This window comes from Pituophis catenifer, unplaced genomic scaffold (assembly GCF_029215685.1).
Source record: "Pituophis catenifer annectens isolate HBS135680 unplaced genomic scaffold, rPitCat1.0.hap2 SCAF_2, whole genome shotgun sequence".
In the NCBI taxonomy this organism is placed as follows: Eukaryota; Metazoa; Chordata; class Lepidosauria; order Squamata; family Colubridae; genus Pituophis; species Pituophis catenifer.
The window spans coordinates 252699369-252843547 of NW_027256882.1; the positions used below are offsets into that span (position 1 = coordinate 252699369).

At 36.9% G+C, this 144179-nt stretch overlaps 2 protein-coding genes and 1 pseudogene across 6 annotated transcripts; 2 read left to right on the forward strand and 1 right to left on the reverse strand.

The window, feature by feature from the left end:
• Nucleotides 1-6252: 6252 nt before the first annotated feature.
• Nucleotides 6253-36532, forward strand: ERAP1 (endoplasmic reticulum aminopeptidase 1). Its single transcript, XM_070938767.1, has 20 exons — nt 6253-6326; nt 8466-9006; nt 11386-11524; nt 12042-12176; nt 12715-12835; nt 13515-13669; nt 14898-15011; nt 16126-16257; nt 17352-17483; nt 17592-17660; nt 19021-19178; nt 20164-20243; nt 20918-21101; nt 23958-24114; nt 28395-28579; nt 28761-28922; nt 31053-31193; nt 31300-31381; nt 33216-33399; nt 36437-36532. The coding sequence occupies exons 2-19, from the start codon at nt 8528-8530 to the stop codon at nt 33363-33365; spliced, it is 2775 nt and encodes a 924-aa protein (XP_070794868.1). The 5' UTR covers nt 6253-6326; nt 8466-8527; the 3' UTR covers nt 33366-33399; nt 36437-36532.
• On the reverse strand, nt 33951-114862 carry CAST (calpastatin). 5 transcript variants are annotated; one of them, XM_070938768.1, is made up of 33 exons: nt 114599-114862; nt 100720-100779; nt 92185-92256; nt 73768-73821; nt 66330-66395; nt 65174-65224; nt 62850-62906; nt 62645-62761; nt 60401-60493; nt 60262-60324; nt 59008-59106; nt 57008-57088; nt 56867-56920; nt 55987-56085; nt 55656-55748; nt 54339-54440; nt 53632-53715; nt 52195-52242; nt 50632-50736; nt 49840-49941; nt 49370-49471; nt 48045-48146; nt 47329-47412; nt 45679-45726; nt 45354-45437; nt 43868-43972; nt 43245-43346; nt 41522-41614; nt 40719-40772; nt 39868-39960; nt 37364-37435; nt 36404-36464; nt 33951-35295 (listed from the first exon to the last, which is right to left on the reverse strand). In XM_070938768.1, the coding sequence occupies exons 1-32, from the start codon at nt 114647-114649 to the stop codon at nt 36414-36416; spliced, it is 2541 nt and encodes an 846-aa protein (XP_070794869.1). In that variant the 5' UTR covers nt 114650-114862; the 3' UTR covers nt 33951-35295; nt 36404-36413. The 5 variants fall into 5 exon arrangements, with proteins under 5 accessions (XP_070794869.1, XP_070794871.1, XP_070794872.1 ...); XM_070938769.1 differs by lacking the exon at nt 33951-35295 and adding an exon at nt 35940-36186; XM_070938770.1 differs by lacking the exon at nt 66330-66395.
• LOC139313539 (U2 spliceosomal RNA) lies at nt 108930-109056 on the forward strand (annotated as a pseudogene).
• Nucleotides 114863-144179: the final 29317 nt, after the last annotated feature.

The following is a 144179-nucleotide window of genomic DNA, read 5'->3' on the forward strand; positions in this document are numbered from 1 at the left end:
CAGACTTGTTTTATTGAAGCTGAAACAAATCTGTAGGAATATATCAGAAATTTTATTTATATTTTTAAAATGTTTAATGAAGATAAAAATAAGAAGATGTAACAAGAGATGGTACATACGTAGGACAGAAATTACAGTAACATTTATAGGAATGGTACTGCTTCACCACAAACATCAAAATTGCACTATCTTTGTTCAGCAACTATTATAATTTAATTATCTATTATGATCTGCCAGTTGCAGCCCTTTCTGGACCGGGACGCCTTGCGCACGGTCACTCATGCCCTTGTCACCTCCCGGCTGGACTATTGTAATGCTCTCTACATGGGGCTCCCCTTGAAGAGCAGTCGGAGGCTCCAACTGGTCCAGAATGCGGCCGCGCGGGTGGTTATGGGCGCAACTCGTTGTGCCCGCGTGACACCCCTCCTGCGCGAGCTGCACTGGCTCCCAGTGGTCTTCCGGGTGCGATTCAAGGTGTTGGTTACCACCTTCAAAGTGCTCCATGGCATAGGACCTGGGTACCTTCGAGACCGTCTTCTGCCACCAATAGCCTCCCACCGACCAGTCCGTTCCCAGAGAGGGTCTCCTCAGGGTGCCATCAGCCAAGTTATATCGGCTGGCGACACCCAGGGGGAGGGCCTTCTCTGTGGGAGCCCCAACCTGTGGAATGAACTGCCCCCGGAAATACGTAAGATCTCCGACCTCCGGGTGTTTCGCTGCGCGCTGAAGACCCTGTTGTTCCGCCAGGCAGGGCTATCAACATAATAATTTTAAATTGGGGTATTTTAAATTTTTGGGGTTTTAAATCGGCCAAATCTATTTAATTATTTTAATTTTTAATCATTGTTGTGTCCTGTGTTTTTAAATTGGCTGTACACCGCCCTGAGTCCTTCGGGAGAAGGGCGGTATAGAAATAAAATTATTATTATTATTATTATTATTATTATTATTATTATTATTATTATTATTATTATTATTATTATTGTATAGATTTTATCATTTCCTTCTTTTCCTTAAGGATGCTCAAATATGTTTTTATTAAGGTTGGGGTCAAGTCAGTGGTAACTTGTATGTACAGCCAGAAAATTTCACATCAGAGGCAGCTCCGAATCCCAGTATTTTTGCTGGAAAAAAGATACTTAATGCATTGTGTTGAACCAATCAGCTCTCTGCAGGAAAGAGAATCTTTGGAAGTCTAAGAACCGAATCAGCTATTGCATTTTTCTGGAAATTTCCAGTTTTCAATACTTATCAGTCAGTTTTTCTGAAAGGAGAATATTGGAGGTGAATTTTTTTTCTGATTTAAATAATCATTAAGCTTTGTAAGATATTTTCAATAGAGTCATGATACAAACATCCCAGAGACAGTATTTCATTCAGAATAACTGACATGGACATAACATATAGAAGTAAAATTGGCACTTACCGGTAATATTGTATACCACAAAGAAGCTATCCTAGTGTAGAATGTTATTTTGCATTTAACATTTATGTTCGTTTTATGACTAATTTCTTAAGACATTAATTTTTCTGTCGTAATCTTGGTCTACAATTACTTCCATGAATGTTGAACATTATATATTTAAAAGATACTGACATGAGCAGCCTGGCCTAACTCTCCTCTTTTAAATTTTTTAATTCGTGATTTTATAAATTGGGTGTTTTAATCTGTGTTTCGGCCAAAATATTTAATAATTTTAAGGGATTTTTAATATTTGTATTATCTGTATTTTATCTTGGCTGTTCACCGCCCTGAGTCCTTTGGGAGTAGGGTGGTATAGAAATTTGATTAATAAATAAATAAATAAATAAAATAAAAGCTACTAGACCAGTGATGGCTAACCTTTTTGCCATCGCGTGCCAGGAGAGGGGGGCGAGGGAGGGTCACACGCGCAAGTGCCCACGCGCATGTGTGCGCAACCCCCTCCCCCCTCCACTGCTGGCACATGATGGCCTGGTAGGCCCATTTTTCTTTCTTACCTGGTTCCAGATCCTCTCTGTGTATCTGGGAACGACGAAAACAACCTTTCCCACTCCCTTGGAGGCCCTACAGAGGCTGAAAAGGCCCATTTCCCAACTCCCGGTGGGACAGGAAGTGACATTTTTTGCTGTCCCCAGCCTCCAGAACCTCTCTAGGAGTCTCTAGGAGCCTCTCTAGGAGTCTCTGGAGGCTGGGGACAGGAAAAAACATCACTTCCTGTCCCACCAGGAGTGGGGAAATGGGCCCTTTGAGCCTCCGTAGGGCCTCCAAGGGAGTGGGAAAGGCTGTTTTCGCCATTCCCAGATACACAGAGAGGATCTGGAGCCAGGTAAGAAAGAAAAATGGGCCTTCCCCACACCCCCAGGCCCTCCAGAGGCAGGAAACAGCCTGTTTCCCTACTTCTGGTGGGCCCAGAAGGCCCAAAAATCAGCTGGCTGGCGCACGCATGTGCTCCAGAGCTGAGCTGGCGTGCCCACTAATTTGGGTCTGCGTGCCACCTGTGGCACGCGTGCCATAGGTTCGCCATCATGGTACTAGACAATCATTTCCTTCCTCATGTCATTTAACTCACTGTTGATTGCAGATGTTTCAAAAAAAATTAGGATGTGCTTATATCTTAAACCACATAAAAAATATTGACAAACCTGTAACTTTTCAGACTTTTCTCTCTTTAGTTAGTTTTCATGCATCATTTCACCATGTAAATATACTAGGCATCAGTCACCTTTTCAAATGGTAAGCGCTATACAATTCTGAAAATTTCATGAACAGGATGAAAATAATTTAAACATAAAATAAAAATGGATAAAATCTCATTAGAACTATTAGATTTTGATTGTTTTAATCTTTTTTTAAAAAAATCAGTAATCTTGTAAATATTATAAAATTCTCAACATTCATAGGAGTAACTGTAGATCAAGATTATTACAGAAAAGATGTTTTAAGAAACTAATCATAAAATGAACATAAATGTTAAATGCAAACTAACAGTCTGCACTACGACAGCTTCTTTGTGGTATACAATGTTAAGTCACAAAACACTATCTTAGCTAGAATAAAAGGGATGGTATATGCAGCTGCTATGTTGTAAATTCCCAAAATAAACTCAGGGATGGAGAAATGGGGAATATCTGGTTCATAGACCTACTCCAATCTAAACTTTCAGAATTCAACCGCAGTGTTTCTTCAGGTATATGTTCAAGAGATGTATGGTGATGTCTCAGAGTATCATACCAAAATGGAGAATTACTTAGGAATATATAAAATGTCATTCCTTTCAATAGCAGTCCAAAAAAAAAGATTATCTATTTGAATCAAAACCATAGATGAATCAGGGACACAGGAACAGTATATTTATTCATGCAGAGAAGTGTAAAATCATACATTTTTATTAGTTCCATAAGTTAATCACATTTCACTCCCAAGAAGGCATTTCTGAACCTTCCAAATAGCCAGAGGTGAAAGTATTTATATCAGTACTAAAGTCCAAATGGTTTTATTGTTTTTAAGTTCAGAGTGTACTGAATCTCTTCATTCCTTGGGAAAAATCATAATTACTTTCAAGCAGTGACAGACAACTCCCAGATGAACAGTTTTTATGAACTCTGAACTGACTTTGCATTCTTCCCTGGAAAAGATTAATGTCACGTAATTGACAAGATCACAGCATAAAACCATTTCAGAATAATAATGTTTAATGATGCCTTAGTGTTTGAATGATCCCTTTTGAAATTCATGAATGTTGTGACCTTCTCACTTCAGGAAATAGTTCTGTGGAAAGGAAACTTTCATCTCTGTACTTCACTGTACATATCCTAAATGAAAACCAGCCATACAGAGAACAGGACAATATTCATAAACTTTCTATTGAACTCTGATCTTGACGTCTCAGAGATATATACTCTGTATAAGTGAAGAAAATAAAAGATTTTCTTGAAATGTCAGGAAATGTTTTTTATCCCCCTCTAATTGTCATATGACAATTTGTCCTGTTCTAGGAATCATCATGCAGGAAAATATGGAGTGTGAATATATTTACATGCAAATTGTATTTATTCATGATAATAATGCCAAGCCACTGCACATGTCTTAGCTGAAGATGCAATTTCATCACCCTATTCTTCCTTTTAATATGTGCTTGATGAAGACTATTGGCAATCTTTTAGAATGCACATTTTATGATTAAGTTGAATTAAAACTGCTTCTGAAATAAATGGGGCTTAGAAACTTTTACAGCACATTCCTTATAATCAAACCTATTGAAATCTGTTGGCAGAGTAAAAGATATTCCTGGAAGGGTAGCCACAGGATTTCCAATAGCAGATGAACATAAAATGAAGGGGAAGAAATGTTCAGATTAACTTCTGTGACATAATTTTATTTGCACAAAGCAGCTCTTTAATTCTGGGTTGGTAAAGAGAATGTACTAGTGTTTCCCAGACTAATAGTAAATATTTATTTTTGGTAACAACTAGATTTTTTGTGAAATATATAATTTGAATTACCTGCAGCCATGAGTAGTAGTGTTGTTATGGGTACCTGTTAGTATTTTTAAATTGATGGTATTGTTTTAACTTTTGAAAAGCAATAACCCCAAATGTTTAACTTGTGAAATACTCTTCCAAATCAAATTAAACATTGAATATAAAACCATTGTTGTTTTCTGCTTCTATTTTATTTTACCGAAATATTTTCTTTTTATTAATTTCAATGCTTGACTAAACCAAAGTAGCAAAACAGCTACCCCTTGTGACAGTAAGCATGAAGTTACTGTGCAATTGTTTTTTTTTAAAAAAATACATTTTTAATAAAGAAAATATTGCAAATAAACACAAAAAATACACTATTTAGGTATTTTAATATCTACAAAAATAGATAAACATGTGGGGGTTGTACATATATGAGTTTCTAACAGAATGAGTTCAAAATCCAACTTCATTAAAGCTCCTATAATTCTTCGCTGATATTTAGTGATCTTCTGGAATAATTGCTCCACCAGAGATAGGACAGTTTAAAAATGAATGGAAGGAAGGAAGGAAGGAAGGAAGGCAGGAAGGAAGGAAGGCAGGCAGGCAGGCATTATGCCTACCACAACTTTTGATTCCCCTCCCCAACCACTTAATCCTATCTTTGTTTTGGGTCAGTGAATGGAAGGAGAGTCTTAGGCTGGAAGCAACACTTCAACTTGCCACCCTACTGCCTTTTCCAAATGGGAAAATTATACCATGTTTTTTACAAAAAAGTATTTATTCATTTTCCTCTTAGCCTTGGTCTGGTTCGGCTGGATATCCAGCCTGTTTTATAAGCCAATCATTCTTTTGCTGGCTTTTTCTCCATACCAAGTTCAAACATATCCAGTTCTCTTTTCTGCTAGTTTTCCTGCCCACAGAGAGATGGGGTAGAATTCTGTGCTACTTTACACAATTTCTTTTTCCAACATTCTGGTGGAGTGAACAAATAAAAAGTGTTTAATTCAAAGAATGTCGTGCAGGTGATGCTCAAGAACTGATTAAGGTGTCTGAAAAGCAGGCCCTGTTTCTCAATCTTGTCCACTTGAAAATGCAAGGAGATGCTGGCTGAGGAATCCTGAGACTTGAAGTCCCCACATCTTCAAGGGGCCAAGGTAGAGAAACATTAATCTAATAAATGAAACTGGTGCTACTAGGACAAACAACAAACATAGTAACAAGCAGTAAGAAGATTCAGATTTGTTGCCCTTCATTTTAGAGCACGGGTCTTCAACTTTGGGAACTTTAAGACTGGTGGACTTCATCTCCTCATCTCCCAAAATTCCCCAGCCAGCAATGCTGGGAATGAAGAAGCTTCTTCAGCTCTGACAAGATAGTGGAGAATGAAAGGATTTATATTCCTTGCAGACAGCTGGTCATTTGCATCCATTTAGAGGGTCCCTGAAGCACTTGGAGGTTTATCTGTGTCCTCAAGATCACCTGAGTAGTGCTCCTGGTTCCTGTACTCTGCAATTCTTTCCTCTGGAAATCCATTCCTACTCCTACACCATTCAAAGGGTTTTCATCCTAAACTGAATAGCTAAAAGTCTATAGAGATTCTCAGTCATCCAAGTCACGGTTGTCCCAAAGATGCTTTTTCAGGGGCAACTGGACTTTCTTGTTGTTTTTTCTTTGAAGACGTTTCGCTTCATTCAAGAAGCTTCTTCAGACCCCTGCTTTAGAGGCCGCTCGCGTAGGACGCCTCAAGCGGCTGAGCGGGTCAAGCACCTTCCGCGCCGTTTCGCTTTCACTTTTCCTTGCGAAGTCAAGCGCGGGTGGCAAAGGAGCGGCAGCAGCGGCGGTGGTGGCGGCGGCGGCGGCTGTCTTGGTTCGAGCAGGTAAAAAAAAAAAAGGGAGTCCCTATTAAAGGCTTGTCCTAAGGCAGGAGGAACGTAGGCAGGAGAGGGAAATAACATTCGTGGAAGGGAATGAGGCAGGAGAAAGGACGTCAGCTGGGAAGCCGAGGCCTAATTTCCCTCCCTCGAACTATCAAGTTTCAATATCGAAAGTGACGGCTCCATTACGCATGCTCGCTTTTGGAGCCTTTTAAAGCTCTCCAAAATTGCTCTCGAGGCGGAGGGTTTTCCGCTCCTTTTCGCTGTGCTGAACTGGCCGCTGAGTCTGAGGGCTTAGGCCAGATAGTTCCCAGTTTGCTAGGCTTGCCCCGGCCGCTGTGCGTCGTCTTTAACCGATACGATTCCGGTAACAGGAACCGAGGAAAAACCAGCAGTGGCTTCTGGTTATTGTACGGTGACTTTTGCTACGGCGCTTCCCTCCCCCGCGATTGTGTTTTCGCGCCACACTGAACTACCAACTAACCGCACTTTAGCGTGCAAGTATCGTATGGTGTGAACCCGAGCGGCGTAATTCATTCTTCGCGAGAAGCTAGAAAATTGGATCTGTGCACATATCATGCACAGATTAAGGGGCGTTCATAAATTCATAAATATTAAGGGGCGTGCATAAGTGCACCAGCGTGCCTACCGTTCCTGTCCTCATATTCCTTTTTACTTACTCTCTTCGTGTATTCAAATTATGTTTATACTTTTACCTGCTGTTTTATATATGCTTGACAAATAAATTTATGATTTGTGATTTAAACGGACTCCATTTGAGTCCGGGGAGTCCCGACCGAAGATCTCCTTTGGCTCATGGATAAACTTGCAAGACAATATGAAGGAAACGAATGAACTGCTTTACCTAAGCTCATGTTTAAAGTTCAGTTGGAAATCAGGAGGATGAAATCAGATTATTGATTTAAAAATAGCAATAGGTAGTTTAGGGAATTCACTGGTTCGCTTCACGCCACTGCTGATGTTATTTTGAAGGAAAAATGATTAAACAGATTAAAAAGAAATGGGTACTTTTTGTACTGCAAAGGTACAGGATATCTTGAGCCAGGACGTTTTGGATCCTTTTTAGTACTATCTGCTGTTTCTAAGTAGAGTATAGCCTCTTTCTTCATAAATTGAAACAATGGGAGATGAATGGTCCCAAATGCCAGATGGATTTGGTTGAATTGTAGCCACTGTATGATCATTCATGGGTTTATATCCACACGGAGAGGCATGCAGTGGGGTATCAGTGGGCCCAGTACTCTTCAGACTCTGTTACTGTAACTGTAAAATCCTGCCTCTAGCAGGATATTTTGGGCCCCATCTGGTGAGTTCCATTTCCATTCCACAGGACCTAGAAGATGTCACTTTCTCTATAACCCTTATAGCCTTCCAAAGAGCCCTCAAATGGTGGCTTTTTTAAAAAAAAATTAAAGCTAGGGTTCATCCTGGCAGCAGGAAGCTCATGCATTGGCCGCACAACATTCTAATTTTAATCCTCTCACCCTCCAGTTTTTATGTATGTTTAATTATTTTATTGTTTTAAATGGTGTTTATAATTGTTGGTTTTATTGTATGCCAACCAGAATCACCTTGTATAAGATCAGTGGCCACATAAATTTGATAAATAAATGACTTGTCATTTACACGTTAACAAAGTGAATAAGTATAGTTTGCCTTAAAATTAATTATCCTTATTTTATTTTTTTAATTTGATTTATATGCCGCCCTTCTCCGGAGACTCAGGGCGGCTTACAATGCGTTAAGCAATAGCCTTCATACTTTTGTATATTTTATACAAAGTCAGCTTATTGCACCCACAAACTGGATCCTCATTTAACCTACCTTAGAAAGGATGGAAGGCTGAGTCAACCTTGAGCCTGGTGAGATTCAAACTTACAGTAATTGCAGACAGCTGGTGTTAATCATAATGCTTTTAGTCTGCAGAGCCACCAGACTAAATATTTTAATATTAAGGTGTCATTCTGGCAATCTATAGTTCACCAAATTATGTACTCTTTAAGACAGTCTGCTTGATAGAAAAGAATATATAGAATAACGCCTTTGAAACTATACCATATAAATGATAGTCAACATTTCATAAACGTGTTTATATTGTCTCAATTTATTTTTCTTTATTAGATTTCTAACTCTGGATCCCATAGTATCCTGAGATCATATTGCTGCTTCCTGATCAGATTTTTATGTTGAAGAAGAGTAAAATGTTCTTACTGCTAAGCATTCTAAGTTTTCTATGTGGGACATCATATTCATTTGCTAGAGATGAAAGCAATCCTTTTCCTTGGGATAATATTAGACTTCCAAAGCATGTTGTTCCAATTCATTATGATCTTCTTATTCATCCAAATCTCACAACTCTATCTTTTACTGGATTGTCCAAAATAGAGATTTTAATAACCGAGCAAACTAGTTCAGTCATCCTTCACAGCAAATATCTTCAGATAACCAAAACTACTATCCACAACACCAAGGACAGCACTGATACAGCTAAAGAAATGATGGTTTTAGAATATCCACCATTTGAGCAGATAGCACTTATGTCTCCTGAACCTCTACAAGTTGAGCAGAGCTACATTATTAGCATTGAGTACTCTGCCAATTTATCTGATAGTTTTCATGGTTTCTATAAAAGCACATATAGAACTCTGGCAGGGGAAATAAGGTAAGCCCTCTATTACTGTATTTATTATTTGAATATATAACTTTTATTTAGAATCATATGGAGTTTTTTTTCTTATTTTATATTTATAAGTAGTCCTTGACTCGATAATTCATTCAGCAACCATCTGAAGTTATGATGGTAGTGAAGGAATGGTGGTTACAACTCCTTGATCCCAGCACCCCTGCAATCATGTGATTGTGATCTGGGTACTTGGCAGTCAGTTCACATTTATGGCTTGTTGTAGCATGCCACAGTCATGCAATCACTATTTACAATCTTCACTGTTGGTTTCTTCAGTGGGAAGCCAGCAGAGAAGGTCACAAATTACTGGGGTAAGTCTTCCTCAACCTTGGAATTAGTTAGCACCTTAAAGGCCTCCTCACTGCCTTTTTAACTTTATTAATTTTATCCTTGTTTTAATTGCCTCCTAGTGAAATATAATATTTATATGGTTTTTATGTTTTCATTGTACACCGCCAAGAGCCATTCTGTGAGGGAGATGGACGGGTGTATATATTTTCTTGAAATTAAGAAAAATTAATAGGGTCATCAAAATAATAGTGTCAGACTCTGACCTGAATCTGGATTGAAATTGATCTTATTGATTTAATCCAACCAGCCTGAAATTCAGCCAGCATAATTTTTTTGCTCCAGAGGAAAATATTTGTAGGTAGGTTGTTACAGTTTGCCAGCTTCAATTAGGATTTTTTAAGAAGAGATCTCACAGTACTTCTTTTAATGCTTTAAACAAAGCCTGTGTAACTTCCTAAACCCATCTAATCTAACTTAATATGAAACCCAGATGGTCAGAGGCTAAGGGTAATGATGGCTGTATAATATCTCAACCATTTTCATTATCCTTAAGTTAAAACAACTGTAAACTAATTCCCCAAATAGGACTAGATAATATTTTAGATATGTTTTGAAAAATCCTAGGGAATTTTCCTGTCTAGTATACAAGCTCCAGACGGTTCTGATAAATATTTTCCAAGGTCTAATTATAATACTTCCTATATTATAATAGGGCAATACAGTATATTTAGCTTAACATTTCAGTTATAACCAGGGTGGATTTGATTTAAATCGAGTTGATTTAAATCACGATTTAAATCATGATTTAAATCACTAGTAAAAAGGCTTGATTTAAATCAACTCGATTTAAATCATAATTTTTAAAGAGCAACTCTGCTATCTGCTACTCCTTTGACCCACTGTTGACTCACCGATAGTCCCAGTGTTGCTGAATATACAGCCTCATGCTACATAACTAAGCTCCATTTCATGCTGAATAAACTAAATTATTTATGTATCTTAAATAGAAAACTATTTTACGATAGATTTTTACCCCAAAAGTTTTTTATTAAAATAAATTCGATAAAAATAAAAAAAATCCGATTTAAATAAAAAAAATCCGATTTAAATTTTAAAAAATCTGATTTTTTTTATTTTTTTTTAAAAAAATCATTGATTTTTATCCACCCTGGTTATAACGGTGGTAACATGGTAAACTTACTCTGGTAGAGAGTTCATTCTTCATCCTTCACCTTAATGCTAGTTTATAAAGGGGTATATGTCGTATTCTAGAATTGGTTATTTATTTTCATGCATTTCTTTTCCCTCCTAAAATGAATCTTTGGGATATCTTTCACCATGGAATCCATTAAAAAAACAAATCCATTATTAAACAGGCAATCTGAGAGAACCTTTCAAGTTGTAAATTCTAGAAAAGCAATTGTGATACAGACTAATCTTCTGTACAGGTAGCCCTCGACTTAACAACAGTTCATTTAATGATAGTTCAAAGTTACAATGGCACTGGAAAAAGTGACTTATGAACATTTTTCACACTTATGACTGTTGCAGCATCCCCATGGTCATGTGATCAAAATTCAGATGTTTGGCAACTGGTTCATACTTATGACCATTGCTGTATCTCAAGGTCATGTGATCATTTTGCAACCTTCTGACAAGCAAAGTCAATGGGGAAGCCCGGTTCACTTAACAACCATGTCACTAACTTAACAACTGCAGTCATTCACTTAACCATTGGGACAAGAAACGTACAATGGGGCAAAACTCAATTAACAAATATCTCACTTAACAAGGAGAAATTTTGGACTCAGTTGTGGTTATAAATCAAGGACTACCTGTACACATATCTCAGAATACAGCCCAATAAGCAGAAGTACTTATTTCCAAAAAAACATGTAGGCATTGTTATTTTAATGTCATTTTAATAACTATACTTCTTCTTTTTCCCAATGTATAAATATAAGGTAAATTATATTATTGAAGTGAAATGTGGACTAGTAAACATTTTACCATGTATTCTATCTGCATCGTCGGTTTTAAATGTACTCATTTTTGTCTTAATTCCAGGGTGCTTGCATCAACCCAGTTTGAGCCAACAGCTGCACGTATGGCTTTTCCGTGCTTTGATGAACCTGCACTAAAAGCAACATTTTCTATTAAGATCAGAAGAAGCCCAAAGCACCTAGCACTATCTAATATGCCTTTGGTATATGCATACTTTGAATATTTTAAAAGGCAGATAAAAGAAAAATATTTTTTAAAAGAAGACTAAAAATGTTCCATTTATTTTATGCACAGAATGTTCACATCAAATCAAAATAGAAAATTCATTGTTAATATACTGAAACTTGAAATCAAAATTACTTATATCCTCAAAAGTGGCATCCTTTCCTATTTTGAACTACAACACTTCTTGAAAGATGTCCAGTTAAACTTAATGATGTTTTCTTCTGGATAGGTTTGGATTCAACTGCTCTGTAGAACACGCTAATGCGTAACTATTAATGAGTTGCATAGACATACATGTATAACTTACATTTTAGTGGCCCTTCAAAAGGGCAAGTATAGTCTTTGCTGCAAAAGAATGTTTTGTAAAATTAGCATAACATTTTTATAATCTTTTTGCAGTGAGAGAGTTTGAACAGAATTATGAAAGACTTAATTCCGAACAATCTTGGAGTTTTCAACTAGAAGCAAAAAGTAATTGTGTTTTTAAATTTTAGGTGAAATCAATAAACATTAATGAATGGCTTATTGAGGACCAGTTTGATATCAGTGTAAAGATGAGCACTTACTTAGTAGCCTTTATTATTTCAGACTTTGAATCAGTTACCAAGAACACATTACGTGGAATTAAGGTAATTATTTAGCATCAGCTGATTTTATCTGTATAAACATTTATATAGCTTCAAGCACAAGCTAGCAATTATAAAATGATTTCTGAAAATGAGCACAGTCTGATTTTAACTAATTTTTCAGAAATTCCGAAGTCTATTGATGGAATATAATAATCAAATGCTTAGACTTGCACTATTGCTTTCAAGCTGTTGAATAAGGGGTTACATAGATATTTTTTTAAAAAAATGTTGATATTTATTTATAAAGTAGCACAGTAATGATTCATATTTAGATTTGTTCTCAGTTGTTACACCAGGCTTATGGTAACAGAAGTAATTGAACAAAACTTCTATTAATTAGAATGACATGAAACCTAGAAGCTTTGGCTTGTTCCCATCCTAAACAGAACTGGAAGTAAATCCAACAAAACTATCTCTTTTGATCTGCCCAGTGCAATTCTGGGTGCTGATTTTAGTAATTTGGGACTATGTTCTGAGAAACCTATCTTGATGCAACTTAACAGTATGTTCAAAATCCATTCCTGCTTGTGTCTTTTAGGTTTCAGTATATGCTGTGCCACACAAAATCAAACAAGCAGAGTATGCTTTGGATGCAGCAGTGAAACTTTTAAACTTCTTTGAGGGATATTTTGGCATTGCATATCCTTTGCCAAAACAAGGTATATATATATTATTCTGAGATACTGTTAAACATCTGAAAAGTATAGTAAGCAGCCGGATTAATTCTCTAATTTAAAGTCATTTTTAAAAGTTTTAAAAAAATCCTTTAGAGTTAGATTTTTAAAAAATATGTGCTTTATGTAAACAAATTCTTATTCAATTCAAAGTTCCTTCCAATTAGTGTTAAGTTTCCTATTAGGAAGTTAGACTTTTTATTGCTGATAATGTTGCTAAGGTATGAACCAACTCAATGGAAAATGGAATTTCAGATTGCAGTCCTATACATTTTGAAGTGTTATTGAGTTTAATATGATGAACTTACGTCAGAAAAATCACCCATGTAAAGAGTTCTAGATTTTTTCTTATGCGTAAACATTTCATATGCAGTCCCAAAAACTACTACTTTTATCTAGATATTGCTATCATCTTTTTTCACTGCTATTTTTAATTGTATGTTCTTTTTCAGTCTACATTGCATAGAGTAATAAAATTGTTGTTTTTTAAAAAAAAACTCTGAAGAATGTTTTTTAAAGGGCCAAAAAGATTTACGATTACTTTTGAAAAATTTCCATATCATTAAATATTTGAACTTAGTGTATGTGTATGTACGTGCATGTCCGTTTTCCAGGTGTATTATATGGTGTAAACAGATTTTAAGAAAATAACATTTCATTACAGATCTAGCAGCTATTCCAGATTTTCAGTCTGGTGCAATGGAAAATTGGGGATTGACCACGTACAGGGAATCTGCTTTGTTATATGATTCTGAAAAATCCTCAGTATCAAGTAAACTTGGAATTACTATGACAGTAGCCCATGAACTTGCTCATCAGGTAATTTATAGTTTGCTTTTCATATATGAAATTGAAGGTTATATTTTAAGTATCTGGCAACAACTCCTTCTGAAATCAGAGGAGAACATCAGTTGACAGTTACATTGTGCCATTTATATAAATGACTAAAGCCAGCATATGTGATTTTTTTTTCTCATAAAGCTAACAGAGTCTACAGTATGTTTTCTGTATAGTTTAGAAAGGACTTCTAATCCCTAGTTCCGTGATGGCGAACCTATGGCACATGTGCCACAGGTGGCACACGGAGCCATATCTGTGGGCACGCAAGCGTTGCCCTAACTCAGCTCCAGCGTGCATGTGCGGGCCGGCCAGCTGATTTTCAGGCCTTCCGGGCCCACCAGAAGTTGGGAAGCGGGCCATTTCCGGCCTCCAGAGGGCATCCGGGGTGTGTGTGTGTAAGGCTGTTTTTGCCCTCCCCAGGCTCCAAGCCTCTGGAGCCTGCGGAGAGCGAAAAACGGGCCTACCGGGCTCACCTTTTTGCTGTCACGCTGCACATGCATGTGCGGAGGGGGGCGGGGGGGCATTGAATTATGGGTGTGGGCACGCACGTGACCCCCCCCCAAGCTCCCCCCACTTTTGGCACCCGACGGCAAAAAGGTTAGCCATCCCTGCCCTAGTTTCTTCACTGAAGCTTTCCAGAGAGTGTGGGTACATACTTTGCATTCACCAGTGAACGTATTGCATATAGTTTTAGCGATACCACATAAACTTTGTGGTACACCACCCAAAGTCACTTGTTTTGTGACACAAGTGTTGATATAAATTTGACGAATAACTTTTTAGGGATTTCGACAAAAGGAAAAATATGCACGTGCTTATATTCCAGTTATTTTTGACTGGAGTTGAACTGTCCATCCTATAGAAATTCAGTAAGAGTGTTGGTTCTTCGAAGTACATTCCTGCAGAAATTCCGTTTGTCTTAAAAACTACTACCAAATCCCAAATAATCAGTCTAAAGGCTCATAGTCCTAGATTAGCTGCACATCCAGTTTTCATAAACAACAAATATTACGTGGTGGTCTCATGAAAGGCACTAGCTGTTGCCACACAAAACAATTCTTTTCTGTTCATAAACAAGACAGTTGAGTAGGTACTGAACAGTGTCAGACTATACTTTTACTTTGTTCCCTATTTATAAAATGGGCACTTTCAATTTGATTAGCATCTTATGAATTGTGTCAATCTTGCTATGTATTCTTTTTTATAGTGGTTTGGAAATTTGGTTACCATGGAATGGTGGAATGATCTTTGGCTTAATGAAGGTTTTGCAAAGTTTATGGAATTTGTGTCAGTAAGCAAGACCCATCCAGAACTGAAAGTTGTAAGTATTCTCCTATTTTAATAACAAGTCAAGAAAATCCCAGGACTGAAAATAGACACTTTCCCCCCTTTATAGATTTGCACTAGGCAGACTCAGCAAAGTTTTTAGACTGTAAACATGATTGTGTAGCACTGCATGAAATTTTATAATTAATGAAAATAATTATACAGTGAATTATGTGAGTGGCATGGTAGTGTAGAGGTGGAGCTCTTGCCTCACAATTTGGAGGCTGTGAGTTCGATCCCAAGTAGCGGAAGATATTTCTCTCTCTGGGCATAATGAATAATAATCTACTGTGAATACTGCATAGGTGTCAGGAAGGGCATCCAGCCAGTAAATGCTTGAGCTCCAATCCATCCTGACTCCACCCCAATGAAGGGATTACAGAGTTATTAAAAGGGGGGAAAATTACATATCAAATTGTACCCATTTTCCCATAATACTAACACTAATATTTTCTAAATCACTTAGGATTTAAGAAAGTTATTTCCTACTATTTCCTGTTCTCCCTTTTTTTCTTTTGGGAAGTGGAATATTTGAATGGAGTCTGCCAACATTCCTTTTGTTCTCAGCCCATAAAGAAAAAAAAATATCTTCTTTCTACTGAGACCAATATTTTCAGACAAATAATACGAAACACCTTAAAGACTAATTTATTATGGTTTAAGATTTTTGGGCCTAGAATTTGCTTCATCAATTGGATGAAATATTACCCTATCAATGTTTAATTCAATGCTGGAATTGGATGTTCCAGTAATATTAAAGATAATCATGTTACCAGCAAAAGTATTTTTTAAATAGATTATAGTAATTATTTTACATTAATTTTTAGTGAAATTACCACAATTTGGATTTGGAGGTCAGATGGGGGGGATTAAAGTTTAATTTCGCTTTGACCACTATCTGATCATGATAGGAGTACATATGCTAATTCTCCACTCTTACCAAAAGTAATGGTACTCAAAATATGTATAAAGCAGTTTGAAGTCATAAATGAAGTAATAAAGTATTAATTCTGTATAAATAATTAAATGTAAGTTTATCTCAATGTCTCATTTTAAAATGAGGTCAAAATCTCAGAAAACTTCTCTGGGCTTCTTTTTCTTTTGTTTAGGAAGATCATTTTTTAAACAAGTATTTTAATGCCATGGAAGTAGATGCTTTAAATTCTTCACATCCTATATCGACTCCTGTTGAAAATCCAGCTCAGATTCTAGAAATGTTTGATGATGTTTCCTATGACAAGGTAAAATAAGAAATTTTGGCCAAGTTTAATAATTCTGGGTACTATGTTTATCTCTGAAAGTGATTTTCATTTTCATTGTTAAGATGGTCAGACTATATGATACTCTACTTTTAATGATTTTTTATTAAAGTTATAAAAACACAAACACTAATGCAAACTAATAAAGTGCAAAAGCAGGAAAGGGGGAAAAAAGAAAAGCAAAAGTGCTGAAAAAATTTAAAGGAAAAAATAGAAAAAAGAAGGTTCAGATTTTTTGTGTAGCATAAATATAAGTATATTTACAAAATTTTCTCTTTCTTTGTGATGACAAAAAAAGCCATACCCTCCCTTGTCCATTTTTTCCTAATCATCAAAACCATAAATCTTAATGTTTATCAGAAACATTTTTAGGGTCATTAATTTCAAACTGCAGAGACAAAAAATAGGATTTAGTACAGGTGTGAAATGTAAAATGTGTTACTACCGGTTCTGTGGGCGTGGCTTGGTGGGGGTGGTAATGTGACTGGGTGGGCGTGGCCAACTTCTTTTTTTTAACTTTTCAAAGCATTTTTTCTAATGCTTTGAAAAGCCTCTGCCGATCAGGCAACTCAGCTGGGATCGTCAGAGATGCTTTTTTAACAATGCTTTGAAATGCCTTTCTGACGATCAGGCAACACAGCTGGGATCGTCAGAGACTTTTCAAAGCATTTGAAAAGTCTTTGGCCAAGAGATTGCAGAAAAAAATGCTTTGAAAAGCCTCTGAGGATCCCAGCTGAGCCACGCGATCATCAGAGGCTTTTTTTTTTTACTTTTAAAAGCATTTTTTTTGTTGGAAGAGGTTGTAGAAAAAATGCTTTTAAAAGTAAAAAAAAAAAGCCTCTGATGACCGTGCGACTCAGCTGAGCATGGGGGGGGGGGGCGCAGGGATTTTTGCTACCGGTTCTCCGAACCACCTACCACCATCGCTACTGGATCGGGCGATCCGGTCTGAACCGGGAGCATTTCACCCCTGATCTAGTACCATGATCAGTGACTATATGGACATGATATTAGTCCAAATCTCTAAACATGAAAAAAAACCAGATGTATTTTGTATTATTTCATTCTATTTACAGGGAGCTTGTATTCTCAATATGCTACAGGACTATCTCAGCCCAGAAATTTTTCAAGCTGGTCTTGTGAAATATTTGTTGCGATTCAGTTATCAGAACACAAAAAACAAAGATCTGTGGGACAGCTTATCAGATGCAAGTATTTGAGAAGTATTTCTTCTCCCAAAATATCTAATTTTAAGATGTTCTTGAGCAGCACTGATGTTCATCTTGTAATATCTTTAATAATTATTTATTGGTTAGGTTTGTCCAGATGCTGATGGAAGTCAAAATGGAGTTTGTATCAGAAACAAGGAGAGAGTCTTAAACTCAGTGAGATAATTTTTCGTTCTTTTTTCTTTTTATTTATTGCTTTCTTTCTCCTCCCTTCCTTCCTCCCTCCCTCCCCTTCTCTCTTTCTTTTCTTTTTTTCCTATTTGATATGTGTACTGCCTGTCTCATTGTCCAGCAACTCTAGGCAGCTATCCATATTATGTCACTGAAGTTGTGATACATTCTTTTCATTTGTAAGGTATGGAGTTGGAATAGAATATTTTAAGTCTTATCTACTGAACCCTTTGAGTACTGTTCCAACTTTTCTGAAAAAGACTGAACTCAAAGAGACTCTATTTTGAGGTCAGAACAGCTGTTTCCAACTTGGAACAGAGTCTTTCAAGTTCAAACATGGATTTGAATTGTTTTGCATAACACTAAAGGTGCATTGTACAACAACTTGATATTTGGAGACCAAAGTTTTCAATCAGTAAAACTGATTGCTAGTATGCAGTCATTTTGACAAAAGCTAATGCCTAAGTGAAAACCCACCAATCTATGAATTAAGATATTCTAGATGGAATGTTCTGAAATATTTAAAAGAATCACAGACATTTGTTTTGGATTGTATTTGTAGCAAGCATTTCTTTCAAAAAGCTTGTAGTTTTATCAGGTTGTTTTCACAAATAATTTTTTAGCATGTAGGCAAAACATAACAAATGCTATGGATCCCCTTACAGTTATGACTTTTTTGCAGTTACATATTGTTCTAGTTCTCTTCTAATATAAATTAAAAATTTCCAATGAAAGCAACATGGTGAACCTTGAGATTTCTTTCATGGCCACATATGTTGTTGCTGTTTTTTTTTTAAAAAAAAGAACATACTGGTTTTGCTCCTAAAACATAATTTAAATAAAACATTGTTTAAATTGAATTTTTAAAAGTTCATCAACTTATTTGGAAAATTACAGCTGATTAAAATATAATAAATTACTAAGCTTCATTACTTTGCTGATGTGGAAGGGGAAGAAAAGGCAGAAGTACACAAGTTTAACTTGTTCTCCATGTAGCAAATAATTTCTTATATTAACTGAGTTGGGACATTGTTTAGAATTGTATAGCTACCGAAAATAATTCAAAGATAAGTCTTGTTCCTTTGGTAGATAGATCATTGAAAATAAAAATGAAGACTCTGGAACTTATTAGGGATATTACTTGATTCTTACAAGAATAAGGAATTATCATTAAAACATTGCTTCCTTATGCTGAAAAGAATATCACAGTTGAGGACATTACACTGATGACTTTGCGAATGATTAAAATATGGCATACTTGTATTTTTTAATTTCTATGACTACTACTTTTTTTATCAATATACAGACCTATGCTTTTGTTTATATTTTTGTAACTTATATGTAGCACTGGACCAAAGCTGTGCTCCATGATGTGCAGGCAGTGATGAATACATGGACACTCCAGAAAGGATTTCCTCTAGTGACAGTTACTATTAAAGGGAAAAATGTCCATCTACAACAAGAACATTATTCAAAAAAACCTACTTTTTCCTCAACAGCTGGGTAATAATGAACGAATGTGACTTGTTTCTGATTATATTTTATACTGATTCTACTTCATGACACGGATATGTCTTGATTTAGGGCCACAGTTGGCCCTGGAATCTGGGTTGTTGAGCGAAGCAGTCATTAAGCGAGACACCATTTGACTGCTTCGCTCAACAACTGCAATTCTGACTCTCCCACTTGCAGTTGTTAAGCGATCTCATGTGTTGTTAAGTAGATGAATTGAGGATAAGGCACATTGGGTGCTTCAGCAAGGTGATGCAAGCCCTGTAAAGTGTCACTCTGACACTGAAAATCCTCCCTGCGAGTAGGATTTTCAGTTCCAGTGTGGTTGTACATGGCCTACACTTGGCTTTCTCGCTTGCCAGAGCCAGCCCATTCTGCTTACATTAATTCTGTCTCTCTGCTCTGGCTCCTACTAAGCAACCCAAGCCTGCAATTGCTTAGGAATGACAGGAATTGATGAAACAATTTTGCAAAAGAGCCTTGTCTCTCAGCAAAAAAACAACAGCAAACAGTTGGAAGGGTTACTTTTTGCAAAAGTTTGGCAGCTGCTGTGAAGTGTCAAATTCTCCCTGCTTCCTCTCTAGAAATCTACTTGATGAATCTGCTTCTTCTCTAGGAATCCATATGATGTTTCTAGCTCTTAGGAAGCTAAGTAGACAAATTCATGCATATATATCTTTCTTACAGAAAATTACTCATTCAATTTACTCCAGAGTAAACATTAGATAACTGTTTAAACAGTAATAATTATCATTAACATGGGAGGAAGGTTGAATCAATCATTTAAATACTTTTTAGGAACATAACCTTATTTTCACCTTCCTAAATGTGTCCTTATTACTACACGGTTAATGTTTACAACCTCTATCCCTCAAAGTGATGCAACTCAATTGTTTTTTTTTAAAATGCATTCATTTTATCTGTTTAAAAATCATTCAATCTGTTTCAAATATCATGGTGTTGATTTTGTTTTTAGGAGTCTGTGGCACATTCCATTGACATATCTTACCAATAAATGTAATGACGTTCAGAGGTTCTTGCTGACAACCAAAACAAGTAAGTTTAACTCAAACCGTGGAGACCTACATAAGATTTCAAACATTAAACAACAGAGGTGTTGCTTAACTCAAAACCATTGTGAGGTTGCTTTATTTATTTTTTTGTTCACAAAGCATTTTGCATAATTCTTTTAAATATATATTTCAATCAGTTATTGATACATTAATACATTTTTGGAAGAATTCAAAACTTAGGGAATATTGAATTTTAGGATTGTAATATTTTTTCAGTCATTAAAAATCAGGTGCATATCCACATATTGAAGGTATGCTTTCGAAAAAGAATGTGGCAAAAATCCTTATTTATAACTTTTTTTAAAAAAAATTGATTTATATGCCGCCCTTCTCCGAAGACTCAGGGCGGCTTACAGTGTGTTAAGCAATAGCCTTCATACTTTTGTATATTTATACAAAGTCAGTTTATTGCCCCCACAATCTGGGTCCTCATTTTACCTACCTTTGAAAGGATGGAAGGCTGAGTCAACTTGAGCCTGGTGAGATTTGAACTTGCAGTAATTGCAGGCAGCTGATGTTAATAACAGTTAATAACAGTGCTTTAGTCTGCTGCACCACCAGGGTGATGAATGTAAATAAATCAAGTTTACATTGTGATATTGTGATATTGTGATATTGATATTGAATTGTGATATATATGATATATTTTGATTTTAGATGCCATAGTCCTCCCAGAAGAAGTGGATTGGATAAAATTTAATGTAGGAATGAATGGTTATTATATTGTGCATTATGGAGATCATGGCTGGGATTCTCTAATTCGCCTGTTAAAAGACAATCATGAAAAAATAAGCAGCAATGATCGAGCAAGCCTCATTAACAATGTATTCCAGCTGGTGAGGTAAGAGTGCAAGATTTGCACATGCCTAATATTTGAGGACTGGGGCAATGAAGGAATTAAATAAGCAAGCAAGCAAGCATGGATGCCTGCTGTAAGAAGCCCCTCATTTAACTTCATTTAACTTCTTTAAAAGAAAGATGGGAGAAACAAGCATATTCCACATTTGTGCAGGAGGCACTGGTTGAAGTAATACAGAATATCTGAATGTATCCAAAGGTAGGGCACATCATGAGCTAAGAAAGGAAATAGCTGTTGTATATTGAGAAATAGAGTTAGAATGTCAGACATGTTATGCACCCTTGTACTGTTCTGATTTTCCTAGCTGAGAATTGTGCCAAAGGATTTAAAGATAATCCAAGGCCATATAAAACATTGTATAAAAAGCCTGTGACTGTAGATGAAAACTGAGCTGAAAGTGTATTGAAGGCCACAGAGCTATACAGGTAGTCCTTGGCCTACGACCACAATTGAGCCCAAAATTTCGGAATGGGATTTTTCGGCTCGGTCTCTTTGCCTTGCCCATTATGCCTTGAGGTTTTCGCCTCTGGGTTATTAGCCACAAACTTTTCTCCTCGGCTGGCCCTCCGCCAGTCTTTCGCCCCGGCACAATGGCCACGGCCCCTCCTCCCAGGCGCTTCACTGCAGCCCATACACAGAAGGAGGTTTCGTCCTAGGTTTTTCGATACCTGGGACACTTAGGACCCAACAAATTAGCTAGAGGGGGAAAGAAGGAAGGAACAGCCTTAGTGAAATGGGAGGGAGAAAGTGGGGGGGAGGGGACTTCCATCTCTGGCTTTTTTTTCAAGAGAAGGAAGAACCCTTTTCAGGCCAGATATCCAAATCGATAACTATTTTTTTTATTTTTTGCAAGGGGAAGAGTTAGTTGCAATTAATTTCTTAACCAAAAGCAACAGATAGTAGCGCTTCAGTTTGTTTGTTTTTTTCTTCCTGAGATGTTTGTGCAGATTTCAGGAGGGGGTGGGGATGGTGTGTGTGTGTTACAACTTGGCATACCAGCAATCCACACACCTTTTGTGCTGTTAATAGGGAATCAAATAGGTGGTGTATTAGGAAGACAAAAGGAGAGAAAATATAACAAAAGATAAACACTGCCAAGAAAGGAATCTGTTGCAGGAAGATGTAAAATCTAAGTTAGGGTATCTGCTCAGGAGCACACACGCACACGCACACGCAGACACGTACACACGCCCGTGCAGATACACACATTATTTGCTATAACCAAATCTTTGTTTTTTCCTACATGAATGAAAGATTTTACTTCTGTCCCAGTTGAAATTAATTGTACTTGTTTCTGCCCATTTCTCCAATTTTTCAAGATGCTCTTGAATCTTGATATTGCTCTCTTAGGCATTTGCTATCTCGATAATTATTTTTTTCTAACCTCTCATTCTAATTATAAATATTTTGAACAACACAGGATCTAACCTTGGTGATATGCCACTTGACACTTTCCCTCAACACAACACACAGCCATCCTTTGTGTCTATCATATCTTTAATAGCTGCCTTATCTGAAAGGGATTTTTCCTAAACATAAATCTCTCCAAGTTCTCTTTAGGAAGCGCTACTATCTGTTGCTTTTGGTTAAGAAATTAATTGCAACTAACTTGTCCCCTTGCAAAAAATAACCCTTTGAACTGGGGGAACTGGCAGGGGCGGGAACAGAGCGCTTTTACAATTTCCTTTTCTTCCTTTCTAAATCTTGAATGGAATATTTGCCAATATCTCCCCCCTTTTTGGGGGGTGGGAATCAATGCCGTAAATTATTCATTGTCATTAGTTATCGATTTGGATATCTGGCCTGAAAAGAGTTCTTCCTTCTCTCGAAAAAAAAGCCAGAGGTGGAAGTCCCCTTCCTCCTTCTCCCTCCTTCTCCCTCCCATTTCACTAAGGCTGTTCCTTCCTTCCTTCCCCCTCTAGCTGATTTTTTGGGCCTTAAGGGTCCCAGGTGTCGAAAAACCTAGGGCAAAACCTCCTTCTGTGTAAGGGCTGCGACAAACCGCCTGGGAGGGAGTGGCCGTGGCCATTGTGCCGGGGCTAAAGACTGGCGGAGGGCCAGCCGAGGAGAAAAGTTTGTGGCTAATAACCCAGAGGCGAAAATCTCAAGGCAAAACAGGCAAGGCGAAGAGACTGAGCTGAAAAGTCCTAGACCCAAAATTTCTGTGGTAAAATGAGACATTTGTGAGTTTTAACCCCTTTTATGACCTTTCTTGCCTCAGTTGTTAAGTGAATCACAGCAGTGGATGAGTTAGTAACCCGGTTGTTAAGTGAATCTGATTTCCTCGTTGACTTTGCTGGTCAGAATGTCGTAAGTAGATCACATGATCCCAGGACACTGCAATTGTCATAAATGTGAACCAGTTGCCAAACATCCAAATTTTGATCATGTGCCCAAAGGGATGCTACAACAGTTGTAAGTGTGAAAAACGGTCATCAGTTACTTTTTTCAGTGCCTTTGTAGCGTTGAACAGTCACTAAACAAACAGTTGTAAATCGAGGACTACCTGTGCCAGTGAAGCTATTGTTCAAGAATTTAGAGCTCTTTCATGGGAGAAGCTGTAATGTATCAGCTGTCATCACTAGCATAGTGCTACAGTACGTTTCAGTGCATTTACTATCTAGGACACAAAATTTATTTGCTTTTTTAGACAAATACATCATTACAAAAAGGTACCTATTGTTTTAACCTGATTACAAATTTATGTTCAACCATGGTAAAAAGAAAAAACTAAAATGTATTTGGTTAATATACATTATTAATTAGAAATTTTATAGCGAAGATGATTCAGACCCTACAAAAATATTATTTTTTAAAACATATTTTCTATTTCCTCAGTGCTGGAAAATTGTCAATTGAAAAAGCTCTTGATTTAACATTATACTTAAAACATGAATCTGAAATTACTCCTGTATATCAAGGACTGAATGAGCTAGTTCCTTTGTATAAACTGCTGGAGAAGACAAACATAAATGACACAGAACAACAATTAAAGGTAAAATAAGAAAGAGTTAAGGCAGAATAAAACTGAATACTTACGTAGATTTTAAAATAATCAGTGGATATGTTCTATGCTAAATGAAATGAATTTTATTTTGTTTCTTTCTAAACTTAAAAATTCCAAGATGGAGTATTTTTTGTAGAATGCTGGTAGTTCTCTATACCACAGTAATGGTACTTGCTCATCGTGGTAGTAAGTCATAAATACATACACACAAACTAACATATTGGCAAAATATTCAAAGATCAGGATTGATCATCAGCATTCTTCATCAGAATTGATTGATTGGACAACATATATAACATAAGCTTGGCTAATGCTAGCCAATGAGGTTTCAAGTCAGATGATGGATTTAGATCTTTTCAGTTGTCATTAGCACTGTAACCACTGCTAACAGCAGTATAAACACATTCCAGCTAACGGTATTACTAGACAAGTTCTCTATTGGAATATGTTCTTAGTTAAATTACTTTAATTTAGCTCCTCCTAGATATAAAATCAGCTGATAAACCTTCAGCTATTTTTTTGTCTTTAGAAAATGTATGAAAATAGGAAATTGGTTAAGAATATTCTTCAAAATAAAGTTACAGTCGGTTAATCTGTAACGCACTAAATTAATTACATGTTTTGTAATATTAAATATTATTGAATGCTATATTTATTTTGGTAAGGATTGTGAGCTGTTAAGCAATGGAACAGCCTGCCCCTTGATTATAGGGGATATAGACATGGAACCCTTGTCATGGTCAGATCACTCGCTCCTTCGCCTGGACCTTCGAACCGCTACACCCTGCCGCAGGGAGGTGGAGCCAATAAGATGGGTCCGCCCCAGGCGCCTGATGGATCCTGATAGGTTCCAGATGGAGCTTGGGCCATTTCCTGAGGATCTAGCACATGACTCGGCTGAGGACCTGGTAGCCGCCTGGGATCGGGCGGCTGGTGGGGCCTTGGACCGAGTCGTGCCTTTGCGGCCTCTGACCCGGTGCCGATCCCGCGCAGCTCCTTGGTTTACTGAGGAGCTGAGGGAAATGAAGCGCCGGAAAAGATGCCTGGAGAGCGGTTGGAGGGCCAGTCTCACTGAATCTGATCGAACACTGGTAAGGTCGCATATTAAGGCCTACCTAGTGGCGATAAAGACGGCAAAGTTTCATTACTTTTCCGCCTCTATTGCATCATCAGGGAATCGTCTGGCCGCCCTGTTTAGGGTGACCCACTCCCTGCTCCATCCGGGAGTGTGGGAGGACCCCCTGGAAGGCAGGGCGGAGGATTTCGGACAATACCTGTATGACAAAATCGCTCAGATCCGGGGGGATTTGGACTCTGACTGGGTAGATCAGGGCAGGGTGACGAGGAATAGTCTTGAGAATGTTATCTGGGAGGAGTTTGATGCTGTGACTCCTGATGATGTGGACAGGATTTTGGGGAGACTTAGTACGGCCACATGTTTACTGGACCCGTGTCCCTCCTGGTTGGTACTGGCTTCCCGGGAGGTTACACGAGGCTGGCTCCAGGGTGTTATCAACGCTTCGTTGAGTGAGGGTTACTTCCCCGCTGCCTTGAAAGAGGCGGTGGTGAGGCCTCTCCTCAAAAAGCCGTCCCTGGATCCGGCAATATTGGCCAACTATTGTTCTGTCTCCAACCTTCGCTTTATGGCGAAGGTTGTTGAGAGTGTGGTCGCGCGACAGTTTCCACAATTCCTGGAGGAAGCATCTTATCTAGATCCGTTCCAGTTGGGTTTCAGGTCTGGGCACAGCACGGAAACGGCATTGGTCACGTTGGTTGATGATCTCTGGAGGGCTCGGGACAGGGGTTGCTCCTCTGTTCTGGTCCTGTTAGACCTCTCAGCGGCTTTTGATACCATCGACCATGGTATCATGCTGCACCGGCTGGAAGAGTTGGGGGTGGGAGGCACCGTATTGCGGTGGTTCTCCTCCTTTCTCTCCGACCGGTCGCAGTTTGTGTTGGCAGGGGGGCAGAGGTCGACCTCGAGGCCTCTCGTCTGTGGAGTGCCGCAGGGATCAGTCCTCTCGCCCCTTCTGTTCAACATTTATGTGAAGCCGCTGGGCGAGATCATCTGTGGCTTCGGGGTGAGATACCATCAGTACGCTGATGACACCCAGCTGTACATCTCCACCCCAGGCCACCCCAACAATGCCCTTGAAGTGATGTCTCAGTGCCTGGAGGCTGTGCGGATCTGGATGGGGAGGAACAGGCTCAAGCTCAACCCTTCCAAGACTGAGTGGCTGTGGCTCCCGGCATCCCGATATAGTCAGCTGACTATTGGGGGCGAGTCCTTGGTCCCCACAGAAAGGGCTCGCAATCTGGGAGTTCTCCTGGATATGCAGCTGTCCTTGGAGGAACATCTGACGGCTGTAACCAGGGGGACCTTTTATCAGGTTCGCCTGATTCGCCAGTTGCGGCCCTTTCTTGATCGGGATTCCCTGTGCACAGTCACTCACGCCCTCGTCACCTCTCGCCTTGACTACTGCAATGCTCTCTACATGGGGCTCCCCTTGAGGGGCACCCGGAGGCTCCAGCTGGTCCAGAACGCAGCAGCGCGGGTAGTGATGGGAGCAGCATGGCGCTCCCATGTAACACCGCTCCTGCGCGAGCTGCACTGGCTCCCGGTGGTCTTCCGGGTGCGCTTCAAGGTGTTGGTTATCACCTTTAAAGCGCTCCATGGCATAGGGCCTAGCTATCTTCGAGACCGCCTGCTGCTACCGACGACCTCCCAGCGACCTGTGCGCTCCCACAGAGAGGGCCTCCTCAGGGTGCCATCAGCCAAACAATGTAGGCTGGTGACCCCCAGGGGGAGAGCCTTCTCTGTGGGGGCACCTACCCTCTGGAATCAGCTGCCCCCAGAGATAAGGAGAATCCAAGACCTCAGTGCCTTCCGCCGTGCCCTTAAAACCCACTTTTTCCAGCAAGCCGGGCTGGCTTAGGAAGAAATTTTTTAAAATTTTTAAATGTTTAATTGGTTTGTGGTTTTTTAAATTTTGGGCCAAATTTATATAGATTTTAATTGTTTTTAATATTTGTATTTCATGTTTTTAATTCTGGCTGTGCACCGGCCTGAGTCCTCAGGGAGAAGGGCGGTATATAAATTGAAAATAAATAAATAAAAAAATAAAAAGTCATGAGAGCTCCAACACTTGAGGTTTTCAAGTAAAGCCTGGACAATCATTGGTGTGGCATAACAATGTTCCTACGCTGGGCAGATGGCTGGGGTAGAAGACCTGAATGGTCTTTTCGATCCTATAATACTGTGTCTCTAAATCAGGGGTTCCCAACCTGTGGGCCACGGCTGTGGCTTATTTACAACCAGGCCACATGAGCACAACCAACTCATGCGAGCCCCACTCATGCGAGCCCCATTCTTGCAAGCGGTAGGCACCGGGGTTCACAGCCCATTCACATGCCCGCCGCTCACACAAATGAATGTGCACACAATAGCCCTCACACAAACCATCCCCTCTTCCCCTCCCTCCCCCTGACCAACCTGGAAAGGTTGGGAAATTCTGCTCTAAAGGATTGTCTGCTTCTCAGTTTCAAGAAATCAAATTACTTGGGAGTTTTAAAAAAATATGCACACCTATGTTCATTCTTGAACAGTTTTCCGGGCCTAGACAGAGTCAATGGAGTATCTTGCATTCCTTTATAGTTTGGCAAATAAAAGTAGTAAATATAGGACAAAGCTGCAAAGCATGAGTTTTCAATTACTTCTTTTTTTTTTTTTTTAACAATCCCTTCCTTTAATGTTTTAGTAATCCCTAAAGCACGGATACTGTTACCTATCCCTTTCCTTAATCCCTTCTTTTTAATGTCTTTTAATAATCGCCAAAGCATTGATGAAGTTACTTAGTTGGGTAATGAAACATCTCCAAGCAAACAACAAACTCAGACAGTGCCAAGGACTCCACAGTTCAACCCTGAGCTACAGATGTTCTCTTTTGTTGGAATCTCTTCTCTTTGTACAGACTAGAGTGATGTTATGACTATTCTAAGAACAATGCATAGGCATGCATATGCACTGTATGATTACAATTTTATAAACAAGATCACATATATGAAATAATTTCTATATTTTTTGTTATTAAAGGAAATTGTTCCTTAAACCATAGGGAGTGTGCATCCTATCCAGCTTTCTGTTTGTGATTTATGAAAGATACAAGCAATATGACTTTAGATTGAATAACAAGATTGTTGGTTGCTGCTTTAAATAATTGATTTACATTTATTACAACCTTATTTTTTTATTTCACGAATCACTCTAGGCATACATAGTAAATCTATTTAAAAATATGATTGACAAACAGTCTTGGGATGATGAAGGTACCGTGTCTGAGCAAATACTTCGAACCTCCCTACTTACGTTTGCATGTGTACGTAAATACAAACCATGTGTAGACAAGGCACAAGAGTACTTCACGAAATGGAAGGACTCAGATGGAACTCTGAAGTACGTATTTCACTTTTTAAGGGTGCTTAGACAATATCCTTCTGTCTTCAGGAAGAAGACTTCTATTCAGGGGTCATGTAATCCTGTTTGGTGGGAGATACACTTTGCAAACTGAATCAAATAAATAGCGTTAATTTAATATTTCTTTCTCAGAGAATAATATGAGCACAATTTGTTACAGATTGCCGAATAACATTAAGATGGCAGTATATGCTGTTGGAATACAAACAGATGAAAACTGGGATTTCCTTTTCAGCAAGTATCAGTTACCTGAATTCGATACTGAAAAGAATCAGATTGAAGTTGTACTGTGTCTGAGCCAAAACAAAGAAAAGCTTCACTGGTAAGCATTCTTCAAGTAACATGGGTGATTTTAAATTCAAAGGAACTAGCTCATATATTAACATTGTAGCTCTCTCAATACACATTTCTTACATTTTCATGATCACTTAATAGTTATGCAATAACTGTTTCTGGGGGACAACAATTATAATCAAATTATAATTGTTTAATTATACATTAATTGCACATGTTGTTAAATGCAGAGAAATGCAGTTTGATATTACTATTACTTTGGGGTCAGTAGGCAACTCAAGCTTGGATGGAAAAAGGAAGAATTGACAAATTTTTTAATACCAAGTAGGAAACAGCTGAACAGAGCTTTTAATCTTCTGTCCCAGACTATATTTTCTTCATCTTTATCTTTTGCCCTGTTTAATATTTATTTATATTTTGTCAGTAGAATGTTATTTCATTAAAAAGCCATTCCACAGTTACAATTAGCTTTTTTATAAATAATTTTTATTAAAAGGTTTTACCAAGATTTTAAAAACTACGGAAACATAGAACAGAAAAATATTATAAAAGCGTAGAAAAATGAATAAATAAAAAGCAAGATGTCTAAAATGACTAAAATCTTCTTTGCAGAGGTTATAAACATAGCAATTACCATCTTTACCCTCCCATCATACTTCCTTTCTTCCCGCAGACAAATATCAACCATTCAGTTTTATTCATTGTCAGCAAAAAGTCTATACAGGGTTTCCAGTCTTTTAAAAAAGTAGTTTTTGCATTGACTTGCAAGTCAAATTACCTATTTCTGTAAACTCAGCCATCTTTATAATCCACTCATCCATTACTGATGTTTCTGAACAGATAGTCTTCCACTTATGACCACAATTGAGCCCAAAATTTCTGTTGCTAAGCAAATCAGTTGTTGAGTTTTGCCCCATCTTACAACCTTTTTTGTCACAGTTATTAAGTTAATTACTGCAGTTGTTATTAGTAACACAGTTGTTTAGTGAAATTGGCTTCCCCATTGGCTTTGCTTGTCAGAAGGTCACAAAAGGTGATCACATGACCCCAGGACACTGCAACCATCACAAATACAAACCAGTTGCCAAGCATCTGAATTTCGATCATGTCAACATGGGGATGTGGCAACACTCGTAAGTGTGAAAAATGGTCATAAGTCACTTTGTTCAATGTTGTTTTAACTTCAAACAGTCACTAACCAAATGGTTGTAAATTGAGGACTTCCTGTAGTCTTCCATCCTTGTGTATATAATAGCCTCAAAGTTACTCTATATAAGACCAATCATCCATAAGCCTTTTCTAATTGATAGTTCATAAAACCTAGTAAGAAAGTTCCAGTTTTATCTGAATATTAGTTTTTCAAACGCTCTGATCACCATGTGTTTTGTTTATGCATTTGTGTCCAGTATGTTTTTTGCTCTTTGACATCATGCATGAGAAAATGTCTTTTCATGTTTTTCACATTTCCAACAATGATTAGAAGTATCTTTATACATCTTAAGACAACTTTTCTGGGGTCATGCAACATCATTTTTAAAACGTTTGCACTGAACTTTCCGGGACTTTCAGACCCTTTAACTTGCTTTTCCTCCATTTTGAATCTCAACAAAAAATTATATATTTTATCTCATTCTATTCCTGGTCCTTTTAAAATCTATACTAAATATTTTAATTGCACATATTAAAACTATTGAACACTAAATCCCTCTGCAGTCAGTTATTTTTCCTATTTTCCTGTACTAGCAAGTCTTTATATGTTAATCCATATTCACAATCAGCTTTTTCAAAACATCAACTTCCTTTATGTTGTGCATATATTCTACTTTACATATATTAGACAAAAGAAGCTTCCAAATAAATGACTGTTTTTAACTGATATATTTGCATCTAGGCCACCTAGAAACATGGGATAAATCAATTATTGTTTTGTGAAACAATATTGCCAAGATGGGGCTAGACAAGAAAATCAGAACATAATTACTTTGGGGGAGTACTAGCCATGCACTCATTGAGTGAATCAATGAGAGAACAAATTAAAAAGCTGCATTATTTGTTGTACTCCTTGTTAGCTTCAATAAGGGATATAATTTTCTTAACAAATTTCTGCACATATTTCATGTATCCATGCTTAATTGAAAAACTTGTTTGTTCTTTTTAGGCTAATGGATCAAGCATTGCAAGGTGACATAATAAAGACTCAGGAACTTCCTTCTATAGTTATTAGCGTTGGAAGGAATCCTTATGGATATCAATTAGCTTGGAAGTTTTTAAAACAAAACTGGCAGAAACTTGTAAAAAAGTATGTATGACCTTCATGTTCTTGCACTTTATTTTGTTTTGAGGAAGCCTACAAAACTGTTTACTCTGTTGATGTTTGCTGTTGGTTTTGTTTGTTTTTCTTGTAGATTTGACCTTGGCTCACACTCACTTGCACACATGATTACCGGCATAACAAATCACTATTCCACAAAGGAACAGCTTGCTGAGGTAAATATATCTTTGACAGTCTATATAAGTAAATGTGACACAATATTTTTTATCTTAAATCAGTGCAAACCATTTTTATATAGAGAGAATCAAATTGGTAAGAATATATAATAATGTTTAGTTTTGTGTTTGTGTATATAAAGATACATATGTTTGTGCTTTCAAACTAATTTTGACTTATAGCAATTGTATAGACAAGTTCATGCATTCTTCTGCAACATTTTTGAAGGGATTTGCCATTGTCTTCTCCTAGGGCTGAAAGAGTAACTGGCTCAAGGTCACCCAGCTGGCTGTACTAAACTTATTCTAATCAACACACACACACACACACACACACACACACATATACATACATATCACACACACACACACACACATATCTCCAAATAATTGACTCATGCTAGCTTACAACAAAACACAACATCATTATAAGATCAGCAGATCAAAATCACTTCAAGCAATAATCACGATACTATTCAATTAATTAATACAGTAACAAAATCCAGTTTTAGACTTCCAAAGGCCCTCTGGAAGAGTAGAGTTTCATTACCTTCTAGGAGCTCATAACTAAGCATATGGGAGTTCATGGAAAAACAGCGTTTTCTAGTTTCCCAAGTCACCTCCCCTCATGAAAATTGGGCCAAAAGCAGTTTCTCAGGGTAGAAGGTTAACAGTAGTTGGAAAAGGCAGCCTTGAGGTTCACCAGCTGCTAAGCCATGTGGGGCTTTATAAATAAAACTAGAACCTTCAATTGGACCTGGAAACAAATTAATAACCAATTTAGGTGTAGGAGAAGGACTGGCAGAACTAGGGGAGGGATGAAAAAAGGGGTCAGCCTAAATAGCCATAAACAAATCAAGTCCAACCCCCCCCCCAATCCAGTTGATCTTGACCCTTATCTACCTGTAATCAGACATTGACTGTTAGCTGAGAAGATTCCTATGTGTAGCTTTTAACAATAACAGTTAAATTGAACCTTCACATGTGGACCTGTTTTTTTGTGCCTGACAGTAGGCCTTGCAAAATTTGCCTGACATGACATCTGGCATTACAAAATGTTAAAACTTTTAAAACTCAATGAACTAGTCTTTATTTCTGTATATTGTAAAAATACCCTGATTGTGTTCTAAATGACTGATTTGAATAAGAAAAGAAACATCCTTAAAATGAGCACACAAGCACATTCTCAATGTGAACATCATCCTTGCAGAGCATCGTGCTTACAGTTTGAGAGTGATTGCTTGAATGCAGATGGAGGATGCCTGTGTTCAGCACCGTGTTCCCTCCCCTCATTGACTTTTTAAATCTGTGTTATGCTTAGTTATTGCAGAAATAGTTCATAGCTTGACAGCGTGCATTAAGTATAAAAGACTAGTTTTGAAATGGTATATTGTCAACACGGTAGTACACCCAATTTATTACATTTTGTTTGTATGTGTTCCTACATTTTTCATTTGGAAATGAGTGGGGCTTGAGAATGAGTACTTCTGAGATAGCTGCTGCCTCTGTGAGAAAGGAGGGGAAAAATGCAACTATTCACGACCATCCAGAAAATGGAGGCATGTGGGAATGATCCATATCTCTTAAGAGAGTGTCTCATCACTAACCAGGCTCCTCCTCCTCGTCAACTGGAATATATTTTTTATTTTCAACTCCTTTCTGGTTGAAGGCATAGTGAGAAAGGAGAGATAAGCATGACGGAATAGTTTTGAATACCATCCCATGGCATATGGTATTCAGTAATAAGTCTATTTGAGAAAACTAGTTTTCTGTTGCTACTTTGGTAGGAATCCTACAAGAATCAGTTGTATTTCTCTATGTATTTCCTCAATAGGTAAAAAATTATTTCAGCTCAATGGACAAAAAAACTTCAGAGCTCCGTGCTGTTCAACAAGCAATAGAAACAATTGAGGAAAATATCCAGTGGATGGATAAGAACCTTGAAAAAATCAAGACATGGTTACAGATTAATAGCAAAGTGTGAAATTGTATGTGAACTATTGATTCAGAATTGACAAGTAAGTTCTCAAAACTATACATACTGTCTATAAATGGATAGAAATCTCTGCAACAGGATTGTTCCTTAATATATTTAAAATTATTCCACTTGGGCTAAGTTGGGGCTTGTGGAAACAAATTAAAGGCAAGAAAACAGTACAGTTTTTACCACTATAATAATTCCCGATTTCTGGGAGTAAAAGTTGAGAAGTATATTTTTGGCTTGGAATGTATCATTTCCAAAGACCTCTGCATTGTTAAAATATGCTGAAATATTAGAATTCTCGGTGAAACAAAATGGCAGAGTATTACCCTCCAAAATAAGTTGTGCTGTTTTAAATTTGATCATTTATAGTTGAGTAGCATTGAATTTCAATAATTAAGACACAATTCCTAGTGGCAAAGTATGTGAAAAGTCCACAATCCATAGCAGCACATAAAAGCAAGGTTGGACTGGTCTGTGAAATGTGTATGCCTAAGGGTTAGGTAATAGGAATTGAGAAGATATAACAGCATATTTAAGGTATTTTTGATAGAATTCAGGTTGCAACAGAATACAAAATAACAAATATAAAGTAATACATAAAATGTTTATTAGTGTGCCACAGTCAAGAACAGTTCAGTATTGACATTACATGTAATTAAGGACAGTCTCATTGTCTTCAGTATGAAAGATGTAATCCACAAGGAAATCTTTTATTGAATCCATTTGAAAAAAGTAAACATCGTGATAGAAAACACCATGCTCCTTCTTTTAATCCCCATGCAGGTGAAAAGGAATCACACAGCTAAGATTCCTGGAGCAACTAATGTTGGTTTAGTTTATAGAGTCAGCTGCCTAAGAACAGGTGTGATAATTTTAATATGCAAGTGGGTAGAGAGATTTCAAAGCACATCTGAATCTGGAACTATAGCCATCTCTCACATACCCTGCATGGAATACTTAAAGAAAGGGAAGCACTGAAATCTGATTAAGAACTATTCTGAAATCAGCTGTGCTGTATATCTATACACTAGGACAGTGTTTCTTGAACTTGACAACTTTAAGATGTGTGGACTTCAAATCCCAGAATAGCTGGCTGGGGAATTAAAGGAATTGAAAGGCACACATCTCAAAAGTTGCTAAGTTTGAAAAACACTGCACTATGATAAGGATTATTTGCATGTTCTCAATTCTATGGATGGGTACTATGCCATCCTATGTATTCAGCTCTTGTGTTACATATTGCTCAGAGTAAAGCAGATAGTAGAACAGTTTTGGGAGAGAGGGTTGGTGGGAAAAGTACCAGTTACTTTTCTCTATAAGTTTGGATGTAGTACTATATCCTTCTCAGAAAGCCAATGACAGATGTAGCACAAATGCTTTGTATATGATGCAAGTTTTAGAGGATGGCACTGTTCATTATTTGATAAAAAGCCAAGGCTGCAACGTAGAAGCTTCTACTCTGCTCCCATTTTGAAAACTTTGCAACTATTTACTCATTTTCCCCTAAGTATTCTCCAGCAAAAGTACTCATAGGCAATTGGCCTAAGTAAGAAGGCAACCAAATTCATGATTAAAGCATTCCTTTTTATAACAAACTAGCATAGATTTACTGAGATTTACAGGCACTGTGGGTAGATTATGTGCAAAATTTTGCATATTTCACTCCTATTAAATCCATAAGAAATATCTTTCTTACAAATATAAAGCATTCTTTTCTTCTCAAAACTTAAGAAAATGACCATAATACAGACAATAAAGTAAGTGTCTAGAAAATGTGAGTTCATCCTTGAAAATAGCAAAATAAATGCTTTGCATGCCAACATAGCCCAATACCATAAAATGTCCAAGATGCTATCTTTTTGCAAAACTGCTTTTGTTCAAATGCAGCTGTCCATCAAAATAAAGAATTTTCACACTGGTGATAAACATTCTGAAAAGATAAAAATATATTCTATTCTTAAAAGGAAGTGTGTCAAAACATTCAACATCTGAGGCAAGAAATTTAAAACAAATAACTAAAATATCCAGATTAGCAGGATAAACAGGATTGATTTAAACTTAAACTAACCAATAATGTAGAATGTATAGAGCTGTTCATCTCAACTTTGTAACTTGATACAAAAACAAAAAACCAGGATATGAGAACATAACATTGCATCTATGATGTTTCATATAAATAACATCCTCTTACTGAACATAATTTCCTTGTTTAATCAAATTTGCTTTGCTCCTAAAAGTAAAAACTAGTGTTTCATTAAAAAGGCTAGCAGACACACTCTCTCTCTCTCTCTCTCTCTCTCTCTCTCTCTCTCTCTCTCTCCCTCTCCCTCTCCCTCTCTCCCTCTCTCTCTCTCTCAAAGGTGTTTTTTTTTTTTAATTGGGGAACCAGATGGGGCTTAAGCAAAGGCTGGATGGTGACAGTGGGCACACTCACTCTCTCATTCTTCCCAAGCAGCTGGGAAAGAGGAATTACTGTAGTTCTGAACTTATATTTTGCAGTGTGCTTCAAAATTAACCAGAGGTCTGTAGAAAAAATTAGCTCAGGTACAGCCAACAACAGTCACAAAGAGAATATATTTTTTAAAATGATTTATTCCAACTTCAAGGATTATGGCAGTGATCTATTAGCACCAGAGAGAGCAAGCTTATTTCTTTTGTGAATGATCTAATTTTACTTGTTATTTGTAAGAAACAAGGAGAAAATGAGCCTCTGTATTTTGGTGCTGATATTTTCAGGAGAGGCCTCCAGGGACTGCAAAAAGGGGCTGATGCATCTTGTAGGTTATCCAATCTGTTACTTCAGGTGTACAGCAATGGATCCCTAATGGGAAAGATGTAAGAGGACATCTTATAAAGAAGGCCCCATGTCGGGAAAGATTTTTTAGGACATCAGGATGTGTGCTATGAGTCAAACTAATCTCTGAAATAGTGAAAAACCTATCCTGACGTCAGGGTTTATAACTACAGATTTTCTAAAAGTTAATTCATTCTGAATCACATGCATATTATATATGATAGGTAACTTAGGACTGCCTTACCTGATGACATTTAACTTTTTTTTTGTTTTTCAGATTTTGCAGTGGAAGATTGCTCCTTTGCCTTAAAAGAGAGAAAAAAAGAACCATGACATTAGTTATTGCATCCATGTAGTAAACACTGAATTCACATATTCTGTTATGAATTATGTCTTGGGGGGAGGGGGTGGCTTTGGCTTAGCATGTTCAGTGAAGTTCTGTCAATAGGACAAGGTTAATCATACCATAGTAACGTATGATGCATTAGCCAGGTCATTTAAAAAAAGATAAATAAAGACTTGGGGCAGGGAGTGAGTTTGAAATACACAAAAAATTTTTTGCCACATAGGTTATCCTTGACTTAATCACCATTGGGAAGAAATATCTATTGCTAAGTGATATGGTCATAAAGTATGATACATGACCACATCACTTAGTGACAAGCAATTCCAGTTGTTGCTAGCTAAGGCGACACTCCAATCTAAGTCACTCCAGACTTGATCCCTCCCAGCCCCAATACAAGCATCTAAAACAGCAAAAAGGTTATCATTTACATGTTTAAGAAACTAAGGTAGTAGCTACTATTAAATATGCCTATGAATTTAGGCAAATAATGTACGCAGGCTCCATAAAATCTCCAGAGGATTATTAGCTTTTGCATGAAATTTAGAAATAATGTTCTCATAAGTACGTTTCAGGCCAGGGTATAGTTTCAATTGATTATAGTCATTTTTCTTTGTATCCCCAGAGTTTCACATAGCTCAACCTGAGTATAGCAACAGGTTCCATGATTTCTATTCTAGTAATAGGTGATAGTAATGAAATGAGATTTAAAAAATCAGGCTTCCTGACTAACAAGAGAGGATAAGAGAAATAAGCTTTAAAATTGCACATAAGATGCTTCAGAAATTCTCCAGCTCATACAAGAGACAAAAGTGGAACAAATCACATTAGGTAGAATTGTTATGATAAACAATCTCTTACCTTCTTGGGTGTTTTGGATTTCTTTTCCTCCTTCCTAGTTTTAGATGAGGCAGCACCTTTTGATTTCTCCTCCTATGCCCAACAGAGAAAAATGCTTGTTTGTGTTCTAAGAAATAACATCTTTTCAAAGTGTAGTTGCACAAGATACATACAGGTGGTCCTTAATTTATGGCCACAATTGGGGCAAAAATGGTCCTGAAGCAAATCACATTTATGTGAATCCAGCTTCCTTCAATTAACATTTCTTGTTAAAAGCCAGTTGGGAAGGTCACTAATCATGATTAGGTAACCACAGGATGCTGCTACCGGTTGTAAATGTAATCTGATTTGGCAAATGCCTGAATTTTAATCACATGACTATGGTGGCAATGCAGTGGTCCTAACTTTGAAGACAGGTCAACAATTACTTTTCCCTATTTCAACCATCATTAAATGGATCATCGTTAAGTCAAATATTACCTATAAAGAAAAACTGAAATTCATATGATGGAGATCTGAAGGGTTCAGAATAACTGAAAGGAGAAGCTAAAACTAGTTGTTATAGAACACTGTATATAGTTCCATACTATAAGTTTAGGAGGCATTATGTTTTTATATAATGGAGCTGCTGAGACTTTAGTTAAGGGAACACATGACTGCGGGAAATTAGATCTCCTGCCAAGCATCTCCTTTTCTGGTTCTGCTTTCTCTCTCTTATGGAAGATATAGGTTTTCTAAATCTTAATGTTTAAACATGCAGGTTCATGCATATATTTTTATTTATGGTGTAAGAATAAAGTCTTGCATTTTATTGAGGGCATATCAACATGCACATGGGAAAACTGTACCCTATTTGTATTTTTCTTAGAGAGACAAACAAACAAAAAGAAGCCTATACTTAGCACAACTTTATTATGAGAAAAGCTTTATTAGCTTTTATTTATTAGAGACATTCAAAACAACTTGTATTTTTGATGAGTGAAGACTTTCTTTGGATAATTTAGGCAGCATTTGCATTGGAGACATTCTTGAGAACTCAGATTTACAACTAAGAACTAAAAGCAAGAACAGGCATTTAATACTTGTTCCCTCATTCCATTTGATTCTTAAGAAACCTGAATTAGCATTTAAAACAACCAACTCTTTGCTCCATTATTTGAGTTAATTTATGCATGTTCCTGAAAAAACTAGAAGTAAAATGCCACTCTTAAACAGTATTTGTTTAACAGGTTATTCTTAGCTTTAAAAGCTAATGTGGGATTAACCTCAGCTATATTCTTATATTTGGTAGAATTTTTAATAACCTAAAAATCAGGTTCCCTAAAAATTAAACCAAACCTATCAAAAGAAGGAGTTTTGATAAAGCTATATGCAAATAATTGTGAGTAGGTAAACCATGAATTCTGTATTTTTAAAGAATATTTAAATGAATCCAGTCCTCAAATTCTCATGGAAATAGGAAAGGAAATAAAATTATACAAGCAAAATTAAAAACATTAAAAAATGCATATTCTAAAAACAGGCAGATGGCGCTCTAGTATAAAGCATAGTATAAATGGGGATGTTTTACTTATTTAGAGGAGTGGCATTAAACTGAGAAAACATAAAACTATTTTTCTATTAAATGTTGGCATTGGATAACCGCAAGAGACAAAACATGAATAAATAAATAAATGAATAAAATGAATAAATTCATTTCACACAGTATCCATGATAAAAAGCCAGAGCTAACCATGTTTATTACAATCAACCAAATGACACAGAAGAGAATAAGCTTTCAAGTTTCAAAAACTCTTACAGTGTGTTTTGCTATATGATTAAGAACACAGATAGTTTTCAAATTATTTTTCAACGTATTTTTCTCCTTTTTCCTGGTCTATTTCCTTACTGAAGAATTCTTGAAGCTCAAAACTTGGACATAATGAAGGTCTAATAAAGATTGTTGAACCAAAGATGTTGAATTTCTTCTGACACATCAGTATGGATTCTCATGCATAATAGAAAAAAGATCCATTATACACATTTAGGCAATATGGTGTACTGGTGAATGTGCATGCCTAGAAACCAGGAGACAGAGTTCTAGACCTTCCTTAGGCATGAAAGCTGGTTGGGTAACTTTGGGCCAATCTGTGTTTTTCAGCCCAGCCAAACTCAAGGTGGTGTTGGAGAGAAAATAAGAGGCAGAAGTACTATGTTTGCTTGTTGCCTTAAGGGCAAGGTAAAATAGTAGGTCGTGCAACTCTGATTTGGGTCATCTTGCACTCTTCAAATAGGATTCTTTCCTAAATACGGCTTACATTCAACAAGTAGAATGCAAATATTGTATAATATACTTTTTAAAAAATATATTCATTCAGAACCACATAACACATCAAATCTTGCTCAACAGCAGATTTTACTTGCTGTTTATTAAACAGAAGCAAGGCCATTTTGCAAACTACCTTTTGTTACTTTTGTTCCCTTAATGCGGCAGGATGTTAAGACTGATTTAAAGGACATCTGGTCTTGCCAAAAAAGAGGCCTACCTTTGTTGAAGGTGGCTGTGAAACAACAGGTTTACCACAATGGTCAAAATCCCCAGAGAGAGCATCAATGGCTACTGAGTCACTGTCTGGCTTCTGAAATAAGAATAATTACCATTTTAAAGAACAGCAAAATAAGTGCTTTTCCAAGACCATCTTAGAAGACAAGCTCTAAACCAAAATCAGAAATTTAGTTATCAAACATCCGTTTGTGAGTTTCAAACATATTCGGTACAAAAGATAAAGAGCAAATGAAACAAGAACTTTAAAAATGCAGAAATATTTTCAAGTGCCGCAGGTCTTTGTTATTAAAATTAAAACCATCCTTCTCTTTAATGCTCACCACTGGATCCTACTTCCTGAGGTCCTTCCCTGGTACATGGGGTTAATTGATATGAATTGACCACCACTGGGAACAAAAGCCCACCAAGTTGCAGCAGCAGAAGTAATAAAAGTACTCCGTTATCACTATCAGAGCTCAGCTCTATTTGGTTTCTAATTCATTATGTGTCATAAGAATCCTGCATTTTTTAAAGAATTTGGTTTCTTGACCTAAAGTTTCTTGAGCTAAACCACCCAGGATCACCTAGGTGAGATGAATAGTGTAGAAATTTAAATAAATAAAACAAGAATTGTTGTTCTTTCCAGTATTATCACAGATAGAAGCTATCTTATTTCTCATTAGTTCTATACAAACTAATCAACCTTTTCATCTGAACAGTATTAAAGTTCATGTTACATTAATGGATTCATATCCATCCTTTTAGTCCTGGAGGTGGATTCATATTTCAATAAACAAAGCCAATCTACTGACAAGCAAGCACAGGATAGAATTGAAAGTAATACTTCCTTACCGTTTGTTCTTTGGGTTTCTCACCATCTTTATCTTTTGCCTTTATAGGCTTATCCTTTGACAAAGGTAAACATAATTAAGTATCAGTTTCATTCACCAACCTATTCAAGTCTACTCTAGTCATCTATTTTAAATAATCTAGAATGCTTGTTAGATTGTTCAACTTTTCCTAATTCTGTTTGTTCAAGACTATCTTCATGTTCTTCAAAAGTTGCATTCTGCATGCTGAAACTTTAAATGTTTTATTATATTTATGGAAAACTGTACCACCAGCACAAAACTGAGTGATGGAAATCACTCACTGGAGTGGATGGATCACTGGAAATTTTCAAGAAAAGATTGGACAATCATTTGTCCGGAATGGTATAAGGATTCCTGCCTGGGGCAGAGGGCTGGACTAGAAGACCCCCAAGGTATTTTCCAGTCCTATGTTTGCATGTATGTAAAACACAGTTTCAAAAAATATAAAGGCAGCATGATGCTTTTATTTTCAATGTTAAGCAATCTGCTGAAGTTGCCCTGAAGCATCCTTCCCTAACTTTGATTCTTATAGACAATGACTCCCATGATTCTTGATTAACAGAACTCATCTTGACATGCTAAAGGATGTTCAACTTAAACACATTTAGAAGACTCTAGACTGGGCAATACTGTTGTTTATGAGGTAGCATACATTTAAATACTAGGGGCATCCTGCATTTGTTCTTTACCAATGTTATTTGACAGTCTAGTCCTGCTTCAGTACATTTATTTCTTTAAGAAAAACCTGAAGTTGTAAGTTTGACTTTAAAAGTATCTATTTACCTTTTCATCGGAGTCCAGAAGATGTCTATATTCAGGAGGGATTGTATCATCTCTTTCTCCAAGTTTGTCTAAATGTTCTGCTTTGGCTTTTTCCTGTAAAAAGCGGGGGTTTTTTAAATACACTTATTTTTTAGAGAAATCTAATGAATCCCAACCATGATTTATAGATGACAATCTCATCTATATCTCAGCAGTACACTTGGTAATCTTTTCAGAAGAATGAAAATGTTTAAAAACTAATGTCACATAAACATTACAAAAAATACCACAAAACATTGCAGATTCAAGTATATGACATGTTTTACAATGCCATCTAAATGCAAAGCAACATACATTTTTTTTGTAAATTAGTTGAAGAAATACTAGAACATTTTAAGACATTTAAAAATATTTTTAAGTCAGGTCTCTGTGAATTTTCTGTTCTTTGGTGCACAGCCTTTTGTAAAAATTAACAGATTATATATAAACAAATTTGTAGTTTTTAAGTAACGTTTTTCTTGCACAGGTATAATAGAATTCTTTTAGAATAGAATAGAATTGTTTTATTTTTTATTGGCCAAGTGTGATTGGACACACAAGGAATTTGTCTTTGGTATATATGCTCTCAGTGTACATAAGGAGAATAAAATACATTCATCAAGAATAAAAAGATACAACACTTAGTGATAGTCAAGATTACTAATAAGCTATCAAATCGTACTGGGAAACAAGTAAAAACAATATGAATTGAAAGATTCAAGCACATGGTTATAGTAATAAGTGGGAAGTGATAGATACTAGTAAGGAAGAAAATAATAATAATAGTAATACAGTCTTAAGAAATTATTTGACAGTATTGTGGGAATTAGTTGTTAAGCAGAGTGATGGCATTCGGGAAAAAACTGTCCTTGTGTCTAGTTGTTCTGGTGTGCGGTGCTCTATTGCGTTTTGAGGGTAGAAGTTGAAACAATTTATGAGGATGTGAGGAGAGTCTGTTTATATTTCATATAAACAAAGACTACAGAGATAAAATTAAATGTTGATTTTGATTTTCAGTATTTAAAACGGCAAAACAAGGGAGCAAAAGCAGGAATAAGCAATAAAATGGGCAGTGAAACAAACAATGAGAGAGCTCTTTAGAGCAGTGTTTCCCAAACTTTTGACATATGTGTACCTCTTCTATAATTTTCGTAACGCTGAGTACCCCTCATAAAAAACATATGCTTTAACTCTAACCATTAGATAACACTGCAATTCTCCGGCGTTTAAACAGCTCCGCGGCTCAACGTCAACTGTTAATGTTCCCGCAGTTTAAAAATGGCCGAACCCGAGCTGCGCGAAGGATGCGCAGAAGTTCCCGCCATAATGAGTTGCGATACGATGTACGATGGCCCCAGTTCCCGTGTAAAAACTGTGATATGGGCCTATTTCTTTCCTTGTTCTGTGGGCGCAGCTAAGCACGGTGCAGTGGATATTCCCACGTGATCCCCACCAAACTCCGGTGCAATGTGTACCCCCACCAAACTCTTCCCGTACCCCTGGGGGTACGCATACCACACTTTGGGAAACACTGCTTTAGAGAGCTGACACAGAAAACTTCTCTTTTCTCAGAAAACTTCCTTGGCTCAGTCCATCCTTACTTCTGCCAACTCTTCGTTCAGGACAGCTAGTTTTCTTTGCAACTCTGGAAAACAAGTACAGTACTAATTCACAGTTCGGGGAGAAGGGTCTGTTCTTTTCTCACCTTTACTTTATCCAAAACTGGTTTGTTTTCATCTGGGTCAGGCTCTCTTTGTCCCAGTGTGTCTGCAAGAAGGTCTGCAGCGTCATCAAGTTCTTTCCTACCCTGACAGATTTAAGAAAAACAAAAAAACCACACATATTTACACACAGTCACAAACTTCCAAGGTGGTAGAGATTATGTAGAGCCCAGTGAAAGAGCTTTGAAAGGCTGCAGGGAAGATTACAGTCTTTATTTTATTTCTGCATCTCCGACTACAAGCAAGGGAATTCAGCTTCCAATATTTCTAAAACTTTTTTTTTAAAAAAAATAGTTGTAAATCAAATTTAACTCAAACAATGCTTTCAATGTAACTCAAGAACACTACTTGATTGCTCCAACAAATAACAATCTGTATAAAAAAAGCAAATGACTACGTGCATATATCTTTAAATCATTTACTGTTCCTTCCAAACTTCAAGATCCTGGACTTGAATTTGAATCATCAACATTTCTAAAACATCAAATGGACTAATGAAACTGAATTGCAATGTCAATATATTAGAATATTGATAGGTTGCTGAAAGTTGCTAATGTCTGACATTTTGGCCATTAGTACAGTTATCAGGAAGTATTGCTCTGCTTACTGGGATGACTGCTTCTTTCGGAACAGATGAATGCACAGCAGGAGCAGCAGCAGAAGAAATCACCTCTTCCGTAGGAACAACAGGCTTGCTAGGACCTGTAGATTTCTACAAGGAAAGGAAAGGATTCATCAATATATGTAAAAGTGAGACAAAAAGAAGTTAACACAGAAAACTGTTTCTGACCTGTCCCTTAATGCCTCCTAAATGCTTTTCTAAAACTAAAGAATTTACAGAAAGTGCAACAAGTTCTTCCTCCAGTAATTACTGCTGAAAGGGGAGGAAGAGATGGTATTTAAAGAGAGCATGCACTGTTGAAAGGGAGTGCCACACTCTTAGCTTCAGCTAATCAAGAACTCTACAGTACATGCAGGAAGAGGAAGAAGCAATGCAAAGAAGTATGGCATCTCCCATCTTCTATAATGCAAAAAGCTAAAATTTATTTGGAAAACAATAAGAGAATTTGCTCTACACTTCTCAAATGGCAGTAATGACTGAAACACAATACCTTTTAAAATTAAATCACCTAAAGAATTTGGGATGGACTAAGCTCCTGCTTGCTGCTCAACTGTGATTTTTAAACCCCTTTTATAAAGCTTCAGTACAGATTCTCTCATTTATTTTGCTTCCTCCTCTCCACTCATATTGTTCCTCTCTTGATTTCTCTTCCCAGTGCTGCTCCCTTTGTTCATCTCAGCTCCCTTTTTTTCCATTGCTGCTTTAAGTTGGAAGAGGTAGATGGACAAGTGACTCTGTTTTGAAAAATGTTGTGTGTGTCTACGTAATAGGAGGTTCATTTGTCTTACAAAGGCAAGAAATTCCAATCAGAAATTGTTATAACGTTCATTGATATATTTTTGCCCTTTTCTGAGCAAGATTTCTGGGCAGTGTATATATTCATAAATGCAAATGTATCTATAAAAGTGTCACATGAACACATTAATGGATATGAAATCTTCACATCTGGAATCATCTGTAATTGCCAATCCTAGGTTGAAAGGCAAGGAAACTGGGCATTACACAGCATTTACCTACAGTCTGTAATTTTTCCAACATCTCTTTCTTTTCTAGAATCATCATTTTGAGCTCAACTCAACTCAACTATGAAAAAAAATGCAAAATATGTGTCCAAATTTATTAAAGGGATGTAAAAATGACCCTATAAAAACGTTATTGTACAGATCTAGGTGCTTCTATACTTGAAATAATATTGAATGCAATTCAACAGTATAAAGTATACAATTCTACTACAGTTAATATATTTTTATATATATAGCTAGATCAGGGGCCTCCAATCTTGGCAACTTTAAGACTTATGGACTTCAACTCCCACAATTCCTCAGCTTTGCTGGCTGAGGAATTCTGGGAGTTGAAGTCCACAAGTCTTAAAGTTGCCAAGATTGGAGGCCCCTGATCTAGAGTATATACGTAATTTCATCTGAGTGTCAAAAGTCTCTCTCTCTCTCTCTCAGACTCAACCAATCCTTACCGCAGGTGTTTCTGTTGTTGATGCTGGTGCAGAACAAGAAAACCCTTCAGACAAAGCATCCAGAAGCTCACTTTCACTCAGGGGCTAGAAATCAGAACAAATTATTAAAAATGTTTTAATGCATGTCTAAATGTCCCTTTTTTCCTTTATAAGGTGACTGAATACAGAACTCTCCATTTAGAACTCTTAATTATGAAAGAATTAATAGTCAGCTAAGTAAGTGTCCAATTGGAAGACATTAAGTCATAACAAAAGCTTTCAATTTATTTATTTCTAAACTAGGAAATATATATATATAAGGTTCCTGACTAATCTGTGCACCCACCTGAGGCTTTTCTTCAGGTTTTGGCAAAAGTGGCTTCCCATCTTTATCCTGTGGAGGGAAAAAAGGGAGTCTAGCAATTAGTGCACTATGGCGGTTAGTCAAATATTACACATAATTCTGTCCCAAATTTAGGACATCAACCATCTTATAGAATCAAGTATATATGTTTCTAGAGTGATTCTAACAAATGCCTGCAGCTGCTTTTATTAACTGCATCTTTTAATTAGCTTCTGCTCCTTCCTCAAATATGTTTGTGAAAACATATGCTGAAAGACGAGTTGGAAGATTTAGCAATTGCAAGATATATCTGTCTACCGACTTTCAAATTTTGAGAAGACTCAACATGCAATCAAGTTACATCATTCATACTAATTCAGGATATTGATATATTGTACAAGGCATTCATAGTCAAGGATCCACGTGCAATTTAAAGATTAAGGTGAACAATATAGCTTCCAGCACTCCCCAAACCAAAATTCAACATAAAAAGCAGGAATAATTGCAAAAGGAACATTCTTAACTGCATTTTGCTGTTACGAGTTCCAATGGGTGAATTTTTTGTCAATGAATTTTGCTTTTGGAACTTTAGAAATACTTTATTTAGTTTTAATGTTTATTAATTTATTATGACATAAAAAGGGTCCTGTGAGCTGCCTTTTTAAATTAAAAAGACAAGACAAGCTAGCTTTTTCTATTTACTCTTGCAATGTAACAAACTTTCTGCTCTAGCCCAATTAGTTTTTTTTTTGTCATAGTAGGCACCCAATACCTTCTAAACCCATAATCCAGATCCATAATTTTCATTAATATGTAACCTCCCCTTGCCAATGCCTAAATTAAGCAACTCCAGGGATTGGTGAGGCGGGGTGTGTGTGTTGAAGGGCCATTAAACAAACATTGGCTGTACCCACTTCTGGAGTAGGTTTCAAGTTGATGCATTCCTACATTTATGCATTCCTTCATTACATCTGCAAGCCAATTTCTGAAGCCACATCATTTGTGAGGTAAAACTGGAAGCTTTTAGGAATTTAATCTGTGATTTTTGTAATACAAGGTGTATAGTAATATCTCAGAGCTGTAATACTTACAGTATTAAGTGTGCAGTGCAGAAATATTGGAAATAAGATCCCAAAAAGGCATCAGGAAGGGTTATTGGGATGCCCAAAAAACTCAGAGAACAACCACAATCACTAAATTGAAGCCTCACAATATACACAAAAATTGGTAGCGCTACTCTCATATTGTCATGTTTATTATTTTCTCTTCTTTTTTTTTGACCCCCATTCCTGCAGACTTCCCCAATTTCAGGACACATATTTGGTCTGGTTATTAATGAACAGAATTAACAAATTAACCAAAATAGCTTTGGGATCTTGCCATCACAGACCAGCAAATATATTGCCATATGAGAAGGAAAACATGAAGAAAATGGTTCAGAATAATTTGTATATTTAACTGAACTCTTTACATAACGATCAATATATTCTATATATTGTGTCTACAGTAGGCAAATACACAAATCCAAAATTCATGATTTGATATACTGAACTGAACTTTATGCCACAATTCTGAAGAAAGTTTATTAAAACATAAAAACTTCATTTTGAACAACAAAAAAGTGAAGCGTACAAGAAAAATAAGCTCTATTACCTTTACTTCAGTTAATCTGTAATCAGGAGGGATGGTTTCTTCCTTTTCCCCAAGTTTCTCATGTTTCTCTTTTTTTGATTTTTCCTGAACAAGAATACAAGAAATAGAAACTTTCAACAACAAGACAGTTTCAGTGTAATTCATTAGGATTGTCCCATTGCTTTGTATTATACTTATAAAACAATAACTAAATCTATTGTTGACTATCCTACCACAGAAATTCTTCCACATGCCAAATCCCTACCACATGAAGAGCATGAGAACAAGAATTCAATGAGTAGCCATTCTGAGATATATTCTTAAATCCACAGCAACACCCATGCTTCTTTCATGCCGCTTTCAAAATACTATTTTAGAATATCTCTGCTTGTGACTGCAATGATGCTTGGTAAGCTTTGAATTGCTTAATCATAGTTTGTGGAACAGGTCATAATTGACTTGATTTCATACATCAGGCTCAATCACAAACCAGAATGGTTGGCTCCACACAATGCATGAAGCCACAAACATATATAATTATGAATATACAATGTTCAGTGTTGAAATCCACCCGCTGTCGTGGCACTGTTCCATCGTTGGAGAAATACTTTCAAAAAATTAAGAATTAAATGCTAGCAATTACAGAAAAATTACATTTCATAACGAACTATTTTGGTACTTTTGGAAAATAAAAAAGGCCCCCTCCATTATAACCAGCAAATTAGATATTTTATTACTTTCACTTTATCCACAGCAGGTTTTTTTTCTTCTGGGGCAGGCTCATTTTTTCCTAGGCTTCCAGATAAGGCTTCTAGTGCTTCATTAGTTGCTTGTGTGCTCTATAAATAACAAGAAAAATCAATTAAGATGTATTTTTAAAAACTGGTTGAAAAATGAGAAATATAATACTACTGATATCAACTTTAACACTGTACTGTAATGTAGAACTGGTTTGTATATACCTACCTATAGTAGGTATATACAAAATTTATATGGAATTTTCTCCTAGATTAAAGGTAAAGGTTCCCTTCGCACATATGTGCTAGTCATTTCCGCCTCTAGGGGGCAGTGCTCATCGTCGTTTCAAAGCTGAAGACCCAAGTTGTCCGAAGATGTCTCCATGGTCATGTGGCTGGCATGACTAAACACCAAAGGCACAGGGAACACTGTTACCTTCCCACCAAAGATGGTCCCTATTTTTCTACTTGCATTTTTTACGTGCTTTCAAACTGCTAGGTTGGCAGAAGCTGGAGCCCACCCTGTTACATGGCACTAGGGATTCGAACCGCTGAACTGCCAACCTTCGATTGACAAGCTCAGCGTCTTAGCCACTGATACATTTAAAGACTAGTTTGCCAAAAGCCTAAGTTAAATTGGACTTAGTCAGCCCCTAAATCAGGGGAAAAGCTTCAATTTAACAATCCCAAATATTAAAAAAAAAAAAAATCCAGTTTATCTCAACTCCCAAATTATTTATATCAGCATTTCTGAACTTACATAACTTTAAGATGTGTGAACTGCTATTTCTGGGTGGTCTATACTGAAAGTTTATGCTATAAAGGAGGTTTTATGAGGATGCTAAGAATAGTAATAGCAGTAACAATAGCACTTAGACTTATATACTGCTCCATACTGCTTTACAGCAGGGGTCACCAACCTTTCCGGTGGTGGTAGTGCAACAGGGAGGAGAGAGGGAATAGTTTTGCACATGTGTGCCGCTTGTACAAATGCAGCTTTGCACGCTCGCACTCTACTTGTACCGATTGTCTCAATCCTCAGACCATGTACCGAGGATTGGGAACCCCTGCTTTATGGCACTCTCTGAGCAGTTTACAATGTCAGCATATTGCCCCAAACAATCTGGATCCTCATTTTACCAACCTTGGAAGGATGAAAGGCTGAGTCAACCTTGAGTTGGTCAGGATCGAATTCCTGGTAGAGGTCAGAGCCTAACCACTGGGCCACCATGGCTTTGCCATAAAATCAATTATTGAATTTAATCAAGTGTATCTTGGGATTTTTTGTATTAATTTTATATTAATTTGTGTAACTGGTTACTCACTGGAGAAGTGACTGTAGGAGCTGAAGATTTCACAGAAGGCACAGCTGAAGCTGAGACAGCTTCTTCTGCAGATGTGTTCTGGGGTTTAGTTGACTCGGGCTTCTAAAGCAAGATGACACAAACAGATATTGATTACCTTTGCATGCATAGATCAGGAGGCTTTATGTGTTTAACAGGTAGATATAATGAGATTCCGGTCAATCTTAGCACAATTAAAATATTTGATTTAGAAAACATCTGAACATTTCATCTTTATATTCAAGGAATAAATCATCTTCTGTCACATGATATTAGAAGCAAATAAAACTTTTCAGTTTTTAGATTATACATACCCACACATACAAATACTCTTTCCCTCCTTCTCGCACATGTGCACACACACACACACACACACACAGAGAGAGAGAGAGAGAGAGCTATTGCCCTCTCAAATGTAATTTCATTTTTGTGGTCTCTAGGAAGATACTCACTGGTGAAACTTCTGATGAAGCCAGAGGTTGCACAGGAAGAGCTACAGGAGACGCAGCTACTTTTTCTTTGGCAGTTTTGGGGGGCTCATCTACCACAGGTTTCTTGGGGAAAATGATGAATGAATTTTAATCTTTAAAAGGTATGACTGCTTGAGCACCATTAAAAGGAGTTGTGCTTAAATACCTATTTCTCAGCATGCTACCTAAACCTTAACAAATGATGAGTTATATAAGAGCAGAATATAAAGTGAAGTTATAGTATGGATGAATTTACACAATTTTTCATCTGCTTCTATCCAATGCAGTCTTTCTCAATCTGAAATTCTACTGATGCATTGAGAAATACTACTCTCAGATTTCTCAAAAGAGCTTCCCAACTGAGGACTTTGTTTGCTGGTTTTATATCGCTGCTTATCTTACTTTTACATGACACTAAGCAGCTTAAAACAAAACAAATAAAATACGTAACATAGACAATATTTTTTAAAAATAAAAATAATAAAACATGGCATCCAGGCATAATCTAACCAATCAGCCACATCACCAGGAGACAATGTCTAATCCATGAACAGGCACATAATCATATTTACAAAAGGCAGCAGGGACAGGCCAAACAAAGGGGAGCGGGGTGATGTTCCAAAAATCTCTCCTTCTAGGCTGCACCAGGCAACACTTCTTAACTGATAGGAAAGGAACATGCCCTTCTCACCATATTGGGGTAGAATCAGTAGAAAAAGTAATCCAATTCAATACAGGATTTTGGGTTTAACTGTTTTGGGAAAAGAAACATACCTTAGACGTATCAGCAAGTTCAGTTGGTTTTGATTTTTCTGTGGAGGAAGCAGGACAGACAAAGTCTTTTGAAAATTCATCAATGAGTTCAGTCTCACTAATTGGCTGTAAAACAAAAAGGGAAAATAGATACATAGTTATCAATTTAAAAACAGACAAAAATGACAGCGACAATAGCAATACCACTTAGACTTATACACCACTTCATAATGCTTTTCAGCACACTTTCTAAGCAGTTTGCAGAGTCAGCATACAGCCCTCAACAATCTAGGTCGTCATTTTACCAACCTCAGAAGGATGGAAGGCTGTGTCAACCTTGAGCTGGTCAGGACCAAACTCCTGGAAGTGGGCAGAGTTAGCCTGCGATACTGCTTTCTAACCACTGTGCCACCACAGCTCTTATAGTGTAAACATTTATCAAGTTACCATTTGTCAAGTTACCATTCTTCAGCAGAGGTAAGAACATGATTACTGTGGTGTGGATATTTGGTTGGAAATATTGTATATATACATTTCTGTTCAAAAGATAGGAATCTAAACTCCCCTCCCCCGGAGGAACGGGAGTATTAATGTTTGCAAAAAAGGGAATCTTGCACTTTCCTTTTCTTCTGCAGATCCAGTTAGCCTGCTTTAATGCAAACTGATGCCACAGCATATTATACACCTAACAATAAGTAAGATTTCTAAAACAATAATTATATATTCCAAGATATTGATTCAGCTCTTATGAGATTTTATTCATAATGCAAAACATGCCTCTGTTACAGTATACTGTAAATCAACAGAAGATCTGAAACTTTTAGAGTAATAGGCATTGGTAAAATATTCTTTTACTTGCACTGTAAGAGACAAAAAACTAAGGTAAGAAGTGCAGAAGGAAGATATATTTTGAGTTTTTAAAGAAAGGATGTGAACCACTGGTGGGGATAATAGAGGCTTATAAAATCATGCATATAAGGAAAAATTCAGTATTAAAAAGTTTTTCTCATCCCTCCACAGTATTAGAATCTGGTCTTATCTGTTGAAGTAAGATATGAGGAGATTTGTGAATGATAAAAGGAAGTAATTTCTTCAACTACATATAAATCATTGCCATCAAATGTGCTAATGGCAACCAATGTATGAAGACAAATTGATATAAGAATAAGGCTATTCATTTGGATTTCTTGTATATTACTGTCAGAAAAAAAGTCCACACCTAAAGTGTCAGTTGCTGGGAATCAACAATGAAAGAACGCTTTTGATTTCCTGTCTTCTTTCTGAATTTCCTGCATGTACAGAATTGGAACCTGTGACTTAAAGTTCTGGACCAAACAGTCCTTTGTTTTGATCTAACATGGTATTGTATTTGCTATTGCAAAAATAGAAAGGAAAAGAATAATAAAACGAAAAGAAAAGTATTTATTAAGAACTTCCCTTTGTAATATACTAGACTTCCTCCAAAGTGAATATTGAATGTATTCTCAATATGTTTTTAAAAGAGAACTGATGAAATTTTCACTCAACTTGTTCTTTTGCAACAGAAGTAATAGAAAATAAATATTTTAAAAATTGTTAAATAACCTTTGGTTTCTCTTCGGCTGCTGGCAACAATGGCTTCCCATCTTTGTCCTAATATATATAAAAAAGAACTATTGTTATGAATGCAATTTGTATTCAATCAAAGTAAAAATAGTGAAGATACAAAAGAAGTCTAGACTGGAACAGAAATATTTTCTCAATTTCCCAGAACTTTAATAGTTCTATATCATAATAATAATTCAGATGCACAGTTGATGACTGAGAAGAAATGGATCAAGCTACAGCTGATGTAGTAAGCCTAGTGTCATTACTAGGCTTTGGCCATGCTATCCAGTTGTCAAATTCCATATACTGGGTATGTAATTCAAAAAAATATTATACTCTGAAAATTTTAGGTTTTGTTGCATGTCCGATTTATATAGTTCATTAAATGAATGGTCGAAGGTCAAGGACAACCTGTAAATTCTGTCACAATCTTTTTCTACACAGACTTAATGGAGTTCATAAAATTCTAAGTTATTTTTTGTTGTATAAAAGACTAAACTAGTTGATCTAATTTCTCAGGTGTCTCAGATGCTGAATATACCACTGGTACAAACAATGTTATTAACAAATGTTGTACCAGTAAATATTTCCACTGAGTAGTATCTGATAGATGACATTTGTTTTTAGCAGAGAATATGTTAAAAATTCATCCTCATCATCTATTACTTGGGCCAAAGACAGTATCATCACTTTCATCCAATATTTCCATATCAGCACCTTTTTTCCAATTAATGTTGGATTTCCCCATAAAGACAATTTAGCAGGGAAAAAAGCATTGGATCCTTCTTTTTAGACATTATATACCATTGCTTCCTATTGTAATTAGTATAATTGTTTCCAGAGATACTAGTTCTATTAAATTTAGATGTTAACACTATCCATTTAGCCAAATGTGCTATATTTGTATATCCCTAAGAAAATTAACACCAATTGTTTGCTTCCAGTATTTAATATTTGACAATTGGTAAGGAATAGGTATATAGCTACAGATTCCAAAAACCAGCCATCAGTAGGTACATAGAGATAAACAACTTCTACATACTATTCAAAAGAGACAAATCAAAAAGCTAAAAAACCATATAATTCCCTTGCCAGCAATCACTACCCAGATTCTGGGTGGAATTGTTATAGTGTGTCCTTTTCATCACATGATTGCAAAGGGATCAAACAAGCATTTCCCTATTCTTGCCTTTCATGGCACATCAAAGCAGTGAAAGATGAAAGAGCAACCAGGTCAAGAATCCCAGTGTTCAAACTGCAATTATCCCTCTTATCCTGAACACAATATAGCAAAATTAGAAAAAACGTGACCTTAAAGTAAAACCAGTAAGACATCAACTAAATAACTGAATAATTTAATATCCCAATGCAATTTCTAAACTAACAAAAATAATATATATTGCATGTCACTGAAAGCTGGAGATTATTAGTTACCAATGTTGGTTTTAATCTGTATTCAGGAGGAATTGTATCATCACGTTCACCGGGTTTCTTTTCTTTCCTTTCTATGGCCTTTGGCTAAAGGAGGGAGGAAAAAACAATTTATCAATATAAAGGAGGATTCTTTGGAAATCTAAATACATACTCTAAAATCAGTGGGATTTAAAAGTGCCTAAACCTAAATCAATCATATCAATGAATGATGAACCATATACATCTAAGTGTATGACCATTGAATATATAGTATTTAATTAAATAGCACTTTATTCTCCCATAGTTGCAACCTAATCTTATTATTTTTTTATTTACAAATACCTCTTAATGTATTTAATTGTGCTTACTCTAAATTTAGGAGTACAACTCTTTTACCAACAGCAAATATTGTTCTGGTTGATTATTTGTATATTTGATTGATTGATTAGATTTTTTTTTTTTACCAAAAATCTTGCCTTTATTACTTTATAAATAACTCAAGGGAGTGATACCTAATATTTCTTTTTCCTCCCATTTTCCCCACAGCAACAGACCTGTGAGGTGAGTTATGCTGAGAGTGAGTGCCTGGCCCAATATCACCTAGTTGGTTTTCTTGGCTTAGGTAGGACCAGAACTCTCAATCTTCTGGTTTCTACCCTGGTGTCTTAATCACTAGACCCAAGTGACTCTATTTTGGGCTCATTTCCCAAAATGTAGCATAGATATACCTCTTCAACTTCAACGATGGAACTAGTATCTTCTTCAGGTTCAGGTTCTGGCATACCAAGTGTATCCACAAGAGCATCCAGGGCACTATCACTAATTGTCACCTAAATTGTAAAACCAAAGTGCAATTATTAAAAAAAAACCCAATACAGGAAATTCCTTATATCTGCATATGTTCTGGAATTATTGGACATAATGCTGTATTGACAATTCAGATTTTTCAGCAATTGTCTTATAGTATAATCTAGACCTGATAGCTAAAACATTTGAATGTAGGGTGGTAAATTATGCACTTTTCCATTACAATGAAATAGTCTGTATTTTTAAATTTCATACTGAATTTCAAGTAATCAATAATAATGCAGGTTCATCAACCATAATAGTAGTACATCCTCAATCAATCTTGAAACGTGGTTGAAGACCTAGTTGCGGTATAACAATTGTGAGCTCAGGAAAGTAGAGTGATCTATACAAGAAACAATTATGAGAAGTCTCAGGAAAATTAATCCTGGTTTAGTTCAATAAAAAAGGGGGGAAATCCATAAATTGAGTAATTTTCTATATAAAGTGCCAAACGTGTTCTCTCCAGCATCAGTGCTACACTTATTATTATTCAATATTAGGTAGTAGATTAATGTTATCCTAATGTGTTTTTATAAATTGCCTGTGATCCTGTGCATCAGTAAACATTTGGAATGATTGTAACATAACATGTAACACAGATAGAAAAGAAATAAAGAAGTCATGCCCAATAAAACACAATAACAACTGATCATTTTGGCAGACAATGAAATCACATCCTGATTTCACATCTGAAATTCAAGCATAGATGTGTTTGAAATCTTGCAGCAACTAAAGGATATATATTTTACGTGTGCATTATCTGTATTTTCAAATAAAAACTCAACCCCCTTTAAATATCAACTACAGATTAGGACTATATACATCAAACTATTCAAAGCAGGGGTGAAATTCTGCAGGTTCTGACAGGTTCTAGAGAACCGGTAGCGGAAATTTTGAATAGTTCAGAGAACTGGCAAATACCACCTCTGGCTGGCCCAAGAGTGGGGTGGGAATGGAGATTTTGCAATATTTTTCCCCTGGAGTGGGATGGAAATGGAGATTTTGCAGTATCCTTCCCCTGCCACGCCCACCAAGCCACACCACGCCCAGTTTGAACATGTATAATAAGGGCTGAAAAAAAAAGCTGAGAGTTTTTGTTACTTAACTTTTGTTAGGTACAAAATCCTTAGTCACAATAATTTTGTGCATCTATTTTTGAGTATCAGAACATTTAATACAGTAACGTATTTATCTACCTCTTCCAATTTTGGTTTCTTCTCTTTTGGAGGAGCCGAACTGCTGACTGATTTTGCAGAATGGGCTTGTAAAAGTTCATCTTTTGCTGCAGGCTTATAGCACAAAAATATAAATATATAATAAATAAATATAAACACAAAATTTATTGGCATAAATTATCAAAGCAATGCATTAAATCAACATTAATGTATTAATGAGTGTATTAAAGTATTAAAAGCAATGTATTAAATTAAATGTATTGCTATTGCTAAAGCAATGTATTAAAACTTTCTTTCTAAAAGGATACTTCAAGCTTGGCAATATTCCTTTAAAAGACGGTAAAACCAGTACCTCTTTTGGCCTGACTTCCTTTTCTCCAGCAGATGGTACAGTAGTGCAAGTGAAATCAGATGACAGAGCATCTGCAAGGTCATCGTCTGTCATGGTTGGCTAAATGAAAACATAAACTGGGTTAGACTTATATTAGTTGCTCAATAGCTCTTTACAGGTTATGGGCACCATATAGTTTAAATATGTGATTAAATATTAAATTTCAGATGTTTTGGAGCAGGTAAGAACATAAATATAGTACCTGACTGCAACATCCTAAAACCGAGGCATCTTTTCTCAGGATCATCCAAAAAAATTTTAAGATTTTGCAATTACTGTGCGCTCCCGATCACCAATTAGAGATTGATTGATTGATTATTTATTTATTTATTTATTTATTTATTTATTTATTTATTTATTTATTTATTTATTTTTTATTTAGTCAAACATGTACAAGATAGCAGGTAAAGGTATAAACATAAAAATAAACAAAGGAAGTAAGTACAGATAAATGGGGCAGTAAGACAGGGACGGTAGGCACACTGATGCGCTTATGCATGCCCCTTTATGGACCTCTTAGGAATGGGGTGAGGTCCACGGTAGACAGTTTGAGGTTGAAGCTATGAGGGTTTGAGGCTGTAACAATGGAGTCGGGTGGAGCATTCCAGGCATTGACCACTCTGTTGCTGAAGTCGTATTTTCTGCAATTGAGTTTGGAGTGGTTTACCTTGAGTTTGTATCGATTATTCGCATATTAAATCCAAACCACTGCACGGTGCTATTATATGTGCCTAAACATATTTATTTGATTTGTGTTTGAAACAAGCATGGATAACTTTTTATGTAAAGATCAGTAATAATTTTCTATCTTCACATTTTGTACTGAACAAATTAACCATACCTGTGATTCTCCCACTGCAACTGATGGAGAAGCAATTTTACCATCACCTTTACTCTGAAAAAGAAAAGTATGTTTATGATAATATTTTAAGCAGTCTGCCTTATTAGAAATGGTTGGAACATAATTCTTAGTAGTTCATACCTCCAATAATTTCCTGTATTCTGGAGGAATTGTGCTCTCCCATTTGCCCAATTCTTCTATATTTAAGGACAACATTGGGTCCTACATCAAAGAAAAAGTTACATTTTATTCTTGAGCTCAACAATTAATTCATAGTTACATAAAATATATTTCCATAAGATTCCAATTTATTAAGAAAAATATAATTTCAAGTTCATTTTAATGCTAGTTAGTTATCCATGCAAAACAGTAATCCCTAATATTTTGTAAAAATGATTGCTTATTGTAGGAAAAATCAATACAAGCTGATGTCTACATCTGCAAATGTCTTTTCTGTTTTCTTATTCTATCACTATTGTACAGAACAAATTTCATTTTACCTCAATTATCTAACAATTGAGAACTGCAGTTCATGTTAATAAGACAAATTAGATAATATTTTACCTTACTTAAAATAAATAACATACCATCTATCAGGTAGTGATAATTATCAGGAAAATTTAATGATTAGGATTAATTATTGGAAATGGAAATAAACTCGCTACAGTTTGAAGAAAAAAATCCCTTGCTTAGAGTGCAGAAAATGATTATTCTTCCTCTATACTTTGAGATCCAGCTATTAGCTTCTTCTTATCTCACTATGCGAATAATAAAAAACATTAACCTACCCAGTTATATATTAATGATGGTTATATTAATTCATAGTAGAGTTTGTAAATACCCAAACCTTCTTTCTCCTGCATTTTGATTACGAAGAGAGGGAGGAAAGTCCATAGGTACAGACATATTTTCAAACATTATTGTCTGAAGTAGTTCTCTCTTTTTGCTGTTCTATAACTTTAGTCCACCCAGAAACTGAGCAAGAAGCCTAGACTATCATTCAACATCCCTGTTTTCTAATATGAAAAGAGAATATGATCTTTTCACAACAGTGCACTATCAGTAACAGTAACTATCTCTAATCCAGACCATATTACCATTCTATGGTAGACATAAAACGAAAACATAAGTAATGGGAATATTTAAGAAAGGAAAAAGACTGGATGCAAACTGTTTCTAATGTTTCAGAATATGTTGCAAATGAGTCAGGAATATATACAGAGATTCTCAAAATGCAATGGGCTGCCTTTTGAAAATCTGTGCATAGCTTCATCATTGTGCTATATATCGTATTTTCCGGACTATAAACGCCCCGGAGCATAAGACGCACCAAGATTTTGAAGAGGAAAACAAGAAAAAAAATAGTTTTTGGCCTCCGCACATCCAGTTTTTGCCCTGCCTGGCCCCCAGGATTACTCCCAAACCCTCTGCGCATCCCATTTTTGCAAAAAGCGGGCCCGTTTTTGGCCTCCCAAACCTCCCACATGTCGTGTTTTTGCCCTCCCCACCCCCCAGGAGCACTGTGCAGGCCTCCCAAACCCTCTGTGCATCCCATTTTCACAAAAAAACAGGCCTGTTTTTGGCGAAAACAGGATGCGTGGGGTGGGGTTTTGGGAGGCCAAAAATGGCTGTATTCGGTGTATAAGACGCACCAACATTTTCACCCTCTTTTGGGGGGGGGGAAGTGTGTCTTATACTCTGAAAAGAATGGTATACACCTACCATATTAAGTAAATGTGTTTATGAGGAACAATTCTACATTCTGAAAATTTAGGTCAATCACTTCACCTAGACCTATTCGCATGGAAGCAAGCTCTCCTAAATTCATTTGGACTTAACATCTGAATTGAAACAAAATAATCGCAATATGCTGATAAGCAACACAAAATAAAAAATGAAGGGGGAATCACTCCCATAATTGAAATAGGAAAAAACACACCAGATTACAACTAATCCAGATTTCTATATGTTTAAAAACTTGAAAATGTATAATAGAGGCACATACGCCAATGTTCAAGGATGTCACATAAGGAAACAAAACTTGGAAAAACTTATTATTTTACTTGCGTACACATTTACAAAATGTAATTATAAAAATGCAGATTTCATGCATAAGGTTTTTATAGAAAAAAATTCCATACCGAAACTTCCGGTCCAGTATACGTAGGAGCAGGTGGTTCATTTTCTTCAGGACTTCCAAGTGTATCTATTAAATCGTCTAAGGCAGTATCTAAATCAGACTAGGGAAACATTTTAAATAATATATAGCACTGGTATGGAGTACTTGATTACTAGAATGTTCTATAGCAATACATTTATTATTTATTTAGTAAATATATTTACTAAATATATTTAGTAAATATTTAGTAAAAAAATTATAATCAAATATTTAAAAATCAATACAGTAAATTCTAACAACTTATTATTTAAATTGTAAAAAGTTTCAGTGAAATATTAGTACCCAAAGGTATAGTTTATGTAACCCGGGAGATATTTTGTCAATACTGTATGGTAGAGACTTACTAATAGAAGAAAGAAATAACTTGGCTGCTAAAAATCCAGATATCTATGTTTTGTAATTAGCAGAATGTAGGAAATAGGACTTGAAAATGCAGATAAATGCTACATGACTTGGAAAATAAGGCAGTTGGATCACAGAATGAGATAAGAAGCTTTTTAGTAAACATAAAAGGTAAACTTTTAAGAAAATCAGAATGAAAGGAAGGGGGAAGATTACCCAGAAGAGGCAAGAGGAAGAAACAAATGTTGAATTTGAAAAAGATATAAAAGGTGTGGTGTTATGAGTACAAGAAGACAGATGTCTAGAGAACACTAATACAGGCTTAGTGATTCTTCTTGACATCACTAAGCTTGACTCAGAGAGACCACACCTAGAAAAAATGACTAGGAAAAAGAAAAGGAAGTGGATAATTTAGTAAAGCACCTGAGGAGTAAAAAGGACTTGAGAAGAGATTTATAGACAAACAGAAAAATTACTCAAATGCAAGCAAGCAAAAAGGAAGAGATTTAAAGTGAGGATAAAGTTATTCATAAATCAGGTGGCTTAAAAAAGACAAAAGGAGGAACAAAGCCAGTCAGAGCGTTAAGAGAAAGATTATATGTGCCATATACTGTACATACTTGATTTTCAAGTGTTGCATGTAGCACATCTACAAGTGTACATTTGTATAGCTAGTACAATATATCTCTACATTTTATTTTCTCAGGAGTCAGCCTAGTAATGATGGAGAAATTACAGTTTGAAATAAAGTTGATTGTGCGTATTTAAAAAAGAATATCAAGATTATCCATGCTGGCTAGCTACTTTTAAAATGGTGCTTGACAAAAAGAATAATGCGGCAGTAGAATACACGGGTAAGTAAATCCTTGTTTACCTTTTCTGCTGGTTTACTGTCTGCAGTAACTGGGGCAGGAGATGCCACTTTATGTTCTTTAGTCTGAAAATAAGAATGTATTTCTGAGACCTAGTACATAATTTCACATACACATACTACTAACCACCACTAAACTCACCTCTGCAGTGGCAGCAACCAAATCAGCAGCTGTAACTGTTCCAGCTGTGCCAACAGCTACCTTGGAAGCCAATGGTTTCTTGTCAGTGTTAGCCTAAGGTGGAAAATGATAAGATCAGCCAACACAAAGTATGACTAATATTTAGAGCAGCCCAAATTCTAAGCAGAAATTGTCATTCAAGCATGATTTTACACTGGTCTTAACATAACATGAAATAATTTACTACAAGCACAATTCAGAATTACTGTAAAAATGTATCTTGCATATACAATAGTCCTCGACTTACAACAGTTTGTTTAATGACCGTTCAAAGTTACAACGGCATTGAAAAAAGAGATGTAAGACTGTTTTTCACCCTTACAACCGTCCCTGAGGTCATGTGATCAAAATTCAGACACTTGGCAACTGGTTCACATTATTGTGATGGTTGCAGTGTCCTGACATCATGTGATCACCTTTTGCAACCTTCTGACAAGCAAAGTCAAAGGGGAAGCCAGATTTACTTAACAGTTGTGTCACTAACTTAACAACTGCAGTGATGCACTTAACAATTCACTTAACAATTAACAATTGGGGCAAGAAAGGTCATGAAATGGGGCAAAATTCACTTAACAAATGTTTCATTTAACAACAGAAATTTTGGAGTCAGTTATGGTAATGTTTTCATTTCTAATTAGTATTTTTCTGGCAAATAGATGGGGAAGAAATGGAGGTAGTGACAGATTTTATTTTCCTGAGCTCCAAGATCACTGCAGATGGGGACTGCAGCCAAGAAATTAAAAGACGCTTGCTCCTGGGGAGGAAAGCTATGGCAAATCTAGACAGCATACTAAAAAGCAGAGACATCACCCTGCCAACAAAAATGCATATAGTCAAGGCTATGGTTTTCCCAGTTGCAATGTATGGCTGTGAAAGTTGGACCATAAGGAAGGCTGAGCGCCAAAGAATTGAGGCCTTTGAACTATGGTGCTGGAGAAGAATCCTGCAAGTCCCTTGGACTGCAAGGTGATCAAACCAGTCAGTCCTAGAGGAGATCAACCCTGACTGCTCTTTAGAAGGCCAGATCCTGAGGATGAAACTCAAATACTTTGGTCACCTAATGAGAAGGAAGGACTCGCTGAAGAAGAGCCTAATGCTGGGAAAGATTGAGGGCAAAAGAAGAATGGAACGAGAAAGAGGTGGCTGGATGGAGTTACTGAAGCAGTAGGCGTGAGCTTAAATGGACTCCAGAGGATGGTAGACAGGAAGGCCTGGAGGAGAGTTGTCCATGGGGTCATGATGGGTCGGACACGACTTCGCAACTAACAACAAAAGTTAGTATTTTATTGTTGATGAGATACAGTAACACTAGCACATTGCCTAACAAAAGGATCAACAGTGTAATTCTAGTCATGCAAATCAAAATATGAGAGAAAAAAAATATCTTATTGGGCATGCACAATGCTATTCTATACAGTGGTGCATTAAATCTGAAGTGTTTAGGAAAATAACATTTTCTAAATAATTCAATAAGATCATAGTAGGAATATGATCTAACCCAATTTAATACACTAACTACTGCCTTACAAAATGTTTTTATATTAACCAATGCTTACTAAATGGAAACTCTGTTCTGAACCTACAGTAAAGCTTTTTAAGTACATTTTTAAACAACCAGAACAGAGTTACTGCAAAGTGCATGCCTTCAGCTATTATGCAGGATCAAAGAGTGGCTTGTATGTCCTACTAGTGAGCTTTGGCCAATTTTGTGATATAATAAAGCGACCAACTATAAGGTTTCACCTAAATAAGTCTAAATTACCTAAGTACATGAAATTGCCTTTTTGCTGTGCAGACAAGAAGAACAAAGAGAACAAGTACAAGTACAACAAGAACAACTACAAGAACCAAGAGAAATCCCACAACCATAATGTCTTGTTTATATATAAAACAGGTCGTAATTACACACTGGAATATATTCTTATCTGTTTTAAGAATGCAGAAAAAGTGAAAGTTATTTACCAAAGTGATTTATGTAGAAATCCCCTCGTTTGTCCTCCTTAGTCTTTGGGATTCCTTCTCTACCAGTTTTTCTCATTATGTTGCTCTCCAGATTAACAAAATTCAGTTCCCAGAATTCTAACCTAGCATGGCCTATGGTTAGGAATCCCAGTAATTTCTCGAGTGTGTCATTTCGGGGAAGGCTATCATAAACTTAACATAAGAAATGCTACTTGAGTATTTTCATTAGAAAAATCACCTTACCTTTGCTTCTTTAGTTGTTGCCAACTGTTTTGACTTGGCATTTTGACCAGAGGTTTCTTTTCCCAAACTTGGTTGCTTAGGCTCCTTCCCTAAAGAATCTTTGCTTGAACTTTTTGCCTGCACAAATATATTTTTAAATCTTTATGCATGTGTTTATACTAATTTGCATCTAAAATAATTTTATCATAATATGTAAATCAATTACCACTCCAGGATCTTTCTGCTTCCCTTCAACTGGACAGACAGGTTGCGATTCATCTACCTGCAGCACACACAGTAATATGAAAACTTAAGCAAACCTCTTTTATACTGATTTTTATTCTAGAACAGAATGCTCTGCATGATGAACAAAATAACCAAGTAATATTATTACTTTCTCTACACAGTACAAATTTCAACACTATGCAGACATAAATCTTTTAACATGATCACATTATAATTGTTATATATTCAAATTAGTCATGTACCGCTGTCTGATTATTAAAATATAAATCCCACCACTAAGATGGACACAGTTCTTCAAGGGGAGGGTAATAGTTTATATTCTAACTTTCCACTAGTATCAGATTTCTCTAAAGATAACAAGTACTTAAAAGTTGAATCAACAAATGCATTAAATTAATATAAGCCCATTCATTTCTATATAGTTTAATGTAGTTTAAAATAATGTTCATACAAGCTTTAATACAAAACTGCAATCGTTTATTCTGCTATTAAGTTCTTTGTTAAGAGCTTAGCTCTCTGCATGGTACACTTAAGGCCTAAACATAAATTCTTTAAAATCATATAGGATAACTATATTTATGCAGCAAAAATCCATGTGATTGATAAACAAAGAAATTTTAATCATTTGCTATGTGTTAGAGCAGGGGTGTCAAACTCAAGGCCTGCGGGCTGGATCCGATCTATGGGGTGCTTAGATCTGGCCCATGGGGCCACCCTGGAAACAGAGAAGGACCAGCTCGCAGTGCCTCTGCCAGTGAAAACGGAGCTGGGGAGGACTGCACTGTTTTTGCTGCCAGAGGGTTTCAGGAGGCTGTCGGAACCGAAAACGGAGCTTGTGAGGGCTGCGCGCTGCCCTCCAGAGCTCTGTTTTCACTGGCAGAGGGTTGTAGGAGGCCGTCGCAGCCACAAACAGAGCTCAGGAGCCCATTTTTGCTGGCTGAGCACTCAGGCCACCACAGGCACCTCCGAATGAATGACATTGAGTTAGCCATGCCCACCCTGGCCACTCCCACCCCAACCCACTGAGGTCAAACACAACCCTGATGTGGCCCTCAATTAAATCGAGTTTGATACCCTTGCATTAGACTAAAGACCTACCTGGCGATTGTTTTTTTTTCTTTTATTCTAGAATACACACAGATTGGACCGTTGTATATGGAATCAGTGAGTTTTCACCATTCACTGCAATCTGAACAAAATCGTTTTACTGCTCTATAAACTGTTAAAAGACTTCCAGAGCCTAAACTAGATTAAGATTACATCTGAAGACAATCAGGTAAAACTCTAATTTATACTATACTATATTATAATTATATTAAGAGTTTTAATTCTGACTGAGTTTCTTAATAAGTATGTGTTTATACACATGCTTGTATATTTTAATACCATTTCGTCCCCTTTCTGCTAATTTCAGAGCAGTGAATTTTAAAATTACTTGTTTGAACACTATGGTGAAGTACAGATATGTACACCTGGAGAAAACAATCAAGTCTGCAAATACACATTAAAACTCTCTTGAAAAGAGCTTCTTAAAATTACTGTGACTTATAACTGGCATATTTTCAAGTAATTTTTAAAAAATAAAGTTTTTTTATTCCACCTTTATTATTTTTATAACTAACTCAAGGTGGCAAACATTCTTTCCTCTTTCTATTTTCCCCACATCAATAACCTTATCAGGTGGGTTGTGCTGAGAAAAAAAATGACTGGTCCAAAATCATCCAGTTGGCTTTCATGACTAAGGCTGGACTAGAACTCAGTCTCCTGGCTTCTAGCCTGATGCCTTACCACTACATCAAATTGGCTCTCCATTTCAAAAAACAAATTTAAAACACTCTGCTTATCAATAAAATTAAAGTTAAAGTTGCTGAAAACCAGAACTGCAGCTGTTCCAATCAAAAAGGGAGAAAAGGGAACGTAGGCTGGTATCTGAATTTTCTGGGTTCATACAGAAACTGTGCAATCCCACAAATCCCAATATGTATTTGACTCGGTGGGACATCTTTGCTACCTCTTACATTCAAAAAGTATTTTTATGGGCCCCACAGAGCTACCATGCAAGCTTAGAAAAAGGCACAGCTTCTTTGAGGAGCAGAGTGACTGCGAGGATGCTCCCAATTCTAATCCTAACTGGTTCAGAAACTAGCTGTTGACAAAAATATCTTTAATATGAATAAGAGAAGGTTAAAAGAACAAAATAAAATCAGGTAAACACATGGGAACAAACCAATCAAATGTTTTAAAGAAAAAAAAATATATTGTATGTATTTAATGTACACTCAGAATAAAGGCTTTTCATCCTACCTTTTTGTCCTGTAGTTCTTTTTCAGGTTCTGCCTTTGGTTTTTGTGTTGCCTGTAATATGAATAATAAAATAATAAAAAAAAATAATTACTTAATTTACATTGTTCAATGGCTACTACAAGAAGATTTTCTGCAAGCTTTGTATAACTTAAAGTCTCTGGAGCTTTTGTGAAAAAGTTATAACTAAGAAGCCCCAAAGCTATTTCTATGGCTTTGGGCACTGTTTAAAATAACACAGTCTTATAACATCTGTGTTTATTTTTATTTATTTATTTATTTTAAACATTTGTATAGCCAGTCATCTTAACCAAATTCTGGATGGCTAATAACCAAGAATAAAAAAATATACACATAACATATGTACATATACATTATAAATATACATAACACACATATAATAAAAGCCAAAAACAATAACACTCTGCATGGTACAAAAACAACTTAACTTTACATAGGCAAAATTACATGGTGCATAGGCAAAATTGTTTACCATCTGTGACAAGAGCAGAATGAAGAAAATGAAATCTAAATGTATTAGTTAACAAACAATGAGATGTTAGCATGGTATTTATGAGAATAATTTAAATCATGGATTAGAGGAAAAAATAGAAAATTCAAATCAGAAAGTTGGATTTAGAGCAAATTTGAATTTATGATTATTTTTACATCATCTTAAAAAAATAAGTGTCTATATTAGCAGCATATAAATTGCCCACTTCAAACTCTACATAATACTATACTTTCAATTAACTAACTTCTTTATAATTTGAATAAAAGCTTTTCTCCAATGCATCCACACATTTTAATACTGTACAACTGTTATCAAACACAAGCAGAAAAGCAAAAACTTCTAGCTTTCTTGTCTTTTAGACAAGAAGTTTGCCAAAAGCAACGCTATATTATTCTCTAGGACATAAGTATTAATCACAGTAGACTAAATGGTAAGAAATACTATTAGACTACTTTTATATGATACGTTTTCAAAGTGTGCTGTGCCATCAGAAGAGATTGCAATGTGATCATACAAAAGGAAGGCAGAAGTAAACTAGAATGTATTAGTTTAGGACTAATGAATGAGCACATGTGCTGCACATGCTAGCAATGTGGCTGCTGTTATTATCAAGCATAAACACACACAACCCAGGATCTGAATCACCTTCTTCCTGTTTCTTTTCCTTTTCTGGGAGTCCACTCCACGTGTCTGCTGTTGGCTTGAGGAAGCCTAATATTGGGAGTACAAACTCAGGATCTTGGAAAGAAATTGCTCAAAATATAATAAGGAAAATTCTTACTAATCTCAACTTTCTGTCCTCAAGAAAAGGTGAACAAAATATCTCTGTTGACTGATACAAAAATAACTAGGATTCTTATTTCTTATTTTTATTTTATTGAAGTATGTAGTGAAGTTTTAAAAAATATACAGTATGTATATTCCAGTGGTGGAATTCAAAGTTTTTTACTACCGGTTCTGTGAGCGTGGCTTGGTGGGTGTGGCTTGGTGGGCATGGCAGGGGAAGGATAATGCAAAATCCCCATTCCCTCCCAACTCCTGGGGAAGGATATTGCAAAAGCTCCATTCCCACCCCACTCTGGAGCTAGCCAGAGGCGGTATTTGCCGGTTCTTCGAACTACTCAAAATATCTGCTATCGGTTCTCCAGAACCTGTCAGAACATGCTGAATAGCACCCCTGGTATATTCTTATTCCTAGGTGTCATTTAGCCAAACATTATGGTTCTTGCCAAGCTGGTCAAAGATCGTATTATGTATTCCAGTTATTGACTAGGGCCATGAAGCACTTTGAAACTGAAAGAATAAAGATATTTTAAAACAGATGTGATGGCATTTGTACCATTTGTTGCAACTCCTTAATCTAAAAATATTGTTTCCCATAAAAAAAATTAATTGCTTTAAGACATTTGAGCAATGGTATATAAGGGCTACTGATGCTCTGAAACACATTTTCCCCTTCATATCCACAGCACTGTAGAGTCAATCTATAGACTTGTTGCCTTGACAAATGTGGATTCTAAGATAACTATTTTGATATATCAACTTGTTCCAACTGCTGAGTTTCCTCAATTTCTGTACTCCAAGTTAAACCTTATTGTGTATTATTTCTAATGGTACAACCTGTTCTTTTCAAATATATATAAATGTCAAGTTTGTCCTTTAAAAAAGTTTTAAGTTCTCTTTTCTGGATAATTAGAAATTCTAAAAAAAATAGTGGATGGAAAAGGGTAGGCAAAGGATAAAATTCTTTCGTTCTGTTCCTAATTTCATTCCAGAAATATATAACTCTTTGTCATATCTGCTCACTCTATAACTTAGAATAAATCAGACTTGATCCCCTTGAGTTTTGAAAATAATGTATGTATGGACTACAGATTAAGTAGATGAGGTGATTTTTCTGTTTTCTGAGGACAAAGATTCCTAAGAAAGTCCTTTCAACTGAAAAAAAAAATTGTATTTATTCCCTAGATTGATATATATAAGATCTAGATAATGTAGTATTCTACTGAGTACATGAGTATAAAGTAAACATAATTAATACACTTAAATCATTTTATTCTATGAAATGTAACATCTTCCCCGGATTAATGAATGTAAGTTTTGCCAACTTGCCACTTGACATCTTGGCCCATTTTGGAAGTGGATATTTGCCAAGTCTGACATAAAAAAGAGTGTAGGGCTATTGCCGAAAATGCAGAATGGGAATATCTACAATTAAAGAGGAACAGGGATTGTCAGTGAAATAGCTGAGTGTGCACAGCACCACACCACTGACTATGTATGTTCATACAGACAGTATGTCCAACGTCGAAACAGGTGCATGAGCTTGCATTATAGCACACTGGCTAAAATTAATGTTCTTTTCACAGGTTTGAGGCTCTCTTTATGGAGGATAAATTATAAATCAACATGGGTTAGAACTATTTTACAAAAACTCCAACATCTTGGCCTCTTGAAAAAGGAGCTCCCTTATGGCCTATGAGTGTACACTTAGTGCATTTAAACAACATATTAAACATCAGGAAATCCAGCAGCCCCTGTTTTTACCCAGGAATATTTTCTTAAACAATCCGATCTCCCTTCACTAACCAGTGAGATAATTATATTATATAAGGTAAAGGTAAAGGTTCCCTTCGCACAAATGTGCTAGTCATTCCTGACTCTAGGGGGCAGTGCTCATCTCCGTTTCAAAGCCGAAGAGCCAGCGCTGTCCGAAGACGTCTCCGTGGCCATGTGGCCGGCATGACTAAACGTCAAAGGCGCACGGAACGCTGTTACCTTCCTACCAAAGATGGTCCCTATTTTTCTACTTGCATTTCCTACTTGCTTTCGAACTGCTAAGTTGGCAGAAGTGGGACAAGTAACAGGAGCTCACTCCATTATGCGGCACTAGGGATTCGAACCGCTTACCTGCCAACCTTTCGATCGACAAGCTCAGTATCTTAGCCACTGAGGCACCGTGTCCCCTATTATATAAGGTCTCACAGGCTCATTTTATAATTCCTTACCTTACAAAGGAAAATCTGATCTCTTTTATGTACAGCTTTTACTATCAGATCAGCAGAATACAGTTTCTTTGTAGCTAAATTCAGCTATATTGTCTGTAAAATTAGGCAGATTCTGGAGACCCATTCATGATCCCACCATTAATTGTAATACACTCATGCTGTTTTATTTTGTTTTGTTTTAATGTTTAAATTTTTATTCTGTGGACATAATAAAATATTGAATTGACAATATGGAAAAAGGTTTTTTTAAAAAACTTTTTTTACCTCATGTGTCTATGATAATAGAAAAATATAAGAAAGTACAACATTCAGCACGCAGACTGATAATAAATGTACCAAAGTTTAAGAGAATAGAAATAGAGGTAGTAACATCTTGATTTTAAAAAATGAAAGGCTAAAATATATATTTTAAATGGAACATTATTTGGATACCCATGTCATTTTATTGCCATCCTCAAATAAAGCTGGAATCTCAGCCTTCTAATCATATTAAACTATTTCTGTATGGCTTTTATATGAGCTCATTGTGTCCTCACCATTCAAAACAAAGGATGAAATAAACTGCTGAATCATATCCCAAACATTGCATAGCTTAGCATTATAAATGTTGCTTATAAGCATGCTGGTTTCCCAAAAAAGCCAAAAGAACTGGTTACCAAGCTACTGAGGGTCATTGAATAGTTCAATTTTCTCATGGTTCTGTTGGTTTAATTCTGGGAGATGTTTATTTTCTTTGGTTTCTATCTTGGTTATTTCCCTTTAGACTGTGGTTCAATGAACATTTACTAGAGAAAATGCAATCAGCTCAGTTGAACTCACTTATAAATTATTGTGCAGAGAACTGCATTAACAGGTCACATTCAATGTGCTTGCTTTATTTAATATTTAGCATTGCATAATTTGAGCTGCGGAAAGCTCGTTGATAGATTGTTCTTTCACTAGCAGGATTTTTCATTAGCAGGATTCCCCCCTCCCCCCCCCCATACTTATTTGGCCATTTCTGAGCTCAGCTGGAACAATCACTTTACTTTTTAACAAAAAGTAAAGTGATTTACCTTTATCATGCAAACATGAAAACTATCTTATCCTAGATCTGGCCGATTACAATTCCCAAAAGCCCCAGCCATAATGACAATAGTGATGGATGATAGAAATAGTAGTTCAGCAACATCTGAAAGTTCCCTCGCAGCTTAATATCAAATCTATGTATCATGTTTCCCCAAAAATAAGACCCTGTTTTATATTTTTTTTGAACCCTGAAATAAGTGCTTGGCCTTATTGCCATTTGGATTGGGTTTATTATCAGGGGATGTCTTATTTTGGGGAAAACAGGGTAACAGCAGAGAAAATAAATCCAAACCAATCCAAAACATTGTATTTAACATCCAAGTGTCATGTGTAAAATAATTGTATTTATTTGAGAGGGGTAATAACTTTTTGTTCTCTTTGCTATGGTTAGAGATCAGTAAACATAAATAACCTATTTCTTTTTTGCCCTTAATACAAGTTATGCAATAGTATCAATGCCGTTCTAGATTCAAGCAATCTTAAAATTTAGGAGTATGCAGAACAAAGCAAAATTCATTGTAGCAGGCTGGGTGACAGAATAATTTAGGTTAATTTGGATGGGAGTTCAGGTTTGAAAATAGTCAGTCATAAAACAATTATTTGCAATGCTGTTTAAGGGTGATGGAATTCCACAATAACCCTAGAAACAGGATTACTAAATACATCTAACAGCATGAGTGTATCTTGCAGGATTATTCTTTGAGAAATGCCACATTATAGAGGTATTTTCTTTTTGTTGATGCCACCTCTTTCTGGAATTTTGCAGCCATCATACTATCTTAGTCCAGATTATTTTCTTGGGAAGTAATATAGTGCAATAATTTTCCAGGCTCTTATAATACATATAACACATAATTATATTTCATCCCCACCATTTAACATGCCACTATTGTGCAACAATTCCAGATTACACATTCCAGGTATGGTTGCTTGTTTACTACACAGTCACATGTGTAGATATAGACCTATTAAGATGGTGTAATTTGTTAAATTGTAGTGCTTACTTCGAATTTTGCAGGTGCCAGGTACAGCATCCTTATTTTTATATGATTCTATGGCATAATTAACTGTGGTTTGGGAAACAGAAACTCAGAATGCCACTGGGCACAGAGAACAACCATATACAATTGTGGGTAAGGCCAAATGCAAATAAGCTAACTTTCAAAAATTTGAGGCAAACATGAAAAACCTGCAGATTAGCTGACCCTTGAATTTTTTAAGAACAATGACTGACGGGAAATGGTAAACTGTTCCATCATCATTTATAAAACAACATAAGTTTAAGTCTCTGAGCTTTGGTTTGTAGATAAGCCATTCGGCAGTTCGATTCTCACTGGCTCAAGGTTGAGTCAGTCTTCCATCCTTCCGAGGTCAGTAAAATAAAGACCCAGATTGTTGGGGGCAATATGCTGAGTCTGTAAACTGCTTAGAGAGGGCTGCAAGACATTGTGAAGTGGTATATAACTCTAAGTAGTATTGCTAGTGCTAAGTGGAACCCAATTTTGGAGTGTACGTTAGTACCTAAACTTATTGGCAAACAGTTACAAATAGACTTTAATTTACAACCATTCATTTAATGACCATTTAAAGTTATAACATTGTCAAAAAAGTGACTTATGACCTTTCCTCACACTTGCAACTGTCACAGTGTCCTCACAGATATGTGATCAATATTCAGATGCTTGGCAGCATGTATTTGCAACAGTTGCAGCATCCTGGGGTCACGTGATCCCCATCTGCAACTTGTTGGGGCTCCCAACAATCAAAGACAATGGGAGAATTCATATTTCCTTAAAATATGAATAAAACAAAAAAGGTAATAAAATTGGGTGCCATTCATTTAATGACTTCATCACTTAGCATAAAAGTTCCAATCCCGATTGCAGCCATTAGTCTAGACCTATCTGCACAATAATTATACTTTTGTTTGAATAATTTGCATTCAATACACATGCGATAGAATTAATGATATAAGTATCTAGAAGATTAACCTTAGTGACTCTGTTTTGGAGAAACAGTAGTAACATCTTCTTGTAAAATTTCTTCATGCTATTTAAGAAACTTGCAATATCAGTGCCTACTATATAAAATGTGACCGGTTTCTAAAGAAGTATAGGAAAAGATATCATTGAGGAAATTATAGTAACTTTTTGTCCCAAAGGTGCTTTTTTTTCCCAAGAAGCAACTAGACTTTCTATGTTTTTTTCTTTGAAGACGTTTTGCTTCTCATCCAAGAAGCTTCTTCAGTTCTGACTGGATGGTGGGAAATGGAAGAATTTATACTCCTTGCAGATTGTGTCCTTTCAACAGGTCCACAGTTCCAAGAAGGGTCCATACCAATTTGCACCACTCAGGTGATCCTGATGACACAGATAAACCTCCAGGTGACCTTAACAACCTGCTAAAAGAATGCAAATGACCAGCTGTCTGCAAGGAGTATAAATCCTTCCATTCCCCACCATCCAGTTAGAGCTGAAAAAGCTTCTTGGATGAGAAGCAAAGAAAAAACCAGAAAATCCAGTTGCCTCTTGAAAAAAGAAAGCACCTTTGGGACAACCATGACCTGGATGACTGAAAATCTCCATAGACATATATTAACTTTTGTTTCTTAAAAATAGGATAGCTGCAGTAATTACAGTAACGTAGGAAAAGGATAATTATTTCCCCAACGAAGTCCAAAATGCTGCCCTTTTATAAGAAAGCTCCTGATAAACCAAGCATTATGAAGCCTAAGATTAACATACAACTTCCCCTCATTTTATTTCTCCAAGCATTAGAAGAACACAAAGCAGAACTCCTTTAGAAGAAAGCAAAAATTGCTTCGTAAAACAAGATACCCAACTCTAATTTCATGACAACAGATTCAACTACAAGTTATATGAAGAATAATCATTAGGCCTTCTGAAAGTTGGTTTGAACAGCTTGACAATCCCTTGTATTTCTCAGTGACTCCTTTTGCTCCTATGTCAAAAGCATTTCACAGAAAGTCAATTAAAACACTAAATCTATTCCTATGAATGAAAGAATGTATCTGCAGGTCCAAGTTTTAACCATTTAGCAATCCTACAATTTAGATGGCTCTGCCAATCTTTTTAAATCTATGTGGTTATCACATTATCTATAAATAGAGCAATCACTCGGTCTATTTATATGATGACCACTTGAGCACCAATCTCAAAGATCAACAAATGTTAAAAGCAGAGAAATAGTTATCCTAGATTCTGGCTCATAATTAAATTGAGGAACCACCAAGTGACAAATACGTATTTACATAAGCCTTTTTATCATCCTGTCTTGCTGTAATATCATTTTTGACAATATTTCTTTGGTCACATTATTTTCAAAATCAGTTAAAACGAAGTAATTGAAGACTTCAAAAACTGCTATTCTAAATAGAATTATTGTTTAAAAAAAAAAATCATTTTTCTCCAGATAAACTCCCAAATGGTAACAAAGGCGCTGATAAATTGATCAGTTTGTATCACATGTCACTATATGGAATTATTCTTTCTTTAATTTGGGCTTGGGGTTAGGAAGGGAGAGCCAGAGAGAAATTCCCCTATGCCAGTGGTAGATAATAGCAAAAATGCTGTCTCATAAATCAGAACAGTTCTTAAATAATGCTAATAGCAGTATCCTCTCATATGAACCTTCCTAAAAGGAATTAATGTGATTGTGCATCCAAAACAATAATACAGTTGAAAACTTACACCAAACAGATTCATGAGTTAAACGCAGAAAACTTTCACAGTAAATTATGACAAAGTTCATACCAATAATATGCAGAAGTACAGTTTACTTTAATCTATGCAAAATATAATAGCAATAGACTAGTTTCATATTTGTTCCCAACATCAGTCAGCAACTTCTCTCTTTATTAAAAACTATGGTAGGAAAAATTACCGAGAGTTGCAACCATCACTGTAAAAGTTGATTTTTTTAAAAAATCACAGTTGGATAGATGACACTGAAAGAACTACTTGTTCTTCTTTTTTTAGAAGACATACCTTTGTTTCAGCAGGTTTCATAGTTGATGCCTTTGATGCAACAGCAGACTGGGCCTGCATTAAGGTACAAAAAAGTGTGAATTGTCTTTCATACACCTTTTTTAAAAAGTAAAATGATGAACATTGCACTCCAATATAATACATTGCAGGGGTGAAATGTAAAATTTGTTACTACTGGTTCTGTGGGCGTGGCTTGGTGGGGGGGGTAATGTGACTGGGTGGGTGTGGTCAACTTTTTTTTTTTATTATTTTAACTTTTCAAAGCATTTTTTCTGCAAATGCAAATGCTTTGCCAATCAGGAACACAGCTGGGATCATCAGAGTCTTTTCAAAGCATTATTTTAACCACCTCTTCCGCTGAAGAGGTTGCAGAAAAAAATGCTTTAAAAGTCTCTCTGACAATCAGGCAACTTAGCTGGGATCGTCAGAGAGACTTTTAAAGCATTTTTTTCTGCAACCTCTTCCAGAGAAGAGGTGCTTAAAAAAATGCTTTGAAAAGGCTCTGACGATCCCAGCTGTGTTGCCTGATCGTCAGAGCCTTTTCAAAGCATTTTTTAAACCACCTCTTCCCTGGAAGAGGTTGCAGAAAAAATGCTTTGAAAAGCCTCAGATCCCAGCTGAGCCGCGCGATCATCAGAGGCCTTTTTTTACTTTTAAAAGCATTTTTTCGGCGGAAGAAGTTGTAGAAAAAATGCTTTTAAAAGTAAAAAAAAAAAAGAAGCCTCTGATGATTGTGCGGCTCAGCTGGGCATGGTGGTGGTGGGGGGAGGCGCAGGGATTTTTGCTACCGGTTCTCCAAACCACACTACCGGATCGGATGATCCAGTCCAAACCGGGAGCATTTCACCCCTGATACACTGTATTTCAAACTATACTGGACCCCATGACAGATAGGAATGCAATGACAGATTTATGCAATGACAGATAGGAATGCAAAGTTCAATTAGTTCCAACAAGTTGCGTAACTGTAAATCATAGACAAACATTATACCGATGGTACTCAGATAGGAATGGAGTCATTGCAACATAGTGCCTCTAATCCTCAACTGTCACAAGCCGTCCAGAACAGTATTATGACATGGGAGGCTGCTGAGAGTTCCATAAGGACCAGAAAGGTTGCCCTCCCCCCTACATTCTGACAAAGTTAATAAAGAAAAGAAAACAGTGTCATCTCCATTGGCCTGAATCCTGCTTAAAAATAGTCTAGATGAGGTATTTCCCCTGACAATGTTCTATAGTTGTTCACCAATTACTGTCTTAATAACAGTCCAAAAGGAAAGATTAGAAACCTGATAATCATTGTTACAATATTTTTAGGATCAGACTCAATAAAGATAATAGAAGTTAGAGATTTAAATATATTTCTCTTTAATCATAATAGGCATTCTATATTCGCTGAATATTCAAGATAGAAGCAAGTAAAATGGGGAGGATGGCTCCTTATATATACAAGGGGTGGAGCCAGGAATGGGAGTGGTAAATTATGAATACATTAAAGTCCAAAGAATAAGTTAACCCCTGATGTTCCATATATACATTATTTACACATTAGAGAATAAGGCATTTACATCTGACAAATCCCCCTCTAAATGCCGGTTCGTTATACAACACCAGTTACATTCAGATTCAGGACAATATAATACATATAATTTAGAAGTTAAATATTTGTGTTGTTTAGAAGGTAAGGGTTTTGTTAATATGTCAGCTAATTGTTCAGAAGTATCACAATGTATTGCTTTGATGAATCCGTCTTGAGATAGTTGTCTCACGTGCTTAAATTTTATATCAATATGCCTGGACCTTTGTCCAATTGCATCGGATCTAGATATTTCAATGGCCGCTTTATTGTCTTCATGCATAATAAATGGTAAAGTAGGTTTCTTCCAAACATCTGTGATCAAATCATTGAACCATACAAGGTTATTTGCAGCTTTAGACAAGCAAACATATTCCGCTTCTGTGGTAGAAGTGGCTACCAGTTCTTGTTTACCAGTATACCAGTAAACTGGACAATCGTTCAATAGAAAAACATAACCAGAGGTACTCTTTCTGCATGATGTATCACCAGCCCAATCTGCATCAGCATAACAAGTAATTTTTGGTTCTTTGTCATTATTGGGTTCCAATATTAAACAAAAATCTAATGTACTTTTCAGATATCTTAAAATTCTTTTGACAGCTTCCCAATGATACAAGGTTGGTCTGCTAACATATCTTGACAATAAATTGAGAGGTAATGCAATATCTGGCCTAGTCCAATTAGATATATAAAGGAGTGAACCTATAACTGATCTGTAAAATGTGTTGTCTTTAAACTCAGGGGAAGATTCATCAATGTTTCTGAGAAAATCAGTTTGCATAGGTGTGTCACATGTTTTGGCATTATTTAAGTTACATTTGTTTAGGAGTTCAATGATTTTATCTTTCTGAGTAAGTTTGAATCCCCTTTTTGTTTTGTTAATTTGTACACCAAGGTATTTGTTCACTCTACCTAGTGATTTTAATGAGAAGTGTTCGTTTAACTTATTTACAAAGATTTCCCTGCTCTCTTTATGCTTTCCAATATATAAAATATCATCAACATAAATTAATACAAATTCAATATGATCATTACTCTTTTTTACAAAGAAACAGTTATCAGCAGTGGTGGCGTTGAAATCCATGGTCTTAAGTACTTTTACCAAACAATCGTACCATCTTTTGCCAGATTGCTTCAATCCGTACAGACTCTTATTTAATAACCAAATTTCGTTCTTATTAGTGTATTGACTGTGTGGTGCTCTTACATATATTTCCTTATCTAATTTTGCATGTAAGTATGCAGTCTGTATGTCATATTGAAACACGTCCAGATTGAGTGCAGATGCTACTACAAGAGCTGTTTTGACACTCTCTGTTCTCACTGTTGGTGAATATGTGTCAGTATAGTCTTCTGGATATTTTTGTGCATAACCTTGTGCAACTAGTCTGGCCTTGTATAAGGTATTACCTCCTTCTAAATTCTTAATTTTATAAATCCACCTGGTACCTATAATTGTTTTATCCTTAGGTGCGATCGCAGGTGTGAATACATTTAATCCTTGTAAACTTTCCATCTCTTTTTCCATAGCTAGTTCCCATTTTTCTCTTTCTTCACGGGGAAGTTTTAATACTTCCTCATATGTATTAGGTGTTATTTGTTCTTCATCCATATGCATTATGTAATCTTTGTATTTATTTGGTATTTGGTTTCTATTGTTTCTAATATTTCTTTCAGGTTTGCTATGGTTGTCATGCAAATATCTAGCTTCCTTTTTTGTTAATGTGTCTGTCTTTATTTTATGCTGACTATTTGTCCAAGTTTTGGTTTTGTTCTTACTTTTGTTAATACTTTGATTTTCTGTTGTTCCTTCCTCGCAAGATATATTCTCTTTGCTTTTATTAGGAAATATTTCATTAAGGTGCAATTTAGACCAATTGGCCTGCTCATGGAACACAGCTGTTCTGGATACTATAAATTTGTTATTATTATCAATGAATCTGTACCCTTTGGTTCCAGTTTCGTATCCCATGAATCTTAATCTCCTGGATACGTTTTCTCCCTTTCTCCTCAATTGTTTAGGTATGTGTACGTCTGCAGTAACTCCAAATATGTGCATGTGTGCTAATTTGGGTTTTCTATTGTACATCACCTCATATGGTGTCTTATTCACAATACTGGACCATGTCCTATTTTGAGTGTAATTTGAATAATGTAAGGCTTCTGACCAAAATTGTTTGCCTAAACCAGCATCCTCTAATGTGCATCTAATCATGGTTTGTAGTGTGGAATTCTTTCTCTCTGCAATCCCATTTTGAAATGCAGAAAATGGATTGGACGTGAAATGTAGCATCCCTCTATCCTTTAACCATTGGGAGAATTCTTTAGACATGAATTCACATCCCCTATCTGTCATAATTTGTTTTATTTTGATATTATGTTGTGTTTCTATGCGTTTGTAGAATTCCTTAAATTTCTGAAAGGTTTCATCCTTGTGCTTTAATGTGTAAACAAAACCATAGCGACTGTAATCATCCACTATTGTTAGGAAGTAACGTTTTCTATAGGTAATTGATGGAGTTAATGGACCAACTAAGTCCATATGTACCAAATCAAAAATATTGTTGGTTGATCTGTTAGATTTTTTTGGTCTGGGACTGGTTTTTAGTTTGGTGGATTTACATACTGAGCATTCCAAATAATTTTCACAATTTTTTATTTTGACACCTTCTGCGTGTTCAGTCATTTTTTGTACTACAGGAAAGCTTGCATGTCCTAACTTCCTATGTAAGATGTGAGCACACTCATCATGAATTGGTTTACCTATTTTTGGTTTCTTCTCATTGTGTGCATTTTTGTTATCATGAGTTATTTTACATTCATCATTGTCACTGTTACTGACATTTTCATCATCTGCTTCAATGCAATCTTCCATATTTGAATCAATGTTATGTAACCATCTTTCTTTGGTTATCAGATAGGGTAGACCCCCTTTTATCATCACAGTGCCTACATTTGTTTTGTTCTTTTCTATAGTTGCTTTCCCCTTTGAGAAAACTATATTGATGTCAGATTCTCTGCTTAGTTTTATAGCACTCAGTATGTTGTGAGGTATTTCTGGGATTAATAATACCCCCTCTATTTTCCCTAAACCAGGCAAGGTCACATTTCCTCTGCCTAATACTTGAACCTTTTCTTGATTAGCTACCTTTATCACAAACTTATCTTCTGTAAATGAAGATAATATACTTTTGTTGTTAGTGGTGTGATTTGTTGCACCAGAATCAATAAGCCAATTATTGTTCTCATCTTGTTGTGTTCTGGTGCTGTCTTGTTTATTTAGCCCATTTAGTGACCCAGATTTTCTCTCTTTTGAATTTTCTCTACCCCCTCTACTTTCTCTGTAATTTGGTGGACTTCTATATTTGTGTCTATCTGTGGAAGATTGTCTGTAATTGTATTTGCTCCTATATTCTGGCCTATGTCTCTCCCTTGGGACTTTGGGACAGTCTCTTCTACTGTGTTCCCTGGATCCACAATTGTGGCATCTAAAGGCCTCATTATATTTATCTTGAAAGACTACTTTCCTAAAAGATTTGTGTTCTGTTTGGTTACTGGAACGATTTTTTCTTGAATTGTCTTCTGCTATCAATTTATTAGATAGACTTTCTATTGATAAATATCCCAAATTAATGGTATCTAAGTGTGACATAAAGCTATCCCATGATGGATCAAGTGAATTGATAATAACACTTTTCATTGTTTGATCTGAAATCACTTCCCCCCTCAATTGCAACTCAGCTCTTATTTTGTTTAGATTTATCAAATGCTCACTTATAGAAACCCCTGGTTTCACTCTAGAAGAAAAGAAATCCTTAGACATTCTTGTGGTTGTGGCTACGCTATCGCTGTGAAATAGATTAAACATGCATTGAATTATTTCTGATACAGTTAGGTTTGGTTTGATGCTATGATACATTGCAGGAGACACGCTAGAAATTATTATGAAAAATGCTCTATGATGTAAACAATCTATTTTTAAAGTCCAAGGTCTTCTTGGAGGACTAGTTATAAAGAATAGTAAATTTTCTTTCATAAAAATAACCTGAAGCTGTTGGTACCACTCTTGTAAATTAATGCCATCAACTCTAAGTTTTGGGAAGTCACTGGGTAAATTCCCCACATTATTTTGTCCATTACTTACAACCTGAGGCAGTCCGTGGTCTCTCAAGTGCAGGAAATTACAGAACGGCATTGGGATGCTTGTAACGAGTCTGCGCGGTTCTCTGGCCAGTTCAAGTCTTTCGGGGCTGTCTACGTAGTTTTGCACATGCGCGTTGCTCATTTCTTCTTTGGCGCCGTTGTGGAAGGTTCTCTCCATTTCAGCTCTCTCGATCCGCTCCTCTTCAGATGAGTCGGTCTCTGGTTCGGTTTTTGGGGCTTTGGTGATGGCGACGGTTCTTCTCTTTCTCTTGTGTGCGCTGGCACTCGATTCTGTCTGCGGTGTAGGACGGAATCGGCATGGCTCTCTGGGCTCGGGTGTCGTCGTTTTCGAAGTCAGGATGGGAGCGTGCAGGTCTTGAGTTGTCGGTTTGATTTCTTGCTTCTTTGTTGATGTCTTGGAAATTTTCAATCTTGGCCCAAAAGCAGCAAAAAGCGTTTTCATTGCTGACTTTACTTGAGACTTTGTTAAATCGTCTTCACTTTCTGATTTTGGTTCATCTGAAGAGTTTGAGACTTCTTTTTCACTTTCTTCGTCTGATAGCGTTTTTCGCGCCAGAAATTTTGAACTGAGCGTTTTGATTGGCTCTGCTTCATTCTCTTTTGAAGTTCGTTGAAACCAAGATGGCTGCCATTCAAAATTTCGCGCGATGTCACATCTTTTCTTTTTTACAACTATTTTCTCAGTAGTCATTTCACTCACAGTTTTTTGATCTTTGGGTTTTTCTTTAATGACGTTTTTCTCTCTCGCTGCTCCGCTGTTTCTCAGCATCTCCTGGAGGTCCGCGATGAGGCTTTCATCATTCTTTTGGCTTTTTAGTATCTTTAATATCTCTGACCTGAGTTCGTTATTTTCTATCTCGATTTCTTCCTGGTCGTTGTTTTCACTCATCAGTTCTTCTTCTTCAGTGGTGTATTCTTCGGATTCTCTCGAAATCGCATTAGTGGATTCGTTGATCGTCTCTTGATCAGTTTCTATTTCTTTGCTGTAGGCCCTGGTGTTGGGCCTATCTTTCTTGGACATTTTTAATTACTTATTGAGTCAATTAACCATCCTCTGCTACCAGCTTGTTACAATATTTTTAGGATCAGACTCAATAAAGATAATAGAAGTTAGAGATTTAAATATATTTCTCTTTAATCATAATAGGCATTCTATATTCGCTGAATATTCAAGATAGAAGCAAGTAAAATGGGGAGGATGGCTCCTTATATATACAAGGGGTGGAGCCAGGAATGGGAGTGGTAAATTATGAATACATTAAAGTCCAAAGAATAAGTTAACCCCTGATGTTCCATATATACATTATTTACACATTAGAGAATAAGGCATTTACATCTGACAATCATCCCTTTTGTTAGAAGGGGATGCATCACAAATCTCATTCTATTCTAGTCACATTCATTGATGCTGGGCAACAAACATCGATCTATTGGGGTCTGAACGAAACAGAAACCATATTTTTGTGCTCAGCTCAGGAAAAAAAAACAGCCTAACTTGAAAAATTCCATCAGAACATTTCCAATTGGCTGGATTCCAAAACAATAAAACTCAAAAATTGAATTTGTAAAGAGAAGATTAGAAATTCTTGCTAGAATGTAAAATCCACCATAGATTACTTTGCAAAACAAAATAGCATGATCTGCCAACAAAGAATCCATCCCCGTGTAATACATGTGCAATTCAACTCTGCTAATGTTTATTCCACTGCCCATTTCTAAAAGAAAGTTGAAGCACACATAACAGGACATTGTTTTAATAAGCAATTTAAATACTTCCATAAAATTTGGGGAACAGGTTGTCATTTGAGTACATGACAAACTGAAAGCAAACTAAATTTGGGAAATTCTGTATATCACTAGTATAATCCCAGATAGATTGAATTATTATTCCATTAAATAGTCTATACCAAATGGCAGTTAAATTCATGCACTGAACCAAAACACTTATTTAACCACTTAATGTTATATGTAAACCTAATCATTATTTGGAAGGACAAGGTAAATACTGAACACCTAAAAAAATTTAAAGCAGGTCATGCTAACTACATATTAAATATGACTCTAGAGCAGTGTTTTCCAACCCTTCTGGGCTGGGGCCTGGCATGGGGGGGGAGGGGGATGGTTTTGTGCAAAGAGCTGCACATACCAGTGCCCCTTACTTGCGCAAGTAAGGTTCCATCCATCGGTGCCCGCTGCTCACATGAGTTGCACACCATGCACACCAGCCCATCACTCATGCAGCCCAGTTGCTAATAGTCCCACTCTGGTTGTGGGCCACAGCCCACAGGTTGGAGACCCCTGCTCTAGAGGAAATGGATTATCTGGACACTTTTCAGTCAGAATTCAGGCCAGAATATAGAACTAAGATAGCCTTGGTGGTGCTTATTGATGACCTGTGACAAAACTAAGATATGGATGGTGCAGGCATCCTGACCATTACTGATCTCTCTGAAACCATCAGCCATGGATTCTTCTAGACTGGCTGAAGGGAGTAACAATGGATAATACAGCATTTTAGCAGTTCTCCTTTCTGTTAGCTAATTCCAATCAGAATGGTGAGGGGGAGAGATTGAGTCTGAAAACTCTGCTTTGGAAAGGGCGGTGTCAGAGGACCCAATACTCTTACCCACTGCTTAATACCTAAATTTGGCTATTGGAACAGTCCTTCATCAGTTTAGAACCAAGTATCCTTAGTGCATGAATGATCTTCAATATTCTGCTGACCTTTTTATAAGGCCCTAAAAGCCTGTCTCTGTCTCTGGGCCAGTTGCTACAAATGTATGCAAGGACCCATTTTTTGTTTGTATTAGTGATTATGGATTTATTTTCTCAGCTGCTGTGTATTTAAATGTTTGTACTACTGCAATTGTTTTTACTTTAATATTGTTCAACATCCAAAGTCTATTGTTGAGAGCACAGCCATACAAATTATATAAATAAATCTGGTTTACCAAGTAATGATGTCAGGGTTTCATGGGGAGGAACAGACTCGCATTCAATAATAATAGTTTTGAGGGGCTGTGGATTTTTAGATCTTCTACCGTGTTTCCCGGTAGAAATAACAAGATTTTTTAACAAGATTTTAATAAGATTTTAACAAGAAATAACAAAAAACAAGATTTTTTGAACCCTGAAATAAGCACTTGGCCTTATTGCCATGCGCACAAAAGCCCGATTGGTCTTATTATCAGGGGATGTCTTATTTTCGGGAAAAGAGGGTAGTTCTGGGGACTTTCCATCCTTGACTCTAAATGCAATAGCATTCCCCCATTCTGGACTAGTGCATAATTGGGGAGTCTTCCTGGAACTCTCAGCTCCTACTTGAGCAGCAGATGGCAGCTGTGGTCATTCATGATTTGATCACCTTGCAACTGGAGTATTACGATGATTAAAAATCATCAGTTCACCGCCCTGAGTCCTTCGGGAGTAGGGCGATATACAAATCAAATAAACTAAACTAAACTAAACTAAAAATCACTCAGAAACTATAGCTGGTCCAGAATGCAATAGCACAAGCACTGATGGCTAGTGCTCCCTATTCCCATGTAATATTTGCTTCATCAGCTTCGTTGGTTACCAGGAAACTTTTTGGTATACGGTAGTTCATGGTGGTTTTATTTCTATAAAGCCCTGTATGTCATATGACTAGCCATCTTCCATGGTTCCTACCTATACTGTACAATATGACACAGTGGAGTGCTTCGGGTCCTATTGATTAAGAAATATAATCTAGCAGGACCCAGAAAATAGCCTTTCCCTATTGCTGTGCCTGCCCTCTATAACAGCATCCTCCCTTGAGATTCACTTCACTCCCATCTTATCCACTTTCAACAGAACTCCTCAAAACATGTCTCTGGCCTCATGTGGTGAACTCCTTTGTTGGGATCCTCTGTGGTAATGTGAAGATTTTGTTTAATTGTTCCTTCAGGATATTTTTTTGGTGTTTTTTTAATATACTTCTTTTAATATTCTTCTGTTTTTAATTTTCTGAAACTGCCCAAAGTCATTTTTGGAGTTGAGCAGTCTCAAAACTGGATAAATTACTAACATTACAAGAGAGGCTGAAGAGAGAAAGACCGTATTCTGTCAGCGCAAGGGAGACACTCAGCCGTATAATAATTGATCCTGTTGCTTAACTTTAAGTAGGAAGGAAATCTAAAATCAGCAATGGATGCATTTAGTTCACATTGTAAGCTTTATTGAGTGGAAGAGTTAACTTTTAAAATGTTTGAACAGAAGCACATAAATCACTAAAAATGTTTACTGATTTATTGTTTCTTCACAATACTCACCACAACGGTGGGTTGGGAGGAGTTGGGAGTGGAAGGCTTGCTTAACTATTGCTGTTCTTTAGCTGCTTATTTAGTATTTAATAATATTATGAATGGCTTTGTATATCTGAAAAGGAAACTAGCAATTTGTTTTATTTTGTTAATACAGAGAGGAAAAAGAAAGGACAGGAAGGTTTGTTGAATCAATTCCTATGAACTCATGAAGCCTCTGTCACTCTCCCAATCAACTCCAGGCTATGATTCCAGCAAGTAGAAAGGTCAAAATGAAATAAATAACTGCTTCTTCCCCACCAATCACATGATCAAATTTTAAGAAAGAATTTCAGAAGAAATTACTTTCTAATTTTAAAATTGTAATCATGCAATCCTGCATGAATCACTACAGCTGCAAAGCTACAATACAGAACAGCTGGTGCATTGAAATAACAAAAAAACACATTGTCACAAATCCCCTAAACTCGAAGTTTTACAGATCTCAAAAGATTTGTCAGGAAAAAAAAATGTAATCTCAAGACATTTAGAAGAAAGGATCATCTTGAACAACCTGATAAAAATGTAAATATTAAAGTATATACAGTCACTGAGCTTGTACACAAATTTAAAGAATATTAGACTTAAGCACATTCAAACCAAAGACATTAAAATTTAATGTAGTTTCTCCCCAAAATACTTATCTACATCATAGAAATAAGGATCTGGAGCAGAATGTCCTCTATTTCTGAATTCTGTTGTAAAGACATCTACTTCTTTTTCTGGACCTGTCCTGGTTTCTGATATTTCTAGTTGTTTATCAAGACAACTCAGGAAATGGTATAAACATCCTCTTTCTTGTCGCCGCAGTTCTGCCCCTGATTTTATTTCTAAATAATTTTTATTGAAGATTTTTTGAATTTTTAACCAATAAAAACTAAAGAAATGTAAACGCTGATTTTAAAAGAACAAAGTTTTTTTCCTGAGAGTTGAAGGGCTTTTCAATGCAGACATTATACTTCTCCCAATATTTACTCTGCTTGAGATGAAGAAATGAGTATGAATGAGTAGTCTAAGAAGCTGGCTATAATTTTTATGAATGCAAGATGGCATTATAAGCATTATGTACAAGAAATCATCCAGCCTAATTTTTAAACATATTATTATACACCAGCCACTAGAAATAATGTTGGCTGTAGCATATTTTCACTACATCGATGGAGAGCCCCATTCACAAAAACATTTCAAGACTGTAAATCTGGGATCAAACTGTCTTTCCAATCTAGAAGAACTATCTTTTTTGCTTCCCATCAAATATACATTTCTTCATATAAGATCCATGTTTTTTAAATATAATTAAAAAATAAATATATTAAAAGATTGACTTTATGATAACAAGATTGCAAAAAGGATTACTGAAATATTTTACAGTATTAATATTTGGAGCTTCTGCATGTTCTGTAAATCGCTGTTTCTGAGGTGATGGGCAGAAGAATCTCACTATGCAAATTAGCAGATCTTGATATTCCAGCTTTATAGAATACAAAAAAAATGAAAAAGTAATGTGACTGAAGAGCCTTGGTGGTGCAGCAGACCAAAGTGCTGTTAAGTAGTACCAGCTGCCTGCAATTACTGCAAGTTCAAATCTCACCAGGCTCAAGGTTGACTCAGCCTTCCATCCTTTCGAGGTAGGTAAAATGAGGACCCGGATTGTGGGGGCAATAAGCTGACTTTGTATAAAAAAAGAACACCACTTGGGGGGGCCGAAAGCCCTACTAACCAGGTATATACAAAAGTATGAAGGCTATTGCTTAACGTATTGTAAGCTGCCTTGAGTCTCCGGAGAAGGGCGGCATATAAATCAAACCAATAAATAAGTCCAGTTACATAAAATTTCAAAGTGAAACAAATCATCTGGCAACAAACTTAATATTGTCCACTTTGATTATACTCTTTTTTTTAAAATTAATGTTGGTTGGCCATAAAAAAGCAGAAGAAAGCACAGCTCTAACTCTTGAGGATCACATACTGAAACTAAAAAGCAAATATGAACGTATTGCTTGGTAACCAACAATAGCTGAATGATTCATAGCTAAATAGAATTTGGAGAGACTCTGGCATGTTTTGAGGAAGGCACACCCAGATATAACAGAAGAAGAAAAAACCTTCCTGACTGCACTGAAAAAAAGAGAGGGATTTCATGTATACTGTAGGAAACAGCACTTTATGAAAAGCAGGAGTGCCCAGTGGTTAAAAACTACATACTAATACAATCTACCTATTTTTGCATTAACTCATAGGCCAGCTATGAGGATTCATTAGAAATCAGGAGGCTATTAGAGTTCTAGTCCTCCCTGCAGCAATGAAAGCCAGCTGCATAACTTGGGCCAGTCATTCTCTCAGTTCAACCCATAACATAAGATTTTTGTTGTGGAAAAAATAGGAGGCAGGAGCGTTAGATACACTCCCTGCATTGTATATATTTAAAAAAGCCTCAAAATAAACAAATAAAAATGCCTCTCCCCAAACCTCGTTAGCTTCTGCATATATCACTATCAGGATGTATAAAAGGAAAAAAAAGTTTTACATTAAGCCCAGTTCAACAGCTTTCCTTGGATTATTCATCAAACACATCAAGTAAGTTATGTTCCAACTGGCTAAAATTGAAAATCGTAACCAGTATTCTAACAGTTTTGTTCTACGTTTAGAACAACATTTTTAAAATGTGAAGTGTTTTGTCTTGCAATTAAAATATTTGAATAGGTGTCCTAAGATACAAAAGTTGTCACTTTGGAACATTTTACATAATTCTGTATGTGTCCCTTCTGAAATATTTAAGGAAACTGAATTCCCAAAGTGGTTGGCTAGGCCTTTTAAGGAACTGCGCTAAAGAAACCTTAATGACAAAGGAAATGACTGTAACTGTGCTCAGGAGAAATTTGCATCCTCCTGCATGTAAGACAACATGATCCAAACCAATCCTTTCCTCATGAACTGGAACCACTCCTAAAATTGCCCCTCCTAAAGCTGACTGAGAATTCTGGGTTGAAATTTCACTTTTCCAATTTTGCTCAAATGGAAACATCCTTTCTTTGCTTTGGGAAATGTCAATCTAAACAATTAACTTGAGAAATATACTATTTCTTTGATTCAAACTAATAAAATAGAAAAATATTCCTTTGGCATTTTAACTCTTAGCATGGAAATAGAATTTGTGGCCTACTATCACATGCAAAGAATATCTTAAGGGCGGAACCGGGGGAAAGCAAAGAATTTGCAGTTTCCATAAAGAAAATTACAGGAATACCTTTGAACCTACACTGATGACAGCAAGAATACTAGAAGTTTTTCAATTATTTCTGTGAAAAGTAGAGTGGGGAAGTATTAAAATTACTACCAGATGAGATTTGGCAAGTCCTTCTTTGATATAGTTACTGTGATTTACTGTGAGGAGTAAATATAAATTATATAAATTCTTCTCCCCCGCCTTAAGAAAACATTTCCAGAGTGTACAAAGTCTCATTTTCAATTCTACTACACATTTTGTCATGAGCAGGTAAACCTGTATGTTTTTTTTTAAAGTTGCTCTTTCCTGCAGTGTCACAGAGTTGTAAGCTCTATTCACTATGCCACACCAAACCCGCAGTGCCCAGAGAAAGAGAGATTTAATATTCTGCATTTTTAAAATTTACCAATTAATCTTCCTTGCATGGAATATGTTCACTACAAGGAAATTTGAAATCACAGGAATCAATTTCCTAGTTTTCTCCAGCTGATGTCCTACATATCAACTAAATATCTCATTTATTTTTCTACTAGCATACACAGTTGACTTATTTAAAATATAAGATCTCTTACTGATGTCTTATTCCATATTTTAAGAATATACAGAATCCTACAAATATATCCAGACACGCTAGGATTATAATCCAACCTTGTTGGGAATTCTGAAATTTGTAGTGTTAAAAAACCTGGAAAATATGAGATTCAAAAAAAAACGCCTAATAAAAAAATTGTATATACAGCACCTTTTTCCATACCATACTAGAGTTCCATAACCCTCAAGAGAAAGTCTGAAAAGAAAAAGGGAGAGTAGTAAAACTGTCATCTATAGCAGAGGTCTCCAACACCCGGTTCGTGGACTCACACTGGTCTCCGGCATGCCAGAAAAGAGGCTGCACAAACCAAGTGACACCCTATCTGACGGATGCAGGCAGCACATGAAACCAGACCCTCTCTGGTCCACAGAAAAACCTCTTTCTAAGAAACCAGTGCCCGAAAGGTTAACCTAGTTCAACTACTGTACAGAGAGAATGATAGTCTGATTCCAATGAATCAGTGGAACAATTTAATGGTGCCTCAACCTTGCAACATAACTGTGTTGTGTTCAAACAGGTTTCATTGTTGCATTTAACATAGATGTACAACTGCAGTGTAACTGGACCCAATTCTCTTTATTAGTTCATGAATAAAATAATTAGAGAAGCAATATTATTGAACTATCAATTGACATAGGGAAAATAACGCTAATTAAATAAGGCTTTGGTTTAAACTAACCTAGAACAAAACAGTACAACTCAAGTGGTAACACTTACATACAGTCAGGAAAAGAATTTTGCACAATCCTAAAAATATTCCTAAATTGTACCTAATGAAACCGAAAGAAAAAACCCCATCAATGAGTAACCCTGAACTCCAGAGTCATATGATGCTTTCTGAATCTTGAAAGTGGGGTCCCACTGAAAACCCAAGTTGTGCATCATTGAGTTGTTCAGGACATTATTCTGGCCTTCAAACTGGGCCTTGATTAAAGTTAGTATTCTCTCAATGGAGCAAGAACTCATCATCGGTCATAGTACCTACCTAGAGTTGTATAGTGGTTCAGGAACATCTCAAGGGCTATAGATTCCCTATGGTTAACTATAACATTTTAGAATAAAATAATTTTAATTCTTAATCTGAAGAAAGACACAAATCTGTCTCTGATGAAATTTTGCTTTCAACTTCATTCACGTTCATTTCTACAGAATTTTCATTGGAATAATTCTATAAAATTGCCTGCAATTGATAAACAAAACAACTCCTCCTTAAAAGTTATTTTTAAAGCATTTTCTTGCTTAGCATAAATGTATGTTACAAATAACAAAAATTTTAAAAGATCTTATTTCAATAAAAACCATTCACTTGGCAACCCTGGGCTCAAATTTCTAAAATTACAATTTTCAATTCAATGAACTGAGGAAAATATAGCAATAAAACCCTTATCACAGTTTAATGTGTATCTAAGTAGTACTATATGCCACTGTATTAAATAGATTGATTTCCACATAAGTATTCTCAGGACTAAATTCCAATTCAGGTCAACTAACTCCAAGACTCATAATCAAACAAAATCATTTCCTAATATATGAAATGACAAACATTTATTAAATTAAGTGGGATAGAGAATATGATATAGATAGCTTAGCAACAATTTGCAACAGCAAATAGCATTGCAATAAATGCTACCTATGGGTTGTAAGGGCAATAGTTACTTAGGCATGTTTCAACAAACATATCCTGCCAGTCAGATGACCACACCCTGAAAAAATGCAGTCTAAATACTGAGAACCAGAAATGAATTTTTAAGTCAATTCTGTGGAAGTCTTATAAATTTATTACTAATAATATTTAGATCTGTAGAGCTCTTGTTCTGCTTTAAAGAACTTTCAAGCCACTGTTTTCATAATATCCTCCCTGGGGGGCTCAGGAAAAAACTGTCAAGCAACTCTTGAAAAGGAGAGACCCAACCAATAGTTCAACAATCTGTTACAAATCCTGGAAAAAGCACTCATTTACTAAGTGAGTCTCAAACCTACAAATTGAAAGATCATGTTTCTATAATATAGACAAGTGCAGTCTCAGAGAAGAAAGGAGGAAGTATGGTAGAACTAGCCCAGAAAATTGACAATCACAGAAACATTCCGGAAAAAGAGTACTCACACTATACAGCTCATCAATTCTGCTCCAAGTTTTTGATGTAGCCTGCTCAGATCCTTAGCACAATTTTGTTTTTCTTACAGTGCTTATCAGGTCTGCCTATGACTACAGTTTTAACATAGTCTGTGGCATTTCAAAATAGTACAGCGAAGCCAAACGAACTGTTTCCAAACTCCCTCTGCCTACAGCCGTTCTGCTCCACCCCCCTTATGAATATGCTAAGAAGCTGCGTGGTTGACAGCAGCTACTGAGTCAGGACAAAAATAAACCCAACAATTAATGCAGTCAAATAGAAAACATTTCCTAAGTCAAATATGCTTACTCCACATCAGTAATTTTAGTGCAAAAAGACTGCAGTTATCCCTAGATATTGGTATTGCTTAGCTTGTAGGATTTATAGAAGCCATTGTAATTTTCAGACATAGTAGAATTACCAAATGTACCAGGAGTCGTAGACGTGGGAGCATTAATAAATTATTTCCAACTTGTTTGTTTTTCTAACAGCAAGAGAAGCACTATATATACACACCTCAATTCTGCCACCCCCTCACTCTACCCCGATAGCAGTTATTAAGGCACAAAACAGTACTCAGCAATTTTTATTCACTGGAAGAAGCAATAAACTCAAAAATATTGCAGTTTTTTCCACTATGATTCTTCCTTGCTTCATATTTAAAGTAAGATGAAATAGTGTAGATAGAATACACCATTATTAAGTGCCTTTTAAAACAAATATTATAGATATTTAAACAAAAACATCTGGATATTTTGAATTTGATCAGACATTTATGCTAATCCAGAGCACATAAGATCATTTCATTTTAGAAACACAATAAAGCTAAATACATATTAAACAGTAAGTCATGTATAACATGTTTTTTGTAGCACTCTTTCTGGCCCAACAAATTCGTAGGCTTGGACAATGCTTACGAACACTGATAATTTTTGGACATAAAACTAAATTATTAAAAACGACTCTAAATTACCTTCACACATTGCATTAAGCCAAAACACAAAGAATCATGTGACATGTGGAACTCTATAAATTTTATAATAAATAGATATACGTAGGTAGGTAGGTATGTAGGTAGGCCTTTTTGGTTGTTATTTTGGTTTGGTATGTGATGTGAGTCTATCTACTATATAGTTAATTCAGTTTAGATGAGCTACAAGAAGAAATTAGAATTTTTTCTTTCTTTACAATAGCTTGACATACTAACCATGCAGAATCTATGGTCAATATGAATTATGATTTGTGTGTAGACTGTCTCAAAATACAAGCAGCAAATGTTAATCTTCTCTCTGCAGACATTCAAGCTTCACAGCACTATCAGAGCCAGCCAAATTATTTTGGCATCTGAGCCAGAACTTCTACAAGCAACTTTTAACCTTCCTAGCAGTAAAGTATAACGATAAACAATAGCCTGCTACCAATTCTCTACAAAACTGAACCAGCTTCATAACCTGAATGTCCAACTATTTTTTAAATATATCACTATTTAGGACTTCAATGGCATATTAAATTGTGAATAGTGGCAATTGAAAGCATAAGATCTCTGTAATACAAGAGCAAACTCAGAGTTCAACTTTGGCTCATTTTCACTGAGAAATCATGGTTTGGTAACATGCAATTTTGGAACTGACTATACCTAAGTCTCAGAACACAAAAGTTCCCAAGCATTTCTGGTTAAAGTAAATATAAGTATTATGTATTCATTGACTTTATAGTATTTCCTGCTGTTCTATCAAAAATGAAATCATGTCACACAAAACCTCAGAGTTCTACTTTTTGTAACTGTACAGGCAGAAAAGATCAATGATATATCCAAGCACCCATCTTTCTTACTTTCTATAAAGCAGTTGATATAAAATAGGTAAACAAAAATTATTATATTATACTTTCTGAGTATAATATACTCAGATGTATACTAAGTACATCTACTTAGCTACAGTTCTTAATATACTATACATTGATTTTAAAAAGCAGAAAAGCAGAACATTAAACCTTAGAATATTTACAGACTGAAATTAAACCAAAATAATTTAAATTTTAAGAAACACTCCAAAATAACTTGTGGAAAAAGACAAGAGGATTACAACATTAAAATATTTGAAGATATATTTGAGATAAGGTAAAACACTGACAGAAAATATGATCAACACAAAGCCTCGTTTACAAATTACAAATTATTGCCAAACATCAATATTAAAGCCTTGCATTTAGAATCTGTCAATATTAATCCTACTAACTAGTTTAATTTAGAGATTTCAATAAATGATTTTGCACTTTTCTTAATTTTCATGAGCTCAGAAGTTCTCTACCTCTTTGCAAAAGCAGTGATCTGTTACAGTAGCAGCATCATAAGCATTTAAAATGATAGGTAGATATTTTGCTTTTGGGAAGATTAATAGATCTACAAACAGGTAAATTACCTTATTGACTGAAGAAACTCTGCTGGTCTGGCTTTTGGGCGATTCAATATTGCTAGTATTTACAGTTCTCTTCTGTAAAGAAAAAAAAACAAACAATTAAACATTAGCATTTTAACATAATGGGAGAAATGCTTCAATAGAGACACTGAATTCTATTTCCAAACTTTATTTCCCTAGTATATTATAAAAATGCCCTTCTATACGCAATATCTTTATGCAATTAAATTAGTGTCCAAAAAGTGCTTGGAGCATTCATTTGGAATCATGAATAGAAATTTCTCAGGCAATGCTATTTTGGGGGTGCAAAAATGTATGAACATATTATGATATTCTATCATATTCCTGTCACAGATGAATCACAGGTTTATTTTGAGATTATGAATTAACTGTAGGTATTTGTCTTCCATCACCTCATCAGAACAGAATGTAGTGAAGACAAAGTTAAAGATTTTTCTAACTTACATCTTTAAATTGTTATAAAACTACGTGTGTCTGTGTATAACAATATTATATAGTTATTTTAATTTAACACACCTTAATTCTAAAACTTGCCACACCAAGGCCAAGAATATTAACAAACATTACTAAAACTTGGTAACTGGTGTTTTAGAAATACCATACCAAAATAAAAGATGTGGGTTTTTTTATTTTAAGAAAGTAGAAGACTAAACTGCATTATAAAATTACGAAGTTTCTTTTTTTAAAAAAAGACCCAACTTCTTTAAAAACAATAATGCTAATGATAACCCTTTTTATTTTTAGAAATGACCCCCCAAAATGACCTAACTTAAATTGATGCCTTGCTCATACCACAAAGTGTTTACTTTCCAAATCAAGGAGCAAGAATTGGCACAAAATAGGAAAAACAAGTTGAAAAGTTAAAAAATGCCCAAAATATTCAAACTTTATTTTAAAGTTATGTGTATATATTTTGGTCATTGTACAACTGATACTAAAAATGTAACAAGGAATGAAAAATGAAAGTTGTGAAAACTGTCTGAAAGTGGAATAGGAAAGAGAGTAGTATCTACTTTTATTGTAAATATATCATTCTATTCAATTTTGCTGATAACTTAGCACTGTAAATTGACACTCATTCATGCATTCTGTTCTCTGAATGTTTGAGGACCTGCAGGTGAACACAATACCTTCCATTATGCCAGTAGGCTAGGAAGAAAAAGAACTTTAGGCAATGAACTGACAAAGTCAGAAAGGATAAATTACAGCATCACTTATTCTTCAGGAAATGTGATACATTCTTATTTATCTAATAAAAAAGCAGAACAGATAATGTTGCAAGTAAATTGCCAACATCCAGGACAATTCGAAAGTCAACCAAGTTTTAGAACAAATGTCAGCTAGTTTGACTGAAAGGTCAGATTCCTGTTCTTTTTAATTCAGAATACAATTCTCTGTTATCATGAAATGAAGCTGAATTTCACTGCATCATTCAGCACTCCTGTCTTTGTATTTCTTTCCCATTTTTTGCTGCCTTCCAACGAGTCGGCCATTTAGATTATGTTTCTTGGGATAGGCATAGACATACTGTTAAGACTGCTGCAAAGATGGTTGGATCCACACATCATTCCTACTATAATTTGGTTTGGATTTGGCCTTGTGTAAAGGCAATCATTGTGATTTGTTCAACTACAGTTTGGTGTGAGACTCCACCTAGTAAAAGGCACATAATCATACTAAGCTTTATAAAAGAATGATGATGGAAACCTGGAAGCAGTCACATTTCACCAATCTTAATCAAAGGTAACCTGAGCAGTACGTGGAATGAAATTATTAAAGTGCTATACAAGTAGACCTCAATTTACAACCACAACTGAGCCCAAAATTTCTGTTAAGTGAGTTTTATGACCTTTCTTGCCACAGTTGTTAAGTGAGTCACTGCAGTTGATAAATCAGTAACCTGGTTGTTAAGTGAATCTGGCTTCCCCATTGACTTTGCTTGTCACTAGGCCTCAAAAGGTGATCTCATGACCTTGGGACACAGCAAAAGTCATAAATGAGCCAGTTGCCAAGCATCTGAATTTTGATCACTTGATCATTGGGATGCTGCAAAGGTCATAACTGTGAAAAATGGTCATAAGTCATATTTTTCAGTCTCGTAACTTTGAACAGTCACTAAATGAACTGTTGTAAATTGAGGATTATCTGTACTTACAAGCATCCTAGCCTATATTCCTTAAAATTAGGCATCAGATTTGCTCATGCCTAAGGAAATATTCCTTAGGCATGAGTAAATTTCATTAAATGTAATATAGAACATATATACTAGTAAATCTGCTTAGAATTAATGGCAACAGAGCAGCAGCTTCCCTGCTTTAGCTCCTTATATTTTATTTGTTTTATCCATTTTTATAAATAGCTTAACTACATATTTTGTTATCTACTTTTATTTTAAAATGCTCTGAAAGAGATATTCTAAATCTCAGCAGCAAGTCCCTAAAAGGCTTCTTGTAAAGGCTTCTGATATGGTACAGTGACACCAAAGCAATGAGGAAGAACAAGAAACACCAAACAAACACTTAAACCAACAAAGTAGCCAAACATGGGTGACTACATGATGACAAGAAAACTAAGTAAAAATAATAAAATAAATCTTCTCCATTCCATTCCTACCTCCCAAAGCTATAGTCAACTGAGATTTGGAAACAGAAATTGAAAAACAACAACTATTAGAACTCTTCTATACTTTGCATGAGGAATCAAACTTTTTGACTGCTATTTTATTCTCCTTGCCATTAATATATCTCTGAAGGAGAAAAAGCAAGTCAAATAATTAGCAAAGGAATTCACAACAGGCTTTGCTGTTAGACAATATCTGCAAAAACTGTCATTTCAATTTCAGAGACCATGTTTACCTCTACAAGCCATGGTTTTTTTAAAAAAAGCATCCAAGTACTTCTAGCATCCTTGACAAGACAATGCCACAAAGAAGAGGAAGTGAAGCTATTTTCCACCTGAGAGTAGGACAAGAAGCAATGGATAGAAACTAATCAAGGAGAGAACAACTTAGAACTAAGGAGAAATTTCCTGACAGAACAATTAATCAGTGGAACAACTTGCTTCCAGAAGTTGTGAATGCTCCAATATTGGAAGTTTTTAAGAAGTGGTTTGATAACTATTTGTCTGAAGTGGTGTAGGGTTTGTTGCCTAAGCAGGGGGTTGGACAGAAGACCTCCAAGGTCCCTTCCAACTCTGTTATTCTATTCTGTTCTGTTCTGTTCTGTTCTGTTCTGTTCTGTTCTGTTCTGTTCTAATTCTAATTCTAATTCTAATTCTAATTCTAATTCTAATTCTATTCATATTGAGATTTTACAAGAAAAAACTGGCACTAGTGAAACTTTAGAAACAGGATTAATTAACTCTTTTGAAGCTTTATCAACAAGAAGAAATCCTGAGACAATCTGATGAATTTAAATAAACACACCTGTTAGTGTAAACAGCAGCCAAACCTTTAATTGATCTGACATCTTTGGACTTCTCATCTAACAGCAATTCCACAGAAAATCATTATAAACCTTCTGAATACTGAAATCAAAGAAGAAAACAACCCATAGCTCAGCAAATCAAAATGTCCTTCTAGCCTGAAACAGCCCAAATCGATTCTAACTTGTTCAGTTTGTGATAATGACAATCTGCTTCATACTCTTCTATATGAGGATCTAGATCAGAAAAGAGGACAAAAGAAAGTTGCTATACCAAGAGTGCATTCTGACCAAGAGTGCATTCTGATCTTCAGCTTGCAAATCCGGTCAGGTCCAGAGATAGCAAATTAATTGATTTTAGCCCAAAGTTACTGCCTAGTAATGATTCCCATTCTGATGACAATATCAATATAACATCAGTATGTCTTCCTAAACCCAAGCAAGAACATAACACTTTGAATATCACCAATTGACTCACTACTAAGGCTTATGGAGGTTACATAAACCATCTCTTGAAATATGGTTGGGTGGTATAATAAATTGGAGACTACCCATTTTGAACAACACCTGTCATTGTTCATTATGTTACAGGGATTAGTCAGACAGTGATTACAGGGAGTTCTTGTTGAGCAATTACAACTCAGTTGTTAAGCGAAACAGTTGCTAAGTAACACTACAACTATGCTTATGATCTTACTTCAGCTTTCCTTTGCTTTACAGATCTGTGAAGGTTGCAAATGTGAGGATTGGTAATAAAGTTACTTTTTCATCACTATTATGAATGGGGAATGGTTGCTAAATGAGATGAGAGCTAAGCGAGGACTATCTGTCTATCCAAATTGTCCAGATAGATAGCTTAGGAATGCTACCTTAAATGCATAACTCTATTCAGGCTGACTCAATAAGGAAGCCCTGTTTTGATAAATTATTATAAACAGGATTGGAACTTGACTACCTAACCTACAATATAAATTAACTCTGGCAATACTGAGTGGCTTTGGGTATTGGGAGCGGCTGGTTCTAGCCATCTTTGATGCTGGATGGGATTGTAGCGCTCCAAACAGACCCCATGCACAGCCTTGGGAGTCTCCTAAACTCACTACTCCTGCTTGAAGAGAAGGGACAATCATGGGTAGAGAGCCTTTGCAAAAAAAAATTATTATATGCTGGTTGCACCCATTCTTAAATTGAAGGGCTGTACTCATGGCCACTCAAACCCTAGTAACCTTCTAGTTGGACCATTGTAATGTGCTCTACGTGGAACTTCCCTTGACGTGCATCTGAAGGCTTCAGCTGTTGCAAACTGCAACAATGTAAGAAGTAATGTATGCTTCCAGAACATCACATTACACCTCTGCTCCATAATCTGCATTTGTCCAGTTCAAGTTGCTGGCTTTGACTTTTGAAACCCCACATAGCGTGGGACCTGATTATCTGAGGGACTGACACTCTCCAATTACATTTGCCTGTCCCACCAGAACCAACAGGAAAAGCATGTTATGGGACTTGTTAACTATGGAACTATATCTGGAAAGTCCTAAACAGCAGGTTGTTTTTTTTTTGCCAAGGTGCCCCTTAATGAGCATCTTTCCCACTGTAGTGAGGCTCCATCCCTATTGACCTTCCAGAAGTCCCTCAAAACTTGGTTGTGCCATCAGGTGAAATACTGAGGCAGCTCCATTACTATTAATATCTACTCTTCACCTAATATTTGTTTTATTTTAGCCTTGGGTTTTGTAGTTTTTAAAGTTTTTAAAGTTAATATGACTCCAGACTCAATAATTGTCAATAAAAAAGACACTGCAGTACTTTGAGATAACAGAATAGATGACAAAGATTTCTTAATGACTTGCCATCCCATTGTATGTGGAATGATGCAAATACACCAGACAGCTGAAGAAGAAAAACAGGCATTGGAAGAATATCTGAAGGACAGTGAAGAAGATGCACTGAAGCCAGTATACCACGAAGGCTTACTGATTATTAAAGAGACCAAACTGGCCTACAAGAAAGACCAAATGAAAAATAGAAAAGTATTACATGGCCAGTACACACACACACACACACACACACACACACACACACCTCCAGTGGTTGATTTCACATTATGTTACTACTGGTTCGCCCCACATGCGCATGCTCGCTTTGCGCATGCACCCAGCCTTAAAAACGTGCCTAAATAGGATGGCATTGAGCCAGGGTGGGTGACGGGGCCCATCTGCAATTTCCGTTTTGGGCAGAACCAGGCAAACCAGTCCGAACCGGCTGAATACAGTGGTGGGTTGCCCCTGGTTCGCATCGGTTCTATAGAAGCAGTAGTAAAACCGGCGGGAGCTCTGCCTACCGCCCCTGATGTCATCAAAATGCTTCTGCGCATGTGCAGAAGCTTCTGCACTTGTGCAGAAGAGTGTGTGTGAGCAGCCCTGTTGCGAACTGGTAGTAAAGGTAAATAGAACTCACCCCTGGCTGAATACCACCTCTGCATCCGTCTAACAGGCAAAGGAGATAACAATAAGGCCTGGCAATGACCAAGAACAGGAAAGTTGAAGAAAGAGACAGAGGGACTAATTCTGGCTACACAAGACCAAGCCTAAAGAACAAAAGTATATAAAACCGTAATGGAGAATACAGCAAGAAACAGCAAATGTCCCTCTGCAAACAAACAGAAGAAACAGTGGACCATCTAGTAAGTTCCTGCAAGATCACACAGATTTGACAATAAACAATGGCATGACAAAGTGACAACAATGGAGTATCTGCAAGAAATACCATTTTCATACAAGCAAGAACTGGAGGGATCACAAAATATACAAAGTAACAGACAATGAAGAATTATTGTGTTCTGTGACTTTAGAATTCAAACAATTCTAAAGTATCAAAGCGAGCATATCAGTCAAGCACCTGATACATGAAACCCCAGATTTAATAACTGTTGATAGGAAAGACAAAAAATGTGAATAGTGGATGTTGCAGTATCTAAAGCCAGCAGAATAGAAGAGAAAGAACTTGAGGGAAAAAATATTAAATAACAACATCTGCCAATACCAAGTCAATGGAAGGACTGAAGTATCAAGGACCATGTTTACTGATTTAAATAAAAATGCCAAATCTATTTTAAACATCTGGCTGACTGTGTGGACCAGCCATAATAGTAATTGGTCTGTATAACAATGATTTTTTTAGTCTTGTTTTATGCCACCCAGAGTCACTTGTTTGTGACGCAGGCAGCCATACATCCTTGACAAATAAAGAAACAATGAAATGACATGCATTGAGAACCAAGATGATCAAGATATCAGGTATATTTTTAAAAACGTGCTTAGTTTATACCTGTTACTTCAAGTGAGTACAGCAACCTGTATTTCTCAAAGTGTTAAGACCAACTCTCAACACTTGATCTTTAGCCATGCTAGCTCAAATTCCTCACATCCATCACAAAAGACTCAACATTACAGTTCAAATGAAATCCAGCTTTCTCTATTATATTGAAGAATAGACCGATTGTATGCCATCCACTTGGTACCAACTTAGTAACCACATAGAAAGAACTTCTCCAGGAAAATCAAGGGCAAATATGAGGCCTTATTTGAACCCTATTAATCTTCCATGTGAGAGTTCCTGTGCACGCAGAAGCCTCTGCATTTACACCTGTATTCATGAATTCACCTCTTTGTACCTATTTGTACAGACATCCAGCAAAGCCAGCTTCCAGACCTTAAAAGTTCATGGATCCGGATCATATGGTGCACCTCAAACAGATTATAGCAGTGTTGGTGAACCTTTTTGGCACCAAGTGCCGAAATGGGAGCACACATGCGCGCAGGGGACCCCCGGAAACTGGAAGAGCAGCTCCCCGGTACACATGTGCAGGAGCACCATAAACTGGAAGAGTAGTTCCCCAGCTTGCATGTGCGTGCCGGAAAGCTGGGCTTCTGGTTTCCTGCATGCATACCAGACACCTGGTCTTCCGGTTTCTGGTGTGCATGAAACCGGAAGCTCAGCTTCCCAGTGCGTGCATGCATGCCAGGGAGCTGCTCTTCCAGTTTCCAGCACTCTGGCGCACATGAAGACCAGCTGACCATTGCGCATTTGGGCACTGGAACCCAGAAGAGCAATGGGTGCCAGCTGCCTGGAGAGATGGCTCTGCGTGCCACTTCCGGCATCCGTGCCATAGGTTTGCCATCACTGGACTATACATTATATTATGTACAACACAGAAAAGTGCAACCTCCTAAATTTCCTAAAAATAGCCAAAAATTACATTGAATTGAATTAATGTGTAGTTAATACAATGCAGTATATTGTCCATGTGTTTAATAACTTCTGTCTTGTTAAAAACAGGAAGATGTGAGCAATATTTAGACAGATTCTGGATTATAGGAAACTACAACTACAATCTGCAGCCTGAGGTTGTAGGCTCCTGATAAAAAGCTTAAAAGGGACACTAAATTCAGTTAAATTCAGAAATGATAATAATAATGACAGTAATGTACTATAACTTAACCACTCCTACCCAATACTGCTTGATAGGGTTCATGCAATTTGAAAATAATTCAGAATAAGTGTTTCAGAACTTATATGAGCCCAACATGTCTTTGTATTCATTAAAGCAGTCCAGTTTATGTCTGATAGCTAATAATGATAATAACCAAATCATAACAATTAATGAAATGTGTTAACCATCTAGGGGTGTCAAACTCAAGACCCGGGGGCCAGATCCAGCCTGCAGGGTGCTTAGATCTGGCCTGTGTGGCCATCCTGGAAACAGCAAAGGAGTGGTCCGTGGTGCCTCTGCCAGTGAAAATGGAGCTTGGGAGGGCTGCGGGAGGCTGTCACAACCAAAAATGGAGCTAAGGAGCCCGTTTTCGCTGGCAGAGTGCTTGGGCCACCACAGGTGCCCCCAAAATGTATGACATCGGCCTGGCCACACCTACCCTGGCTCCCTGAGGTCAAATGCAACCCTTTTGCAGCCCTCAATGAAATCAAGTTTGACACCCCAATCTAGAATTTCTTTATACATGAATGATAACAGATGCCCAAAAGTTAAATAATGACTCATTTTGTTATCTAATTATAATTTATCACCATAATTTACCTCAGTTGCTTCTGCTCCTTTCTTCTCTTTTGATGCTCCACTTGCACTTTTACTTCCATGCTGTAAAAAAATTTAAAAACGTCAAACTTGCATTTGAAAACAACATAAAATATTTTCTACACAAGGAATAGGCAACACAGTTCTCAAAAGCAACATGCCCACAAATCACTCCCTTTGCACCCACAAGACATTTTCCCCCATTCTAAAAAGAAAAACAAGTAGTTAGTAGGCTGCAAAGCACACCAATGACTTCTGGTGTTTTCTTTACAAAAATTCCAAAGCTCCCACAATAGATTTTACAGATCTATTTAGAAAATAAAAAGGATGGAGGAGTTGCAATGAAAGAAATAATGTCCAATTTCCTTTTTTTATCAACTGGGATTTTATATCCAAGCAATCATTTTGTGGAGGGAGAAGCTCCCCTTCTAAATTAAGAGCTTGCATGACTTAATTACAAAAATCGCAATTGTTCTCATTGGCTTCAAAATATTGCCTATACTTTAAATTTAAATAAAATTAAATATAATGTAGATTTTTATTTTTCTATATTTATTCATTTCTGGAGCGTAATCCCTCACACAACATCACAGGCATCAAATGTTTTCTGGAATATAATAGTTCATATTGGGTCATCTCTTGCTGCACCAGAGGTTTTGCTCCCAAACTAGGAGATGTGTCTGAAACAAAGCCCAAATTGTATTTCTTCTTATTTAAATTTAAATGTAATTAAACCAAAATATAACAAATACAATTACTTCTATTACACTGAATCATATTCTTCTTTTGTCACATTAAAATTTGCAATAGCCTATAGACAATTTTAGAGGCCTATAGAATTTTAGTAGCCACATATACTTGCATTTCTTATTATGATAAATAATCTACATACATCAACATATAAAGTATAAAAACAAATGCATGGCCATCAAGGATACATTATTTCATTACATATTTTGATTGCTCTCACAATAAACTTTGTATACTCATCTCAGGTGGGCCAGGATGTTGTTGCAAGAGAGATAGAAGAAATGAATTCTTAGAACCCTGGAATCAAGATTTTACTATGGTATAAGATCTTACTAACCACAAAATTATACTCCATATCCTTCATCCTCTGCAGAAGCCACATATGGTCTGAGAACTCAGGATAAGTTGCTCTCCTGTATATTCAGTAGAACTTTGGACTTGTGTTTCTTGACTTCCCATCTATCGCTACATAGCAGACATCCAAACATCCACCTATTAGGATGGCCAGAAACTTGCTGGATAACTACTTCAATTTGCTTTAGGCCTGGACATAAGAATGGTCTTCTATTGCTCATCCAGAGTGTCACAACATTCCCTGCTTTGTAGCTGAATCAAAAGGATTCAATCTACCCAATAACACCTAGTCAATCCTCACTAGGATTGGGACCAGTGCTGGGTTGCTACCAGTTATCCCTGGTTCTTGCGAACTGGTAGTGGAAATTTTGAGTAGTTCAGAGAACTGGTAAATACCACCTCTGCCTGGCCCTGCCCCCAATCTATTCTCTGCCTCTCGAGTCCCAGCTGATCGGCTAGAAGGAAAAAATCAGGTCACTTGACAAAGAAGAGGAAAAAAACAAAACAAGACACCTTAGCTTTAAATTGAGAAGCCAAGAAGCCTCCCAACTGATTGGCTAGAACCAATCCGCTCCTTGTAAACCGCTTGGTGGTGGTAGATTGGCAGTTGAGGCCAAGCTGCCTGAAAGCGGTTTCTGATTCTCTCGGTGGTGGCAGAGCAGCAAAAAACTGTTTAAAGTCTTGCTGCGGCGCTTCAAAGGGCCGCCCTACAGCTGAACAGCAGTAAAAGACAGTGTGGTGGTAGACCAGTGCACTCCAAAAACAAATAGATAGACCGGGACACTCCAAAAACAAATGGGTAGACCGGTACGGCTCTGCAAGTAGTTAAAAGCCTGGTAGATGAATACCTCTGCTAAATCCTAAAGAATTGTTTGTCACATGACCATCAAACCACGCCCACAGAACCAGTAATAAAAAAAATTATAACCCACCCCTGACTGGGACTCAACATGGCAGGTGTGCTAGTCACCTTTATAAATGGGGAAAGATCTCCTCTTTGGAATGTAGTTGTGGTGCTTCAAAGCATACATATTGTGTGACAGTACTCTTTGAGTGCTTATCAGGGAACCCCAGAGATTTTTTGTATGTCACTCCATCATGTATTGACTATATAAATAGTTTGCCTTTGAATTTGTAAATAGTTTCATAAGTGTGCATTGAGAATATAATTGTGATATGCTTTTTAACATATTTGCCATATGCTAAATAAATAACTAACTACATAGCTTACAGGAAATCCTTGACTTATATCCATTTAGGTTGCAACCAAAGTTACAACAGCACTAAAAAATGACTTATGACTGATCCTCATACTTATAACTGTCATGTCATCCTCACAGTCACATGATCAAAATTTAGGCGCTTGTCAACTGGCATGTATTTACCATTGCTGCAGTACCCCCAAAGTCATGTGATCACCATTTGAAACCTTCCCAGCCAGCTTCCGACAGTAAAATCAATGGGAGACACTGGATTCATTAACAACCGCATGATTCACTCAACAATTGTAGTGATTTGCTTAAATACTGTGGCAAAAAAAAGTTGCAAAATCAAGATTCACTCAACAACTGCCATACTTAGCAACAGAAATTCTGGTCCCAACTATAGTTGCAAGTCCATGACTTACTGCCTATATTTCCAAAAATGTATGATTCATTACTATGATAAAATCTTCAACAAGCCCTGATGAGAGCAGCTAGAGTTCTTTTTGTACTATTATAGTGAAACTCTCTTCCCCAATCGATTGTGTGACAGAATGCAGCAACTGAGTACAATGCTGTCTGCCATCCTGTCATATGATCACCTAGACATAGTTCTAGCACTCTGATAAATCAGTTGGGAAAGAGGCAATGGCTGATGAATCAGATTGAATAGGCAGTTTTGGAATGGCTGAAAGGTATTTTGTCCCAGGATGACCAGGAAAACGACCTCCGTGTCCCAAAGACCAGAGTGAGACAGAAGAAATTTCATCAACATCTAGGAATCTTCTTCTAGAGGAAGATAAATGAAAACAACATCCTGCCAGCCTGATAAATCTCCAGCCAGATTTGATTCATGCACTTATTTTGCTCCTAGAAAAAGATGGGATGTAGAAGTAGCAATATATAGAGAACAGATTTAACTGTGCCAGGGTAAATTTTATAATGCCTATAAAGAAATTAATTTTGAAATGTTGAACAGGCATATATAAATCACCTGCTTATCAAAAAAGCTGTAATAAGGTAGGAGAAAGGGGAAGAAACCAATAGGCATTGTTTGATTGCTTTATCTGACTATTGCTCAACTTAATCATCCTTGCACAAATAAAAGGAGTATTTTTTTTTCTTTATGTGAAGCTATGACACTGAAAGAAAAAATTACATTATTATCTTTGATACTTTCTTTCAATACTGTATCTTCCATAAGAACCTAAAACAGTGTTATGGATGTTTTTCTTTCACAACTATCAGAATTTTCACTGATAAACAAAAAGTTAAAATATGTATTAAAAATTCCAATATATTAAAAAATAAGTAAATTATTTGATGTATAACAATAATTTTATATTAGTGCATTAATTTGTATTCTTTTATTCTGCCTTTACTATTCATAAGTAGGAGTGCAGTGACTCATGTGGTTAGAATGCTTGGTTGACAATCTACAAGCCCACATTCAAAAGCCGAGTACTGCTATGCGATGGGGTGAGCTCCCATCATTCGCTTCAGCTCCTGCTCACCTAGCAATCTGAAAGTGTGTAAAGTGCAATTTTAAAATGCCAACCTAGCAGTTTGAAAGCATGTAAAAAATGCAAGTAGAAAAATAGGGACCACCTTTGGTGGGAAGGTAACAGTGTTCCGTGCACCTTTGCTATTTAATCATGCCAGTGACATGACCACGGAGACGTCTTCGGACAGCGCTGGCTCTTCGGCTTTGAGATGAATTAACACTGCCCCCTAGTGTCAGGAACAACCAGCACATATTTGCGAGGGGAACCTTTACCTTTTTAAAGTGCAATTTAATGTGGGTAGATAAATAGGTATCACTTCAATGGGCACCTTAAGGAGTCTCCAACCGGACATCCCCTGGGCAATGGATGCCACCGGTTAACCCTTTCACCTCGGAAGCACCTTGGCGCTTTTAACACGAAAACAGCTGCAGCAACTTCATAAGTAATTGAAGGTAGTGAACATACATAAGGCTTTTTCTTTCTCCCCCTTTACCTACAACTCCTCTGTGAGGTAGATTGGGCAGAGAAAGTGTGACTGACCATAGACATCCAGCTGGTTTTCATGTCTAAGGCAGGACTACGGAATGCCTAAGACAAGACTAAAACTCACCATTTCCTAGTTTCTAGACCAGCACCTTTATTACACCTGTCATGGCCCCGTCGGAGCCTGAGTCCACGAGGGGGGAGGATGAGTGGAGCTGGGCCAATGGAGGTTGAGGAGGCAGCCCCGGGTTCCTTGGGCTTGGGACACTTGCCAGCAAGGAGGAATGGGGGCAGGATGACCGAGAGATGGTGGGGGGGGGAAGAGAGGGGAAAGCAGTGGACATGAGGAGCAATGGAGCTCAGGCAATGAGCAAGGACTGCTCCCTCCTGATCCGTGAACACAGAAAGTGGAGAGGAGGCGGGAGCAGTGTAGGCCAACCTGACAACTCAGGAACAGAGTGCCTCACCTTTCTTCATAAGGCATACCTGGGGACTGAGACTTAAGGAGACACTGTGGGGAGGGGAGCTTTTCTGGAACAAATGCTGAATCCGTGGAGTTTTGTGTGCTGTTGCCAATGTCTGGAGTTTGCTGGACTTCTTGCCCAGTTCCTTTGCTTCATGGATTCATTGCCTTGGTTCCTTGCCTCACTGGATTTCTTGCCTTGAAGCCATTGTGCTAACAGCATTTTGCTGGACTACTCACAGCCAGAGGCTGCTAGAGGTGTGTGTGTGAGAGAGAGCATTTTGCTCCGGGACTTGCCATAGATGTGGTAGTGTTTGGGGGCAATAAAGGGGAGTTTGAACTATCAGCTGTGTTCCCTCCATGCCTTGCCCCAGGTCATCACAACACCAAACAGGAAGATGCCTTCCAGAACAAAATGTCTAATTGATAGCAAAACATAAACTGGGTAATATATTAATTTCTGGAAATAACTGAAACAATCAGAGATAAATCATACCAGAACTTCTGAAACATTATCTTCAGTATAAACCTATCAAGTCATTTTGTAGAGAAACAACATATTCAAGATCTCATGGCAATGTAGAAACTTTTTTTTTCCCTTAGAAAGGACTTTTTTATAAAATGATTTATTAATTTCTAATTTGCTTAGAAAGGCCTTGCCGGGAAACTATTTGTCTCCAATTAATTTATTCATTATAAATTAAATAAACTTCACTGAAAGCTGCCTGAGTATTTATGGCTGTGATTCTTAATTGCTGCTTAGCTATTTGATATTGAGGGATTGATTGATTATTGCCATCATCAGCGTTGATTCTTAGCAACCATGTAAATAGATTTCCAGGATATTCTGTTCCCAGATTTTGCAACAGTGTATTCATCACCACTATGATCAAGTATATCCACCCTGCACGGTTAAAATGGTCAAAAGGATGTCACACAGAAGACAATCAAGAACTGATTCTTCATTGTTCCAGATTGCAAGACAAGGAATGATAGATTTAAATCACATGAAAGCAGTTTTCAGCTGAAAAACATCTTTCACAGAAACACTGGTTCAGTAGGGGAAAAGTTACCCAGTGAAATAGCAGATCCCTGTCAGTCTTGCAAGGTAGTTCTGACCGGATACACAGCCAGGCATATTAGCTCTATTTTTATTGTAAGATTAGATTAATCTTGTAAACCTGAAAGGACCCCTCCCATACCTCACTTTTATTTCTCCCAAAAACCAGAAAGGATCCTTTCTGAGACACTTTTGCCACTCTTCCTGATTCAAATTTCATTTATGAGGCCTTGCATAGGCTGTGGCTCTTCTTACTATCTCCCAAAGACATTTCCACATGCAAATCCCCTTTCCACATTTCCTTTTGCTAGACATGTTCAAGCACATTGTAGAAATCATTGTAGAAGCTTTAAATTGGACTCCAGAATCAAACAATGATTAATGCTTCCTTCCAATTAGTAACATAGGGATTCTGGCAGGATGTAAGTTACCTTGAGGTAAGATGGTTGGCCTATGGAATATAAAGCATGTATGTATGTATGTATGTATGTATGTATGTATGTATGTATGTAATAAATAATAAATATACATAAATATTTATAAATAAATGCAGTAAGAAAAAAATCAGAATAATAATACAAATCCAAGTTCAGCATTTATCCAATTCTTGTTATGATTACTTCTGTCTGGAATAAGATTTTATGCAATATTGTACCAGAGTCATTTCTGTGAAGCTGTCATAGTAAACACAGCTATAAATAGACAACTATAATTGGATGCTTCGGTACCTGTACCCCGAGAACGTGGATTTTGGCGATCATGAGGATATATCCGAAGAACCAAATCTTCCTTTCTTATGTTTAGCACAGGGTGAAATATTGTATATGTTGTTTGTAATGTTAGTAATTTAAAATATAAAATGTTAAAAATAATAATAATAAAAAATAAATAGACAACTATAAATATTAGTATGAGGACAGAATTGTAATTTGTTATTCTGTAAAACCACACAGATTTTAACCTACACATATCAAAATTAGCTATTCTACATGAAATAGAACAGATTATTCACTGTTTAATGAAATGCAGTAAAGTGCCATAAAAGCATGATTAGGGACCACATGCTTCAATTTTGGGATTTTGCTCTTCAAGACAACCCCACAAAACAAAAGGGATTATGTTGTAAATAATCATTACCAGTAGCAAAAACAACTTTTTCAGATTTGGGCCTTTGAGAAGTATTATGGTCCAGGCTCCAATAAATGGAGACAAGATAGAAACTAAATATGGTGTAATATTGAACTGAAAGCAACATGTTAACTTCCCATGTGTTTATAATATCTTAAATTTTAAACTTTGTATCTCAGATGGCTGGGATTCAAAAAACTGAATCCCCCCTCATTAATTGTTACTGGCATTTGCTGTAAGGATATTTGTGGAATCAAAGAACCCCGTTGAAAATTTCTAAACAAAAGTTTATTTTCTGAAAATATTTTCTGGATATTTGAACAAGAATTCCTCTCAGAATATAAATTGGTCAAGAAATAATATTCATTTTGAGAACATTCACCATTCCCTAAAGGGTGTGGAATAGTGACTGCCCTCTATCCATATCTGAAGAAACATTTTTATATATTTTATTTATATTACATGTTGCTGGGTTATATCTCTCGGTTATACACATACCCAACTATTTAATGGATTTGGTACCAATAAGGAATTGATATTCCTTAATGGATCGGTGACCAGATTTTTTATGTATTGATATCAACTCTGATTTGGACAAGTTGATAGAATGTCATGCTATTTGACTAAAGGCATCAATCATCTACATCAACATAGGAATTATAGTGTGAAATTTAGAAATAAACAGAAAAATGTCATTTCCAAATAAGACAAATTTATATTCAACTAAATTATGTCCTATTCCATAAATCTCCATAAGTGGACTAATAAGCACAAGCCAAAGGTTCCAAGCAATACCAAAAAGCAAGAGTGAAAGTGGACATCCTTGTCTAGTTCCTCTAAACAATGGGAAAGTAGCAGAATATGATAGATGATGTGGATGAACTTTTAACATACACTCTGCTTAGAGAGAAATATCTATCAAATGTAATTTAGTGGCAATATTTACAGCTATAGTATTTGTTAACAACATTCTTTGAATCAGCAGTGTTTTCAGGTCTGGAGACACCCATGTTACTAGAACATATGGTTACATCTTTTAAAATGAAAAACCTACTATTAGTTTTTATAGATATTTGTTATAATAAATTAATTTGATATGCAAAAAGAGATAAGTGGAATAAAGAATTCGAGGTTCCTATCTTGCCTAGGCAATGAGAGAATGCTTTAACCTTTATAGCATGAATGTCAACAGACTTTAAACTAAGACTTATACAGCAAAAAATAAAATGCAGAATTTATTGGACTCCATTATGTCTTTATACAAAAGGATCTTTCTCAGCCTATTGGCTGAGATCAAATGTAGTATCTGTTCTTATCAGTTTAATGTCTGATACATTTTGATTGGGCACTACTCAGAGTTTCTTACTGTATAAGTTGGCAGCTGTATAAATCTTATAAAAAAATAAATAGTAGATAGACAGACAGACAGACAGACAAGAATCAGTCAATCCATGAATGGATTTTGTTGGAGATGTAAGAAGGACAACGCTTCTTTAAAGCATATGTTTTTAGTTAAGCTTTGGGAGAAAGAAGTGTCGTATGTAAGTGTTACTGTACAACATCAAATTTTTCAGAGGTTAATATTGTACATCATCAAATTTTTCAGAGGTTAATATTCAATAATAATTCAATATTCTTGAATTATATACCTAGTACACAGAACTTGGCAACTGGACAATGTAAATAGATTGATATAGTGGCCTTACTATAGCTGAAGACTGATACTGTAACATTGGGAAGATAAATTTACCATGTATGACTTTGTATGAATAAATATAATAAAATACAGGACACGGACACACACACACACACACACACACATAAAAGAGTAGGTTAAAAAAAGGAAGACTAAGAGTAGCTGCCTAGAGTCGCTTGACAATGAGGAGGGCAGGATATAAATTTAGTAAAATGAATAAATAAATAGTATTAAAAGTATATGTGTGTATACATTCATGTATAACACACACCGTTGCATAATGTTTGCATTATATATACTATAATAAATTAAAATATTTATTATAGAATTGTAATTCTTCACCATTTACTTTAATGACATATTATACTTTATATTTTGTGTTTTTTTCTGTTGTACTTTTGATTTATTTTTTGTAAGCACTTGTTACGTATTTTTATTATATATGCATTTTTTGTATTTCTTGTTTGGTATTTCTTTTTTTCAGGAACTTCTTTTTTTTCCTGGTACTATTTTAAAAATAATATTTTTTTAAGTAGGGTTTATCTATGTACTCAACCCGATTACAACCTATATGATCTACACCAAATTTACTAGTCACATGTGACTACGGAAACAACACAGATTTGCATGAACACCATTTAATACCACCTTATGATACAAAAAAATTTTTTAAAGGTATTGTAGAAGAAAGAAAAAAATGTTAAAATGCAATAAATAATAGTATATCCTAAAAAGGAGAGAAAACATGCCTGACCTTCACAGAGGTGCCTTTTGCAAACCTATGGTAAAAGGAAACTAGTATAGACACCTCCCAAGTATCAGGAGGAAAGCATTCCAGAGCAGTGGTGAAATCCAAATTTTTTTACTATCGGTTCTGTGGGCGTGGCTTGGTGGATGTGGTGTAGCTTTGCGGGTGTGGCAGAGGAAGGGTACTGCAAAATCTCCATTCCCACCCCACTCCAGGGGAAGGATACTGCAAAATCCCTATTCCCTCCCCACTCCTGGGGAAAGGACATTGCAAATCTCCATTCCTACCCCACTCTGGGGCCAGCCAGAGATGGTATTTGCCGGCTCTCCGAACTACTCAAAATTTCCGCTACCAGTTCTCCAGAACCTGTCAGAACCTGCTGGGTTTCACCTCTGTTCCAAAAGGTAGGCTGTGTGTGCATAGAAAAAGCCTAGTTTTCAGTACACTAACCATAACATAAGCAGTCTCTGAATCACAGCACAAGCCCTTCCAAAACTTTTCCAGTGTTAGTGATCAAGCAAGTCTGCAATGAGGAAAATGATCTGTATCTTGGTCTCTCGCTTTTTAGGGGCTTATATGCTAAACAGAAATTAATGGCATGGATGGCTAATAATTAGTAATTATCAATTGCTTTAATACTGGTGTACTCAATATGTTGTCAAGTACTTCCCTCAGCAACCTGCCCACTACATTATGTAGTAAAATATATGGTTACACGACCCATCTCTTTTGCAAGTTTAAAATCACTTCCTAAAGTTAGCAAAATCAGCAAATAGACTGAATGACCTTCTTGTGACTTGTTAATTCAGGAACTTCTTCTGCAATGATAACTACCAAACTTCAAAAGATGTGCATCATGATTTATTTTAGAAAGCTTTTCATAAGCCAGAAATGCCCTGTACTAAGGACATTAAAAGCAAAAATATAGTTCAGAGGTGTGTGTGTGTGTGGGGTTCTATAGCTTTTACTTTATCTCTTGATCGTTTGCTTCCTTCCCAATGACAAATTGGAGAGGAGGAAAACACATAATACCTTTTGAAAAGCCATTTAACTTTGCAATAATCATATACAATAGCGTTACTATAAATATCGGCAGGAGAGTTAATTTTAATTTTTATTAGGTAAAACCTGCAGCTCCACCTTCCATAAATATGGAAGCCACCCAATCTGCACTGAAAATTATGAACTCTTTTTAAAAATGAAAAAGCTTTGCGTGCCATTTTCTTAAATCATCAATTAAATTGCCACAAATGTTTCAAAAACCTTAATCAGAATAACTACTTTTATTATCCCCAAATCTGGCTTACTGCCTACATTCCAAAATGAATCGGTGGCTTAAAAACGTCTCTTTCAATCCGATTTATTCACCGAACGAAGAGTGTAAACCCTGCCCTTCAGAACCGTGTCCACTTTCCTTTTCTAATCAATCAAATTTTCATGTCAGAAAGTTAAAGGCAGCAAAAAGAAAAGAAAAGAAAAGAAAAGAAAAGAAAAGAAAAGAAAAGAAAAGAAAAGAAAAGAAAAGAAAAGAAAAGAAAAGAAAAGAAAAAAATCACAAGAATAGGCCAGCTATTCCGTGCATACCACAAGGGCGTAAAGTTTCGGGTTCTCCACCTTGGCCAATTCATCCCATGGTGTAAAAACTCACAGGTACGCCCTCAGCAAGACAAGGAAAGGCTTTCCATCCGAGAGGATTAACGACCGACACTCCCTCAAGAACTACATCAAACACCGGATCTCCAAAACCCGCAACGATCATAACTCCACGTGTATTTACCGTCGCATACCACCAACTCGCGAACGCCATCGCGGGGACCGACCGCTCCCAACTCTCCTTCCAAGTTCGGTTTCAGCTTCCCCAAGAGAGAGCGCACGAAACTCCCAGATCTGCGCGGCTAGCTACGACTGTCTGACCCGAGGGCTTGGGAATATGTGCGGGCAAAGAGAGGGCGTGGAGAAGCTGCTGCGTCCTTCAGTCGGTCCGCCCCCAAACAGACAGCAGAGTAGGAAATTTTGGAGAGGACGATCCGTGTCTATGTGGGTGTCTGCTCGCTGGAGCCCCGTTTTTCCCGCTTTGAAGTTAATGCAACAGGGGGTTTTGCCTAGAAGTAATCGTCTTTTTGGACAAATTACGCGCGAATCCAATCACTGAAAACGGGATAGACGGAGGTAAGGAGGAGAATGATGTCTCGATCCAGTTGCCCTTGGTGCCAGCTGCACCGCCCAAAACCACCCAAGTATGATTTCATTGTTCTGACCCAGTTCCTGGAAGAAGGGAAGGCGTGTCTGCACTCATTGTCTTTCTTTCTAAACTCCTAGCATTTCCTGGATAAAATTCCTCCTCTGTCAGAATATCTTTTTAAAAAAAAAAGACTGCCCAAGAAGTTATATTTTACCCCCCCCCCCCCGGGCCTGCATTCATAGATAAAAGAAATGCACTTTGCTCCAGACAAAAATGAAGTGCCCATAAACTCTCTTATGTTCCCACAGGTGCTAACCTGGAGCCAGCTGAATTATGACTTACTAATTACCAGGACAATGGACCATAAACTAAACACACTAGTTTGGTTTTCACAAGATACCCGAAACACTTGGTTGCCAATGGCTTGAAAGCCCAAAAGAATATTCAGTCATCTACTATAAATTCTGAGAAGGATATTTCAAATACTCCTTATTCTTCTTGGGGTACCTTATAGGGTACCAAGGAACACAGAGAAGTTTTATCTTCAGTGCAAGGCCTTTTCCCAGGATCTTAACTTCCCCACAGTTTGCAAACAGCACTGAAAAAGGAACAGCACTGGAGGAAAAGTGCGACTATGAATAATTTGCTCCACAATTTTGTGACCGTGTTGCAAGAAATTTCTACCCGCTATTCATCCTGCTATCCCACAAACAGGACAGCCACTCTACAACCTACTTTTCCAAGCACTATTATTATTTATTGAATTTCTATACCGCCCTACTCCCGAAGGACTTACTATGAAGTAAGTTAAGGGTAGAAGTCAAACTGTGAAATTCCACTGTAGTATCTATCATTTCATAGCAGGAATATCTGCAAGATGAAGACCAATGTGTACTAGAAATAAGATAAGAGGTCTTTATAAATGACATCATACCCATCTTTCATCTTTTCTGTAGGGCAAGAAGCCTAAATTGTAAGAACCTTTCTCCATTAAAGAGGAGGGACCATGCCCCAAATCCTGAAGGTAATCTGTTAACTAAATATCCTGATTTCTATTGGGTACCAACTAGATTTCATTTAAACCAGAGAATGACATGAAACCTAATGATGATGGTGTAGATCAGTGTTTCTCAACCTTGGAAGCTTGAAGATGGGTGGACTTCAACTCCCGGAATCCCCCAGCCAGCGCTGCTGGCTGGGGGATTCTGGGAGTTGAAGTCCACCCATCTTCAAGCTACCAAGATTGAGGAACACTGGTGTAGATGATGAATGCCATTGAACATACAGCGGCTTAGAGCCTGGGTCAGAGGCACAGCACCCTGAGTTGTAAACAAGCCATAACGAATGTGTCATTTGTTTTAAAGGGCATGGTACCAATTTACATGATAGTTAATCCACATTTCCGAGTTAATTCACATTCTGTGTTAATCCACGTTCACATAGCTACGCCGTTTTATAACCAAAAGCTCTGTTTTCAAAGCACGTTAAATGTGCTTGCTAGTTTGTTACTCGGAAAATCGTCAGGCGTGACTTGGTGTTGCGCTTTATAAATCACGGTTTTAAAACTTGCCGCCTTGCGCAAACATAATGACGTTGGCAAGCCAAAGACAGCTATGAATCCTTACCCTTTAGAAACCGCCCCGAGACAAAGTTCCGGACGCGCAGAGTCACTTCCCCCCCCCCCCGAAGCTTTTGAGGATCCCACCTCCGGGTTTAAAGTAGCCCAAATATTGCCTGCAGTGCATATTTGGCAATCATAATAGTCACCGTTTTTCACACGGCCGCAGGGAGGGGCTCAGGGTCTTTGAAGTGCCCTGGCCAGCCTTCCTCCAGCGGGCGCCCTGGAAATGACAGCCTAAGGCGCTTATCGCCTATCAGCTGACAGGGGAAATTGCAGGGCAGCGAGCCGGGCACATCTGGGAGAAGAGAGCGAGAGGCTTTAGAAGAAAAAAAAAAAAAAGTCGGCGTCACGACGGGAGGCGGCCTTGCGCATAAGCAAACGAGGGCGCGCGCGCACACACCCCAAAATTCCCTCGTTCGCCCCACCCAAAGGCTTCCCCCCCCCCCCCAACCGCTCGCGGCTCTGCTCCTCGGCTCTCCCGCGCGCCGCCGTTCTTGGCTCCTCGCCGCTGTGGGCGCTGGCGAGTTTCTGCTGCGCTTTCTCCACAGAAGCCTCGCCCCGACCGCAAGCAAACGTTTCTCTCGCCCCTCTTATTCGAAAGGGGGGAATAAGAACGAGCCGTTCTTAAGGGGCAACTGTTTAGCTTTTTAGCTTAGTTCCCGCCCGCCCGCCCGCCTGTCTTCGACTTGCCTCTTTGGAGCCTGCGGCGGGTTGTTTCTTGCCTTTCGTTGGCTGCGACATGACGGCTGAGGAGGCGCTTTGACTCCTCGCAGGCCGTTTTGCCCTTACGGCGTGTTGACGGGACTCTGCGGTAACCCCCAAGAAGGAGGAAAAGAGGCGAGCAGCGGAGGAGGATCCTGCGGGGAGCTACGAAACTTTTTCCGACGGACCCCGTGCCAAAAATCAGGCGGCTGTGGCGCCTCCTCTTCCTGCGACCGCCGCTTCAGGCTCGGAGAAATTCTCCGGGAGGAGGTTCACTGCGAAAGGGCTGGGTGGCACACATTGTTGTGTTTCTCCGAACCGGCTGTGCCTTGCAGATTTATAGGCTGCTAACCCAGCCTCTGAGCGCCGTTTCATTCTAGCTTGTTTCAAAGGAGCCTCCTTTTTTTTTCTTTTTTTTCTTTTAAATTTGATTTATATGCCGCCCTTCTCCGGAGTCTCAGGGCGGCTTACAATGCGCTAAGCAATAGCCTTCATACTTTTGTATATTTATACAAAGTCAGCTTATTGCCCCTACAATCCAGGTCCTCATTTTACCTACCTTAGAAAGGATGGAAGGCTGAGTCAACCCTGAGCCTGGCGAGATTCGAACCTGCAGTAATTGCAGGCAGCTGTTCTTAATAACAGGGTGCCTTAGACCACTGTACTATCAAGACTCTTTTAAAATCTTGCAGGGGTTACAACGCACTCAGGAACACACACAGGCACACACACCATCTATTGATCCAGTTTCTTACTGGTTTGGCCTGGTGTGTGAGAGGCCTCTCCTTCATTTCTAAAAAAATTAAACATCTTAGTAGGTAATCTGCACAGGACAATATTACTTTCCTCTCCTCTTAAATACCAGATGTGAAGCCACGAGGTCCAGGTTTGATTCTGGTTAGTGTTTGGATGAGATAAACAATTATTTGACAATTCCAGATAAGCCATTAGATGAAAGAAAGAAAATCCAGACAGGCCTTTACATAGACATCTGGAAGCCTCTCCCGCTGAACTATTTGAAAGCTTATATAGACATTCCTGAGTTCAATTAATGTCAGGAACAACAAAAGCAAAAAAAAAAGTTGCTTAAAACTTAATTGATCTCACTCAAAAGAAATACCAGGGCAATTACAAACAGGCATGCTATAATTACACTAAATGCAAGTTAAAAAGAACATTCCAAGTGAAAAGAATTCTCTAAAAAAAAAGTGGCATAAAAATGAAAAGAATGTTGATGCCAAACAAGTCTCCTTAGGAATTACTGTCTAATCATTATATCTGTGCAAAAAGTAGTCACCTCAATTTTGAAAAGAGTAGCTCATAAAGTAGGGCTTGGAAAAGAAGACAGATTGTTATGAAAACATATATTTTAATAGACCCTTGAGAATTAGGACTCAGTCCTAGGCACCTACACAGTTTGGCTTTATGGACATTTCTGAAATAAGCTCCCAATATTCTGGCTCACCATTATCTATACTGGTTGCATACAAAACATCTGTGCTTGTCAACCATAAGCAACTTTAAGATATACGGATTTCAACTCCCAGAATTTTCCAGCTAGCATCCCTGGCTGGGGAATTCTGGGAGTTGAAGTTCAACATCTTAAAGATTGAGAAACACTGGTTTACATAGATAGGTTTCGGACCCTCCTGTAAGCTGTTATCTACAATTAAGAGCTTTTCTACTTGACCGGCTAACAGCACAGGCATTGTTTCCATGATCACATTGAAATGACTTGTATGAATGACATCAGCCTTAGTTCACCTTCCTCATTAAGGCAACTTGCAATCCTGTTTTCCTGTTCTATAAAAATGGTGCTTTTAGATTTGTATCAGCACAAGATTGGATATGTGGTTTCTCTCTTCAATCTAACAATGTCCTCCTATTGCTTGCTGTTAAGAGTTGCCACAACAGAGCAAATTTATTTATTTATTTGATTTATTTATTTTATTTTATTTTATTTATGTATTTCGTCAACCATGTATTTGATAACAGATACAAGTGTAAACATAATTATGAATATGAAATAAAAGGAAACATTAGGACAAGGAGGGTAGGCATGCTGGTGCGGTTACTGTTCCCCTGTGGTTATTGCTTGTCCCTCTATGGTTATTTTAGACTATCTGTGCCAAAGGACAGGAATGTGTCCACATCAAACCTAGATTTTGTCTCTTGCCTTCCAGTATGGGTGGGAATAGTAAATAAATTAAGCTAAAATAAACATAAAAGCAATTAGTTATCTTGAAATAAGTTTCTATCTTCAAAGAGGATTACATTTTTTGCAGCTTCCTCTCATAGTGAAAAATTACAATATTTCTTCCTTAACCACAGAATTGCTGCATACCCCCAGGGATGAAATGCTCCCGCTTCGGACCGGATTACCCGATCCGGTAGTGATGGGAGGTGGGTGGTTCGGAGAACCAGTAGCAAAAATCCCTGCCCCACCCATGCTCAGCTGAACCGCGTGATCATCAGAGGCTTTTTTTCTTTTAAATGCCTCTGATGATCCAAGATGAGTTGCCTGATCGTCAGAGGCATTTAAAAGAAAAAAAGGCCTCTGCTGATCAGGCAAATCAGCTAGGATCGTCAGAGCCTTTTGAAAGCATTTTTTTTACAACCTCTTCGCCGAAGAGGTTGTAGAAAAAATGGTTTTAAAAATAATTAAAAAAATTGGCCACGCTCACCCAGTCACATTACCCACCACCACCAAGCCATGCCCACAGAACTGGTAGTAACAAATTTTAGATTTCACACTGCATACCACACCATCATAATTGATATAAGCTTGTGCTGAGCTGTGAGGTCTGGACATATTTCCATGATTAATATAAATGAAATATGTCATCAAATATGTCACATGCTTATACAAGACTGACACTAATCTCATGTAGTTCCCATATCCATTTGCAGAGTACAAAAATTGGCAGACGGGGGAAAGATAAAGAATAATTCAACATTACTTCATAACGTACCTCATATTATTGTTGGACTTGTATACCCATTCGTATGAATGAATGTGATTTTTAAAATCTAAGATTTGAGAATTAGATTTTCAGATTTTCGTAGTTCATATTCTTAACTACTAACCGATTATATATTTAGAATACAGAGGAAGCAAGTAAATGAAAGAGAGGATTGTTCTTGAAACACAAATTAGATTTTTTTTACTTGTGACGTTTAATTTTAAACAATACTTGAACCTCATCACATAACAGGTTTGACAGACTGTGCTGCATTCCTGAGGGTTCACACCGAACACTACTGTCTGCTACGAGGTTGATAAGCAAAACAGAATGGAATCCTGGAAGGATCAAGATATTAGAACATATGCATTTTTTTATTAGGGGCAAGATACCAACTCTGCCCAAAAATGTATCTTCCCACAATTCATCTTCTCATTTGGATACCTTGTAGTGTTCTTGATTTTGAACATTTTGAGGAAGGCGACATGTTAAACTATTGCAGCAGAAGAAAAGGGGAGGGGAGCATATTCTAGTACCGTATCTAGAACGTAGATTTAAGCAGTCTTATATCTTTACCACCTATGTGGTAGAAGGTCGTGTAATGTGCTCTAAGTCATGGTTTACTTTCCCATAATAATCCAACTGAGGCTGCAGTATGAATACATTGGTCCAATGACAAAAATATGTTGTGCAATTTATCTCTGCAATAGAGATCACTATGGCGATAGCCATTTTAAACTTATGCAGACGATTGCTCCATAAAAAAGCAAGAAGACTTCCTGAGAAGATAGATAGATAGATAGATAGATAGATAGATAGATAGATAGATAGATGATAGATAGATAGATAGATAGATAGATAGATAGATGATAGATAGATATATATTCCTCTCTGTATATATAGAGAGAGATAGGAAAAGCTGAGGAGACGGAAATAGGCCATAACTGTAAACTTATGTGCTATACAGATACTATCTTTTACAACTTTTCCTGTTGTGGAAGGCCATCCCGGATAGGGAGAAGTAGAGCCTCAGAGCCCATAACTTGGTTCTATATGTGCCTTTATCTAACCATAGTAACACATAATTGACAATATGTATATCATGATACAAGCTGTGACCCTTGGTATTTGCACCATGACATTTTGTGCAAGTTTGTATTGTAAGCAGCGAAAATGCATTGTGTTTTTGCAGTGTATGTTTTATTCCTCTTCGTTTACTTCCACTAAGGCTATGCATGGTTCCAGTTTTTGATTCAGATAAATGTAAAGTACTTAGAAAACATTGCTATCTATTCGAAATTTTTCATGACTAAGGCAAAGATACAATTGTATATATTAATAGTTTGCATATATAGTTATATAATTGCTACAGCTTGTATATTTCTTGTGTTCAGCTTTAAATCAAGAGCCACATTTCCTAACATTTAGAAACAGAGGAGCTGAAATTCTGAAAATCTTACTCAGATAGCCATCAATGGAGACCTAATTACAAAGTTAGATGTATCTTCCTATTGTTTTTCCTTTTTAAACTGCCCCTGCCTATTGATTTTTTCTGTTTTATGGACAAAATTAGAATTCATAAATAGTTCCAGAATATAGAACATTTGAAGATTTAGATTACTGCCCCATGTGCTAGCATAAAATTACTGGCATGAGAAAGATCATGCAGGTCGTGACTGGGAAGCCCTATATAGTGTTGGCACAGGAGAACTTGCCATCCCTTCATAGGAGACAACCACTTTGTGGACAATTAGCAGTATGCAGGGTATACAGGCAGCTCCTAGGTCAAGAACACTCACTTTACAGACAACTTGTACTTATGAATGGGCTGTCTATTACTACAAATGATGCACGATGTTCTCCTACCTAAAGCCAATAAATTGCTGAAGATGCACAATGTTTTAATGAATTGCTGAAGCTGCACATTTTTAATATACAGCCTGTTTTCAGCGGTTCATGACAACATTATACAGTTTAGTGGTTCATCAAACTACCGAAGGAGAATGCTGTCTGCCATTTTTTAGTAATAGGCATAAGTCTATTGCATAAGTACAAGTTCCACCTTACATACATATTTGAGTTAAAGACAGACTTAGGAACAGAATTCATTTTTTTTATTTATTTATTTTAGGGCGCTCAAATCATTTTTTTCCCTTTATATATATATATATATATATATATATATATATATATATATATATATATGTTTTCTCAGGTTTTCGCGGGTGTTTGTATGTATATGTAGGTCTTTGAATAACCAAAGACCTACATATATATATATATATATATATATATATATATATATATATATATTATTTATAAGTATAAACTAAACAGAACAATGAAACGTATAAAACATAAAAACATATAAACATCCATTTCAATACATGTCCAGTTTGTCGCAACTATAATATACATTTCTCTTTGTATTTTGACTCTTCCTTATTTGGTCATTCCCTTTTATCTATCTAATATTGATCTTTGTTAACCTATGTCTGTTCTTTGTTTCCATCATATTATATTTGGTCATTTTATTTACTTCCTATTGCTTCATCTCTTTCCTATCTTTCAACCAACTATACCACTTTTCCCATACTAAGTAAAAGTCATATTCTTCCCTATTTTGTAATTCCTTTGTGAGTCTATCTAATTCCGCACATTCCATAATTTTATTGATTACTTTATCTGGTGTTGGTATATCACTACTCTTCCAGTGTTGCGCGTATAGTATTTGTGCTGCTGTTATCATATGTATAATTAAATAGGTTATTTCTTTTTCATAGTATCCATTCACTATGCCTAATAAGAAGCTTTCTGGTCTTAGTTCTATCTTTTGGTGTGTTATTTCCTCTATTTGTATTTTGATCCTTTGCCAATATTGTTTCGCCATTGGGCAGGTCCACCACATATGGTAATAGGTGCCTTTGTGGTGGTTGCATTTCCAACATGTTGATGGCATGCCGGGGAACATTCTTGCCAATCTGGCTGGTGGCAAGTGCCAGCTATAAAACATTTTATAGAGATTTTCTTTATAGGATATAGACATTGTCATTTTATAATTTATTTTCCATAGTTTTTTCCATTTATCTAATTGAATACTATAACTGAAATTTTTTGCCCAGGTTATCATATTTTCTTCTTCTAATTTATATCCTCGTAAGTAATTGTAAATTTTTTTGATCAGTTTGTCCTGTGTCCCTTGCAAAATTTTATCTAATTCTGTTAGACCTTTTTGAAATTCAAATTGAGCCAAATCTTTATTCTATCTTGATTTTATTTGTATATATGGCCACCAGTCAATGTCTGTACCCATCTCTTTTAGTTCTTGCCTTGTTCTTAGTTCTCCCTGATTGTTTAACAGATCTTTATAAGTTTTTGTTTTGTTATAGTCCATGGCATTTGGATAGATGTGGGCTTCCATCGTTGACAACCACTCCGGGATTTTGAATTCATTTTTAACCTGGGGACAGCCTGAAACATTGTAAGCAGACTTGCAATTCAATTCCAAAGAAACAATTAGTGTTCCTATATTATTGTTGAGTTAATAAAATTGTTAATTACAATACTTTAATATTAAGTAACTTCTCACGACTTAGACTAGTTTACTTTCCTGCCACGCCACCCCCCCACCCCCAAAATATTTTCTAAACAGCCATTTTCTGGGCTGTGGTTTCTGAAAGCTTTTATGGTATGCTACACTAACCTCAATCACTTTTGCCGATGACAGCAGAACTGGGCAAGCTCTAGTAGCTGGAAGTCACATTTTAATGTTTATTTGCAAGCCTGAATACTGTGAATAGAAGCATCTATAGCTGGGCAAAGTAGGTTATGGGTATTTTTCCCCCAAGCTTTCTTTGTAGGGAGAGTAACAGTGTTTATTTTCTGTTTCAGGTTTATTTTAGGACCAATGTTCATGTACTTCCTGCCTCAAGGGTGGTAATTTTGCTGCCAGTTTTCAGCAATTTCATTGCAGAAATTTAGTGGCACCATTGAAAGGACTCCAACAGTTATATAAAAAAGAAGGGTTTAAGATCCACACTGACTCTGGAGTACAGTTGCTCACCATGATGCTATAAGACACTCTTTCATAGGGTATACCTTTCCTAATCATTTTTTAAGGACTGTTCTAGTGCTTTGTATCTTGCTGCTTAGAAATACTATCATTCAATTGTCCAACAGTAGCAAGGAAAAAATGAAACCTTGTTGCCTAATGACACTGCCAAAATGGGTTGCACAAATTGTAAATATATTGGTGGGACATAATCCACAGCATATCTGAAAAGAATGCAGATAAATTGAAATGATTTTGGTGATAGTCATTGTGAGCCTTGAGAACCAGTGGACGTTTCTTGATTTTTTCAATAATGGGTGAATAATAGCAATAAATATTTCACTTGACCTTAGATAACATCAGAAATCAGACAAGCATAAACTTATACATAAATGCATGGTATGGTTGACTTTCCTTTTTAATCTTGCCTCTGGCAGTCACTTTGGAAGCTTAGAATATCTTAACTTCTCTGTATAGGATGAATAGGATTTCCAATTATTTTTCTCATGGCAGGACTCAATTAGGCCACTGACATAAAAATAGGTGTGGTTGAAAAAGAACAAGATGAAAGCAATTGGCTACATAGACCAGGCCTTGCTATAGTATGTGAACACTCATTTGCTGGTATCAGCTATTTCCAAATAGTGTATGCTAAATCAGCTTTCTCTAAGCAAGTTTATCCAGATATGTTGGAATTACCACTCTCATAATTTCAACTATTTTTAAAAACGAGACCTCCTGGGCCAATCACTGTGCTTTCCAGCTAATTAAAAGAACAATTCAGCTAGTGCCTTGCCCTAAGCCATCATTGGTCTTGAAGCAATAAACATTATTTCACTGAATCCACACAAAAAGAAAATAGTATGAATTGCTAGCAGATCCCCAACCATTTCCTTACATGTGTGCATGTATCTGAGTGTAAATAAAAGAACATAACAGTCGCAGGGACTATAAAGGGAGCTGCTTGGACACACAGTCATCTCTCCTTCTGCACTAAAATCCTACTGGAAGCTGATGGTAATAAGCAAATCAAGAATTTTCTAAACAACTAATTTCCCCAAAGTCTGTAACTATAGTTCCATATTGACATTGGCGGATGGACTAGGAGAAAGCTGTATTCTGAAAATGTCTACAGATAGCCATCAGAATCAAGGTGCTGAGGCTCTGTGGCAGTGGTGGAATTCAATTTTTTTTACTTCTGGTTCTGTGGGTGTGGTGTGGCTTGGTGGGCATGGCTTGGTGGGCGTGGCAGGGGAAGGATACTGCAAAATCCCCATTCCCTCCCCACTCCTGGGAGAAGGGTATTGCAAAATCTTCATTCCCACCCTACTCCGGGACCAGCCAGAGGTGGTATTTGTGGGTTCTCCGAACTGCTCAAAATTTCTGCTACTGGTTCTCCAGAACCTGTCAGAACCTGCTGAATTTCACCCCTGCTCTGTGAAATAATGTGCTATTGGTACAGTGTCTTCATGTTAATAAAAGTCTGCCCATAAGCTCTGCTGGTTTTTTTAGAAAACAAAAATAAATAAGCTCAGAACTGAATACCAGTAAGCATTGCACAACATTGCACAAGTCTGGAAGTAAATCTGAGCTGGTACTACAATAGCACAATATTTGAAAGAAATATTTGAGGAAAAATAAAACATAGTATAATAGAATAAAAAAGATCATACCAGATTTGCACATCATGAATACAATGTATTTTCGGTTTTCTTGACTATGATTTACTAAATCAATCACAACTGGCTAAGCCACAAACTGAAAAAAAAAATAACAAAATAAAGCGTGGGTTTCAAAAAAACAATGACTAACTTCACACAATAAAATAAGTTAAAACTGAATCAATCACATTGTGTTAATCAGATGCAAATATGAAGCAAAAGACCTCAATTTAGCATATATCTAAATCAAATATATTGAATAATTGCCTTGGTCTATCCTATTCCAGAAACAACCAGGAAAGCACGATGTCAGGGCATTTATTAATATTGTTTATTAACATAAACAAGAACTATCTCATATGCATTGTTAGATCTTTTTGTGAACACGCACTCATCAGTTTCGGACTTAATAAAGCCCATTGAATTTAGTTTGTCAGTAAGACATAAATACCACATTAAACCAGATTGTTTCAGACCATAGAGACTTTTGTTTAGAAACCAGGTATCCCCTTCTATATATATTTCTATATATTCTAAATTTCAGTTCATCTTCAGTTCTTCCACAAGAGTGTGCTTCCATCCATTCCATAAAGTACAGTGGAGCATAATGTTTTTGAGCATGTATTCAGCTATTAATCTGATGTTTCAAATTTATTACATCATAATCAAGGTGGGCATTATTTCTAATGTCATGTCTTTTAGAAATTAGACCAAAAAAAGCCAAATACATATAATGATACAAACATTTTAAAGATAAAACATACACCTGAAACTAGAACATTTTTGATGGGCTTAATAGATAATCAATTAGAAAAAAGAATTGAAATATTATTTTTATATGTGTTTACTGCAGTGAAACTGTATGCACAAAATTGTTCCCAATAGTTGTAACCATAGTTCTGTATTGTCATTTGGTGCATGGACTGGAAGAGAGAAGAAATATTTTACTGGGGGAAAAAAGAGAAAAAATTAACATGATTTATGGGTTTGAAGGTTAGAAAGGATAGCTTGAGGAAAGAAAGAAATGATGATGTAACAGTGAGTGTGATTAAAATATAAATGTATATATAACTGCTGTCAAGGAGATTGGAAGCTGCTTCTTCATACTGTTTCTATTTTCCTTTCCTTTTTCCTCTTCTATTTCATATATGTCTTTTTCACTTTATTAATTTTCTATGTTTCACTTTCTTTTTATTTTTATTTTCAATTTCTTTTTCACTTTCTTACTGCTTTTCTTCATTATTTAATTCAAAATTTGTGCTGTTTTTTAATTCTGTTGAAAAACATCTTCAATAACCATTACAGTACTTGAATGATTTAATTTGAATGAATTAAGGCCTGTTTATTTTCTATGCTATTGTTTTTCATTCCTTTCCATATTCATTCCTAATTTGCTTGATGCAATATTGTTAGCAGTCATAGCAATGGCATTTTTTAAATACCTGTTTGATCACGTTTTCCACTGATGTTATTCCTTTTACCAAAATATTCTGCAGTCTATACACAAGCAGACATAATGAGAAGAAGCACTGAGTAATATGTGAGACAGGTAAAAATTATAACCAACAGGAAGACTTCACTTTGAAATTCAGAAGGGAGTTATACTGTATTTTACAAGTTAGCTGGGTGTTGCCCGTCTGAATTCCAAGGATTGTATAAGAAGGGAGTATCTTCACTGCCATGAAAGGAAACAGTTTTTTATTTACTAAAAGCTCATTGGCTTGAGATAAATTGCATTTGCTTTAGCTAGAAACAAACACCTTCAGCTGTCTACCCCTTTTTAAAAAGTGGGACCTCAGTAGGATACGGAAATGAAAATATAATCAAAAAACATTTGGGGTTTGATTATAAAGGAAACCATATGGTTAGGTCTGTTTCTACTTGATTTGTTTTGTTTGATAGTATTGTATTACATCTCTCTCTTTTTTTCTGTTTTCTGATCCTCATTTGGCAATAGATGACTACTTAGACTGATTAGATTTATATCACCTCTGATGATTGTGATATTCAATATTGATAGATAGGTATTATTGTTTTAGTGGCTTCCTTGAATTAGAAACAAACGATAAGGTTAACGAGTTCTGTTTATGTGTCCTGTAAACATAAACATGGGGATGAAATAATATCCTGGAAATAAGGAATGATATAAGCTGGCTTGTGAAAGCTTCCCAGGAAGTGACAGGCGAGTGGACTCTGGCGGTGATTAATGCTTCCCTACAGGAGGGGGTGGTGTCCCAGCACTTTAAGGAGGCTGTAGTCCATCCTCTTCTTAAGAAGCCATTGCTGGGCTCCACCCGGTTGAATAATTTCTGACCTGTCTCCAATCTTCCCTTTTTGGGGAAGGTTGTTGAGAAGGTGGTCACTCCAGAGGATTCTGGATGAAACAGATTATCTCAACCCCTACCAATCAGATTCAGGCCTGGATTTGGGACAGAAATGGCATTGGCTATAATTTTGGATGATCTCTGACAGGAGCAGGATGGGGGTAGTGCATCCATCCTTGCTCTACTTGACCTTTCAGCAGCTTTCGATACCATCGACTATGGTAGTCTCCTAGGGTGGCTTTGGGGGATGGGAGGGGGAGGCCTTGTGCTACCCTGGTTCACTTCCTTTCTCTGCGACCGTTGTCAGTCATTGTTGATAGGAGGTGAGAGATCCAGCCCTTGCCCTGCTTTACGAGGTTCCACAGGGCTCAGTACGCTCTCTGCTCCTGTTCAACATTTATATGAAGCCGCTAGGTAGATCATCCATCACTATGGACTGAGGTATCACTAATATGCTGATGATACTCAGCTGTATGTTTCGGCCCGTGGTGAGGTAAGCAATGCTGTGTCCTCTCTCTTGCAGTGCCTGGAGGCTGTTAGGGGCTGGATGGGAAGCAACAGGTTGAAACTAAAACCCTTGTAAGACCAAGTGGCTCTGGGTTTGGCGTTCGTTGGCCTAGGGAGAATTGCCACCTTTGGTCTTGGATGGGGTGGCACTACCCCAAACAGACCCTGTGTGTAATCTAGAAGTTTTCCTGGACTCAACAATTCCTGTGTGGCAGTTGTGGCCAGGAGAGCCTTTGCACGACTGTGGGTTGTGCACCAGTTGCGCCCTTTCCGGACCAACGGTCCCTACTCACAGTCACTCATGCCCTAGTCACTTCCCATCTTAACTATTGCAATGCGCTCTACATGGGGCTGCCCTTGAAGAGCATCTGGAAGCTCCAGTTGGTGCAAAATGCAGTAGCCTGCATGGTTTTGTGCAGACCCTAGTGTGCACATGTATCCCCTCTGCTGCGGAAGCTGCATTGGTTGCTGATTTGATTCCAGGTGCAATTCAAGGTGCTGGTTGTCACCTTTAAAACCCTTCATTGCTTGGGTCAGGTTATCTGAGGGACCATCTCTTGCCAGTCACATCTACCCGATCCATCAGAGCAGGAATGCAGGAAGGCAGATCCCATCCCCAAGGGAGATACATCTTGTGGGACCTAGAAGAAGGGCCTTCTCTGTGGTGACTCCTTCTCTCTGAATCATCATTCTCCCAGAGATTAGAATGACCCCACTCTAATATTCTTCCAGAAGACGGTGAAAACCTGGTTCTGCCAGCAGGCCTGGGGAACCCAGAGCGGGATGGAGCCCATTAATTGGCTTGGGTGATCTGCTGTCACCGGGGCGGGAGGTGGGAGGTGAGTGGTGATTTTGTAGTATTGTACTATATTAATTTTTTTTATTCTTTTTGTTAGTTTTATTGTTTTAAATGTGGTTTTATATTCTGTAAGCTGCCTTGAGTCACCGTGGGCGAATAGGCGGCAATATAAATTCAACAAATAAATAAATAAATAAGGAACTTGACTCATGTAGATATGTCAATAAAGGGCTAGTGAATTGAGATCAATGCAGCATAGGTACTTGAAATGTGGGCATCCGTTTTGCCAATCATAGTCTTCAGAGTTTGAACATTACCTGACAGAACCAATCTCAAACTGTATAAAGTGATGAAAGTTGAATCTGAAGAAACTGAACAGCCAAGCTGAGAAAGGAACTGATCAACCAGCACCAAGAGGCTTTGAGTCAATAAGGAACTTTGAGGATGAAAAAGTGCTATTTTATCACCAGTTTGATAGAGGGACTTCAACAGCTACCTCGTGACATGCATCTTGTCCTCTCAAATAGTCATTCAGTACTTCCTTGTTTCTTCAACTGCTGCTGCTTCGATCTTTTTTTCCGAGCCAGAGAAAGAGAGCAGATTTGGCAGACTGACACATGAATCTGCATGTTGCTTCTAATTTTCTTTTGTCTTCCTGTCTAAAACTGCACCAAGCTATTTACAGTGAAGAGAACTTACTGCTTTTTGAATGTGCTATATCCATGAATATTATGTGCTGGGCCAGGGAAGTTACAGCTTCCATAGTGGGGTTTATGACTACATACATTCAGAGATAACCTCTATATCCTAGACTTAGCAGTTTCAGGTGATTTCTTGGATAACCATCAGTGGTGGGTTGCTCCCAGTTCAGTCCGGTTCTTTAGAACCGGTAGTAAAACTGGTGGGAGGCTCTGCCCACCCACCACGACATCATCATGGGGGATCTGTGCATGCACAGAAGCTTCTGAGCATGCGCGCACTCCCATTACGAACTGGTAGTAAAGGTAAGTAGAACCCAACCCTGATAACCATTAACTGTTATTAGCAGAAAATGTACAATTTAGAGTGGGATTCAGGGAAGTTGGTTCTTATCTGCATGACTCATTGGAAGCAAACTATGAAGATCTGCCCAGACCTAATAATACCCTATATTGTACTACAGAAGGAAGCAACTGTTTGCCTACTGGCCTTACAGAAAAATCCAATACAAATATTATATAGCAAGTATGGTATTATGTTTATCATATTGTAATTAGTTTATATACTTAGCAAGACAGACTTGTAAATTATTGCATACTTTAGGTCATCTCTCAGAATTCCACAAACATTCTGCTTCAAAAATAATTCTAGGAGCTAGGAATAGTTTGAATATTCCTGATAATAAACTTATTATGGCATAGAGTTTGTTTGTTTTTGGGCTATATGCTATATCATTACAAATATATCTAAACCTATGATTGGCAGAATTAGACTAAAGCAAACATAATACATTAAACCAACTCAGGATTAATGACATATGCTAAAATTGTCTGCCTGGATTTAATGTGGTGGCTTGGGTTTGGTGTGAGTACAGTGAGTGAATGTGACACTGTACAAGCCCTGACTGATAGCTTATTGTTACAATGAAAATCATTATGATGTAGTTTATAAATTGTGGTTAAAGAAAACGATGGCTTAGTGTGATACATGAACCCAGCCACTCTCTGTAGAATTCGTAGGTACATGTGCAGATGGATTTGGAGCTATCATAAAGCAGAATGGTTATCTCCTAGTGCAGTGGTGGCAAACCTTTTACTTACCGAGTGCCGAACAGGAACACGCTTTGCACCCTGCACGTGCTCGTGTGCCATCTGTGGTAATGCATGGCTCCTCCCCACATGCTGCGTGTGCAACCACATCATCTGCGCATGCACACAGCTTTCGTGCACGCCCCCACCATGCGCTGTGCATGCAACCGCACCATCTGCGTATGCATGCAGCTTTCGTGCATGTGGAATAGCGCACGCTGTGTGCGCAATCTCACCATATGCATATGTACACAGCTTTTGCACGTGCAATGCACATGCACAAATGCAGTCTGCACATGTGTGCACAATTTCATGCGCATGCACAAACATGCGTGCATGCGCAGGAGAGCTCCGAAGACCAACTGGGTCCCCTGAATTGCGTGCATGCACACCTGAGGCCTGAACACCAGTTGGGGCACACGCACATGCGCAATTTCAGGTGAGCTTGGTGACGGCTCGCATGCCCGGAAAAATGGCTCTGCATGCCACTTCCGGCACGTGTGCCATAGGTTCACCAACACGGTCCTAGTGTATCTAAATCATGTTTTATCAGAGAAATAAATAGAAAGATAAATGCTAAAAATTGTACGAAGATGTATATTTTCTATGAACAGGAACAAGTGACAAATAATTAAACAACTAATATTATTATCAATTATCAATCAACAGTAGTCATAATTAATCACCACACTATTCTGACATATTTCTCAACTGCATCATCCATTACTGATATTCAAGGTGATACCCAGAATTTAGATAGATGTATTATTCTCAGGAATTCAGATTCAGAACCACTAAAGAAAACAGAGAAAAAAATGATAATATTCCCAATAGTATCTTTTATTGTACAAGCTAGGTAAAAACAATGTAATCAGCTACTGGCTTCACCAGCCAAATCACAAAAGGTTAAGGCAATAAACCCTAACATGTATACCTAAAACAATTGTCAGCTTCCTTAGTTCTCATGCCACACCTATATCTCTGTGACTTGAAAGAGACAAACACAAAACAATAAAGAATGTTGGTTTATAGAAAATCATGGGCTTTACATATTGGTGTAAGTTACCCTGAATCAGACCAAAGACCTGTGTGCAGCATTCTATTTTCATGGTATCAGTCAGAGGCCTATGGGAAGTTAACAATTGAGCAGGAACAATAATTATCTCCTGCTTAGCCTCTCAGATTGTGATTCCACACTCTGCTAAACCATAATGCAGTTTGCTTTATTTTAGCTCAGCACAATGTGTGGCTTTAGGCACTTCAATTTAAATTTATGTAAATCATAATTTATGAGTTAATGCAATAAAAGAGCTCAGCCATTCTATATTCATCCCAAACAATAACAGTGATAACCTTATCCTCCCTAAATGTGTCTAATCACCTTTGAAAGGCATTCACGTTGTGGGTTCTCACTGTTATATCTTGTCCTAAGAAAATCTATATTAGAATACTTTCTAATATAAAAAGAGTTCTGAATATCAGCGTTTCTAAAAATGGAGCTGTATATAAATGGAATGAATAAATAAATGCATTAAACGTATTTTGCACTCCATAAATTGGTCAATTAAATGCCAGTAAATTGGAATTGACTGCACTTCTTTTATTTGCTCTGAACCTCCCGGCCTTCAGCATCATTGGGGATCCAGGTTTCTGTCTGATGATGATCCCTTTTTCCACATGTTATAGAATTTTAGAAATCCCATTTCTGTCACCATTTTCTTTTTCTAGGCTGGCTGGATAATGTCCTGGAAGCATGTAGAATGATCAGGGGCAACTGAGCTTTGTTTCAGGCAGGATCAAGTTATCATAGTAGAGTTATCATGTGTCTTTCCCAAAAGACACATTGCTTCAAAGCCTCTGTGAGATCTTAACCATTTGGCCTAATGAGCAGTTACGTTGGAATGGTTGGCCATGCATTGTAACCTCCAATTGGGAGTATTTACTGTGGCCATTTCATATGTTCCAATTACTCAGATGCATGAGTGAGACTCAAGAGAGTTTCACAAAACCAATATTCAAAATCCCTGCTCTGTCTTAACTATTTATTCCACCATTGTATTGGCTCCTTAGTTAATGTAAAGAACAATGAACATTTTCAGTTGGAATAAAAGTAAATGCAGCAAATACTCAGGGGTGTAAAATGCACGTCGCCACAGCAGCGTCACATGACGTATCAGGACTTTTTCCCACTTCACTAAAGTAGGTATGGACGTGGCCAATGTGTGATGCATCTGGTATAACTAATCAACTGCAGGTTCTTTGTGCATAAGACATCAGAAAGGGGTAATAAATAGCAACCATTAATGAAAGCCCTGCTTTTCAAATTGGGAGAAACGCTTGAGCCTTGGTTTTTGTAGGGGAGAAAAAGCTCTATTTATATATTCAGTTAATAGATGTATGGTTTTGCAAGTTCACAGCTATCCTTGGCTAAATTCCTTGGCTAAGCTAAGTAGTTGGATTTTGTTAGTACTTGGATGAATTGAAAAAAAAAAATCCCCCCAAAGCTGCAGTGGCAGCCACTTTGGTCCTGTTGCCAAGAAAACTGCATGAAGAATGTGTTGGTGTGCTGACGATGAGTTGAGGTCAGCTTGAGGGCTTTCTTACCACTTCGGACATTTTTGACACTCTGTTTAAATAAACAAGGTTTTAGTGATTTGGATTAAATTTGGGTGAGAAGAAAGTCCATGGAATTCAATGGAACTCTTTGAAAGCAGAAAAAATCTGAATCTCACAAAGCTTTGTGATTGATTTAGAACTGAGTCAGAAGTCCATACACAGTTCCTGAACTATCTCAATAACCTCAGAAAGTTATTTAGTATAATTTTCAATGTAAAAAATACATGACTAGCGGGATGATCAGATTAATTTTATTTACATGTGTGTGTTTATGTGCATGCATGTGCACACACCTTTAGGTCAGTCTTGACTCCTGGTGACTGCCTGGACAATTCCCTGCAGTTTTCTTGGCAAAATGTTAGAAGTGGTTTGCCCTTCCTCCTTCCTAGGGCTGAGTGACTGACCTAAAGTCACCCTGCTGGCTTCATGCCTAACATGGGACTAGAACTCAAAGTCTCCTGGTATCTAGCCTGGTGCTTTAACCACTCTATCAAACTGCTCTCTTTTATCCTCTTAATTAAATATAAATTAGATTAAATTAAATCCGATTTTTTCACCTTCTCTTTTCTGGAGTAGAGCTTCCATAATTCCACTCAAAGGCCATGTAAAACTTAATATATATATTATCCTTGCTATGTAGGTTTTCTTACAATGAAACTAGTACAGCTTATGTCTGAATATTACTATTAGTTTATGTGTTGTTAAACATTTAAAATAAACATAAATGATTAAAACACCAGAAATTAATTTTATACCCATTTCTATGTAGCTATTAGTACTACAATTATAATATGTGGACTTTGTACCAAATGAGTAAGCATGACTACTAATCAAATTTAAGTCTTTGGGGCAAACTATGCCGCAAGGACGCAATGGCTCAGTGGCTAAGACACTGAGCTTGTCGATTGAAAGGTCAGCAGTTCAGCGGTTTGAATGCCTAGTGCCGCATAACGGGATGAGCTACTGTTACTTGTCCCAGCTTCTGCCAATCTAGCAGTTCAAAAACACATAAAAACTGCAAGTAGAAAAATAGGGACCACCTTTGGTGGGAAGCTAACAGCATTCCGTGAGCCTTTGACGTTTAGTTATGCCGGCCACATGACCACGGAGACGTCTTTGGACTGCGCTGGACAGACTTCGGCTTTGAAACGGAGATGAGTACCACCCCTAGAGTTGGAAATGACTAGCACATATGTGCGAGGGGAACCTTTATCTTTACCTTTATGCCCCAGATATATTTTGTTTATGTAATCACATCATGTTAATATACCAGCAAAAGTCTAAATTACAATACAGTATATTTTTGTTGCAAATATAATTCATTAGTCATTTACAAGGGGCATTGCAATCTCTGCTTCCTATATACCGTTTGCTCTTGCAATCTACCGCAAATGATGAGTCAGCAAGCATTATGCAAACAGGCAGGGCTTTTGACAGCCTTTCATTTAGTATTTGTTTTGCAAGTGAAAGGAAGGTGTGTTGTCTCTTGAACTTTTTTTACTTCAAGTTTAATGCAATAAAGCATTTAGAATACTTAGCTTTTGTAGCATTTTACAATCCACCTGAAAGCTCATGGCTTTTCCTATCCTTTAACCTTATTGGCAACATTAGCCACAAACAACAATGGGCTTTATTATTGTTTCTAAAAGATAAACGTAACGAATAGGGAGGGTGGATCTGTAACAGGGCGAATCATCAGTTCTGAAGTCTGCCCTTTTTGGGGTCAGTTTTTAATCCAGGAATATGCCTGGCAAAATTGGTCAACCAGTATAATTTAGACCTTTAGCTGCAACTGACTTTAGTTCAGGTTTAAATACTGGCTGCTCCTCCTCCCTGAGACATTCAGCAGGCAGTGAGTCCAAAACCAATGAGTCACCCATAGCTCTGCTCTGAATCATCCTCCATAAACAGTCTGATTAAATGTGTTTGGTGCCTCTAGAAAGGGCCAAAAGCTTATGGGGGGGGAGGGGAAGCGGGGTTGTTAAAAAAAGAAAAACAAAAAGAACCAGAAATTAACATTATATTTTCATATAGTATCTGGCATGTTTTACCACCTCCAAGTGAGAAAAATAAATATAGGTTATCAGAAGAGAAAGAATACATTGCAAATACTTGAACATTATGAGAGGTAGAAAAATACAGTTCTGCTATCGGTTTTGACATTTTGGGGAGCGGGTTTCAGCTAAGCAAATAATTATGTATTAATTATAACAATGACATAATTTCCCCATGCTTTTATATTTTGTTATGATCTCTTTGATACACACTTATGAGAGAATGAGTCATGTCCCACCAAACAATGCAACTCAATGGATTGCTTGACATTTCCTGCCTGCCAGCGACCTGTCCCAGCTGGGAAGCAGGATAAGAGAACAAATCTAAAGTGGGTATCTTTGGGTTGACAACATGGCCTTGACAGTTCAAATGTGCAAATGTTCCTTTCTCACCTCAGTACCAGTCTTTTTATCTGTCAGATGGAATGAAATATCCTCTTTTAATTTGTTGTTGCTGCTGATGCTTTTTTCTATATTGTTCTGTTGCCAAACAGGAAAATCAGTGAAGGGAGAAATGGTCTTTTTTCTAGTTATCTTAAGGTCTCTATCTTAGACCTTAGGTCGGTCTCTTTAGTAGACAGAATATGGTAGATGCAACAGTGAAATCTTCTTGTCTTGGAAAGCCAGGGCATCCAACTATCTTTCCTCTTTCCTTCCCTTTCTTGACATTGATACACTTTCACAGCAGAATCTAGTCATTGTATACCTACTAGGATAAAAGGATCTGGAGCTATGCTGGCTGGAGAATTCTGGGAGTTGAAGTCCACAAGTCTTAAAGCTGCCAAGTTTGAAGACCTCTGGTTTGGAGGGATACAAGAGCACTCTATAAATAACTTATAGCAAATAAGACCACATCATTCTAAAGTGCAAGGCATGGAATAATGAATTTAATGAATTATGGAAAAGCAAATGAATGTTAAGAAAAACTTCCAGCAAAGTTTGTTGTGGAATCATTTACCTGGGAGTGGAGGGCTCTCCCTCACTGCATGTATTTAGCTAGAGATTAGACAGATTCCTGCACTGAGCAAAGTGTTAGATTCAGTGAACTAATTGTCTCCTTCTATTTTAATGATTCTAAAATAATTGCTGACCAGTTTCTGTGACTTTGCAACATCTCATCGGTCAATAGCCCTGGAGCGAACTCCTGATTTTCAGTTTAGTGAATCAGGTGATCTTAGGAGTTAGTGAGATACTAGGTCTTCTGTAAGTGATGAAAGTGACTACATTATTTTAACAACTATTAATTCTGATCGTACTGCAGTCATAATTTCTGCTGGAAGGTCACAGCACTGAAGAGTATGATTCCCTTTCTAGAAGACCATTGTGGATTCCGTTAAACTGATTACTTTAAATACACCCATTGCTATCTCTATGAAAGGTGTGTGCCAGAGGTGGGTTTCAGCAGGTTCTGACCATTTCTGGAGAACCAGTAGCGTAAATTTTGAGTAGTTCAATGAACCGGTAAATACCACCTCTGACTGGCTCCGCCCCCATCTATTCCCTGCCTCCCAAGTCCCAGCTGATCAGGAAGGAATGGAGGTTTTACAGTATCCTTCCCCTGCCATGCCTACCAAGCCACACCCACAAAGCCACACCCATAGAACCAGTAGTAAAAAAAATTTGAAACCCACCACTGGTGTGTGCCCTGTCATCTTGAACCTGTTGAGCAGTTTTAAATGACATCTCTCAATTTTGAGCAGTTCGTCATATTTCCAGTAATCTTTCCCATTTTCAAACAAATTTGCCATGATCTTTTTGCTTTTTTTTCTCCAGAACAGAACACCCATCTTCAATCACCCCTGACTTCTATACAATATCTCTACTATAGTCTTTATTTTCATATTATGAAGAGAAGAGCAAGTTGCTGTGCAATAAATATTGCATGAGTAGAAAGTAAGATGCTGTCTTTTTTTTAAAACTTGTAAAAAAGCAGATAGAGAGACAAACTGTTTGAGAGTTAGGTTGAAATCTGGGCTCTTCTGTATCCAGAGTATATACAGATAGTCCTTGCCTTACAACAATTCATTTAGTGAAAGTTACAGCGGCACTGAATAAAGTGACAATTTTTCACAGTTACTGCCTTTGCAGCATCTCCAGGGTCATGTGATCAAAATTCAGACTGGTTCATAATTATGACGTTTGCCGTGTCCTGTGGTCATGTGATCACCTTTTCTGATCTTCTGACAAACAAAGTCAATGGGGAAGCCAAATTCACTTAGCAGCCAGGTTATTAACTTAACAACTTTGATGATTCACTTAACAATTGTGGCATGAAATGTTGTAAAATGGGGGAAAACACATTTAACAAATGTCTCCACAGAACAGAACAACAGAAATTTTGAGCTCAATTGTGGTCGTAAGTTGTGGAGCACAGGTATCTGACCATTCTCCTATGCCACCACCCTTGTGAGAGGTCTGGCCAGTCAAGTGACACTTGCTGGTGTTGATGCAGCTTGAGTGTCATCCTAACCTTGGAGCAACTGCCAAGTTACACTAGTTAAAACTCCATAGGAGAAAATGAGGGAAAAAGATTGTTTGCATGCTTGGGTCGTTTTTGGAGAGTAAAGTTCCTGGGAATCTTGCCACTTTAGTGTAACATGAGTGCCTTTCCTTCCCATCTCTGCTGAAGCACAAACACACTGATATAAACTCCTGAGCCTCTAATCCTCTTCTGTTCTAATACTACATTGGCATGAGAACCCTTATTTCTGACCATGATTTTGTGGTGTTTTTTTTTTAATTACAATTCCAGACTATATTTATTCAATGTAACAAATTAACATTCATGCTTTTTAGTAGCTTCTATAGGCATGTAGTTAGTAACAGATATGAACTATCACCTTCCCTTTTGCTTCAAATAGCCAAAGGAACTCTCCTATTGGATTACTGTCATCTTGAGACAAGTGACTGATGAGGACATTGGCAAGACCAATCATTCTTCCCTTACACATTGGCTTGTTTGTATGATATGCCTAAATAAGAATTTAGGAAGTTGTATGAACAGCTTTATCCAGACAAATGAACCAACAACTAATCCAAAGATAATTCTTCTACCCCGTGTTTGAAAAAAAAACAAACAAACACAACTGTGGTCAATTAGCAGCTAATCCATTATAGTTGAACAGTTTAGCAATGGGAACTCATTCCCTCCCTCCCTGACAAAGATCTAGAGGCTCACTGAAAATGTGATTTTTCAAATAACTCTATCTTTGGTGTTATTTTGCCTTTCTTCTCAGTGGCTAAAGGATTGGGAAGGAGATGGTGGTAAAAATATGACTTCAGCAACAGAGTGGTCAATGCCTGGAATGCACTACCTGACTCTGTGGTTTCTTCCCCAAACCCCCAAAACTTTAACCTTAGACTGTCTACTGTCGACCTCACCCCATTCTTAAGAGGTCTTTAAGGGCCGTGCATAAGCACACCAATGTGCCTACCATTCCTGTCCTAATGTTCCCTTTTATTCATATCCATTTCATGTATTCATAATCATGTTTATACTTATATCTGTTATCTAATATATGTTTGATGAAATAAACAAACAAACAAATAAATAAATAAAAACAGAGGACAGAAAAGATAGGTAAGCAATCTTCCCCAATCTGATACGCAGCACTTATGAATTAGGTAAGTCAATTTTGTTTGATTATTTATTAAAATATACTACCTTAAAATTATCTCACATGGGAAATGAGGCAATATGACAAACAAACAAACAGGTAAATAAATCAGCTTCACCCTTATGAGAAGGGTGAAGCTGATGGGTGAAGCTTATGGACATATTTTAATCTCCTTGTCTTGTTAGTTGTAGCTTGGAACTCACAAAATTGTGTTCTTCTTTGCTCATCCAATTCCAGAAGGGGCACACAATGTTTGGGGGAGATTTGTTTGTTGTGGGGATCATCACTCAGTTTCACAGGAAGGTAACAGGAGGTTTTCAGGGGTGAAATAATACTTTATTACATTACATTATTACTACTGAAATAATCTTTAGAAGCGGGGGTACAGATTTGTGATTTACCTGCATTTCATTCAGAATCTGAACAATTTGGGGTTTGGATGTAAAAATGAAGAAGTCATAATATGGGTATCTGGCTGTTAGAAATTTCTGCAGCCTCTAGTTAAGAAAAAAAAGAGGATGAACTATCTATACTTTTGAACCTCAAATATTTTCCCAGTCGACATATAAAAGTTCATTTTTTAAAAGTCTAATGTTGGTATTCATCTTTTGTACAGGGAGAAATCAATGCTTATTGCCATTTACCATTTTTCAAAGCTATTATTTCTCTGAAGAGGTGAACTGCTTCTACGCCCATTAGAAGAACATTTTGCCACATTTTCTGTCTTAAAAAGCCCCCTCTTCAATCAATATTTGTTATACCACTTTCCTCTTTTCCTTTCCACCATCCACTCTGTGCTCTCTCTCTTTTCCTATCATTTCCCTTCCTTTAGGTTTACACCAAATGCCAATGTAAAATCAAAGGTCTGTGGAAATGAGTATATGTATTATTCTTCTGATCCAAGTTAGGTTGCTATACATTTAAACCACACTCAGGCAGCTCTTTGCCCTGCTTCCCTCCCATCCCAGAACCGGCAAGACATCGAGCTACCATAAATCTTGCTGTCTCCATAGCTGGCAATTTATAAATTGAAGATGGATGAAATTCTATCTGTGAAATAGACAGAATGTCATAGGCTGCTTAAGAGCTGTGATCTGGAGGAGTTCTTTAGTTTCTTCCTTTGGAGAATGCTTCCACAATAATTTCCTGAGGATGATCTCCTCATGAAGAGCCGTGGTAGTGCAACGGTTAGAGTGTAGTATTGCACTTCTACTGCCTGCTGGCTGCCTGCAATTTGGCAGTTCAAATATCACCAGGCTCAAGGTTGACTCAGCCTTCCATTCTTCCGAGATCAGTAAAATGAGGACCCAGATTGTTGGGGGCAATATGCCAACTTTGTAAACTGCTTAGAGAGGGCTGTAAAGCATTGTGAAGCGGTATATAAGTCTAAGTGCTATTGCTATTGCTATTGCTATTGCTATCTCAGGCTCTATCATAAAATCCACAAATGCTATAAAAAATATTTGGAATGTATGGCAAACTTTCTGTTTACATTGCCTGAAACAAGATTATGGAATCTAATTGCCCTTCACCTAAGAAGTGAGGACTTTAAACAGATTCCTACCACAACTCCCTAGTATAGCATTACAGAGAAACAGTGAAACTAGTAGATAACTGATTTTCAGGGAAGTGCATCCATTCACCATTCCTGATGAATGCATCCATAAACATCTGCAGCTAGTCAAAATGATGAAATGTAATATTATGATGTAACATCTATCCTTTTATGCTTTTATCACAATGTTGCATGCAAGAACTTTGTTGGAAAATTACTGTGGATAATTTCCAATTTATTTTGCACTGAGGACACTCCCACTTAGCTGGATCAGGGCATGCACTTACTCTAGGAAAATAATATATAGCTTGAGGTGTATTCATTAAAAATCATCAAAGATCAAACACAGCTAACTGGTAAAAACAGGATAAAAGGCAGGCAAAAACAGAGAAGAATATAAACATCAGGCAATAATTAAAAAGAAAACCCAGTAATCATTTATCTAAGTTTCTATATGACTTTCAAAAGGCAGAAACTTTCCAGAATCACCTGAAACAATATGGTGGTTAATTAATGTGGTTATTCTAGCCTCAGCCCTTTTAAGAATAGCGAATAGTAGCCCACATGATCCCTCTTTTATTCTGTGCCACAAAAATATAATTGGTAAACAAGGATAAGATATCCAACATGAAGAATGTTTGTGTTATGATATCATACCATATATGTTGCCCCTTACCTCCCCACTGCCCCCAGTCACCTATGAAAATGTGGCACATCCAAGAAGGCAGCTGACTTCGTGATGAAGCAGTGCGGATGAGTAGCAGCTGTGCAAAGCCCTGCTGATTTCTTCTATTCCACGGGCTCTAAGGAGCCGAAAATCACCCTGTAGGGGTGATGAAGGTAGAGGGGATGCTCTGGTGGTCACGAAGAGATTGCAGTTTTCTTGACTGACCTGAAGAAAACCCCTTGAACTGGCAGAAGAAAAGACAGCCATTATGGCCGAACTGAAGCAGCTGAAATGGAAGAGAAGAAAGGAAGGATCCTATAACAGTGTGCTCGGTCTGGGTAAGAATTCTTCTAACTTTTGCCATGGAATTGTCCCTAAAGCACCCTCTTTGGAAAGTGGGACTCAATGGAAGTAAATAGCACCAACTAAAGACCTGGAGCTACTGTCAGATTTGGAAAAGAAAAGAAATTGTAGGCAGAAGTAACTTTAAAATTAAAGGACAGATTGGATTGGTCAACTCTTTAAAAATTAGATTGTTTCAAAATTCTGGATTATACTATTACTACCACCTTGACTTGAAGAACTTTGGGAAATAATTGGAAAATATATATTATTCGGAGATATTTTATTTGCAGCAAAAGCAGAGGAAAAAAAAGTAACAGTGATACCTGCTGGCCGAGGATGGCAATATAGAGCTGGAAAAAGTGGATGAAGTGAAAGTTGATATGATGAGGGTAGATTGGCTGGAATACACTAAACACCTGCAACTGATTATACTGGATGCTTGGAGACACTGTGAAAACTTTTAGAACCTTGAGGGTTATAAATATGTGGACAGTGTGAGATTGTGAAACAGCTTGGAGTTTTGAAACAAAGCGGAGACTGTTAAGGGACTAATTAATGGAGTGACTGTATGTGCTGCTCTAATATTGGCTATCTTGGTGTGACATAACTGGGACATTGGGACTTGGACAGATTACTGAGTAAAATTCTAAACTTATTAAAATAAGACAAAATGGGACTGCAAGGGGAAATAAATGTTTTACTAAAAGGAATTTTATTGACGCTTCAAGGTACACAGAAAATGATGATAAGGAACTATAGGGAGATAAAATAATTGATACATGACATAGTTGTGAGACCAGAAAACTATGACCAAAAGACATTGAACAACAAACATGAAATCCAGGAAACAGAAAATAAAATAGAAAGAACTGAGGAAAGGACAGAGGACGGGAAATGACAAATGATACAAAAAGATAAAAAAGAAGAGACAGTCAAAGTTAAAATAGAAATGGTGATTTACACTTTAAGAGATCAAAAGTTAGAAGGGGATACACAGAAAGACACCTTGGAAGTGGGGAAAAGATCATTGAAAGGTGTATTGAAGGTTCAAAGGAATGAAGGAAGAGGTGGAGGTAGAAGAAATACTTAGATCAAACACAAACAAGATAAGAAGATACAAGATCCCAGGGGACGATCTTCTTGGAGATAGGCCAAGAAGTCAACAAGAGTTGAGATACGAAAACAGGCAAGAGATGAGGGATAAATGCAGAATACTATTTAACATAAGAGCTATACCATTAAGAATTAGTAGAAAGATAGAAATTAGAAATGGGGAAAAGATTACTTCTTTAATCTGGAAATACTCTATTAACGGGAAGGTAATAGTAGCAAAAGTTAGAAATCTGGATAGGTAAACAAAGATGAAGTAAATTGTGTAACTGAATAATGAATATTAAATAATTAGGATAAATAAACCCTAAGATTATTTGGAGGTTAATGGTTACAAATGTGATGTTTACTTGATGTTTATAACACTTGATATTATTATTAACGGATTATAGATAAAATCAAATGGAAGGCCTGATCAAATAACGCAAAATTCTCAACAAGGATTAGTGAAGATGACAATGAATAGGTATTGAGAACAATAGTCACAACTATTGTGTGTATAAGATTCATTATCTGTATTCAACAGAGACTGTAGAGATTGTACCCAGACGGTATACTGTTATTGTGAAAATAGAAATTTTATACATAAACCAAGAAAAATGTACAATAAAAAAATAATAATTAAAAAAATGTGGTGCATCCATGCAATTTTTTCAACAATGTTGCATAAGTGGTTCACCTCCTGTATCTTTGCCTATTTATGTTTCTAGTATGATTTGCTGCCCACTAGTGGTCTTCTGGAGGTCAGCAGCACAGAAATACTAGTTTTGTAATCTGATAAAATTTTGATCCTTTTTGCCTGGAATTCTACTATTCCTTTTCATCTCCTCTCTTCTGTATATTTGAAGCTGTGGAACTTTAGAGAATATCCTTATTCAGTCACAACCCTGCCTTCACTCTATATTTCATTGTCCTCGGTATTAATTTACATTTTATTAGAAAATTATATCCAAAATCTTGCCCCTTTTTGTTCCCCAAAGTAAATAAATATAATACAGGTATAAATATTATACAGGTTTATTGTGCAATTATTGGAGAATATTCTAAGCTGGTGTGCTAGCAGAAATATTTAGAATGGGAACCGCTACTCCCTCCTCATTTCTAACATTTTAAAATATATATAATTCTTTCTGTCCCTTGAGTCATTTTCTTGCTGTTACATATTCCACTAGCCATTTGTCTTTATTTTCTTCTCTGTCAGCACTTTTTCATAAGGCCTATCCTCTTTAGCAGGTCCAGTAAATAATTAATAAATGATTTGGCACTGTAATATAAAGAAAAATAGGCAGAAACAACAGAAAACATCTTCCTTCTGGAATTTGCTGGGAGTTGAATATATCAAGAAGAGGAAAAGGAAGTGAAATCATTCATCCTAGAAGAAATAACCCAAAACTTGTTAAATAAAAGTGAAATGATAGTTTGTGATGCCCTCTGGTGGTTCCCTTTTGTTGTTTAAATTAATCGTCAACAATTCAATTCAATTGCAAGGGATGCAATTCTGAAGTATTTTGTGAAACTTCTAAATAGGTAGCTCTCATAGTGTATTTTTCAATTGGAAAATGGGTATTAGGCCACACCAACAAACTTATCCCAAACCTAGTGATTCCAGATTATTGCATAACTACCCCTAGCCTTTAAGATAGAGATGGTGAGGGACAGAACGGGTGGAAGCAGGAAGAGCAGAGCAGAACAGAAAGATATCCTATCTGTGAGAAGAAGATGAGAGACAATTTAGAGATCTTACTCAAGAGGACAATAATGTTGGAGGAATTGGAGAGGAGAAAAGCAGAATGAAGATCAGATCCCTGCAGGCAACAGCAAGCAAGTAGTTGCAGGGCAGTTGTTTGGTTCATTTAGTAGTTTAGTATTTTAAACTGTACTGGATCTATCTACGGTGCCTAAATAAATACTACACAAGAATCCAAAGTTAAAGGTGGCAGTTCTTTTTCTTACTCACTACCCCAGGAGGGACACATACCACCCCTTATTGTTCCTTATGGAATTATTGTTCCCCTTATTATTCCTTATGGTGGAATGTTTGGCAACTGGCTAGATGAAAATCAGTTCTGTAGGAGCTGGAAGAGATTCTGTTTGGAAAATCACATTTGAACTCAAGACCAGTTCTAGTATTAGAACTGGCATTACCTTAATATAAGGCTCCTCCAGTTGTCATCTAGTCTAGCTTCCATGAATTCCAAGCCAGTAAGGCAATTCTGTAAAGGTAGGTTTGGGGATTTTTTTTGTGTGTGCTTTTGTTCTCCCTGTGTAGTTTTTTTAAGAGTAAAATATTTATTTCCGGAATTAGGACTATCAAACAGCTGGTGTTGTATAATTCCTTATTTGGTGAAGTATCTGGACAGTTCAGACATATTACAGCTAATCCTGTCAGACCAGTATGAATCAGTTTCCTTGAATACGGCAACATTTTATTGCACTGTTGTTGTTTTTTAAAAAAACCCTCAACATGCCTCCATCATTTCAATGACCTCATTGCAATTTTATGGTTGTATTACATGTTACTTCAAACACAAACTGTTCATTTATTTTTATTAACTTGCAGAATTCTGGTTTCTAAAAAACAATGTTTGAGTCCAATGTGTTAGATCTAGAATATCTGCTAGAGTTGTGACTTTTATGACCTAATCCAATATAATTATGGTTTCCACATACAAGTCAGACAGGTTACACTGACACAGACATTTACATTAGTAACACAGGAAAACTTCATTCCTCTTTCTAAGGAAGTTGTCACTGAGCTAAAGACACAAAGTTGCTGTAACTAAATGACTAATTAAAAAACAAATCACTCAACCCTCTTGAACTTTAGTGATAGTTCCTCTAATTTTTGAACAGTGTTGTGTACACTTTATTATTGGTCAAGAGATATTGTTGACTAATTCTAATAGCTTTCAGGGGTTGTTTATCTTCACACAGCATGTGTTGAAAAGCTAAAAACTAATTCTTATTCTTTGTGTCATCTACTGGTCATTTGGATGATGAAGCCCAAATCTGGTAGCCCCAGTTCACAAACCCTAGTTGTTAGTAAATAATCCACCTATTTTATTTAATTTGTTGTTTTGTTTCCAAACATAATTCAAGATGTTGTTTTAGCATTTAAAATCTAAAGCAATATGCTGCCCACTATATATAATCTCTACAATTTCTAACCAAAATGCCCAATGGCAAAAGACTGTGAGAACCAAATTACAAAACATTTTGAAGGCATTCAGTTGTATATTCCTGCTCAAAAATGTCAGTAACTAAGTACCTTAAGGTTATATCAGTGATGAAATCTAAAATTTGTTACTACTGGTTCTGTGGGCGTGGCTTGGTGGTGGTGGGGTAATGTGACTGGGTGGGCATGGCCATTTTTTTTTCTTTTACAACCATTTTTTTCTGTTAAAAAAATGCTTTCAAAAGGCTCTGACAATCCCAGCTGAGTTGCCTGATCAGCAGAGGCATTTTTTCTTTTAAAAGCCTCTGACGATCTAAGCTGAGTTGCCTGATCGTCAG

Bases quoted from the DNA above. Each gene is read 5' to 3' on its own strand.
- CAST (XM_070938768.1), bottom strand. From the start codon at position 114,649: ATGTCGCAGCCAACGAAAGGCAAGAAACAACCCGCCGCAGGCTCCAAA. The intron at 52,243-53,631 runs GTAACTAATAAT...TATATATATTAG, and splicing joins ACAGATTAAAACCAACATTG to GACAAAGATGGGAAGCCATT. The intron at 49,942-50,631 runs GTATGTTTCTTT...ATTTTCCCCAAG, and splicing joins AACTTGCTGATACGTCTAAG to AAACCTGTGGTAGATGAGCC.
- ERAP1 (XM_070938767.1), top strand. From the start codon at position 8,528: ATGTTGAAGAAGAGTAAAATGTTCTTACTGCTAAGCATTCTAAGTTTT. The intron at 20,244-20,917 runs GTAAGTTTAACT...TTTTGATTTTAG, and splicing joins CTTGCTGACAACCAAAACAA to ATGCCATAGTCCTCCCAGAA. The intron at 31,382-33,215 runs GTAAATATATCT...TTTCCTCAATAG, and splicing joins CAAAGGAACAGCTTGCTGAG to GTAAAAAATTATTTCAGCTC.